This window comes from Sinohyriopsis cumingii, chromosome 14 (genome assembly GCF_028554795.1).
Source record: "Sinohyriopsis cumingii isolate HCF-2022 chromosome 14, ASM2855479v2, whole genome shotgun sequence".
Classification (NCBI taxonomy): domain Eukaryota; kingdom Metazoa; phylum Mollusca; class Bivalvia; order Unionida; family Unionidae; genus Sinohyriopsis; species Sinohyriopsis cumingii.
The window spans coordinates 120265125-120409303 of record NC_142974.1 but is presented as its reverse complement, the minus strand read 5'-3'; the positions used below and the strand labels follow the sequence as shown (position 1 = coordinate 120409303).

The window sequence follows — 144179 nt, the reverse complement described above, 5'->3', positions numbered from 1 at the left end:
ATGGAAAAATTGAAGAATAGACATCTTAGTAGGGTTGGTCACAAAGGTGATCGGAGGCACCAAATTTTAAAATGGTAATGGGTTGAGTTGGGGGTGGGGTGGGAGGTGCAGGCTGCTGGAGGTCATTGAGTCCTTACTATTCATTTAAACAGAAATCTTAATTACCTCCCTTACTATCATAGCCAAATTAAATGTTTGAAACTGAATAATATATACTACTTGTCATGCAGCAAATACAAAATTCGAATTCTGTATGTACAATCTCAAAATACTCAGCAAATATATCTTGTTTACTGATGCTCTGTCATATTGTGGTTATCAAGAAAGCAAATTTCCCTTAAATTTATGTTTAACTTTGTACATCTATGTACAAATAAAATATGGCTTTTATCCAATATCGGGGTTGAAAAATAAACCATGTCAAAGAGGTATAGAAAATTTAATTCCACGAATCTAATGATCCATACTAGCACATCAGCACTCTCCTGGCCATATGATGCTGATTACATTTCTAACATAAGAAAACAAAAGTACATGCGAGTGAGAGTGCCCCTTCTGCCTTGAGGTTGATAGGTGCTGCGGATTTATTTCAACTAATGCTGGTAAGCATGTGCATACTGAAAATTCAATTAATATTTTCTAATTAAAATTATTAAATTAGTCAAATATATCAAAATAATGGTATCCTGTCAAAGTTGCAAATAAAAGTAACAAAATATAACAATTATGTCAATGCCAAACGGCAAGACAAAATGTTGTAAACCAACCTTTTGTTTTTTTTAAACCCATGGGTAAAATTCAGTCAGACATTTGCTTGTCACTGTAAAAATTTCCATCATGATAGACAGATGTAGGGCATCACAATATCCATGTCTGATGAAATTTCCATCATGATAGACAGAAGCAGGGTATCACAATATCCAAGTCTGGTGAAATTTCCATCATGATAGACAGATGTAGGGTATCACAATACCCATGTCTGATGAAATTTCCATCATGATAGATAGATGTAGGGTATCACAATATCCAAGTCTGGTGAAATTTCCATCATGACAGACAGATGTAGGGCATCACAATACCCATGTCTGATGAAATTTCCATCATGACAGACAGATGTAGGGCATCACAATACCCATGTCTGATGAAACTTCCATCATGATAGACAGAAGCAGGGTATCACAATATCCAAGTCTGGTGAAATTTCCATCATGATAGACAGATGTAGGGTATCACAATATCCATGTCTGATGAAATTTCCATCATGACAGACAGATGTAGGGCATCACAATGCCCATGTCTGATGAAATTTCCATCATGACAGACAGATGTAGGGCATCACAATACCCATGTCTGATGAAATTTCCATCATGATAGACAGAAGCAGGGTATCACAATATCCAAGTCTGGTGAAACTTCCATCATGATAGACAGATGTAGGGTATCACAATATCCATGTCTAATGAAATTTCCATCATGACAGACAGATGTAGGGCATCACAATACCCATGTCTGATGAAATTTCCATCATGATAGATAGATGTAGGGCATCACAATACCCATGTCTGATGAAATTTCCATCATGATAGATAGATGTAGGGCATCACAATATCCAAGTCTGGTGAAATTTCCATCATGATAGATAGATGCAGGGCATCACAATATCAAAGTCAGGCGAAATTTCCATCATGATAGATAGATGTAGGGCATCACAATATCCAAGTCTGGTGAAATTTCCACCATGATAGACAGATGTAGGGTATCACAATATCCATGTCTGGTGAAATTTTCATCATGATAGATAGATGTAGGGCATCACAATACTAATGTCTGGTGAAATTTCCATCATGATAGATAGATGTAGGGCATCACAATATCCAAGTCTGGTGAAATTTCCATCATGACAGACAGATGTAGGGCATCACAATATCCATGTCTGGTGAAATTTTCATCATGATAGACAGATGTAGGGCATCACAATACCCATGTCTGAGGAAATTTCCATCATGATAGATAGATGTAGGGTATCACAATATTAAAGATGTACCAATGTCACTTTATGCCAATTATGCAGATACCGCGTATAGCCGATTATTAAAACTGCCGATCCTGATTATGAGACTGATTATTTCAAGAAACCGCCTGTTCTACAGCTAGTGAAAGCACTAGCATTTGATTGACAAGTAAACCATGCCCTATTTTTGTTATAACTAACAATGCCTAAAATGGGTGCGGATTTTCGTTAACAGTTCAAATGTGGTCTCAAGCTACCATACATGTGATAACTATTGCCCACATTTTATATCCCACCTTATTTCTTATTGTTAACTTATATATGCAAAAAAACCTCTTTACTAAATAACATTTGTATTCCGAATTAGTTTTTTGGGAGCACATATGCTTTGTTATATGTTTCTTCAATCCTTTTAATTTAATGATGGTAATAAATGCTTATGTATATGATACAGTAATGACAGGTCACGTTCATGTAAGTTTCATTGGTGGGAATGAAGATTATAATTTGCTTGTCAAGAAAAAATCTACAGCATTTCAGTGATCATTTATGGGATTTAGGAAGCAATTCACTAACAAGCAAAGCAAGTAAAGGGCGGCACAAATAAATTTCTGAACTCCTGGTTGACGATGATGTACTTTGTGAAGCTAGCCATATGGGGGGGGGCATTAAATTCCTGAATGCGTAAAATTGACAGTCGCATTATACGGCACTTATCTTACATTGCAAAGTATGATCATAGGGTTTTAGTGTTAAAATGTTATTTTCTAATAAAGTTTCTTACAAACTATTATTTGGAAAATAATATACATAATATAGATTTGCTTAATACCTGATGTTTCTATTAGAAAAAGAGAGAGACTGTAAGAAAGTATATATTTTACATTTAATAATGCATTTATTTCAGGTGACAACAGTTAGACCTATGCACTAATGGTGATACGCAATGCAAAGACCATTGAAGTAGTGCAAAACAGTCATGAAATGATTTATTTTGTAATATTATGGCTGTATTGCTTGTTGTCAATATAGTAATACATGTAACTATCCCATTTTTTTCAATTTTCATTGCCTATAGTTTTGGAAATATATTCACTACTTATTCTGGCGACATTTTTTGAAAATTGGCAACAAAATATTGAGATCTTTTGGGGGTGACAACTTTTTAAAAGCCAAGACCATTCCTGTAATGTGTATGCTGGAAATTCAACAGCCATATGAGGCCTCATTGGCTGTTTGGCTGCTGTGATTGGGATGAGTGCATGCATGGTATTGATAATTTGTTGTGAGCAGACAATCAGCGATAGTTTACAGCAAGCGTGTTAAAAGTATTTACTTTTAAGAATATACTGTCTTTCAATTAACCCCCAAATCAGATGTTTATTACTTAATTTCCACTATTTAATTCTGATTTAAATTTCAAGCCATGTCAAGATGAATGTTATGATTAAATTTATATTTTTGGAAATCTGTTTACATTGGCACCTATTATTTCTGCTGATACCGATTATTCCAATAATCAGCCCAATTATGAGCGTGGCCCATTAATCGGTACAGCTTTACACAATATCCAAGACATTAAAAGCTGATGAAAACAAGTTTGGTTTCACAGTACAACAATACAATTAAGTTATTTAGCTCCATGACAACTGGAGTAAAGCGACTTGTCCAAAAACATACCAAAGTTGCTGACCCAGGCTAATCCGATTGTAAGATTCAAATCTGCACCCTTTTGATCACGAGTCTGGCATACCTAACTTCTAAGCAACTGTGGCTTTGGTGACAACAAGAGTTCCACACTACATTTGGTGTCTATAGCCAACAATGTTATAATGAATGTTCCATATGCATGTGTGTATGCATGTGTGTTTTTTTTCTTTCTCTGTAGATTATATTTATTATCCCTAGATTATCTGATAATCAGAAATGTTTGCTTGTAAGGTGACCTTGGGATGGTTCCCCCACCCACTGGTCAACCTATTACGGGGTTTTAAAAAAAATGTTGTAATGAATGTTTATTTTCTTTAAAATCTGTAACACCGAATCTCTGCATTACTGTAAGCATACTCATGATAATACGATAACTTACACATGTCCGAAATGTCTGACAACAGCAACAGTGACAAGAAGTTTGATGTAAAGCAGGAATATGAAATCAAGTATCTCGGCCGCTATTCTTTTCCATAACACAGGTATCTTGAACAGCTGTCCTTAAACAAAAAGGGAGATAATTAAATAAAATATACATGTGTATCATATTTGTATTAACCAAAAGGTTTTGGTCCAACTTACAAAATACACATACAAAAAATAATATCTTTGAAGCATACTGTTGGTAAATATTATACAGCATTTACATGTATATAAATTTTTTGTTGATTTTCTTGAAAAGTAAAATAATTCAGAATTTGTGCATTGTACATTACCTCCCTTTCCAGCATGGAATTGTCTCCCTATAAATTGTAGGAAGTATTTTACTAAATGGTAACTAGTTAAAAAAGAACATTTTATTCTAATGTAAATTAACTTCAGAGAAATAGTTATCAATCAGTTGATATAAGGCTGTGTTCTAGTATAAAATACACAAAATTATGTTGTTGTTGTTTGGGATTTAACGCCATTTTTCAGCACATGATAGGCTATACATGTCGGCCAGTGTAAGTGGTGGATGAGGAACCCAGGTAAGAACCACCAACCCATGGTAAGCTAATGGCAAGCCTTCTCACATACCCACACCAGCCAAGCCCAAGACTTGAAGCCATGTGTATATAATGTTTTTTGTTGATTTTCTTCAAAAGTCAAATAATTCACAATTTGTGTATTGTACATTACCTCCCTTTTCAGCATGGAGTTGTCTCCCCATACATTGCAGGTGGTATTTTACTAAATGGTATCTAGTTAAAAAGAACATTTTATTCTAATGTAAATTAACTGGCAAAGGCTTGAAACCATGTGGACAGAGATGAGATGGTAGTGATCAGTAAAGACTAACATTTTGAACCACTCTGTGCCCCTTAAGGGCCCTCAAAACTATGTAATTTATTTAAAAACAGAACCATGACAGTTTAGCTGGTAGAGCATCTGATCCACAATCACAGTTTTGCAGGTTTGAAACCCATCAAAGTCAGCTACCTCCGTTATGTTCTTGTGAACAATTTCCTCTGCATGATGTAGCCAATAATTTCTAAGTACCTTTACTGCTCACCAGCCAACTAACTATCCACTCATTTGTTTTTACTATGTATTGTTAAGCAATATACCTACCATATGGAAGTACTGTAGATTCCGATTATCCGAGCCATCTTTTAATGGGGACAGCTGTTTATTTGGGACAAATCTTAAAGGACAAAATATATGTATACCATTTTAACTCCTCCACATAACTGAGGCAGCCGATTAATTGGGCCAAAGTGTTCAAGTACCGATGTGTCCCAATTAACAGGAATCCAATGTACATATAATTCATTGCAAGGTATGCGATCCATATGATATTGGTCCTGAAATATTTATACTCCAAATATTTATTCAAATGAATCTTTTTGTCTTTGAAATGCACTTCAACACATTTTAAAAATGCATTACTGGACATATTTTCAACGGTTGTTCATTTCAAATTCATTTCAGAATACTGTACCATGGAATTTCATCAATAATTTGAAGAACTGTTAGGATTTTTGGTGCACTTAGCATTCTTTTTTTTTGATGATGCACCTGTGCATATCAAAGCCTTTTAATCAGGACCATCCTTCTGTCTCTCCCTTTCACACACACACACACACACACATGTATACATATACAATGACTACTGAAAAGACATTATAATAACATAATGAGATAATGAAATCTATAAGAGAGAGAAGTTTTATCACCACAGCAGTGATGCCATTTATACTGCCACAGTGGCAGTGTCACTTTAGAATTACCATGCAGGAGATATGTATTTATGTATGTTATTCTAACTTTATTTCCATAGGAATCATCTTCCACATAAACCAAACACACCGTCAGTGACTGAACCTGCATAACCTGTTTTTATTCTGTACTCGGTGATATTGAACCTGTGACAAAGGTACAAGATTTCCTTTAGGAAAAACATATGTGGAAATAAAACTGTTTTAGTAACAATTTCATTTTCAACTCTCATCACAAACATAATGATATCTGAAAATGATGAATTAACGGGAAATACATTTGGTGTCAATTACAACCTGAAATTAAGGGGCAACTGAAATTTGGGCACAGCATCTGTTACCAAAGTAAATTATAGCCTTCCCAAGGTTAGACAATCCATGTTTGAATGCAGGAATAAGCACAGTAGCTAAACTCAAAAACTAAAATATTGCACTGGCAATGATTGGATTAAAAACATCCAAGCAAATTATAGCTTTTACTATTAAAATCATATAATAAAAAGAAATTCTACATTTTTTAATAATTAATAAAGAAACAATTTGAATTGTCACCTAAATTTCTGCCATTCATGATAAAATAATGGTTCCAGTTCACTCATGAAATAATTCCTCATACCTACATGAAATAATTCCTCATACCTACTAATAAAAAATAGATACCCTCTATGTATTTATAATCAATGGTCACTGTCTGTGTTTCATGATAAGTAAACATAGACTTAAGCACAGCCTTGACTTATTTAAAAATCCATATACTGCAATCAGTCTGCTTAAACTCAGATCTCCACTGTCCTAGGTGAAGATCTTACAGTGACCGCTTAGGGGTCATGTTCTGGTGACCTTTGAATTAGCCAATGTAAATGCAGCTTTCAAAAATCTGAAAATGAATACAATTATTTGGAACACAGTGATGTGCTTCAGCCACGCTGCTCATCTGATTGGCTGATAAAATTGCAATTATGATAACCATATAGGTTAGCAGAACATGACCCCTAAGTGGTTGTTGTCAGATCTACACCTAGGACAGTGGAGATCTGATTTTAATCAGACTGAAACTGCAATATAATGAAAAGTCTTTACTCATGTTGTAAAGCTGAAGAAGGTCATAAACAGTATATAATTAAAAGCAAATTGTCTTCACTGTATATCAACCTGACATGTCTCATCACTAAATATCAAACTGACATGTCTCATCACTAAATATCAATCTGACATGTCTCATCACTAAATATCAAACTGACATGTCTCATCACTAAATATCAAACTGACATGTCTAATCATGATATACAATTATTTTAAACAAACATGTCTGGTTTCTCATACACATGTATCACCATAAGTAGAGACCTTGTCATAAATTACATAGCACATGCAGCTAATTAAAGTCAATGTGATCATGCAGGTACATTTACTCATATATTGATTGTTGCTCTAAAACTTACAACATGCATCATTCAACCCAGTTTGTACTGGATCACCCCTTTATGCTGACATCATCCCGAATTCCATGTACTTTACCAGTGATTTTGCTGTATGTATTTCTCAGTGCATTTATACATAATGACAAAGGATTATGCAGGGTCCTCAACAGATTTCAAAACTGAAGTGTCATTTTACCATTGATACCAAAAACTCAGGAGTCAAAATGAAAATCTTGAGAGTCAAAACTGAAATTTCAAGCATCATTTCTCTTGAGTCAGGAGTTCACAGCTGGAACAAAACACATGATAAGATTTTTATTACAAGTTTATGAAATTTATTCTCCTGTTCTTCAGAATTATTACTAACTTTCTCTTTCTTTGGAGTCTGTTGATCAAAATTATCATCACTGGCATGTCATTACAGATACAGAAATGAAAAAAATTACTTCTTTCAGCCATTTGAATTAATTGTTGTTGCTGTTGTTGTTCCAGGGTTTAGTGCCATTTTTAAGCACAAGATAGGCTATACATGGCAGCCAGTATAACTGGTGGAGGAAGAACCTTGTAAAACACAGGGAAGAACCACCAACCCACGGAAGCTACTGGCAGGCTTTCCCACTTACCCATGCTAGCCGAGTCTTGGACTTGAACCCACGCTGACAGAGAGGAGATGGCAATGATCCAAAACGGTGAACACTTTAGACCACTCAGGGCCCCATTTAATTAATTAATGTCAACAGTTATATAACAATTCAAAGAAAAAGGATGAAGTAGTTCACTGCTGCAATGATTTTATTCTTGAAAATCCATAAATATTGTTAGTTTACTCCACAAGGTCATTAACAATGATTGTGGCTATTAAATTTCAAACTTAACAAACTCTCAATAGATTTTTATCCAGATTTCTTGATGATCCAGATTTCTCCGTAAATCACTTTATCATACAACAACAAATGTCTTCTCTGTATTATTAGAATGTGACAAAACAATCAAGATCAGCCATCAAGAAAGTTTAATCTTGAGTTTTTCTGTGTCTGGGTTTATATCGTTGCTGGCTGCTCTGTAATATTCATCCAATCTAAGTTCATCATGAGGAGAAAGTTACCGTATTGGACTTGGATGTAATCTAGAATATCAAATTTATTAACTAGACCTTTTTTTTAAACATTACATGACATTTAAAAAAATCCTTTTTTAGTATTCTGACATGACTTGAACTAAAACAAACATGAACTGCCCTCAAATACTCCTCAAAAAGATCTTGAATAATGCAACAATGAACAATAAAAAAACATTTCAAATACATATTCAAGTGTTCCTGATGAAATCATTTCCTGCTATCTCTGGTATGGCAGATTGCAACTACAAAACACTATGAGCTGTAGGCAGCCTTTAAAATAATTTTTCTCCTACCATGACAGAATTACATGTATGCTGATGGGTAATCAAACAAGTGCCAATATTTTATCAAAAGTTCAAAGCCATAACTGATTCCCTCTTATCTATCTATCATAATCTCTAACCTAAATTCAATTATGAACACCTAAGTATGACATCAGTGACCTGTTCGCTCTGCACTGTTTATACCAGCTTCATGTAGGTGCGAGTTACTGGCTGTTAAGATGTAAACAGTAGTGTTACTGTAGTAAATATTGATCACTGGCGCAAACAGTTAATTTGTTATCAACAGCATGCGCTCAGCATGAAATTAAGCCAGAGGTTAATCAAGGGTATTTAAATTTGATGCTAGAGCCCAAATCAACGTCCATCATAAACATGCACAAGTTGAAATTTCCATTTGTCAGTAATCGCTCAAATTTAGATTCCAAGCATGAAAGACTGAGGGTATGCATCAATTGAGAACCCTATATATGGATGTATGAGCATGGTAATAAAGTGAATAATAACGGTTTAAAAGTATGTATAATCATATTTTAGAAAATGACACCCATTACCTAAATGGTCTGAACGCTACATGACCCGAAAGACTTGTACTTTGACGCATGTTTCGGAAAGTATAGAATTTGTGCTGTTTGCTAAATCAAGGTACCATACAAGGTGAAGGAAGACTGAGTTATAAAATTAAAGAATAAAAGCTGTGTAATTTGTATACACATATAAATTACCTTGCCTTTCAACATTCAGTTGAGCAGCCCCAGCTACCTGATTTGGTGTGCCTTGCCGATTCCCATTAACGGCTGGGGAATCCCTCTGTCTCGAGTTATCCTGTTGGACGGGAGATGGCCACAAATTAGCCCCTTGCATCTGTCCCATTGGGCCGAAAGATGTCATAAGCATTTGCTGTGTCATGAAGGTGCGAAAGGAATTCATTGCAGTCATAGAACGATACTGATATAACCATGTCTGTAGAACCTGGGCATATTCTCTAGCATTTCTGTACTGTGTGTCCGGCATTTCGTTCCTTTCTTCGTCCATATTGTTGGGACTATACTTTGTACTTAAATTATTTAACCAGATCGTTTATATCCAGAACAGTGTTCATCTATATTTACAATTACATTTAACTGTCTCAGATATTGTAAATCAAGTTCTCCATCTTTGTCTAGGCCCAAAATCCTGCTAAGCGCACGGATGAAAACTACGTACGGGTACGTGTCATTAAACGAATTATTTATCCGGTCACATGTTAATTATACGTAAAACTATGACAATATCTATTATAGCACTTAGAGAGTTTAAATTAATAAATGCAATAGTCGTGGATTACTGACAAATTTTAGTCTAAATTACGAACTATACTTTTTTAAAACGAGGAGACAATACATTTTATTTATTTTTAAAATATCATTTTATATTTCATATTTTTCATGGAACTATTAATACGCCCGATATACTGTAATGATCTTATTTAAGATATTTAAGAAACTATAGCCTACCACTTCGTACCTGTGTGTTTTAATAATTTCCCAAAGAGCTTTACCCTTCAACTCAGTTGTTCATTTTCAATCTGAGCACTAAACGGATACAGTCCCTATGCTGCATACATGAATATTCCTTGGCCGATAAATCAGCCCCTCACCCGTGATGATATTGATTTTCGTCCATCCGTATCAACACATATTTGGTGAGTTGATTTATCGGACTAAGGGCGGTAGAGAACGGGAAAAGATGCAGAGAAATGGTTGTAAAGTCATATGTGGTGCAGCAGCAGAGGGGGCGAACAGACCAAAACAGTTTTACAAGTAACCCCTTCCAGGAAACTATTCCTCGATAGAGGGCTTATTTCGACGAAATAAACCCTTCTATTCAGAATACAGGACAAAAAAAAATGTCCCAAAAAATTCGGAGAGTCTCTCCTCGAGAAATTTTTCGAATTTCCAGGGGAAAATGCAATACATTTCCGCTGGCAACTTGGGTTACTTCAATAAATCTGAAACAGTTTCCGTGGCGGGGTCGTTATTGAAAAATCCATGGGGTGGGTCCAGCCCCCCCTGCTGCTCTACGAAATGAGTTTCCAAGAAAACATTTTTATGTCGCAAATAGTGTATCAAGGCCGACGCGGTATCGTGTACGCGGGTCGTGTAAATTTATTGTCACAAATCCGTGCCCGATAATTAAATCGCAGGTTATCAAATAATGGCAAATATCGGAGAAGCACTCACAACTAGATTGGCACGACAACGACTAGCCGCGATTAAAAAATTTATTCCGGTCCATGATTCCGTTAAAGAAAAATTACGAGCAAGACAAGAATCGCGAGTTGAGTTTGCAACATCTGCGGAGGAATTATTTAAGCCTATTACAGCAGCTACTGGTGAAGTTAAAACTGCAATTATGGGAAAAACTGATCCTGCTGACCCTACCAAAACAAAACGAGGGTTACTTCAAGCAATAGAAGAACTTAAACAGCAAGAGGCAGATGCAGGTGTTGTAGTTGATCCAGGTGCCGCCGGAGTAGTGACAGTTGCTAAGAAAACGTTTATTGATAAATTTACCGAAGATGGTATTACTGAAATAAAAAATATTCCGCTTACTAACGTAGATGAGCTTAGGAAATTTTCTACTTGGATTGTCGTAAATTATCCTAACCGGCAGGATTTTCTAAAACCAGGAGCTGACTTGGGTATGACCCAGGGTGAGTGGCGGGATTATGTTTATAAAGTAAACCGAGACATTCCTCGAATATCTAGCACTGATGATACCTATAATTTTATAAAAACTGGCGTAATTGGGGTTAATAAGGAACTAAGAGACAAACGAATGAAGGCAAAGGAAAAGGAAAGGCAGGCAAAAATTCAGGCAAGGGAAATGAAAAAGCAGGCAAAAAAACCGGTGAAGAAAACACAAGCAGAGATCCTGCAAATGACACTACCCGATCCAGTGCCTGAATTTTTATCGCGTGAACAAATGGGCACTAGCGCTCCCGATGACGATGATGATTTTTCCACTCCTGTTTCGTCACCCATTCCCCCCGATATATCAGAAGAGGAAATATTGAAAGAGCAACTAATCGAATTAAATGATGAATTAAAAAATTTAAACGAGGAAATAAAAGATATAAAAAAACTGAAGGGTCCTGGTGCTAAAACTGCTTTATTAGACAAAACCAATAAAAGAAATTTTGTAACTATTGAAATTGCTAAAACAAGAGAAAAACTAAAGAAAATGGGAAAAGGATACACCGGTCACGGTTATAATATCTGCCCTGATAATATCATCAATGATGTATCACGGCTAGAAGTTCTCATCGGAGGAAGACGTGCCGGAAACAACTCTCGGGAAATTATAAATGAAGCCGCAGATATCTGTCAGAGACTATTTCAGCGTGGCATTATGGATATCGGCGTTTACCGGGGACTCATTGATGAACTCGCGGATGGTTACTACAGCGACTAGTAAATTTAGTTAGAGAAACAATAATTAAATAAAATGATCGTGCACAATTCTCAACCTAGACACACTAGCGTGTTACCAGTCCGCGTAGTGAACTCGCGATTACCAGTCTACAGAGCAACCTACGGAGATGGTCTCGGTGATACAGTTACTGGTTTGTTTTCAAGAATAGCCCCTAAGGTGTTACCGATTGCAAAACAATTGTCGATGAAAGCTATTGATGTTGTCAAGGATAAAGCCCTTGGATCTGTTGGTGATCTCGCCGGGAAGGCATTCGCGTCAATCAAGGATAGACTGTTACGGTTAACTCGTAGATCAAAAAAACCGCCACCGGTGAAACTGGCCAGTACTGAACTTATGCCCGCGGACGTCAGTAAAGTAATAAATCAGGCTGCCAATCAAAAACTTGCAGAGCTTGTAACCCAAACACCCGAACAAATAAATACAAGCCTGATATCAGGAAGCGGATTTCGTTTTAGAAGACAATAATTTTATATAATGTTCAAACCTATATCTGATCCAGCGTTCGACATGGATGCACCAACACTAAAAGATGAGTCCGTGCGCGATTATCAGTATTATTCTTATGAGGCAACAGTACCTAATCAACGCGGACGAATTGAATTACGAGTCCAGGATACAAGTAGATATTTCCTGCCCGCTGAAGCATTTCTTGAAGTCACGGGTGAACTTGTAACAGATGTTGTCGCTAATACAGCATACGGAGCTAATGTTCGAGTTGGTTTTGTTAACAACGGTATCATGGCGCTGTTCAAAAGTGCTTCATACAGCATTGACGGAAGAGAAATTGAAATAATTCAGGATAATGTCGACGTTGCTACAACAATCCTGGGATTAGCGAGATACTCAGATGATTACACTAGATCAGCTGGTCCGACTATGATGTTCGCTAAGGATAATTCTGATCATCCTGAACACAGATCTAGCATTATGAGACAAGCAGTAAGTCGTGCTGCTCCTCCTGTTGCTGTTGATACAATAGAGAATTTACCATTTCCCAACCCTAATTACAATTTAGGTTTTGCTACGCGTAAATTAATGTTATCAGGTGATCGTAGGAGATTTTCATGCGCAATTCCACTGTCTCACATCTTTGGATTTTGCAGAAATGTCAGAAAGGTTATTTTTGGAGCCAATCATACAGTTGTACTTAACCGAAAAAGTAATGACAGTGACGCCATCTGGCGAGACGATGATGCTGGTGTTGCTGGCGGTAAAGTAATATTATTCAAGCTTGCTTTGTGGATGCCAGTGATGTCCCCATCGATCACTGAAGAGCAACGATTACTCTCTTTCATGGACACAGGCGGTAAATCACTGATATCGTGGTTAACAACATCAACAGATTCCATTCAAGGTGCCGGTCTCGGGCAGTTTACGTGGCACATAGCATCACAACAGGGAATATCAGCGCCGCGACATATTTTCGTAGCACTCCAGCAAAATGCGAGGTTAAATTCTCAACTACAGAGTCATATGATATTTGACAAACTTAATGTCTCTGAGGTTTCGCTGCGGATAAACGGGCATCAGGAACCGTCCGAGGATATATTAATAAATTATGAGCGAAATGAAGTTGCACGGGCGTATCATCGTTTGATGACATTTATGGGACGTGATCAAAATATTGATACCGGGTTGCAGATATCACAACTGGATTTTACAACGCTGTATCCGATTTATTACTTTTCGCTGGAACATTTGGATCTAACAAAACAATCTGTCGTTGATATACACTTCAAAGCTCGTGTAGGTGAGTTTCCCGCCGGCCCGCCTGCTGGTTTTAGAGCGATCGCTGTCATACTCTCCGATAAAGCAATGCTGCTTGAAGGTGTTGGCGGACGAATGAGGGTCATCGACGCTCCAATCGAGAATATGTAACGCAATTAAAATCAAACTTAGGATATAATGTCATACAGTCATGTTAATGTCACCTTGACTTCCGGTCAAACGAAGAAATTGCAATCAAAGAACGCAAGCACGTGCGGGACATCAATAACACTAAAACGAGATCAACTTGTTGGTGGTCCAAACAAGCTGTCGTTGACTAATACTCAGATTAAACATTTTAATAAGGCACTAACAGCAAAAACCGGTGTCCGACTTAATTTCTCTGCTGCAGCTATCAAGGACATGACTAAAACCGGTGGAATATTTCCTCTTCTCGCAGCAATACCGGCGTTGATTGCCGCGGCAGCACCAGCCGTAGCAAAGGCAGCAGCACTTGGTGCAGTTGGAACCGCAGCTGGAATGGCACTAAAGAAAGCAACCGGACACGGGTATAAGAAAAAAAAGGGGAGATCCGCTCGCGGATCAGGGCTAAGACTACCAGGAACTCCCGCATCATGGTATCCAAAAAAATTCTAACGCCGTTGACGCTTCCAGCTTCTAATTTTGATTTACTCGATGCTGTTAAAAAATTGCGCATAAAACATTTCAGAGGAGTATTTATGCGAGATCAATTACCGCAACAACCGAATAATCCAGAAACTGGCATTATCAATCTCGACAACAAAGATGGTCCGGGAACTCACTGGGTTGCTTACGCGATCGATCCACGTGGAATTATCTATTTCGATTCGTACGGTTTAGCACCGCCAACTGAGTTTCTCAGGTATGTCCGCGGAGTGCCTCGCACTCTCAACAGCAGATTTTTTAATATTCCAGTGTGGCAGTCGATGCTACCAACACAAACATTAGTTGATCCGCCCATTTGTGGAAACGAGGTTTTAAATGTTCTTGATGCAATCTCAAGAAATCCAGCAACGTCTCCTCATAAAGTAGTGTATGAATATACCGCATCGAGAAATGCTTAGCATTTTCATGCTCGCATTTGAAAAACAGCAATAAGAATAATGGTGGATATTTACGGAAGACCTTTCACAAGAAAAGTCAAACCAAGCACAGATGCTGATCTCTCAAAATATGCGACCCGAGATGAAGTCGATAATCTTTTGAATATAGCTGGAGTTGACCCAGATGAAGTTGCTATTTTTCAGGACAAGCAGGGAAAACTAAGAACGAGCAACATTAAGTGGAATGATATAATTCGCAGAGTTCTTGGAGCTACCAAGGATAACTTCGTTGCATTTAGTGATGGCGGCCGGATCAAGGACTCGAACATATCAATCGCAAGCATCAAAGACAGTATTGATAAAGGTGTTGACAAGTGCGTGAAAAAAGCCGGTGACACGATGACAGGCGAACTCAGCATGAATGGAAACAAAATAACCGTACTCAGAGATCCAGCCTCGAACGACGATGCAGCAAACAAACAGTATGTGGACACAGCCGACAGCGTCATAGATACCAAATTATCCACGTTACGAGCTGAGTATGATGTTCATGTGACCCAGTTTGGAAGACTTCGCAGAAACGTTCTTAACACCGTAGATGAGTTCTTCGGGAAACCTAATGCCGTCAGTATGAAACTCACCGAAATTAAGGAAACATTAGATAACGTAGTAAATGGAATTCCGCAGATAATGGAAAAATTTAATTTAATTAAAATTCCTGCCGGAGTAACCCCAAAAAACCTTGTGTGTACGATAAAATCAGGAAGGGAAACATGGTCACAAAAAAACAGGACTATTACACATACTGCAGATGTTACTGGAATATACAGACTGACAGTACTCTCTGCTGTAGAATTTAAGATATCTACCAGACATTATTTAACTAGCGAGGTTTCCCGAGTTGCGTCTGTGGTGATAAACAAAGGAACCGAAGAAACTTTTACGCTGGAAGCCAAAGCCGAAAAACCGGAAGGATTAGCCACAGTCAATTACTGGTATTATTTGGAATTTGTCGCCGAAACACCTTAATTGGTCACCGGGTAAAGTAATAATGGAAGCATCCGCGTATAGATACAATCAAGTCCGTGAGTGGCAATCTGAGTTAAAAACTGTCATCGAAGTAACCAGTCGAAAGGTAAAAAAATACCGCAGACGCATAACAGTGTTAGACATTATGGTTTATTCAGTATCTGCCGTTGTTGCATCCGCGGGAGTAATACTATCAGCGGTCACTCCGGTAATTGCAGTCGCGGCCACAATCTCTGTTTGTACGACCACTACCGCGGCAGGAGTTTTCGGCATCATAGCAAAAAAAATATCCTCGTGTGCTAACACAAAATTACACGATTACACGACAAAATTAAATACAGCCACGACCGCATATCAGAAATTATCATCGCTGATATCATCATCGTTAGACGTGCAAAGTAGCGATGCTGCGTTGATATCAGATTCTGAATTCAAACTAATGTCAGATGCGTACAATGACTATTTGAAAACTAAACAAATAAATAATGTCACTGATGGCAACGCCACAGGAACTGCTTCAGCAAATAGTCACAAACACAACACCGGTAAGGACCACAATGATCTCAGTGTCCTCGACGACACCAGAATTCGGTATTAATTTTCGAACTCCAATTCGGGTGAACGAAATCGCGTTGTCGAAGCTCAGTGCGTATCACAGCTGGCCCAATGTCAGGTCGGCATCATTTGGTGATCTGCAGCCAAATAATTCGTTTGTGTTTTCGTGGAAAACCAAAGCCGACTCTGACGAATTCGACTGGGATACAATTACGCTACCCACTGGGAGTTATCAGATCGAAGAAATCAATAATGAGATACAACACCAAATAAAACGAATCACCGGCAAGGAAGCCAAAATATCTATAACAGCTCATGAACCAACGCTGTCTGCGGTCATTGAAATCTCAACACCGGGATACGCCGTGGATATTTACAACAGCTCAATTCGGACCGTATTAGGATGGCCACAAAAACGACCCGAGGTCGAACCGGGTCCACCAAAACCTAAAAAATCGGATTTTATGACCGATAAACAAGAACTACACGACCTCGTGTACGGCAATTATTTATTATTTTCAGATCAATTACAATCAGGAGAAGCCTGGTTTGCAAAATCAGATCCCCCCTTTGATATAGAGGCAGCTTTCACGGGGGGGGGAATACCGTCAATACCTTATAGAGGATATAGAAGCTCATTTTTTTAATCCGATCAAACAAGCACATAAACAACAGCTAGAACTGTTGCGAGTATATTTTCAGGATTATATTTCTGATTTAACAAGTGGAACTGCAAGCAGTTCGGGAACTGGAAACGCTAGCGTTTCTACAAGCAGTTCTCGCAATAAAATTATCACAGCCATAGAAAAACTAAACAAACTCGCATCCGCGATGGAAATTATAAATCTAAAAATAATTCAGTATCTACTGAATCTCAAGGGCGATTACGGAAACCAAAAAAGATCGGAGTTTGCAGCCCGATTTGGTATTCCCGTGAAGGATATTCCAGATTTTAAACTTCCTGGATATAACGCGCACACGCTGAGAAAATCAGTCCAGGATCTCATCGCGGAATCTTTCGAAGATATTTCTGCCACGTACACGCGAACAAAACCACAACCTGTTATTTTAAGACACGACAACAGTACAGCATCCGATGGCAGACACATCTCACCCGGGATCGTAAATATCACAGATGTTATCGCGGTCAATCTTGTATGTGACGTCATCGACGGTAGGTACAGCGCTAGCGCTGACACAACGACGGCCCAACAGGGGTTTATCCTGTATACGTTCACACCAAAAGACCCCCCCGGTTTTCTGATTGTGCAAGAACCAATCAATGTGGTCTATCTGCGGTGTAATAATCCGTGGTTGTCAACGATAAATTTTAAACTCACCGACCAACGGGGGGATTTGTTGGACCTGCGTGGCGAGACTGTCTCCGTGAACTTACTGGTGAAGTCCTAAAATGCTCTGCATGAGAAACTCTTCGAGGACAAGGACAAGTCAACGGATCCATAATAATAGTTTTTTTTCTGCAGTGGTCCACTTTCGTCATCGCGTGCAAATACCCCATCAAAACCAGCATCGTTGGAAACTCGAAGAGTTTCTCGTGCGAGTGCTTAGCACGCAGGCGCGCATTTAAAAAAAACGGTTGTGTATAATGTATCAATGTGAATACATTCACGCACGAGTTCATATTCATGATAAGCAAATTCTTCACGAGGCAATAAAAACCGCATTTGGAAACTCAAGGAGTTTCTCGGGACAGTATTTCCCCGTTAAAATAGTTATTGACGTGTATGGTGACGAAGACTTCTTGTTAACGTCGTCACAATTAACACAGCTACAGCAAAATCATATGATCACAGCTTGGTGTCAACGAGAACAGATTATGAACTATTCTCATTGTTGTATTGATGTTGAAACGCTCGAGCAAATCCTGGAAGTCTAAGGACTTCTCATGTAAAACATTTTCAAATCTGAAAACGCCCTTGAGAAGTCCTTTGGACTTCCAGAGAAATGCTTTGAGTTTCTGGCGATGCTAGCATCGCTCGGGCAAAAAAAATAATACACTTTTTTTTTACCCGTGGAAATGTGCTTTACACTCCAAGCGGGGGGCTAGCGTTTCTCAGGTTCTACTTTCACTTTGTGCTGTGAGTCACACGCTATGCGGTTTATACTTCCTTGTCGGCCTCGTAGTCACAAATACTAGTATTTTCGTCAGAAATGCAAGGCATTTCCGTGTCTAGATTCTTTATATAACCTTTTAACCGTCTCACCCTGGTGCTAATTAATTTTCGAGTCTCATACTCGCTTGACAATACAAGACGAATCTTCTCAACTGCACGGCACAGTGGAATAAATTCAGATACCTGATTTTCAGTTATCCCGGCAAGTGATCTGTAAATGCGATCTTGCAAACCCTTAATGAACCTATATCTGGCAGGGAGATTGTTCTTCCCCGATTGTGATAGCTCATTCAAGGATTCAAAATCTGACATAATTGTTTCAGTGTCTAGTAAAATATTAAAACCTCGCTGTTGTAATTCTTTAATTTCAACAAGTATGGTATTTATATTTTCGTGATTCATATTATTATATATTTTTATATTTTTAAATGCATGGAAATTCTTTGCATTTCGCGAGAAACGCTAGCGTTTCCAACGATGCTTTGCATTTCCAAACTCGAAGAGTTTCCGACGATGCTTTGTTTTTTTTTTCTTGGTCTAATATTAGACCTTCATGTTACCGTTTATTTTGGGGGGGGGGGGTTACAACATCGGCGGAGTTATAACAGAATGAAATCTTCTGTTTGAGCTTCTTGGAAAATGCTGTTTTGTAGATCCCGGTTGCGACATGCTGTACAGCAGGTGGACAAATACCGAAATACCTACCGGCGGCGTTTATTGACTGGAATACAATTTCTTCACCTGTAATTGTGTTTGTGGATTTGATAGCTCTTCTTGCAACTGTTTTACAACGCCCTGTGTTACCCAGTAGGCAGTTCTTGCTCTGAGTGACCACGCGAAGATTGTTTATAGAGTTATCAAGTATGTTACCGTTAATGTGATCAATGACAAAACCCTTAGGGATCACTCCAAAGAAACATTCATAGACGAAACGATGACATAAATACCTCTTTGAGCACGTGGCAGTAAATCTTGAATAACCACCATTATCAACTCCACCAACTGGTCGTCTTCGCGTGCAGTGTCGTACTATGCCATCTCGGTTTGCCTCATAATTTGGAATAGTTGGATGTGGAACAAATTCTTGTTCGGGGACGAATTCTTGATTCATTATACTATAAGCAAATCATTTGTCTAATTCATAATTTGTCTGAAAACTTATTTATGTAATCACGCTCCGAGAGAGTGTTCGAGGCTGGATTTTTTTTATCATAATACCGTTTTAGTTCTCGATAGCGTTTCCCCCCACACGCTGAACATAATTGCGTTTTTCCTCGTACTCCAATGCCGCATCTGATACACGGTATCGGTCCTAGACTCCCACCGCGGACCTGTTGAGCATGTTGTCCACAGTATTCGCCTCTGCAACGTCTGCTACACGGCGCTGATGAATTTAGTTTAATCCACTTGCATGAGAAACTCTTTGAGTTTCCGTTCATTATATATAATATTTTTGTCTATTTAAATACTTGTCTTAATTATAATATGGAGGAATTTGAAAGACTATCCAGAATAAAACCCGCAGGCGGTCGATTTGATCTTGACCGGTTAACCGCTGATCCACGACGAAGAGAGTTAGCAACGGTAATTGGTGTTATCAAGAACGCCAAAGAAGAGTTTCGTCGTGATGGTGCCGCACACACGTGGTCTTCGTATAAAATTATCCCCGGCGATGCTAGCATCGCTCATCGAGGCATTTCTGGAACCCCAAGGGGTTCTCGTGGCCGTATCATTGATGCTACCATGAACGATACAATCGCGCGTAACATAATTGGGTATCTCGACGATAGAAGATATTTCATACAGATAAAATTTATTGTTGGAGTCGACGACGGAAAGTGGATTATCAGAGACAAACTAGACCCTGTTCTTGATGCCAAGGGGGTTCGTGGAAAAACCGTTCTGTTAAGTAAAGACTCAAAACCGGGAGTACTTGTTGGGATTGATATACCATATTATGCCAGAGCGTATCCTGTGACCGCAGTCATTTATGGAATTTATCCGATGAAGAAACCAAGCGTTGATAAACTCAAACCGATGAAGGTGTCAGATTCAAGGATGAATTGTGTAGCTGAGCGAGTAATAGAACATTTTAAAAATGCAATGCGAGGAAATGGCCTAACACCGCTAAGACAAACTAAAATAACAGCGTGGGCGACACACGTAGCGGATAAAGGAGCGTCAATAAATGATGTTGCTGAGCTAGAGCGATTACTAAAATTTCCTATAACGGTTTCATCGTTAACCGGTGAGGTATTGTATACGTGTAAATACAATTCCCGTGGAGCACCAATAACTATTATCGATCATAACAGTCACGCCTGGACTAACTCGGTTAGGATATTCCCGCGAGACCGTGTTGTGAAGTATTATCCGGAAATGGGAACAGCTAACGGTTCCACAACCGCTAGTTCCATGTTTGATTTTATTTATCAGATAAGTAAAACCGATCCAGTGTCTGTGTGGTTATTCAGAAGTACCGAAGATGGAGAATATGATCAGTTTGTGAGACCCGACGGGGAAATATACAGAACAGCGGCGTTACAGCACGAAATGAAAAAACTCGCAGAAAAATATCATGCGGGCAACGCTGATACGTTACTGACACACTGTTTTACTGTCCCGGGTGTTGCCGCACATGTAGCCCGGGAACGAAATTCATGGAGACCAACTCCGAAAAGTTTTCTTGCGGATATCCAACAGAGCTGTGTTGAATACGGACACGGCGGTTTGTGGAATACTCGATATGATTACCGCGATATGATATCCGTGGACATGACGGCGTGTTATCCAGGAAGTTTCCTTGGGCGTGGAGAATGCAGCGAATATTTTAAACGGTTTGGCCACGTTACAAACTCGATGACAAGAGTTGCTGTAAACGGACCATTGCCTGATTTTGACCTGACCGGATTTGCTTGTGTGTCGTCGTTTAAATTCGCTAAGGATTTACATCCTGTGTGTTATGTTTGGTTTGGCAGACATTTCGTTGAGAAGCGATGGGCACCGATAGTGTTATTGCGATACATGCTTGACAGTCGAATACTGTTGTCGCTGACGGTCAGCGAAGCGATTATATGTTATTGTCGTCAAACCGAAGTTTGGTTGCCAACTCCAACGCGAGAAGAAGTCATCGAAGATTGGTCACGAGAACATCCGGAAACTTCTATCGACGCTATCATCAAGAAAGCTCCTGAAGTACTTAAAAACAAACTCAGAAATGACGAAAGCACAGCAAAAGATCTAGGACGAAGAATAATAGGGAAATTCACTCAAGGTGGAGCGTATGATCATAAACAACATCACAGTCGATTAATCATGGACAAGGCTGAATTGGATCTTGTTGTCGCTGATGCAGCCACAAACAACATGTTCTGTAACCGCGAAGATGTGTTTCTGTCAAACGGAGAAAAACTAGGGACTGTTTTTAGTTATATCGACGGAGAATCATCTCAGTACACACATTTGAGATCTTCGATGCTCGCTTATGTATCCATAAATTTGTTGTCGATGATTAATAGATTCCCTGTTGTCGCAGTGAGAGTTGCAACGGATTCATTTTATATTAGTAAAAAACACTTAGCGGTGTTGAATAATGTTATATCGGATGATACATCGTGGGGCTCGTGGAGAATAAAGGATGAAATGTTACAAGGATATTGTGAATCAGCTGACGTTGTAATCGAGGATGAGTATCGCAGCGCAGAAATGTCTTCGACGGTTTCGTCGGGGGCAACTTCGTTGTTGCCGCCGGTGCACGATCCTGTTACAAGACACAAAACAGTTTATCTAAACGGCCCTGGTGGTTCTGGTAAAACAACTCGGGCGATTGAATTATTTCGCGGTTCTGACTTGGTCGTGCTGACTCCCACACACAGACTTGCCAGGGAGATGAGACAACGGGATGTTAACGCGTGCACGTATCACAGTTTTTTCAAATACAGCGGCGGCACGTGGACACCTGAACGAATGGGAACGAAATATATTCCCGAGAAAATAATCTGGGATGAGATAGACACTGTGCCGTTAGATATATTAAAACAGTTTCTGGATTGGTTGCTAAAGAAAAATACCGCAGTGGTGATGTGCGGCGATCATGGTCAACCACCGCCATTTACAGGTGAATCTCCACACACGTGGCTGAAAACTTTTGTAGATTATTATGAGGAAATAACTAACGATGTTAGAGCACTCGATGAAACGCTGAAAGAGTTTAAGGCGTTGATCAGGCTACAAACCAATAAAGTCCAGTGTGAGATAATGCGTGAAATAATTCCACAGACGGAGCTGAGCGACTTTTGGGAAACGTGGAAACCAAGTGATCTCATAGTGGCAAGTAGAAAGATAGTCAGGGACACACTTCAGCAGCGGTTATTTCAGTTACATCAGAAGAAATTTCCCATGTTGGGCGTGCCGTTGTGTTATAGACCAGCTGATACGCGATTGCAGAATATTGATGTTGATATTCCAACGCGCGTATCTGCGTCGGGTCCGGAGAAACAAAATTTAGTATTAAATGATATTGTTATCGTTGATGTTGATGCTGTCGAACAGGCACTGAAAATGAGCAAATCCCCGTGGACGCTAGGATACGCTATGACCATCCACAGTTCGCAGGGACTAACTATTTCAGATACAACAGTTTGGATTGTTGATGATCGCATCGAGTGGTCAAATTTAGTTTATTTAGCCGTGTCAAGAGTAAGAAGGATAGGTCAGTTACGAAGAATTGTATTAGATGATGTTGTCAACGACAGCATCAACAGATCAATCGCTGATGATACAATAAGAAAGAAATTAGCCGGTTACAAACAGAGCGACAAAAAAAATGGTAACGAGTTTGATCTCGACGAAGCATTTATTATACAATTACAACAACAGCAGAATAATCACTGCGCGAGTTGTAATTGTTTATTGCTGTGGCAGTATTCGAAAAATAATCCAAGGCAATTTACCGTAGATAGAATAGATAGTAATCGCGGTCATACGCGTGAAAATGTAATGCTGACCTGTCTTGAGTGTAATCGACGCAGAGGTGCTGCTGCAGTTATTTAAGTGATCGGGGTGGTAATTGTGTATCCGTGGGAATCACCTGAAGTTGCTCGCGTGTAAATCCACGCTGAGGAGCAGTCGAATCTAATCTGTAGATTGCGTTTCTCCCAGTTGATCTGGTTATGCTAGATATCTTATGTGTTGTAACGCTCCATATAGGATCAGTTGCCCTTTTTTTTCCTCCTTCGAGTTCGCCGGGTTCGTATAAATACCTAACGGTGACATTACCCAGCAGTGGGGACGCTAGCGTACCTAGCTGCGTTGAAACATATCTGCGTGTACTGACGGGGGGTATATATTTTTTTGTGATTGCATTTACAGGTCTCATGTTTGTTGTTCTGGTAATTTCATTATTCAGCGCGGCTATCACGTTTGGCAGTCTTGCAACCCATTCACGAGATCTCGTATCGTAAATGAATTCCCTCGCGTACTGGTATCCGAATAATCTCTCAGCGAGTGTTCTATTAAATCGCTCAACAATTGCCTGATCCCGATGAATTTCAGTATGTCCTCGTCGTATGGTAACGTTATGCTGCTTTGTCAGTGATGACACCGCGCCCTGAAATTCTTTACCAGGATCAACTTGTAATAATCGGGGCCAGCTTAGAGGTCCTCGCTGATAAATTCGTTTAAACGCAGAGGCGACTTCGGACGCTGTTTTAGTCGCTAACAGTTCTGCTTCTTTGTATCTACTAGCAACATCAACTACTGTTAGCGCGTATTTGTATGTTTTTCTACGGACAGTATCATGAGGAAGAAATAGTATGTCAGCCTGATGAACTTCATTGGGCACACTAACATCAAAATGTGCAAAATTGATTTGTCGAGGTGGTGGTAGGTAGATTTGCCATATTGCTTGTTTTGATAGCCATTTTTTGGCAACCTCGCGTGTTACTTTTGCTGCGCTGGCGAGTTTATTAATTGCTGCATTACCTCTCCAGTATCCGGCCGGGGAATAATAAATCGCTTGCATTGAAAATGCTTGCATTGTTATTAATTATCCAGCACCTAATGCTAATTTAGATTTCATCGCTGATCTTACTAACCAATTAGCGAGTGACTCCTTAAATGATTTATTTTTTATGGCGCTTAGTGCATGAATTAATTTCACATCCGCGATATGCCTGTCTTGTAGATCTTTACTTCGATAAGCAACATCATGTATGTGACACGCTGCGTCGATAGCGTTTATCGGATACTCTCCCGGTTTTGGTTTAGACTGTTCATCAAGTCTGATATCTAGTCGGGTCCCTGGACCGCAGTAATTGTATCCTGGGAGATGCTTTTCTCCGGGATACTTTGCCCAGGGAGTTCCGGGGAGCTTTCCAAGTTTGGCTGCAATGTCACCTCCGCTAAATTCTCGCTTTTTTTTTGAAATCTAAATTTTTTTGTGCCACATCGCGCACACTTACCAGAAAGTGCTTGTCTGTTATTTTTTGTTGTAATGGTTGTTAGATCATTCGTAGGGGTTCGTGCCTTACACTTCACACAATATAAATCCATAATTATTATTCCTTATATACAAATGGAAATTACAGATTTTTCTGCGACGCGAAGAAAGGAGCCAGTTAAGCATAATTCAGTGCTACCAAACTCTATCAGAATGATCATCATAGGACCGTCAGGATCGGGTAAAACGCAACTGCTGTTGAACATGATAATGAAGTGGATGAAGTGGGATAAGCTGTATTTGGTAGCACCATCTGTAGATGATCAGCGATGCTATAATGTTATAAAAGATTTTAATGAGAGTGCAAAAGCGCTGAGTGAAGACGGAGAGGAAGTAGTTGAATTTATCACTGATATCGAAGAAGCTCCCAGCGTTGAAGACCTTAACGGGGAAATAAATAACCTAGTAGTGTATGATGATGTGATGCTGGACAAGCAAAAAAATCCTGCAAGAATATTTTCCCGGGGTCGTCATAAAAACACCGATGTCATTTATGTTACTCAACGTTACACACAAATACCAAAAGTAATCAGGGATAACTGTAATCTTCTTGCTGTGTTTAATGGAGTTGATGTTCATACGCTGAGAAATATTCATCAAACCTGGTGTAGCGGCGATATGGATATTAATAAGTTTAAGAATTTCTTTAGTCACGCTCAAAGAAACCAGCACGGATTTGTGACAATAAATTTACACGACCCGCGGACACGATACCGTATCGGACTTGATACATTGTATGGTTAACATAAAAATGTTTTCTCACAGCAGCAGGGGGGGCTGGACCCACCCCATGGATTTTTCAATAACGACCCCGCCACGGAAACTGTTTCAGATTTATTGAAGTAACCCAAGTTGCCAGCGGAAATGTATTGCATTTTCCCCTGGAAATTCGAAAAATTTCTCGAGGAGAGACTCTCCGAATTTTTTGGGACATTTTTTTTTGTCCTGTATTCTGAATAGAAGGGTTTATTTCGTCGAAATAAGCCCTCTATCGAGGAATAGTTTCCTGGAAGGGGTTACTTGTAAAACTGTTTTGGTCTGTTCGCCCCCTCTGCTGCTGGTGCCCCAAACAACCTCTTGGATTAAAGGATTGATGCTGCTGCTGCTGCTGCTGATGATGATGATGATGATTGTCCCTGTACATTCATAATTTATTGGCGAGAATTTCCTCTGCATGTCTGTATTAAATACCAACAATGTCTGCTACCTCTCGGAAAATAACACATCTTGCCTTACTTCACATAGGCTTCCACAGAGTGGACTATTTCTCTTGAAAGAAATGTCCTCGGCCATTATATATATATATATATATATATATATATATATATATATATATATATATATATATATATATATATATAAATCGTGTATGGCCTCCCTCCCTACCATTTATAACATTTATAAACCGTTCCTTCCCTCCGTCTATTTATTCAAGATTAAAACTTTGCTTGACGTCCATTACAGCACACAGGTCAACTTTTATATGTGTAAAGGATTTTCCTAAGTTTCAATAAAGTTTGTTTATCAGTTTCTGCTCGTAATCGGATCCATCTACCATTTTGCCACCGCGTCTAGATATAACGCAGATAAAGATGACATAGCTATGCATGCAATGCCATCACCTACAATTACGTCACGTCAAAAATTGGATGTTTGTAATTATAAACGGGCGACGTTTGTGACGTTGGGTTGCTTTTTGGGGAAGATATTTTTGTTTGTTCAAGAACTTTTCCATAAAACAAATGGTACGGTGCTTACAACAGCATAGTATTCTGTGCTGCACACAGAAAGATATGTTCACACTAAAGCACTAGATTCGGAATAAGAGGACCAAACTTCGACTTCGATAGGATGAACGTTTGCGTAATGATGATAAATGACTTCTTAATTAAAGAAATTAATTGAAATTATATGGGTATATTCTCCTAAATTAATGTCTCCCTCATTTACTTTCTATCTGTATCCAAACAAATTTGATCTGCAGCATGGATTGTCTATCTGATTCCCATTAAAATCCAATTTACTACAGAGAAAAGTCAACAATATCAATAACATGGATTGTCGGACTTAGTTCCGTTAACATCCAATTTCCTACTGTGTGTGTGTGTGCGTGCGTGTGTGTGTGTGTGTGTGTGTGTGTGTGTGTGATTTGGAGTTTTAACGTAGCTTTAACAATTTTTCAGTCATATCGCTATGATGTCTGCAGTGTGGCAGTTTATAGTGATGTCTAGCACTGGGACATCATGATGCAGACATGTAGCATGATGTCCCACCCAGTCACATTATCCTGACACCAGGCCGACCAGTCCTAACACTAACCTCTTAATGCTGAGCGCCAAGCGAGACAGCTGTTAGTACCATTGATGTAAGTCTTTGGTATGACTCGGTCGAGGAATGAACCCACGACCTCCCGCATCCGAGGCGGACGCTCTAACCACTAGGCCACCGAAGCGGTATTTTACTACAGATCAAATATATAAACGTATCTTACAGGAGTGATTATTTCAGATGAAAATAAAACGAGCTGAATCGTGTCTAGTATTCATTTCGGGACGGTCTATTAGTTATATCGTTCCAATATTCTGAAAATGCAAATACACTTACTTTACCAAATGAAAAATCTCAAACCTTGACAACACCAACTCTCGGTTATTTTAAGCAATACAATAAAGTACCATTTTGGTTAATAAATGTTATTTAAAGTAGAAAACAGTACTCGGTAAATGCGGAATTCCTGTTCAAATCGGCGACATTAAGCAATAATATTCGAATCTGATCCAGGAAAGGGAGACAAATATAGCAGTTTTTGTGAATGTGCAAAGTAGGTTCTCTCCTATAACCTGTCCAGAATTTGTACGGTGGAAGTCGTCTAGAAATAAATAAATCAATAAAACAACCGATGTTAATGGGATTCTGAAACTCACCATTAGTCTGTATAATTTATTTAATATATCCGGAAATTATCTTTCTCTCCTTAATTTTCGTTTTGCCACATAACTATAAAGTACTCACTGACTCTTTCAATTATTAGTGTGTTCACCTTGTTACAAATACTTGCGTCGCTCAAGTTTTAACATTATTCAGAGTACACTTTTACTTATGGTAATGCGCTGTTTGCAGAGAATGGCAAAAATTAGTTTGACTCATTGTCAAACGAAGTCCGAATTTGGTATTACTCGACTGTTGTTTTGTATTGCAGGGTCGTGACATTTTCCGTCGAGTTTTAAATGGAATGCAATTACGTTTCTCCTTTTTCAAACTCACGCAGAAATATCCACAACCTTGCAGCACAAGAAAACCTTATATTAAGAATTAATACCATTGGAAGTTACCATAGGAAACGCTGCACTCAGCGTCTTATACAGCACGAGTGATACAAAATTTGGACCAAAGTGAGCAAAACTGACATTGGAAAGTAGGTCATCGATCGTATTTAATGCCGATTTGGTAGAACAAAAATCGTAAATTTTTAATAAAGTGGAGAACCAAACATGAACCTTACAGCACTGATATTAATTACTTTTGCAGCACACTTTCTGCCAGTGTTTATCAGGCGGATGTGCTTAGCCATTTAGTAAGCGAATTAAACCTAGGAGGATAAAAACAAATTCAGTATAACAAATAGTAAACCGTCTTGTGGAATAGACTGTCACTGTAAATTCCTACCCTTTCCTGTACGTAGACTAACACGTATGATAGTCTCTCAGCATGACATTTGTCTTTGTGGGTATAGCGTGTGTATTTCTACTCATTTCCTTCCGTACACCCCACGTATGATGGTCAATCGGTATGAGTGTATGTTTATAGGTATAGTGTGTGTGCGTGTGTGTGTGTGTGTGTGTGTGTGTGTGTGACTAGCTTTTGTCTCTGTACACTCAACTTATAGGTGATAGGGATTAGGGTGATATAGAATATTTTTATGTAAAAAAGGTGGAAGTAAAGTGATATGATAAGATGTGTTGTACGAGAATTTAATTTTGTTGATAACGGGATTGTACGATAATGATATGAGTGTTAGGGGCTTATAGGTTTGCTAATAAGGGGGGTTGTAGGTAAGTGATAGGGTGATATGAATTGTAGGCAAATGTAGTTTTGTTTATAAGTGGATGGCAAGGCAGTGAATGGATGATAGGGGTGGTAGGGAATTTAGTTTGGTTTATAAGGAGGTAGTAAGGGAGTGGTACAATGATAGGATTAGTAGTTGAATTTAGTGTGGTTTAGATGGAGTTTGGTTTCTATTTCATCCCCTATTGATACGTCTCTTGTGGTAAATGAAGGTGCTGATCAGTCAGACGGTGTGTTGTTCGGTACGTTCAGTAATGGATATATGTAACATTACCTTTCCCGGTTATATTTCATTAGTCCGAAGGATCTGTGATACGAAATAGTGTTGTATTAATTCGAAGGTTCCTTAATTGGATGCGTCATCAGTCTGATTAAGGGGATCCATAACCATAATGTTCAGTGCTCTGGAGGTGCGTTAGTTTGAAGTTTCATTGGTCTGAAAGCAAGGCTCAACTCTCTGAAGGTTCAATAATCCGAAAGTGTATTAGTCCGATTCATGCGTTAGCCAGACGATTTAAAAAAAAAAAAAGTAATAAGAAAAGAAATAAAAAATCGTGAAGATACTTTACTCATTTATAGTAGATACTCTAGGTCACAGAGACGGGTGGCATGTTGGGCATTACAATCGCCAGATGTTATATAATATCTGGATATTAGTTTATTTCAGACTGGTTCTGGACAAAATATTTCTCATAGAAATAATAAGGCCAAAAACGAAGCAATAGTTGCTGCTTTCTATTGATGGTTTCCTATTAATTTTATTATAGGTACAATTGTTAAGATATCCGAGCCCCTTTCCTGTTTATTTGTTATACTAGGTAATTGGTTTTCCCCCGAATTATATACCAGTCTAGCATATCATAAATTAAAGACTTAGTGTATGTTTGCTAGATATTACAGATATTGAATGTAAGGTCACTGCAGTCGTGTTATTGTCTAACAATATGCGTGTTTGTTTGTTGGGGTTAACGCCATTTTTCAGCACACTATAGGCTATGTATGGCGGCCAGTATTAATGGTGGAGGAAGAACCCGGGAAAACCGCGGGAAGAACCACCGACCCACGAGAAACTACTGGCAAGCTTTCTCACATACCCACATTGGTCGAATCCTAGACTCTAACCCACGCAGACGGAGGTGAGATGGCAGTGATCCGTAACGGAGAGCGCTTTAGACCACTCGGTCACTCGGGGCCCTTTCTAACAATATAACTATAGATTTATTCTGAATGCGCCAGTTTGCACTCATCTAAACTTTTGTCAGATCTCAATTTTGAGTCACGTTTTGGGAAAATGCATTTGATTTTGAAAAGAAATAAAGATATAATAGTTAATTGATGCCAATATTTAAATTATATACTGCAACAATAATCAAAATATTAAATGAAAGATAAATTTGTTTAATCTGCCATTTTGTTGCTGGCTTTGATTCCAGATTTGCTCTGGCATTTTTGTTCTTAGATTATGTTCGTTTTACCTATGAAATATATAATGCAAGCATTTTACTTTTGCATCGTCTCATCACATACCAGTTGCCCATGCGCTGAAAGATTTCATATCAAGCGGTATGTTTCCTCATTTTTATTTTGTTTAGCCAAAAGTCAGAACTGACTGACAATGACACTAATCTCTAACAATAGTTCAGTGTATTCTGTTAACAGTATGGTGACAGTGATTCCGATTACGGATACGTGTGATAAAACTACAACTACAATGGGTGAAACCCCATAATTGTAATTCGATATCTAATTAGCTCAGTTATTGTACTAGCAAAATAGTATAGGTGTATTGTTAGTGAGTAGAAAATGTAATCGAAAATCGTATTTGAATCAACTAGGACGGGCTACAGTGTTGTGTCCCTGGACAAAGTATACCATTTATTGTGATACAAGTTTTAATGTCATGTAAACAACAAACAATGACTACCTAACTTACTAATGGAAATAAAAAGCAACTAACTCACGGTGTTATTGTAAACTAGTTCCATCCAAATGCCTCATACGAACGATTTGTAAGTCATAAGGAAAACAATCTTACTTTGCTACAAGCAGTATTCACTTGTATTATCAGTAATAATTTCTTTCTTTGCTTTAACTTGCATTACTGGGCATCTCTAAAAATGTATAATATTACTACTTAAAAGACTCTAGCAACCAAGAATAGTCGTGTTTGTTGAACCTGCTGATAAAAGTATTTATATGGTTAGTTAAAAAGGTATCCGAAATAGTGTTTCTAAAAATGTGTCCAGTCGTAAGATTCGAATTATTACGAAAATACGATTCTAATTTTAGATTCAACAAGAATACTATGTAGTATATTGTCCATATTTTTTTTTAAGTTTTATCATTAGCTCTCAAGACATTGACCTTGATCCCAATATCAATTAATATTCTTTCTATCTAAGAGTAATGTTTCTGTCATGTTTCATGACTAAACGACATATAGAACACAACTTAACATTTGAAAACAATACAATATTAATGGATGGACAGACAAAAAATGGCTTTTTGTTAGATGCCATGAGCTTGACCATGACTGAACTAACTCCCAAGTCAAGGGGCCCCGAGTGGCCGAGTGGTCTAAAGCGCTCTCCGTTACGGATCACTCCCATCTCACCTCTGTCTGCGTAGGTTCGAGTCTCGGATTCGGCCAATGTAGGTCTGTGAGAAAGCTTGCCAGTAGCTTCTCGAGGGTCGGTGGTTCTTTCTGGGGATTTCCCGGGTTCTTCCTCTACCATTAATACTGGCCGCCATGTCTAGCCTATGGTGTGCTGAAAAATGGCGTTAAATCCTACAACAATAAAAACAAAAACAACAACAACAACAACAACTCCCAAGTCAAATGTGTTCGTCCTTTCTACAAGAAAAAATTCATAACAAGTTGCACGGCCATCTGACAAAATAAAACGAGTTATCATCAGGGGCAGAAAACAATTTTAGCCTCTAGAGGCTAGCTGCTAGTATGGCATGCGGTCATTTAACAGGTCAATTTCGAGCGGTACAAAGAAGCTGCTTCCAAACGCAACAGCGATAGATGTGTCCGACTGGATGGCGGCAGCGGTATTGCCAGCTCTGACATGTCAGTAATATTCGCTTTTCGAATGTCTTGGTAGACCGTGTTGATCCTCACAAAAGGATCAATATAAATGCCTCAAATGTTGACGTCATCACTTAACCATAGCTCTTTACCCTCGAACTTAACATATATCATCTTGACAATGGCAAGGTCAAGGTTTTTCATGATTGTAAGACTGGCGTCAGTCACCACTCAAAGCAACCGTGAATGCCAAATAAGCGGTGACAGTTATAATGGCATCATTGCTGTCGTAATCTGGAAACCTGACAATAAGCAGCTGCTTCTAAACTATGGTGCATGGATAATTAGGCACGATGACAGTGCTCCAGGCAACCCTTACTCCATACATTGGGAAGGCTTTGACTTTAAAACGACAGGCTGAAAGGAGCGCTGTGACTGTCCTTGATGAAGTGGTAGAAACTTCATTTAAAGACCCTTCCGACTTCCGGATTCGTGAATAGTGTAAACAAAACGACCTAAAACCATGATCCATCCATGCGGACTATACGCTGCAAAACGGCAAATTAATGCTCACAAAGCGAAAACAGGTTCGGCCTGAGTATAATAGTAACAGAAAGCTCTGTCATGCTCAGTTTTCCAATAATCGGGCCAAATATAAATATCTAGCCACAAAAACGCTGAGGCCGGCGATCAGTCACGCGTCTGCACTTAAACTAAACAATATACAAAACATTTGCTGCTGGACACTGTTACGTTTATAGGCTCTTTAAAAAGTAACAAGAAAAGATTGAAAACAACTTTCTTTGGTCAAATTTAAGCAAAATATTATTTTCTATGAAAACAAGGCAATCAAATAGAAAATTGAAAAATCCAAGAATAATCCAAGAATTAAACAATAGAAGTCCTGGTAATGAAAGTCCAAATGAAACTGACTTCGAATCCCGATCAAATCCAATACGATGACGTATGATGTGGTCAGCGTCGTACTGATGTGTCAACAGTTCTTTGTTGAATCACAGAAAATAATATTCCAGTGTTTGCATGCTGAGTAAATTTCGATAAATGTCCTCATCCAAGAATTAATTTAGAGCACACGTATTTCCAGGGGACGATGGCCTAGTGGTTAGAGCGTCCGCCTCGGATGCGGGAGGTCGTGGGTTCGATCCCCGGTCGAGTCATACCAAAGACTTACAAAAATGGTACTAACAGCTGCCTCTCTTGGCGTTCAGCATTAAGAGGTTAGCGTTAGGACTGGTCGGCCTGGTGTCAGGATAATGTGACTGGGTGGGACATCATGCTACATGTCTGCGGCATGATGCCCCAGTGCTAGACATCACTATAAACTGCCACATTGCAGACATCGTAGCGATATGACCGAAAAATTGTTAAAGGTACGTTAAAAATCCAAATCACATCACATCACATCACATTTCCAGGGGAAAATAATCTCTTGGAATCCAAATAATTTGAAGAAAACAAAATAAATTGCCCCCTAAAAATCTTGTCACGACACAAAACACTAGAACTTCTCCAGTGTTACGGCACATAATGACTATTCTTTCTCAAAACATCAATATTGTTACACGGGGGGGGGGGGGAGTGAATGTCCCTCCGTATTTGGTTTTCGTTATTTAGGGGTTGACCGCCTTCGATGTTATTGCCCGGTTCGAGTAAATAGAAATATAAGTGGTGAAACTTATAGGTGGAATAGATAGAGATCTGAGCAGGTATATAGAACAAACCAACACGAGCCCCCGTACATATAAACAAACAATTTAATCAATTACATACAAACACTGTGAAAATTCATTACATCAGGAGTGTACTCTGCTTTTAGAAATTTAACTTTCACCGAAATACAAAGAAAACGCAAATAGATCTAAATAAGATAGCCAATCTGTTACTGATAGATTTAGTTCATCATAAGATCGAGTGAACAATCGAAGTCAACGTCTTGTATGATTTCATAACCTGCTCGTCCTCAGTCTGTTTTTGCTTCCTCTGTCGCTGTTCAGACCCCTTGGATCTCGGGATGATACTTTCTACCACCCGTCTCAGGACACTCTCAAAATACTTCTTCAGAGATTAACACGTCGCAGGGTTGCGTCACAGGATTATATGTCTCACTGCACTCTTCTCTATGCTTCTCCGTATAGGTCTCAGAATAACATCACTCATTCGTTCATACGTCTCTGGAGCTATTTTCTCCCTTTTAAATAAATATAAATAGAGACAACCTAAATTTCCCGTTATTTATGAAACGGTTAATTCTTCATTATTCTCCCTCGTTATCAGATTTCACTATCAGTGCTAAACAGACGCTAAGGCTATCAATCGACTCCACGTGTCCTATAATGACCCTAGTTAGTCAAATGGCTAATTCGTTACGCCTTGACCTTACACATTACCACATACACAGCGAATAAATAGGATACATCACGTCAATCAATTACTAGATCATTTCCGTCAATATACACTTATTCTTAATCATACGTGAAATCTTCTAAATTCGGCGAATTCACACGGATTCTTGTAATCATATTAACTAATGTAATGCATTAAATTCTTAGAACATCATTCTTATGCAAACAAGACGACAAATTCAAACAATTCGTCAAACTTATCTAAAGAAGATTAATGTACAACTTCCTATGCATAAACTCAACACAGTTATACTTCATAAAGCAAATTATTACACGAATGTAGAAAAAGATTCATGCAGATACAAATAAATAACTTCAGCAAAGCATTATATATGGCATCAACAAATTACATGGAATTGTCACACTACCTTTGCCGTCAACGTTTTCTCCCTCTAATCGGTAGATTAGTTCGTCAGTTAGTAGTATATGGGGATGGATTAGCGTCTATGGGACTTACCATTAAAAACACCCCTGGGAACGATTAGCGTCAATGGAAATTTAACATGGAGAAAAATCTTGGGTCAGATTAGCGTCAAGGGAAATTAACATGGAGAAAAAATCGTGGGACGGTTTAGCGTCAAGGGAAATTAAACAGGGTGGGACTTTATAGCGTCAAGGGAAATTGAACATGGGATTTTTTTTTTTTAAAATAACATTTAAATTTAAAAAAAGGGGTAGGCAATTGAAAGGCTATCTCTTTTCGAGAAATATGGCTGGCCCTGAAAAGGGCCTTTGGATTTATGTTAATGTATTCATTAACATAAAGGGCACCGCATTGGTCTTCTTCTTGTCATTAGGCTGCGTCTTACTGTTGGTCCGTAAACCAGCACTCTTTTCAGGCATCCTTGTCTTTCAACGTAGATCCTACGTATCCACAGGCTGGTGTTTGTCCTGTGGACAACGGTCCACTTGGATCGGATATACATGAGCATGTCCGTCCGGAACATCATGGAAGACACAAGGGTGGATGACTCAACTGTAGTCCACATCTTGAAGCGACGAGAACAGGTGAATCAATGCAGTGAACTGCGCTTATTTATAGGTAGAGGAAGGATTGAAACGGATTGAGTTCATTCACCAATCCAAACACGCGTTACAAAATTCAGTCAGCTCGCATCCAATCCGAAGAGAGCAGTCTGTGACGTCACGTGGTCTATATAGATTCGCTAGCGCTTGTGTGCAGTCAATCTATGCGACAGTGATTCAACATGAAGGAAACTCAGAAAACGATCCATTGGGGTGCACCAACAGGGGAGACCGCCCAAGGGAACCCGGACTTACTTTCAGAAGAGGTGAATTGGGATTTTGTGGATTTTCTCTCTTCGCAAGAATTTGTTCCGGAACCTTCGTTACCTTCTTCATTACCGCAAGTGGAGAATTTTAGACAGAGACAGAAAGAAGAATTGGAGAAATTTATACAACGACAAAAGGAAGCGGAACAAGCTTTTCTCCTACAGCAACAGCAGCAAGAAGAAGAAAAGGTAAGAAAAAAACAACAGCAAGAAGAAGTAACAGCAAAGAAACAAGAGGGTGAAAATCAAACGGTCATGGTACTGTTGGACATTTTAGCGGAGTTAAGAAGTCTGAAACAAATGTATCAGACTTCTTTATCACGACCGAAGAGAATACGACCTTCCCGAGGTAAACACGTCAACCCTGTGACTAAGCCTACCGTACCACCCTTAGTGATTTCAACCCAATCATTATCATCATCAGAAGTAGGCCTTGGCCGTGGCAAAGGCTTAAGACAGTTAAAGTTGATTGCTTAAACTCGCCCCTACACCAAAATAAAAAGGCCCTTTTCAGGGCCACCCACATTTCTCGAAAAGAAATACAATTTCAATTTGCCAATCACTCAAAAAAACCCACCCATTTTACCCTTATAGTACGTGTCTGTGTATGAGTGCGTGAGTGTAGCTTCTTATTTTAAAATCAAAACTCAAAGACACTTACCTTTTATCATTAATTTATTCTTTTCTCCATTTTTTTACAATCCAATTCACAATTCACAACACAACACTTTAATTAAAAGTTCATTGACTTCTTCTTTCTCCTTGTTTAGTCTCTCGGTTTTTTGAATTTCTTCACCGTCTTTTCCTCTTCTTTCTCCTCATTTTCTTCTCTTCTTCTTTTCTTCTCCTGTTTCTTTGCCTCTTTTAAATAGAATTGTCTTCTTTCTTCCTCTGAAGAATCCCTCTCTTCTTCCGAAGAATCCCTCTCTTCCTCTGAAGAATCTCTCTCTTCTTCTGAAGAATTCCTCTTTTCTTCTGATTGCTCTTGTTTCTTTTTTGGGCAATCTGGAGACCAATGTCCTTTTTCTTTACAATAATAACAGGTATCTTTACTTTTGTCTTTTTTAGTCCCTGTTTTTGTTCTTTTTTGACGGTCTGGACACTCTGAAGACCAATTCCCTTTCTTCTGACAGATATAGCAAGTATCTTGACTTTTATCTCGAAAGGAAGGAGAGTAGTCCGTGGGTTGGTCTGAAGAGAATTTTCTAATGACCCCTCGCAAAGCTCTGACGAAACGTTCGATTTGGTTAGTCTCTTCCATCGTTATGCTCGGCTTGAGAGTGAAATGAATAGTGAAAGAACAAGACACACACCCTTTTATATACGCTAGTCTGCCATGACTATAAATTAGTCTATGGTGTTTGAACTTGAGTCATTTGACGTTTTTCACTCAAGATCAAACGATCCTATTTATTTGAGAAGAAAGAAGAAGAAAGTAAGAGGCAGAAACGTGATCTATCGCCTCGTACCAGGGCTGAAATCTTGGCACAAATTCATGCCAGTGATTTTGAAGAGGACATGAGTGAACCAGAATTTGAAACCTCTAAACCAAGTTCACCACCCTTAGTCAACCCTGAAAAATACTATTCCATTCGAGAGACGGAAAAGTGCTCCTCTAGAAAATTTAGAACCACGGCTTACAAATGCACGGTGAAGTTTGAAGATTTCAAGGCTGAAGTGCCGTTAGAGAAAGCAGAAGTGTTCATCACTGGGGTGTGGGATTCTTTGCTCACTGCACTCAAGCGACAATGTCAACCCAAAGAAGACGATCGCTTGAGACTTTCCATACAACACGACGGTTTGAAATCCCCTGTTTGGATCGAGTTTAGCACCCCTGCAGAATTGACCGCTTCCAAAGTCATGGACAAGATTCAACACGTACAACAATCTAATGATCAGTTTGACATCACCGATGGTAAAGCCACACTGGACATGACCCACGTCTCTCCTCCTCAAGGGACTGGACGCAAAAAGATGTTATTGGTGAACGACCTTCGCAGCACCAAAAAGAGTCTCGTCCAAATTCACAACCCTCAAGACCAGATGCGCTTAGCCCGAGCCATCGTGGTGGGACGAACCTATGCCAACAAGAACGACACGGCAGAATGGAAAAGAGCCTGGAAAACTATTCAACAATCGGACCGAGCCAAACAACGAAACGAAGCAGAACTCCTGTTGCAACAAGCTGGCCTGTCCAAAGACATACCCTGTGGCATTCCTGAAATGCAAAAATTGCAAGATGTCCTAGCTCCACGCTACACCTTGAAAGTGCACCCTCAAGAAATGCGCGGGTCTTTGTTGTTTTGAGGGCAAGATTTTAAGGACGGAAAATACATTCATGTTTATTATCACGATGACCATTTCGATACCATTACCAGTATCACCGGATTCCTGGGATACGGTTATTACTGTGAGAAATGTGACCATGGTTATAATAATTGAGAGCAACACAAGCATTGTGGATGGAAATGCTCAGGATGTTTGGCCTCTTCACCCTGTCTGAGCGAAGAACCAGTGCCTTGTTCAACTTCTGTGCACGTTTGTCAGCCCTACCTGTTGCCAACAGCACTTGAAGACGCAAGGTTCACAGAAGAAATGCGTTTGTCAACTGCTGAGATTGTGCCCCGCGTGTAGACAAGGCATACGTACCAATAGTACCAAGGCACACGTATGTTCAGGAAAGAAAAAATGTCACATTTGTCACCACATCGTGGACTTGGAACACCAATGTTACGTGCAAAAATACCAACCCCCACCAGAGAAAGAGGACGGTCACAAGAAGAAAGGCAATTTCATCTTTTTCGATTTCGAATGCATGCAAGAGACCGGCATTCACATTCCTAATTTCTGCGTGGCTCATCGAGCGTGCGAGAAGTGCATTCAAGAACCTATCTTCAATCATTGACCTTACTGCAGCAAGATTCCTGGAGGGCGTGAAAAAATCTTTCGAGGACCCAAGACGCTAGCCGATTTTGCCCAATGGGTTTTAGACCCCATCGACAAGACGTGGGGCCAAGAGGACATCGAACGTTACGGAGATTGTCATCGTCATGCCACGGCGATGGCTCACAATTTCTCCGGATACGATGGACAGTTTCTTTTGAGGTACTATACGGAACAAGGCACCGAGCGTCCTAAAGTGACTTTGAACGGAGCCAAAATCATTTTCATGCAAGTGGGACAAGTACAGTTTAAAGATTCGATGAGCTACTTGGCCATGCCTTTGAGTCGAATGCCTAAAACGTTTGGAATGACAGAAATGGCTAAAGGGTACTTTCCACACTTTTTCAATACGGAAGCCAATCAACACGCCGTTCTACCCCATTTACCTGAGGCTCACTATTACGAACCCGACAACATGCGTACCGAACAACGAGAAGCTTTCAACGCTTGGTACCAGGCTCACGCCTCGGACCCTTTCGACTTTCAGGAAGAAATGCTAAAGTATTGTCGTTCCGACGTGGACATTTTACGGCGTTGCTGTGGAAAATTTCGAGAACTGTTCATGGAACACGGAGGGGTCGATCCTTTGAAAGAAGCTTGCACCATTGCCAAAGCGTGTTCCTTAGTGTACCGCCAACGATTCATGCCTCAAAAGGCCGTGGCTGTCATCAGCCCTCAAACGACCCACTTTGTCAAACGTCAATACTCGGTCAAAGCCCTACGTTGGTTACATTACTTGTGCGACAAGGAAGACAAGTGGATTCAGCATGCCCGCAACGAAGGGGGCGAAAAGACCATCGGAACGCATTCGGTCGATGGCTGGGACTTAGAAAACCCCAAGATCGTGTACGAGTTTAACGGTTGCTTATTTCACGGATGTCCCGTCTGCTACCCTGACCGTGACACTAAAAATCAGTTTTTACAACGGACCATGGCAGACCTGTACCAGGACACTTGTCAGCGACGCCTAAAGTTAGAACATCAAGGATACCAAGTGGTGGAAATGTGGGAACACGAGTACGATCACCGTTTGAAAACCGATCCCGAGTTTAAACGCCTCGTGGAAAGTTACCAGTTCATGGACCCGCTGAACCCGAGGGATAGTTTGTACGGAGGAAGGACCAATGCCACCTGTTTGCTGTACCAAGCCGACGAAGAGAAAGGAGAAGAAATCAAATACTTGGACCTGTGTTCGCTGTATCCATACGTGTGCAAATATTGTCGCTTTCCTGTAGGGCACCCGCAATTGCTAACGGAACACATCGACCTGAAAAACATTCGACAATACGAAGGCTTGATCAAGTGTAAAGTTTTGCCTCCCACGAACCTATACCACCCCGTCTTACCTCACCATTGTCAAGGCAAACTGATGTTTCCCTTGTGTCGTACTTGTGCCGAAACGTGCAACCAGGACCAGCCTTGCCATCACACCCAGGAAGAACGTGCCTTGACGGGAACCTGGGTCAGCGTAGAATTGTTCAAAGCTCTGGACATGGGATACCAACTGTTAGAAGTGTACGAAATTTGCCACTTTCCTAAGACACAACAGTACCACAAGGGTGATCCCAGTCAGAAAGGCATTTTCGCTGACTACGTGGATGCCTTTTTGAAACTGAAACAAGAAGCCAGCGGCTATCCTTCCTGGTGTCACACTCCCGAAGACCAAATACAATTCAAAGAAAAATACTACGAACAATAAGGCATCTCTTTAGACCACATCGAGAAAAACGAAGGCAGGCGATCGTTTGCCAAAGTGATGTTAAATTGCTTGTGGGGCAAAATGGCACAACGACCGTGTTTACCCAAGACGGAATATTTGACAGAACCTTCCCGCTACTTCCAGATGATTCACGACAAAACCAAATACATGAAACACGTGAACGTCGTTCGAGAGGATTTGATCTTGGTCAATTACGAAGAAGATCTGGACTTTGTACAAGATGACCCTTTTGGAAACGTCATCATTGCGGCTTACGTGACAGCTCATGCTCGCTTAAAATTGTACGAAGCTTTAGAACTGTTAGAAGAACGCGTCCTGTACTTTGACACGGACAGTTGCATTTACATCCATCATCCGATTCAACATCACCCTGACATCGAAGGAGACCGTTTAGGAGCCTGGACAGACGAGCATCCCGACGACAAGATTCTAAGTTTCGTCAGTGGCGGTCCCAAAAATTACGGCTACGAATACCGGGACCCACAAGGAGAAGTGCACACGACGTGCAAAGTGAAAGGACTGACTCTGAATTATCGTACCAGTCGAGTGGTCAACTTTGGGGTATTGAAAGAAGCCTTCAATCGGGAGAGGATGGAAACTTTAAAGTGACCACCTATCAACCGAACAAGATTGTACGTTTACCCACTCACCACATCGTCAGTCGACCCTTGGAAAAGTCTATCAAATCGTGTACCAGAAGCGAGTGAGACTTCCCAATCACTTTACGTTGCCGTACGGTCACGTCGGTATTGGTCTGTATATAAAAAGGAACCCTAGGCAAGATCGATAGTTCATTGGGACTACCAAGACCGAGCGAACAAGATGAATACTTTGAAAGAGACATCGTTCCAGTTTGGGGATTGTAAAAAAGTTGTATCTTCCTCTAGTGTGAAGAATACTGGATGGATAAGACCCAGGCATTGCGACGGAAAATGTCCGGAAGGAAACTGCGATTGTCCATGTGGTTACCATTGTAATTGCGTAACGGAGTTTGCAGACGAGTGCGATTGTGAGCCTTGCGATGGGTACGATGCTGTACCTTGTGACCTGAGCGATGCCGTAAAGCATCATGGGAACTTTAGTGTCACTACCCCTATCATGGAAAGTGATGCTGTGCGTGTCAAACCTGTGGGATGCGAAAGTGATGCCGCTCGTCCTCTTGGACATTTGACTTGGTTTCGTTTTAAAGGGGAATGTTCACCTTCACGTCTACCCCCCTACGGATGTCATCCAGCCCTGAGCAAACTCCTGCCCATGTCACTCAACCCTCATCGAAACGAACCTGTGAAAAACGAATATTCGTTCCCTGTGCGTTTGTCGGAATACTGCGACTTTGAAAATCGTCTTCAATCGTTCAAAGGAAAATGGCCTAAGTATCTGGGAGGACCGACCCCCGAAGAATTAGCCACAGCCGGATTTTTCTACTTGGGCGAAGGAGATAAAGTCAAGTGCTTCAGTTGCGGTGTGTCACTTCACCACTGGGAACCGCAAGATTCGGCCTACGTAGAACATGCTCGATGGTCACCGAATTGTCATTACTTACCCTTAGTAGGACCGAGACATTGAAGTAACTTACCATGTCGTTGACGAAGAAGAAACCAGACTGGCTAGGAGTCAAATGTTGGACATCACCGAGACCAGTATTTAAACTTCATTTCAAAAACGATATTGAATCATTACCTAAAGAACTGCAAGAGAAGATTTACAAGGAAGTTTGGCAGGGGTTTGCCAGAGTGAAATCTCAATGGGTCACTGTAGAACTTTTGTGTCGAGAAATTCATAAGAGGAAAGTGAAAAAAGTCAACCAGTGTGTTAGATTTCTTTGGGTCAAGGGTGCATTCGTCCTATTATATCGCTTTAGACCGTTTGCATCAAAAGAGTTCAGTGACATTCTTGGACGTTACCCTGAATGGCAGTGGTCAGAAATTACTCACTATGTGGATTACTTTTGTGAATTGTACGGACTGACTTATTCATGAATACTTTACAAGAGAACATTGGTTCTTTGCCAGTGGAATTGAGAGAAAGGATTTATCGAGAGCTGGTGAAAATACAAGTGGAACGCAAACTCGAAGTGATTGAACCGTTTCTAAATTATGTTCTGTTCCAAAGTACACGAAGACTGATTATGAGTGGATATTACATCAGGCACAAAGTTAAACGAGGCTATTGGCCACCACCCAACGATTCCAAAAACAGTGTATATACTTATGGATACTTTACAAGAGAACATTTTGGGCTTGCCTGAGGAGTTGAGAGAAAGGATCTACCGAGAGCTGGTGAAAATACAAGTCAAACGTAAAGAACAATTGCATCCGTTACGTCACCAGATCTTTAATCACTGGTACCTGAATGGTATAAGAGAACTGATTCGTCAGAAATTGTTTCAGTGGTCAATTTGGGACGACAAGTGGTGTGTGTCTTAGTGACTTGTTTTCTGGGATTTCGTTTACCAGCCGATTCTTTGTGGACTCTTTACGATCAGTACTTACCACCTCAATGGCCTTAAATGGTCACGAAAAACTCCTTTTGCTCAAAGCCTTGCGTTTTCATCTGGATGCTTCTCGACCTCAACAGGAAAAAAAGATTCGTCAACTTTTAGCTACCCAAGACGTGTACGACGATGTGTGTGTAGCTTGTGACTTACATCCCCATTGGACAGATGTCCGTGCCTGGAAAGAATGGGATTTTGAGGCTTGGACCCAAGAAGTGGCCCAGTATGCACGAGAGTTGTTCAAGGAAAAAAGTTACTTTTCAACCCGTGTTAGTGACGGTGCCAGAAGAAGAACCCGTCACCCAGGACAGGACTGTCGTGGACAGGTCTGAAAGACCCTTTCGGGAGGACACTTGTGTGACCTTACCCCCTACTATAGAACTGGTTAGAACATTACCCAAAACATGTGTTTATTCCACGTTCATGGTTATCATGTGCCTTTTATCCTTGTACTTAAGCCTTTGGCTTTTATGTATTTTTGTCTTTCGTATTCATGTTTCAAAAAAAACATTCAATAAACGTGTTCTGAAAAAGTCTATAAACTCTTGTCTTGTTTGTTTTCGTGTCACAAGTGACATTTCTCACACAATGGCTACCTCTGCTGTCTCTGCTCCCTCTTCCTCTACTGTCAAAGTCATCGACGAACACTTATATCGTGCCAGTTGGGAGGCTTTGTATCTTCGCCATCCCTTTAACATGCTCATTGCTGGACCTAGCGGTTCAGGCAAAACCGAATTCGTCAAACGTTTGATCGAACATAAACATCATTTGATCGATCGGCCACCTCAACGGATCGTGTGGTGTTACAAAGAGTGGCAATCGGCGTACAACCTCTTGCGATAAAGTCAAGGCGATTCCATCGTGTTTGTGGAAGGCATTCCTAAAGAAGACGACAGCATCGTCTCTGACTCCCGTCAAACCCATTTGGTCATTTTCGACGACATGTTAGGAGAAGACGAAGAAGAAATTAAATTGTGGTTCACGCGCAAAGGGCATCACTGTAATGCCAGTGTCGTTTACATCACCCAAAATTTGTTTCAACAAAGTAAAGCCCATCGCACCATCAGTCTCAATGCGCATTACGTGGTCTTGTTTAAAAGCCCTCGAGATAAATCGCAAGTGCAAGTCTTAGCCAAACAGTTAGGAACGCCTTGGCTGACTCAGGCGTACGACGATGCCACTCAAACGCCACACGCCTATTTACTCGTCGATTTGAAACCTACGACCCCTGAGGATTTGCGATTTCGTACCCACTTGTTTCACCACTGGTGCCAAGACGGAGGGCCTGTCCTGTACACGTCTCCGTCCTCGACTTCATTTCACTCCCCATAAAAAATCTATAAAAACCTCAGACCCTTTTTCGTCTGTCTCACACAGTGTGAACATGACGTCCCTTCAGTCGCATCTTCCCGTCAAATTGATTCGTGCCTTGTATGGCATCAGTCGAGAAAAAAATCCACAAACACGAGCTCGTGTCTTAGAAGCTAGTCCCAAAGAAGTCTTACGATGGTTCACGGTGACGGCACGTCAATTACTCCAAGGAATCATTCAGATTCCTCATCAAACCCAACGCTTTTTCGATCGAAACAAAGTAGCTTTGGTCCAACTGGCCGATCCCCGTATCGACACTCAAACCAAAAAACAAATCATTTTGAAACCTGGAGGGAGCGGTACTCTAGGAAGGGTCATCATTCGCTCACTCTTAAGATGGGATCATAATGCCCCCAAAGTTATACCCAAGAAAAAAGTCCAACGAAGTCCCAAGAAGAAGAAAAAGACCAGGTCCCCAAGGAGAACTTCTCCAGTGGCAGGACCCTCCTCTTACCAGACACCACCCCGGAAAAAAGAAAAGAAGCCCCCAGAAAAAGAAACAGAGAAAAAGTCCCCAGAAAAAGAAAAGCCCACAGAAGAAAACTAGTCGCAAGAGAGGCACTTCGGCCAGGACGCAACCTTACACTCGCAAACCACGACCTGCCACGGCAGTGACTGCGTCTCCGGCATCCTCACGTTCATCCACTTCTCCGTTGATGACACACAGAACTGAAGAGTACTTGGAGACGTTGATCACACCAAGAACATCTTCGTTGATGACCCCCAAAAGAACTTCCCCAGTGGCAGGACCCTCCAATTTAGTGGCAGTGGCTGCTGCTCACAAAGTACCTTCTCCCAAAATCAAAGTCCAAGAAAGATCGGGCATGTTACAAAGTTTACTGGATTTGTCCAAGCAAGAACTGGCTCGATTTAGTCCGTTACGTACCCCTGCACGACGTGTCATGCCTGTCCTCAAACTGATACGACGTAAAGACAATCAGTGGCGACGCGTTCCAGTATAAAAAATGCCTGTGACCAAGTAGGGTATCAGTGTTTTGGTGCTCCTGAAGATGTCACCCTCCAGAAAACCCCAAGGAAAGAAAAGGAAAGGATTGCCACCACGTTTAGCTAAACATGGGGACATGTTATCTGTCCTGTCCAAAGCTTCTCCACCCCTACGAAAAAAACTTATTCAAACGGCCTCCAAAGAGGTCATCGATACCGTGTGCGAATGTTGCTTGAACGTCTTGAAAGGCACGATCCCTTTATCCAAACACCAGAAACAATGCTTAGGCAAACATCGTCACGTTCTTCACCAAATGGTTCAAAAGAAAATTCCCCTTCGTCAAAAGAAGAAGATGTTGGTCCAACGTGGAGGCATTTTACCTCTCTTGTTAGGCCCCATACTGAAAGGAGTCTTGGGAACCATGTTGGGAGGACTGGTGGGAGCAAGATAAAAAGACCCTCGGAAGTCCCAAGATCTCAGAATCGACCCCTGACAACCCATGGAAGGACGAAAACTAGCTTTAGTGCCTTACAAACGATGGATGGAATACCATCGGTGGCAAGAACAACGCACCCCGCATTTACCTCCCAATCCCAATTTGAGCGAGATGTCCCAGTTACAACACGAATTGCAATCCTTGATGGATCGCCAAGATTTGTCCGAAACAGAAAAATCGCAAAAGTACGGTCAACTCTTGCAACGACTGCAACTCTTTCACCAGAAAGCTTTAGACGAAACAGCTCTACCCACTCTGAAAGATTTTAAGACCTTGATGAAAAGTCCAGCACCATCATCAGTACCAGTACCAGTACCATCACTACCAGTGACCAAGACAGAAAAAGGAGAAGAAGAAGAAGAAGGCTTTCAAACTCCACCAGAAAAAGTACGCAAGTTAACAACACCACCTACCTCCAGAATTGGATGGATTAAAAAGATGATGGCCACCCCTTCTTCATCACAAGAGAAAAAGAAAGTGAAGACAGAAGTGAAACAAGAACCGATATCCCCCGCTCAGACATCCTCCTCTTCAACACCTATTGCCGGTCGCACACGCAAAGCATTGCAATCCAAAAAAATACCCCAAGAGAAAAAGAGTAGCATCTTCCAAGAGTGGGTGCCTTATTAACACACCAACCAACACAAAAAAATGGAAAAAGTCTTAGCCAGCATTTACTACGATCCCTCCCATCCTGCAGGTTACGTAGGAGTTCAAAAATTATATCGTGCTGCCAAAACTCGACTGAAACCTCAAGTGCAACGATGGTTACAAGAACAAGCTACCTACACTTTACACAAACCCATTCGACGCAAGTTCGCCATAAGTAGCACCCGAGTGGGAGGCATCGATCATCAATGGCAAGCCGATTTAGCCGATGTCTCTCATTTGGCCAGCTACAATCGTGGCTACAAATATTTGTTTTGTGTCATCGACGTCTTTTCCAAATTTGCCTGGGTCGTGCCCTTGACTTCCAAATCCAGCAGCGAGTTAGTGCGAGCCCTGCAACGGGTGTTGAAACAAAGCGGTCGTCACCCTCTTCGATGGCAAACGGACAAAGGCACCGAATTTCTGAACCAAGCTTTCCAAAAAGAATTAAAGAAACGTGACATTCATTTTTTTTACCACCGAGAATCCCGAAACCAAAGCCAGCATCGTGGAACGTTTTCAACGCACTTTGAAAGAACGCATGTGGAAATATTTTACGCATCACCACACTCTGAAGTACATCGACATCTTACCGCACTTGGTGCAAGCGTACAACCAATCTTACCATCGAAGCATCGGACGTGCCCCGCAAGACGTGACTCCCGACAACGAAGTGCTGGTGTTCGAGCGTTTGTTCGGTACGTCCCCGACGAGGGCTGTCCCCAAGAAAAGTGGAATGTTGACCGTAGGAGATTGGGTGCGCATTGGCAAAACCAAACGCACTTTCGACAAAGGTTACTTACCTAACTGGACGACCGAATTGTTTCGCGTCTCTGGACGAGTGCATGGCCGTCATCCTGCCGTCTATAAATTGGAAGACATGAACGGAGAAGTGCTCAAAGGAACGTTTTATTTGCCCGAGTTACAACGTGTCACCAAAAAAGAAGACGACGTGTACGACATCGAAAGCATTCTCGAACGCAGAACCCGTAAAGTGGGCAAACGACGTGTCAAAGAAGTCAAAGTACGTTGGAAAGGATATCCACCCAGTATTGATTCTTGGATCGACGCTTCGCAAGTCATCGACTATAAAAAGAAGTGACCATCATGCCCTTTCACACAGCAGACGCAGCTACGTCGACCACTCCTCCTTCACCTAGTTCTTCTGTGCAAGATTTACAAAAACAACCCTTGTGGGTGTGGTGTGGAGAACGTGTACCTAAAACGCAAATCGTCTTTTTCTGCTAAATCTTCGTGGTGTATTGTGTCATCGGGGCAGCCATTGCCAATTTGAGTCTGCAACAAGGAGACAAACAATTGTGGACCATTTTATTGAGCAGTTGCATCGGTTACCTGCTTCCCAATCCCTCCCTGAAATTCTCCTCGAACGGGAACCACGGGAACCTTGTGTCCAGTGTCAGTGCCAGTCACCACTCCAACCACAACCAGAACCCCATTTTGGGCGGAGACACGCCTCTGACGTCCAGTAACCCCTCGGACAGCCACAGAACTCTGGAATCATGAGTCACCAAAACCAATTTTACTTAACTTTACCCAGTGACAGTTCCATGGAGGTGTTTCCCCACAACACGTTGTGCTGTTACACGGCCAAATTACCTCAGGCCATCCCTTTAGATCACGAAGCCCATTGGGAAGTGGCTTTAGTAGAAATCATTCACCCGACCCAAGTCCTCAATGTCCTTCCCAATCAAAATTCTTTTGATGTGGAAGTTCATGACGAGCAAATGCAACAGTACTTGGATACCCATGGCAAATATAACATAAAACCCCTGGCACACAAAATCAAAAGTACACCACCTATCACTTGTTCGTTCATCCAGGCTATTATTTTAGTGGTCAACATTTGGTGAGCACCATAGCCTCCAGGTTTAATGTCGTGTTTCTGAAAGCTTTGGAGAGTGTCAGAAAAAGTGTCACCATAGAATACCACAAAGCAGCTCGTCGCTTCTCGATGAGATTTGACGGGAGTAAAATCCTGTCCATTTTATTTTGTCCTGAATTGTATGACATGTTGGGCGGAGACACGGACATGAGAAAGGCCATGCTCAAGAAAAACGAATTACCCATCGTTTACGACAACGAGTCTTTTACCAAGTTATTTCGTACCCCAGTAGAACTGAACCAAGGACTGAATTTGATGTTCGTGTATTCCGATGCGGTGGAGTATAACGTGGTGGGACACACCTCCGTGCCGTTACTGCGTGTCATTCCTTTCAAAGTGGATTCTAGCACGGTCACTGACGAGGAAGGTGGAAACACTTACCACGTCCACCGCGAATTTGTACATCCTCACTATTTGCCTGTCAGCAAGTCGTATTTGGACACGGTCAACATTACTATAAAAGGAGATTTGGGACAAAATATTCCATTCACCAAAGGAAAAGTCACGGTGAAACTCCATTTTAGAAAACGGTTCTCTCACGACTCGTAAGTCATGTATCCAGTGTATCAAGGGGTTGCTCGACAGCGAGGACACGGTTTAGGAGATATGTTAAAATCGGCCGTTCGTTCGGTGGCCCCGGTGTTGAAACCGATGGTGACACGCGGATTGCACGCCTTGAAAGATGCGGCACTGACGCAAGGCAAAGAATTTCTCCAAAATGTCATCATCGACAAACAAAACCCTAAAGAAGCCTTCATGAGGGCTGGCAAAAATGTCTTGCTGCAAACGGGCAAAGACATTTTAGGCCGACGAGACACACCTATAAATGCCCTGCACGCTACCGAGTCAGGCATTCAGCAAGGACAAGGCAGAAAGAGACGACGAAGAAAACACCCTTTCACCAGACTTCAAGCGAGAAAGGCCAAGAAAAGAAGAACCGTTCGAGACTTAGACGTTTTCGATTATTGAGATACAAAGAAAAAATCATGCACCGAGAGTCTTGCGCTTGTTCCAAGACGGAACTGGATCTGTTTGCCATGCCCCCCCCCCCACGATAATGACGATGCAAGAATCCCAATGGGTGGAATTTCACCCCGTCTCCTCACTGACAGATTCCGCTCCCATCGAGTTTGAAATCAAGGGACAGCCCGAAGATTACATCGATCTGAATAGGAGTTACTTGTACTTGAAAGTCAAAGTTCTAGATAAGGATGATGTGGAGTAGAAGACACTGAGAATATAGCTCCCGTCAACAATTTCATGCATTTCTTGTTCAGATCAGTGGACTTGTACTTAAATAACAAACTGGTCAGCAGCAGCATGGATACTTACCCTTACCGTGCCTACCTGGAAAATCTCTTGACGTACGGAATAGATACCAAGAACACTCATCTCAATGCTTGTGTGCTATGGGAACCTGACGACGAGACCAAGTTTGACCTACTAGATAAAGACAATGACGGCTTTGAGGAAAGACGAAAGAAAATCTTAAATAAGAACAGTTTAGAACTGATGGATCGTTTGCATTTGGACATGTGGTTGCAAGAAAAGTATTTGCTGAACGGGGTAACTATCCGCTTGAGACTGAATCGCAGCAGTACCGCTTTCCATTTGTTGGCTGATGCTGATGCTACTAAGACTGGTACTCCTAAAAGCAAAATCGAGGAGGCCAAACTCTACGTACGACGCGTGGAAGTGTTACCCAAAGTGGGAAACGAAATCAGTCAGACGTTGAGCAGAACGACCGCCAAGTATCCGATACGTCGCGTGGAAGTGAAAACCTTCACCATTCCCAAGGGACAACGATCCATGATCGAAGATCATCTGTTTCAAGGACAGTTACCCAAACGTTTAATCCTTGGTATGGTCTTGAATACAGCCTTCAACGGAGCCTTCGCTGAAAATCCTTTCCACTTTCAACACTTTGACGTGTCCAAGATCGAAGTCAGTCACGATGGCAAGACCTTGTGTACCCGACCTTTCGAACCTGACTTTGACAAGAAGAATTACTTGAGATCGTACTTGTCCCTGTACGAACCCACGGGACAGTTAGGAACCAATACCAGTCACGGCATTACGTACGAGGATTATGCAGGAGGTTATGCTTTGTGGGCTTTCGATTTCACTCCAGACCAAGGCAGCGACGAGGGACATTTCCACCCTATAAAATCAGGCCAGATTCGTGTGGAACTTCAGTTCAAAAAGCCACTGGACGATACAGTGAACGTCCTCCTGTATGCAGAATTTGATAATACGATAGAAATCAACAGTTTGAGAGAAGTCATTCTAGATTACCAGAAACCATGGAAGACTGTGAGATGAAATGTGAGGAGACTGTGGAAGAAGAAGAAGTAATCATGATGAAGTCGAGATGGCCAGAACAAGAAGCCCATTTAGTCTCCTGTTTTGCCAAACACTTGGTGGAAAAAATGACGGAATTGATCAAGAAAAATTGTGATGGATGTCAAAACGATCATCCCAGTCAAATTCAACACGATAAATGTCTGATGCTGAGTCAAGAAGAAAAATTGGACGAGTATCTGAACGAAGCTTGGAGTCTCATCTCGAACAAAGACGTGTTGCATCAGTGGTATAAAGACTTGCGTGAACATTCTTGTCCACCATTAACCACTCAAGAGATCCATCGTATCGAAGCTCTCCTGAATCAGAGTGAGGAAACAGAACGAATAACCGTTTATTCGTCAGACATTTTCAAGCAAAAATTCAGGATCGAATTGACGACTTATTATTACCTGTGAAGAAGAAAAATACACACACGAATCAATGGATACCTGGGAACTTTATTACCTTTTGAACCACAGTTCGTATACAGCTTCTTGGAATCCTGTCGTCTGTGCTAAAGATGAACTCCCTCATCGCAAACCTAAAGACCATCAAGCTTACGTGATCAACACGGACGACAGTCATCTCCCAGGAACCCACTGGGTAGCCGTCTACTTTCCTCAAGAAGGATGTGTGGAATATTTCGATTCGTACGGATTGTCCCCTTTGGAAGACGATATCATCGACTTTATGAGAAGAAATGCTCAAACCACCCGATTCAATAAAGTGAAATTACAAGGCACAGATTCCTTGGTGTGTGGACAGTACTGTGTGTATTTTCTGCATCATCGTAGCCTGGGCTATTCCTTAGAACATTTAGTGACTCATTTTGATCCTCGTTCTTCTACTAGAAACGATGTGAAAGTAGATCGATGGTTTTGTGACCATTATGCTTATCTTTTGTCTCAAGCTAGGAAACGTAGTGTCCATCAATGGTTTAATGATTTCCAACAGTGGAAATCACAATTTCATTCACAACGTTGTCAGCCCTGTTTAAAGTAGACTGTCAATTGAGAAAAAATGTTTGTGATTTGAAAAAATTTGTTTGATGTTATAGTGTTGGATTATTGTTAAAAATGTTAGAGTTGTTGTTGTTGGTTAGTGTTAAGTGATTTTTAAATAAAAAATGTTGTGTTTTGAAAAAAATGCCTTTGTCTTTTGTTTAGCTATAAGAATGTTGGATTGATGCTCTTTGATTTCTTACTATCCCTCTCATGACACTCATTGAACGTTGCGACTCGAAAACCGTGTGGGGGATGTTTTCCTTCACGTCCGCGCTTTGACTTTAAGAACCTGGGTTGTTCCCAGTCTAACCATCCATTGTCGACTCATCCTCCTACGAAGATGTGCTCCAAACTAGCTAAGCTCAACGATGCCTACGTGAATTTGCATAGGGTCAGACACAGTCTGATACCGAAGCCAGAAGAAATAGTAAATGTGAGAATGTTAAAAATCACTGAAGACCTGATAGAAGAGCTCTTCAGAGAAGAAGTGAACAGGGAAAAAGAAGAATGGACAGAGAAGTACAGACTTCAGAGACAGCAGCAACAGCAGCAACAGCAGCAGCAGCAGCAGCAGGAACCTGAAGCTGACAGAGGCTTTGTCGATTGTGGTATCGACACCAAAGAGTTCTTCTTCTCTTTCCGAAGAAGCAGACCTATCGTCAGAAAGTCTATCCTCAGAGGACGACGCATTCTTAGAAACTAAAAAAGAATGCCATAGCAAACAAAAAAACAGCCCTTTTCAGGGCTACCCAATACTCTAGAAAAGAAATAACGATAGATTTGCCAATGTGTGTAGGTAGAGTAGTGTGAAAATAAACACTAACTCTGTTTTTAAAAAATGTGAGGGTATGTGTTTGTGAATAAGATTGTGTGTTTGTTAGTGCTCACGTACGTTGGTGTGGATAGTAGATTAATATTATGTTTGTTTTTTTGGCTGTTAGAGGTGTAGATTTGGGGTTAGATTGGATTGCTTTGCGTATGTGGATAGTCTATTGAAGTGATTTATAAAAAATTTTAAAATAGTGATGGGTAGCATAAAAAAGTGAGTTAGTGTTTCTTTTAGGTCCGCGCGTTGTTGTTTTTTGGTCATGATCTAGGTAAGATTAATTTTATGTTTTAGGGGGGATGTTTTCCTTCACGTCCGCGCTTTCACTATAAATTGAAACTCGTTCGGCAGTCTAGCTACCTTTGTTGATTGATCAACACCAAAATTGAACACGAGACTGTCTAAACTGTTGGAACTTCATGTGCATCTGGAATATGCCAGGCGCCTGTTGAACGAACTGGCCGCGGAGGCCATTGTGGAAGAGGGAAGGATAAGAGAGGAGGAGGAAAGAAGAAACAAAGAAGAGGAGGAGAGAAAATACAAAGAAGAGGAGGACGAGAGAAGAAACAAAGAAGAGGAGGAGGAAAAGGAAAGAAGAAGAAATTTTAGAATCCCAGAAACCGAAAATTGGGATTCTGAAGCCACATATCCTGCCTCTGCTCTCTCCCCCAAAAAGGTAAAAAGTAACTGGGGGACAAGATGTGTATGTGGCGCCAGGCCTGGAAGGTGTCACCATTAACCAGGTGTCCATGAAGTTCCAAAGAAAAACAGTCCTTTTCAGGGCTACCCAATACTCTAGAAAAGAAATAACAATCCATCTGCCAATGTGTGTAGGTAGAGTAGTGTGAATATAAACACTAACTCTTTTTAAAAAATGTGAGTGAATGTGTGTTTGTGTGTTAGTGTTTGTAAGAGCTGAGGTATGTTTGTGTGAATAGTAGATTATAGGTTTCTTAGCGTATGTGAAGAGTATAGTTCGGGTTTTATTATATGAAATGAGAAAGTAGGGGGATGTTTTCCTTCACGTCCGCGCGTTGTTCGGTCATGATCTAGGTAAGATCAATTTTATGTTTTTTAGGGGATGTTTTCCATCACGTCCGCGCTTTTCGTATAAGAACCCACAGTATTCGTCGTTCAAACCATTCTGCAAAGAATAAAAAAGAAGATGGCTTCGAACCACCTTAACAAAATGGAAAAATTGCAAAACGTCCTGGACAATTTAGGAATGTTTGAGCAAATGTTGGTTAACCTAAACGAGGATCACTACTCTTATAGTTCCCATCGAGTGAAGATGGAGATAAACAATTTACGAAAAATGAAGGTAATCATCAGTGATCTGTTGAAAGAAATAAAGGAGGAGAAGGAGGATGAAGAGGAAAGGATAAGGATGAGAGCATGGAATGAAAAAATTGAAAAAGAAGAAGAAAATGAGAAGAGGAAGAAAGAAGAGGAGGAGGAGGAAGAGAAGAAAGAAGAGGAGGAGAAAAAAAAGAAGAAAAAGAGTGTAGGTGAGAAAATAAGAAGTTGGTGGAGGAAAAGAAGAAATTAGAAGCAGAAGAAGAAGAAGAAGAAGAAGAAAACCCAAAGGCCCTTTTCAGGGCCAGCCATATTTCTCGAAAAGAGATAGCTTTTCAATTGCCTACCCCTTTTTTAAATTTAAATTTTATTTTATTTTTTTTAAAAAAATCCCATGTTCAATTTCCCTTGACGCTATAAAGTCCCACCCTGTTTAATTTCCCTTGACGCTAAACCGTCCCACGATTTTTTCTCCATGTTAATTTCCCTTGACGCTAATCTGACCCACGATTTTTCTCCATGTTAAATTTCCATTGACGCTAATCGTTCCCAGGGGTGTTTTTAATGGTAAGTCCCATTGACGCTAATCCATCCCCATATACTACTTCGGTTCCTTTCGACAATCGTCCCCTTTTTGGACAACAGTTTTACGGAAATTTCTTGCAAATTTCCGGAGTCATAACCTTTGGGTCTCCTCTTGTAGGAAAAGCTTAGACTGATTAAAATTCGATGCGGGCGATATTAAAACCTATGAAATTTTGTGTTGGAACACGCCCTCTCATTTAACGTACCAATCAGAATCAAATATCTCTGCCGCCTTTTTTTTTTCCGAGGCGCCAAAGTCAGGGTCAACTTGACCCTGGTAGTTTGAGTAACAGAGTTTCTGCATTCTCTCAATTGTGACAACTTGACCATGAAAATGAAGTTTTCCTCGTCCTAAATTGTCCGCCTGGCTGCTGTATAAACAAATGTTTAATTAGGAACAGAATTCTCCCTCTAAAGGACATTACCGTACACGGTAGTATGGCGATATGATACGCGCTTGTCTCCATAAATCTAATTAATGGTTGTCTGGTCTCAACTAATGTATTCTTGTTAGATCGACATAAAATTTGCCACTTCACAAATATTAAGTCTAAACTTAAGCTAAAACCCAACAAATCAAAGATGACATAGACGCATTAAAAAGTAATGATCGATCCCGATATGAAACATAGCGTGAGCAACTACAAGCCCAATTTCCAGCTCAGGAGGGGGAACTCGATGGACTGTCACAGTAGGACAAGCCGATACTAGGAAGTTTCTGTAACCAAATTACCGCTAACATGTAAGTTTTCAGTCAAGCGTTAAAAAAGTAATGATCGATCCCAATATGAAGCAATATTACTTGAGGATACAACCCTCGGCAACAAACTTCAAACCATCTTTCGCGAGTAGCGCATCACAATGGCCTCAATTCTCACCGCAGTTGGTTTTATCATAGTGCTCGCATTGATGGGAGCATGTAAAGGAGGTATAAATCCATCTCCAGTCACGTTTTCCAACCCATAAGCTCTCCTTCTACGCTTTGATATATCTCACATATCGTATAAACCTGCTGTTACCGTTGAGATTCCCCGTGCTTTTAACACTAAAACTGTTATACATTGGTAATAACAATAACGACATAACTAGTCCAAAAACAGTATAATGTTCCCCAAAATGAAGACTCGAGAATATTTATATTCTTTGTGAACACGCGAAACTATCTATTGTATCGCAAAAAGTACGTCAGTTTTATAAACCTTATCAATGACTGAATCTTGAGATTAAATCTCTAACCACTTTCTTGGCATGCTAATAATGGATTCAAGGCACCATGTATGAAATCAAAGGCTGTGGTCTAATCATTCCTTTTATGTAGACTACCAACTACATTACATTTCCTCCTTGTATCATGGTTTCTAAAGAACCCATGTTTTCGCAAACGACCACACCGTACAATGAATGATACAACTAATTTATCCAGGCCAGTGTTCAAATGACATACAACAAGCGACATAAATAATTAGTTATCACAAATACATACAAATGGCACAAAATCACCTCTGTGTACATAAATGATTGTATAAATAGTATTCAGCTATTTCCCTATATGTGGCCTATTCGACACACCGTACAATCAAATGAAGAAAGGCGCATGGAAATACACAATTAATACATGTCATATCCACCCTTTTGACAATCATCAGGTTGTAATATGACTAAGAATTAAAGGGTCCTAGTTAACTGGAAGAAGACCAATGTGGCAGTCTCCATTAGTTGTCATGTTGTTGTTTTCCATCTGCATTGTACGCAAGGCCCAGTGTATATGAAAAAAAAACGCTAATTGCATCTTAATTAGTCTTCATTAAACAAGATCATTACAATGCAGCTCAATACTATCTCAATTGACGTGATCTATTGCGCGTAAAATACAATGTTAAATTGTTTTAGTTCATATAAATACATTTTCTTAAAACAAATTATCTCATAACATTTAAATTAGAATATTTTTTATGTTATTGATATATAAATTTTAAATTCATTACGTACGATGCGTGATAATTTACCATACCACACCCACCCATCCGTTAAGTCAATACAAATAGCCCTTAATCTGATATTGCCGTTAATACTCTGTGTGTGTGTGTGTGTGTGTGTGTGTGTGTGTGACCAGTCCTAACACTAACTTCTTAATGTTGAGTGCCAAGTGAGACAGATGTTACTACCATTTTTATAAGTCTGTGGTATGACTCAGCCAGCGTTCTAACCCGCAAACCCCAGCATATGAGGCGAACGCTCTAACCACTAGGCCACCGGAGCTGTCAGAAATACAGTGTGATATCAATTTAAACATCAATATCAATGTAAACATCATCATCAACAACAACAACAAAATATTTTGAAGCAACACATCTAATAAACACAATTTAAAGAATAATTCCACAAGTTGAATTACAAACTTCATGTCTAATGTGTAGTCAATCAATCAAGCAATTATAATATAATATTGCTAATTTTATATTACCATGCATATAAGCCCTGGCGCCTCAGTATTAGCGAGCCCGACTCACGACCGAAAGGATTAAGTTCGAATCCTACCGATTTTTAATTTTTTAAAATATATTTGATACTTTTCATTTTTAAAACCTGTAGGGTTACAAACATATGGGAGGGTGTGCGAATACTTTACTACAGATCGTTCAACCCACACTGAAGCAAAACTCGAGTGTGACAGTACACGCTTCACCTCCATTCCATAAGTTGGATAACACTTTAATCGAAGAGCGTTGATCATGACCAGTTCTACATGTTGTGAAGCAGACGACTTCTATGCATTGCGATCTGCACGACTTTGATTGACAAAATATAAAAATGTGATTGAAACTGGTATGGTATGAACGGGATTTGGTCACTTACATGCAAAGAATATCTACGAGTTTGTTCATGCTGAATGGAGCTATTTTTCAAAGTGTTTGTATTCACCGCAGTTTGAATGTCGTTGTATTGGGACTGCATAAAGGCTATTCAGATCTTTCGCGTGCTGAAATCACTGAATAGAAACGTTCAAACACCACGACAATAGGCATACCGTGGTAATGGGCCGTTGTACTATACATTAATGGTTAGCGAATTTTAAAAGTGTCCATTGAAAATGAAACATACCGTAAAGTAAGTCTTTTCTAGACAAAGATATATTTAAACATATTTCAAATGTTGACTGCAAAAGAATAACATGTAAACAGTTATATATTACCGGTGCAATTTACTTCGCTAATTAACCCCAAAACTACAAGCAAGCGAGATGGTATATCACTAGTCTTTACTAACATTCCGTTAAATATCGGGGTAGAACAAATTACTCTATATATAGCATGTCAGGAAGTACCAATATTCTGAGAGACAATAAAAAAATAAAAGTAACAATAGACATTAAGATGGGGCCCTGGGCAAACGAATGGTCTCAAACGATAGCTTTTATCCATCAATGACATCTCACCCCTATCCATGTGAGTTCGAGTCTCGGGCCTGACCAATGTGGATATGTGAGAAAGCTGCCAGTAGTTTCCCGTGGGTAGGGTCTGTATACAGGAGGTAAAATTTCACCATAGGGTGCAAAGTATATGATACCAAAACACAGCTGAAATAATCAAAGCCGATCATTAAAATTATAGTGTCCAAATTTCACGCAGACACCTGTTCATTTGAGCACATACTTATGGAATTACTAATATAAGTATAACGATTAACTTAATCCTAAGGTTAAGAGAATTTATGCAGTGTGTGTGTGTGTGTGTGTGAGAGAGAGAGAGAGAGAGAGAGAGAGAGATCATTGTGGGACTATCCACGATCAAATATAAATCGATCTGCATCACGTCTCACTGTTTAGAACATACTTGTATTCCAAGGTTTAACGAGCCTATTGACAGGTAGTGGGAGTTATCGCATGAATGAATACTGCAATATTTCTTCAGATTTTGGTGTTACAATGCAAACAGCTGAAGCAAAGATGACATTTAAACCCAACAGAATTTGTATTGGAGGTATTGCAATTAATATGAAAAGCTTGTGGATGACCCGAAAGATTGTATCAACGTCATAATTACCTTCCGATTTATAACAGTGGACTCTTCTGGTTTGTTGATGGCAACGACATGCTGGGGACATCCAGTGAGTTCATGCGTTCGAAGGAAATCGAAGTCAGTACAAATAATGAATTGATTAGATATCCATTTTGATAAAGATACACCAAGAAGTATTCCTTAAACAAGTAAGTTGGACTCTGTATATTCATAGGCATATACCTTGGTAATTTCTCTCTCTCTCTCTCTCTCTCCCACACACACACACACACACACACACACACACACACACACACCGTTGTATTGGATGCATATTGTATAACAGAATGTCTTATTATAGCACTGTCATAAGAGCAGTATGTAGTTTCACTTGGTCAACTACCTTTGTTTAAAATGTGGGCGTGTCGGGTCAATTTCATAATAGTGACGTTTCGTTTTAAAATGTGGGTGTGTCGGATCGATTTCATAATAGTGACGTTTCTGTTTGAGATTTAACTGAAAAGAAGGTAAAACCAACTTTGCATACTGAACGAATCTGGGCGAGAAAAACAAATGTGTTTTCTAACTATAGCTTTCTGCTTTCTGATATAAACTTGAAATCAGTTAATGTGTTAACCAAGTTAGAGTTATTTAATTTTCCGGAATACCTTCTATAGAACCTGCAAGTTTAGAAACAGGCCTAGTAGAAACCTTTGAAGATAATCGGAAAAAGAAAAAAACTATGTTTGGTATGTAATTTTTTTTGTATGTCCTTCCGTCTTAACATTCCTTATAAACCCTAAAATACTTTATACCATTCAGGCACTGATTCTTGTACTATTAAAACACTTCGTACAAAGATACACATAAATTACGGTTTATAAATAAAATAGCAGAGAATAGAAAATACGCCTATATACGAGTCTTGACAGGTAGAACAACTACCACCGGTGGTAGGATAAAATTGTGCGGACGTAAAGGTACAAACTGCTACAAAGCTTCAGAGAAAATCGGATCTCTCGAGTTATTTTGTCTGGTTTATATATTGTGTGACGCGTAATTAGTTGCTTGACCCGACATGTTTTGTTCCATCTAGGTAACGCCTCGCTCCTCTGATAATTTTCTATAAAAGCAGTTGGCGGGTTGCAAGGGTCCATTGAAATCATCGATACGGTATGAGGGAAAAGGCGAACTGTTTTTTATGTTCATATCAATAGATTAGTACGCACTGTACCAAAACGTCATGTTAAGAGAATAACACACACAATCTCTCTCTCTCTCTCTCTCTCTCAGTATTTTTACATGTCGAACAGTATATCAGTATATCTAATGGAAGAACCCGGAAATATACCGGGGAGAACCATCGACCAATGGGAAGCTACTGGCAAGTATGATATATTTATTTCTCATTAAAGTTCTGCAGTCCGTTCAATTTAGCAATGCAACTTCTTATATTCCTTTGACAGGGCCGCAGAGAGCGATCACGGGTTCTGGGCTAAAAGAACACCAGGGCCTCTCCTAGTTCTTGTTCAAACAAAAAAATCTTTCATAAATTAAAACATATTGTTCGGCCATTGCCTCGGGGATATACCCCCCTTTTCACCCGTCTCTTGTCGGCCTTGTCCCTTGAAAGTATGTGTTGAAAATAATTATGTGCTTTTTTTAAAGGATATTTTTATGGTTATAAATGATCTGCTTTGAGGGCTCTTGCGTAAATTTAAATTAATTTGTGGCAAACTTATTTCTGAATTGTACTAATATTAGTACCTATACATCGTGGACGGTGTACTAACACTCTGTACGTTTCAGCCCACTATTGAAGAATTTTGAAGAAAATGTCCCTTACAGATACTGAAATCAATTCTATAGTCCGCTTGTTTAGTGCCAGAAATGATGCATATCATTGTAGAAATATGTGTAAAATATCGTTTACCTTCTTTTATTCTATATTTTTGTTTCCATCGTCTGCCATGTTCGTTCAACTGATAACTACGTCCGTTTTAGCCTCGTTTTTCCTGTACCATATAAGGACATTGCTGCCTTATTTGGAAACGTACACAGATCGTAATAAATATGGTATTCATTGAATAAAGTATCGTAGAATATCTATATATGGCATAAAATTTTTGTTTTAAAAGAAAACTCATTACCGCGAGAATCTCGTTTTATCTTTCATGGTCGACAAAGTACGGTTAGCGTAAATAGACCAATATAATTTACCTGATATAGCCTTAATATCATTATCATTAGCAAAACTCCCTGAAAAAATCATAGCTCTACTTAGGTTGTAGATTTTAACTACTGTCATCTTTTTGTCATTGACAATAGTTTAATTGCTCCATTGCAAAGTATAGGATTATATCGTAGCTATAAATAAATAAAAAACGACCTTGTAAGTGAAATGGTCCAAATCATGTCATCGAAAAGATTGATTATATATATATATATATATATATATATATATATATATATATATATATATATATATATATATATATATATATATATATATACAGTAATCACCGCCGTTTGTTAAGCTATGTCGAAAGTATTGATCGATTCAGCAGCAGGAAAGTTGTACAGACCTTTGCGTTTCGCCAAAATAAAGCTTCCTACGAGAACCTTCTCCGTAGAAGCCTCAGAAAGCAGAAATAACGCCTTCTACGGAAGCTAATTTTCGTGCATTTCAGACTAGGTGCATCGGTTGGTCGCGCCGGTGTGTTAGTAAATATAGCATCCGAGACAGGAAAAATAAAATTTAGCGAGATTTTTTTGTGTTATGTTTTTTGTTGTCTTTGGGGGCTGCTTTTCCCAATTTTATGTCGCATTAAAATAATATACTTGAAAATAATATGAGTCAGAAAACTAGCACAGTTGGAGAGCCTCATTCTGCCAGATTAGCGCGAGAACAATTAGCGGCACTAAAGAAACTTATCCCGGCAAAACAATTATTTAAGAAAAATGTCCGAACACACGAAGATACAGAATTCGGTATTGCCGAGGTATCGTCAAAATGGTTAAAGCCAGTTACTGAAACAACCGAGCGAGTCGTATATGGTGAGAAAAGAGATAAGGATATCATGAAAAGTGGAATTGTTCCCATGTTGAAAGGTACCGAGGAACAATCACGAGTATTACCGGAACGATTAGCAATACTAGCACAACAACGCAGGCAACAACCTGCAATTGGTTTTAAAATAAGTAAAGGAAAACCTGGAGTAGGAAAACCTAGAGTAGGAAAAGGGAAGTTTAATATTGAGAATTTAAGAGAAAATTTCAACGAGGCGGGATGGAAAATAATATCACAACCGCTCTCTACGCTGTATAGTAATATAGATCAATTTGGTCAATTTGCGGAAAATTATTTTGATGGTCGAGGAGAATATCTGACTGATAAAGGAAAAGGAAGATACACAAACCGTAAAAATTGGTATAGTATGTTATATAAAGTTTACACGGGAAACCCACAGTCAAGAGAAACGGATCCATCTTACAGAAGATTTTTAACAGCCGCAAAGGATACACATAACTATAATGTGCAACAAGCGAAAGAAGAAAAGCAACGAGCGAAGGAAGAAAAGCAACAAGCGAAAGAAAGAAGACGACAGGAGAAAGAAGAAAAGGCTAAAACTTCACGGAAGAGAGAAACAAAATTAAAAGAAGATATTCAACCACAGGAAGAAGATATTCAACCACAGGAATTAGGGGCCAGACCAAAGGAAGGGATTCAACCTCAGAAAAAGGAGAGAAAATCAAAAAAGAAAAAAGATAAAAGCGACCAGGAACCAATAGTTCAACCACAAGAAGAAGATATTCTAACATCTGAGCCGAGGGGGCTTCGAATGTTAACTGCTGAAGAAATGGACCCTTTTTCAAGAAAGAAGATTGATTATAGAAAACCCGCCGATTTTTATTTGAGAGAAGACAATATCGATGAACTCAAAGATGACGGCGAAAGATTATTTGTCGCTGCGAATTATATTCCAGAGAATTTAAATATGTATGTAAACGAAGATCACATTAAATCAGTCACACCAGGAGATTGGCCGGCGTTAATTTATTTTGGTAATTTAAGGAAGCCAATAAATATATACGATCACGAATATTTAAAATTTTTAGGGGAGGTTAGTGACTACAAAAAATTAGCAGGGATAAGAAGCCCATCACCTCCTGGATGCATAGAGGAATCAGATGTTTTTGTCCCCCGCTCATCATATACTCCATCAAAATATGGTATCATGAAACATGAGGCTTTTCCCCTCATGCCCTTCTCAAGTCCTTCACCACCGCCACAAGATCCCAAAATAGGAAGCGGATATACCATTTGCCCTGACAGCGTTGTCAACGATGTATCTCGCCTCGAAGTATTAATCGGAGGAAAACGAGCCGGAAATAACTCTCGTGAAATAATCAACGAGGCCTCCGATATTTGTCAGCGATTATTCCGCGGCGGTGTCATCAACTCCTACATTTACAAGGAGTTCATTGACGAACTCATCGATTAAAACAACACAATTGAAATAACATGATTGTTCACAAACATCAGCGCAGACCTAGACAGGTCCGCATAGTTAACTCTCGATTGCCTGTATATAAATGTATTCACGGCAATGGATTCGGCGACATCGTTAAAAGTTTCGTCACGCGGGTAGTCCCTAAAATAGGACCCGCAGCTAAGCAAATCGCGTCAAAGGCAATAGGAAAAATCGGCGAGACTGTCATCTCTGGTATCGGCAATTTGGCAACTAAAGGCTTCGATGCTGTCAAAAGTAAAATATCAAATTTAATGCGTAAAAAACAACCCGTCAAATTACCTAGCACCAGCGAAATGCCCCCCGAAGTCAGTAAAGCTATAAACGACGCAGCAAATAAAAAAATAAATGATCTGGCGCAGGAAGTTGCTAACGCAAATCTAGCAAGGGAAGTCGCAAATACAAGTTTTATTTCAGGTAGCGGTCTTCGTTTTAGATGAAAATCTTATTAATAAATGTTCGCACAAGTGTCAAATGAAGTGTTCGACATGGACGAGCCTGTAGGTAGAGACACATCCGTGCGAGATTTCCAGTATTTCTCGTATGACGCAGTGACGCCAAATACTGAAAATCGCCTGGAAATTCAAGTCCACGACACAACAAGATATTTTCTTCCATCTGAGGCATATATCGAAGTTACCGGGGAAATTCTTAAAACAGATAATACCATCTATGGAGCAGATTTTAAGGTCGGATTTGTTAACAACGGCATCATGGCATTATTCAAGAGCGCCACTTATATGATCGACGGAAGAGAGATTGAGTCAATTACCAATGATGTTGACTTAGCAACAACGATAATAGGCCTAGCTAGATACTCGGATGATTTTACCAGATCAGCTGGTCCCGGTATGATGTTTGCCAAAGATAATTCCGATCATCCCGAAAGTGATCCGTTTATCATCAAGAGACCGAGAAATCACGCTAATAATAATGACGCTGATGTCGAAGCAATTGTTACTAAACCCAATGAAAATTACAACATTGGATTTACCACGCGAAAATCTATGCTAATAACAGATCGCAGAAGATTCTCTTGTGCTATTCCGCTATCCCACATATTTGGATTTTGCAGACATTTCAGGAAAATTATATACGGAGCAAAGCATACCGTAACATTTGTTAGAAAAGGAAATAGCGACGATGCTATCTGGCGAGGATTTACTATCGATGCCGCTACTGGTTTGCGACATGCCAATGATGCCGCTAATAATACCGGTCGGGTAAATTTACTCAAATTTACCTTGTGGATGCCAACGATAACTCCATCAATAATCGAGGAAGAAAAATTATTATCATTCATGAACCAAGGCGGTAAATCTGTCATGTCATGGCTGACAACAACAACAGATTCCATAAATACCAATATTGATGGTGATTTTACCTGGCGTATTGCATCGCAGCAGGGTACCTCCGCACCTAGGCATATCTTTATCGCTTTTTTGAACATGCGAAGATATGATCAAATACGCAGCCACATGATATTTGATAATATCAACGCAACAAATGTGTCTCTGAGAGTAAATGGACAACAAGAACCATCCGAGGAAATATCGATTGATTTTCCCAACTATTCTACGTCCCGCGCATATCATCGCTTGTTAAGTTTCATGGGTCGCGATCAAAATATCGATACCGGATTGCAAATATCACAGCTGGATTTTAATAAACTTTATCCTATCTATTACTTTTCCCTGGAATATCTCGATTTGGTAAAGCAATCTGTTGTTGATATCCATTTCAAAGCCAGAATTCTCACGGGAAATAATTTATATAAAGCAGTTGCGGTGATTCTCAGCGATAGAACAATGATCTTGGAAGGCATCAGCGGTAGAATGAGAATTATCGACGCTCCTGTTGAGAAAATGTAACAAAAACCTAGATTTTCTAAATTTAGATTAAACGATTATTAATATGCCATACGAACACGTCAGCGTAACTCTGACCCCGGGTCAGATGAAAAAACTCCAAACAGCAACAGCAAAGCGATGCGGTACGAAATTAACCCTGAAAAATGATCAAATTCAGGGCGGACCTAACAAACTGTCGCTAACTAAAAATCAACGTGAACGATTCACCAAAGCAAAATCAGCGAATTCCGGCGTTCATGTGAATCTTAGTATAGGTGCCATCAGAGACATGGTCAAAACGGGCGGAATTTTCCCTCTGCTAGCCGCTATTCCCGCGTTAATAGCAGGTGCAAAAGCGTTAGGGTTAGGTGCGGTTGGAGCCGCAGGTGCTAAATTAGCGCATAAAGTAATGGGAGGGCGATACGGTAAAAAAAAGGGAAGCGGCCTCTATCTAAGACGACCTCCCATGTACGGATCCGGCCTTTATCTAAGACGACCCCCGTACGGATCCGGTCTGAAATTAGCCTACCAGCCTCAAATTTAGATTTATTCAACGAAGCAAAGAATAAAAAAATAAAATTTTTCAGAGGCGTATTTATGCGGGATCAACTACCAGAAAAACCAAACCCCACCGAGACAGGAATAATAAATCTCGATTCAAATACCGGCCCTGGCACACACTGGGTCGCATACGCGATTAATCCTCGCGAAGTTGTTTACTTTGACTCGTACGGACTAGCGCCACCAAACGAATTTATCAATTACGTGTCAAAGTTAAATATTCCAATTGGTATTCGACACTTCCGACGCAGACGTTAATGGATCCACCGATATGCGGTCCTGAATCAATTAATGTCCTTGATGCAATTTCAAAATCATCCGACCCGTATCATAGGATCGTATTTAAATACGCCGTAGATAAATATCATGGTTGATATTTACGGTAGATTTATCTACAGGAAGAAGGAAGCAGAAGTGACTGACGTCGATCTATCAAAGTTCGCCACAAGGGATGATATTAACAATCTTCTATCGCTGTCAGAAGTGGATCCTGGCGAAGTTGCTGTTTTTCAGAGCCGCGAAGGAAGATTACAAACAAGCAACGTGAAAATAACTGATATAATCAAGCGAGACGAATATAACGATCGCATTAATCAATTTACTAGCCTGTCAGATTCGGTATCAAAATCCATCGCTGATATTATAGCGAAGTTACCCCTGAAGGCTAATATCGCGGATGTGGAAAAAAAGGACAACGAGCTATCAGCAACGTTGCTTCTAAAGGCCGATAAAACATTACACGACGATCTTCAGGACAGAATGACAAAAAGACTTAACAGGCTAAATAACGACCTTAAAAAACTCGACGATGCCTTAGCTAAATTTAGCAAAAAATTTGAGGATGATATAAAAACATCCAGCGATACTTCCTCCGCCGCAAACGAACTAGCAAAGAAAAAAGCTGATCAAGCATCGCATGACGATCTTAGCGATAAAGTAAGAAAAATCAACGAGGATATTACTAATATTCTCGCCGATATTACCGAAATAAATATCGTAATGAGTCAGAAAAGCGATAAAACATCGCACGACGATCTCAGCGAGAAAACAAAAAAAAATCAACGAGGATATTGCTAAAATCAACGATGAAATTTCCAAGACGCGTGATTTGGCGCCTCAAAAGGTTGATGTATCGTCGTATGACGGAGAAATTCGAGATTTAAGTGCGAAACTTCTTGACGCAACTACAAAAATTAGCGATATTAACACAAAAATATCGTCAATGAATCTTCCAAAATTGGCGCGTTTTCACGTGCCAGATCAGGTGGTAACAAAAAATCTTCCTTGCCATGTACCATTTGTGTTTAGGACACGGAATTTTATTTGGACACCCGTGTTTGATAGTTTTATTTTTGAAGTGCCAATTACTGGTATATATCGAATATATGTAATCTCCGAGATAAAATTCAATATAATAATAGAACGTGGCGGTAAAATCCATGAATTTTACCCTGGATTTTTTATTATTTCGCTAAGTGAAGATAGCGACCAAATATTTATTCTGGAACCACCAGATAGATCCGTCACAGAACCAGTGAATTATTTTGTAATTTTCGAATTTTTATCGACATTGCATAATATTGGTCAATTCGAATCAACTACAATTGTTGAGATAGGTAATGTCCAACCGGTTGGATAATTGTTGAGATAATTAACTAATAAATGACCGCATCGGATTACGTTACAATCAGGCGCGTTCATGGCAGGATTCGCTAAAAAAACTCCTCAACGAGTATCAGGTAAAAATAAAGAAATATCAGCGTAGATTAGTTACCATCGATGTTGCCGTGTACGCGGTAAGTGCAATAGTCGCCGGTGCAGGAATAATCTTATCCGCGGTAACAACAATCGCGCCGATCGTTGCAACGATAATAATCTCATCGACAACAACAATCGCTGGTGTTCTCAATATCATCGCGAAAAAAATATCCTCGTGCACGAATGAGAAATTGTCTCTATACACGAGTAAATTATCCCAGGTCAACGAGGCGTATTCGAAATTATCGTCGCTGCTTTCTGAGAGTCTCAACGACGGCGTTATATCCGATCTAGAATTTTCTGTGATGGTAAATATCTACTCCGAGATTGAACAAATGAATATCAATAACGTCGGAACTAACTCAAATCGTGACAAACACGACACCGCCGATAACGACACTGATATCGGCAAGCTCAACCAGGCCAGAATTTAGTATCGATTTTCCAACACCAATTAGCGTTAAAGAAATTGCGCTGTCACAGTTACGCGTCTATAATAGTTGGCCCAATGTTAGGTCGAAATCATTTGGTAGATTATCATCGAATAATTCGTTTGTTTTTGCCAATAAAAACCGTCCCGATGGAACTCCCGATTGGATCGTCGTTGGCATACCAACAGGCAGTTACGAAATTGAGCAACTAGATAAGGAACTTACCAGCAGAATATCAAATATAACCGGCGATGCTACTCCAGGAATAAAAATATCCTCGCACGATCCAACGTTGTGGTCGATAATCGAAGTAAAATCGCCATATATCGTTGATATTTACCAGTCATCGATTAGGACCATATTAGGTTGGCCCGAAATCGCACCTCTGGAAAAACCAGAAAAATCTGATTTTATTATTCCAGGTTGCAACGAAGAAGCTCCTCCAGAACTACCGGAGCCAAAAAAATCAGATTTTACCACCGACGAAGGATGGTACGGAGATATCAAACACAAGCCTTTGATCCACAGCGCCATCAACCTCATGAATAACCACAAATTTAACCTGGTAATGTTCGCTTTTACTTTTAGGGACGAAAGAATTCTCTCGTGGTTGCCTCTTCCTAAAATTCCCCCCGGTGTGAAAATCTTCGACGCTACCAATATTAACAGGACAATATTCCCCATAGACGGTATCTTGGTAAGAAGAACCCTCGACGAATTTATTCAAGAACATAAATTACAATTAAATTTACTACGAGAATCCTTTCATGAATGCATCTTAAATAAATCAGGTTCATGTAGCGAAATTATCGGACGCGTGAAGATTTTAAATCAACTCACGAATGATGTTGAATATTATCATGGTATGTTCATTCGGGCGATAATCGACGATATATCAATTGCCGATTATGTTCTTCCTATTAGCAAATTCGAGTTGATCAAAAATTCAGGAGAAAAACAAAAATTCATGAGAGTATTTGGATTAACCGAGGAAACGCTACCAAATTTCAAATTTCCCGATTATGATGTTGATGAAATGAGAAAATCCGTCACTGATACCATCGATGATTTATTTCCGAAATTACATGCCGCGTGGACTAAAAAAATACAATCGGAATCCATTCTCAAACATAATAATGATCCTGCCGGGCAAGGGCGGCATATCTCGCCAGGTATCGTTAACATAACGGAAGTTATCGCGATTTATCTTCACGCGGATGTCGTCGAAGGTAGCTACAACGTAGATTCGTCTGTGTCAGAGCAGGCACAGCAGGGATTTATCTTATATTCGTTTTCACCTAGCGCCTCTCCGGGTTTTTTGATAATAAAAGAGCCAGTAAATCCGTTTTATCTGCGATGTCACAATCGATTATTATCGAAGATAAATTTCAAACTGACGGATCAAAACGGAAATTTGCTTGATATACGCGGGGAAACGTTAAGTATCAATTTGCTGGTAAGATCATAGAATCAAAGATTCTTAAATCTCTCCACGGGAAGAAAACAGGCCAAAAAAATAAATAAAAACCAGCAGATTTTTCAAAATTAATAAAAAAATTTAATTTTGATGGGGTAAATACCCCTCAAATTGTGCAATTTATATATTTTTATGTTTTTGATGGGGTAAATACCCGTCAAATTGAGCAATTTATATATTTTTATGTTTTTGATGGGGTAAATACCCGTCAGAAATAAGAAAATTGCACAATTTCAGTAAAATAATTATTTTGGTAAATAATAAAAAAAATATAATAAAAATCAGAAAAATTAAGAAAATTGTGTAATTTTATGTTTTTGATGGGGTAAATACCCGTCAAATTAAGAAAATTGTGTAATTTTATGTTTTTGATGGGGTAAATACCCGTCAAATTAAGAAAATTGTGTAATTTTATGTTTTTGATGGGGTAAATACCCGTCAAAATTAAGAAAATTACACAATTTCAGTAAAATATTAAAAAAAAAAAAAATTTTGTTTTTTTTTGTGATAAAATCTTCAGAATCTTTCAAGAATCGGAAGATTCCTTGACTCAAGAGTCTTTGACTCTGCTTTCATCGACCAGCTTTTTTAGCTGCCTGACACGCGAGCTGGTAATTTTTCTTGACTCGTATTCGTCTGATAAACTCGACCTAACTTTTTCTACCAGCGTCGATAATTTAACAAAATTCGCGATTTGATTATCGCTGACGGTCGCAAGTGATTGATACATCGCAATCTGGATTTTCTTTATAAACTTATATTCTGACGGTAGCGTGTATCTGTATTCGAGCTTCCCTTGAACAATCGTCTCAAATTCGGACCGGATTTTACCCGCGTCCAAATCCGAGGATAAATTTACGTTTTTTTTCAGATCCTCGATGGCTTCGATGATGTTATTTACGTTTTCTTCGTCCATTATATAAATTTTTGTAATATTTAATTAATTTTCAAAAATCTTCGATTTCACTTTCTGAATCTGAAATTATCGGAATATAGTAAAACTCGATCCACTCGCCAAATAGATATGAGAATGTTGCATTTTGAATTTTTTCTGCCACTCGCCGCACCGAGACTATATTAATACCGAAGTATCTTGCAGCGGCCCTCATCGATGTAAATGCAAGTTCCTCGCTTGTTTCTTTATTTATTGATTTAACCGCCTTAGCTATTTGCGGTCCGCCGGTATTGCCGGATCTGCAATTTTCACTCTGAGTTACCGCTCGAAGATTAAATAATTTATTATTAGCTTTATTTCCATCGATATGATCGATAACGAGACCGATTTCTATTGGTCCGTTGAAAACCTCGAATACAAATCTGTGATTACAATAGCTTGTACATCTTCGTTCTTTGTTTTTGTTGATGGTAAATCTGAGATATCCAAATCTATCAACTTTACCAACACGATTCTTTGTTTTAATATGCCTAACGATACCATCCGATGATGCCTCGTATCCCATGATCGTAGGATGAGATTTAAACTCGCATGTCATTGTTGTTTCTGGAGTTGTTGATTTTGGATTCATATATAATAATTATATGTCTAAATCGTTATTTGCCTTGAATCGATTAATATAATCTTCTTCACATGTTATAACCGACGAGGATCTTTTTTCATAATACCGACGCAATTCTCGATAATTTTTTCCTCCGCAGGCTAAACACAATCGAGTTTTTCCTCGCGTGCCAACTTGACAAACTAAGCAACGTTGTGGTCCTTTACTACCACGCCGAATCGCGTGTATATGAGCGCCGCAATAATCGCCTCTACAAGATTTATCACAGAATTTTGTTGAACCGATTAGTATCCATTTGCAATGCATTATTATAATTTAAACATTTGTCTAAAATATAATCATGGATGCATTTGATCTTGATGAGGCAGAATATATTATACCTGAAGTTGATCGGGCCAAGAGAGAATTTTTCGACGATGGAGCGATTCACACTTGGTCGACTTGGAAAACGAATTCCATCGATGCTACGATGAATCTGGAACGAGCCAAGAAAATAATCGAGCACATAAAAACCGAGCATAAGGAAGAGCGATTTATCTTTGGAATAAAATTTATCGCACAAATGCCCGACGATACTTGGATTATTCGTGATAAACGAGATCCAGTGCGTGGCGGTAAGAAAAATGTTGTTCTTGATAAAAACTCTAAGCATGGATTGTTACTGGGGATCGACGGTCCCTATTACGCTAGGGCATATCCATCTAGTGCAGTTGTTTATGGTATTTACCGGCTAAATAACAACCCGGACGTGAAAAATCTACCTGCGATGAAAGAATCATCGATGATAAATTGCGTGGCTGAGCGTGTCATCGAACATATGAAAAACGCTCGACGTGGATCTGGTTTGACCCAGTTGAGGCTGAATAAAATTAACGCATGGGCAAAGACTGTCGCTGATGGTGCATCTGTGGACGATGTAGCTGCGTTGAGCAAGAAACTTAAGTTTCCAATTACCGTGAAAACGTTATCGGGAGAAATATTATATTCATCGTCGTATAGATCTCGAGGAGCGCCAATCGAGATTGTCGATCACAACTCCCACGCGTGGTCGCAGTCGGTAATGATATTTCCACGAGATCGTGTGGTTAAATTTTATCCTGTAGATGCCGCAAAGGACAATTCCGATGCCATGTTCAGATTTATCAAAAAATTAAGCGCATCTGATCCAATATCGATATGGTTATTCTCGAGCGAGGAAAGATACGATCAATTTATTTTGCCATGCGGAGATATTTACCGGGATGAGATATTACATGAGTCGATGAAAAATCTCGCGGTGAAATATTCGTCGAATCCCGATCAGCTACTAACGAATTGCTTTACGATTCCGTCTGTGGCCGCTCATGCCGCTAGAGAGAAAAACTCGTGGAAACCTACAAGGAACGAATTCCTCGCTGATATTCAACTTAGCTGTATCGAATACGGCCATGGCGGATTGTGGAATACCAAATACAATTTCGAAGATATGATCTCCGTTGACATAAGCGCGTGTTATCCTGGAAGTTTCCTCGGATATGGCGATTGTGCAGATTATTTTGCTAAATTCGGCCATCCTACCAGCGAGATGACAAGAGTAGCGATTAACGGACCGTTGCCTGATTTTGCCATAACCGGATTCGCTTGTGTTACGTCATTCGAGTTTGCTGAAAATTTGCATAAAATTTGCTATATTTGGTTTGGTAGGCATTTCTCTCAGCGCCGTTGGGTTCCTACGGTGTTGTTGAGATATATGCTAGATTCGTCGATGTTAGTATCGTTGACAGTGAGCGAGGCGATTATATTGTATAGAAAGCAGACCGATGTGTGGTTGCCGACGGACTGTGACAACGCGAAAGATATCGGAAGAAAGATAATTGGTAAATTTACTCAAGGTGGATCTGTTGATCATAAACACCGACACGCTAGATTATTTATCAACGACGCCGAGATGGATTTTATTATCGCCGATACGGTATCACGAGGAATATTCTGCAACAGAGAGAATATTATCATTGACGGAGCGAAGTTAGGTACCGTGATTAGCTACCTTGACGGAGAATCGGCGCAATATACACATTTGCGGTCGTCGATGCTCGCTTATGTAAGTATAAATTTACTCTCGATGATAAATACATTTTCTGATATCGCGGTAAGAGTCGCGACGGATTCATTTTATATCGATAAAAAATACCAATACAGGCTGGAAAATTTAATCACCGATGGTAGCTCATGGGGAACTTGGAGGATAAAAAACGAAGATATTCTAGATTATTGCGAAGACGCCGATGTTGAAGATTGTGATAAATTTCATCGAGATAAATTTGAAGATTTTTCCAAAGCCGCATCTGCATTTGACCCAATTTCACGCAGTAAATTCGTTTACCTAAATGGACCTGGCGGTAGCGGTAAAACAACGCGAGCAATAAATTTATTTGCAAATTCTGACATGATCGTGTTGACTCCGACTCACAGATTAGCACGAGAAATAAAGCAACGCGGAGTTGGTTCTTGCACATATCACAGTTATTTCAAGTACAGCGGTGGATCATGGGATTCGGCTCGCATGGGAAATAAATATATCAATAAGATTATAATATTTGATGAGATTTGCACAGTGAATTTGGATATATTAAAATCGATCTTGGCTTGGCTGGAAGGGAAAAATACCGCCGTGATAATGTGCGGAGATCACGGCCAACCTGATCCTATCGATGGTGAATCGCCTCACGAATGGCTCAGAAACTTCGTTGATTATTATGAAGAAATCGACGCCGATTATAGATCGACTTATATTTTACTGACCGAATTTAAAAAATTGATTCGACTACAACCGAATAAGATTCAGTGTGACGTAATGAGAAGAATAATCGACGAGACTCCGATGAACGATTTTCTAAATTTGTGGCGTCCCGATCATCTAATCGTTGCTAGTAGAAAAATTATTCGTGATATTATTCAGGAAATGTTATTCAAGCTGCATTGTGAGAAATTTCCAACACTGCAGGTACCGTTATGCTATAGGCCAGCTAATACTAGGCGACAAAATATTAATATTATTTTGCCATGCGGAGAGGAAAAGATTTTGGTCCTAAATGATATTATCTTTGTTGATATTAGTCTCGTTAATGACGCGATAAATGCAGAAAAATCGCCATGGAAACTAGGATACGCAACAACGATACACTCGTCGCAGGGATTGACCGTAGATGGTCAAGTTTGGATCGTCGATGACAGAATATCTTGGTCAAATTTGGTATATTTAGCCGTGTCGAGAGTAAGAAAATTATCCCAACTAGGACGAATTCGAGTAAATTACATCAGTGATGCTGGCGGTAGTTGAGTATCTTCTGATACTATTTGTAATTCTTCTTTGGTAAATCCGCGTTGAGGCGCTAACGAATCTAGAATATAAATAGCTGGTCTTCCTGACGTTCTTGTAACGGCAGATATTTTGTGCGTTGTAACGCTCCAGGTTGGGTCGGTTGCTCTTTTTCTGCCTCCTTCAGCCTCGCCTTCTTTATACAAATATCTGACCGTGACACTACCTAGTACAGGTTGAATTGTGGAATCTCGCTTCAAAGGTATATTCGATTTTGTAATTGCAATTGCAGGTTTCATTGCTATTGTTCGAGTTACTTCGTTATTTAACGCGTTAATCACATGAGGCAATCTTGATACCCAATCGTGAGATCGATTATTCTGAATAAATTCACGCGCGTACTGGTATCCGAATAATCGTTCTGCAAGCGTTTTATTGAATCTTTCGACGATAGCTTGATTGTGATGAACACCTACAATACCGCGACGGATTTTAACATTATTTTTATTCATTAATGAAGTAACCGCGCCAAGAAATTCTCGACCTGGATCAACCTGGAGAAGATTCGGCCATGTTAACGGGGATCGTGAATAAATTTCGTTAAATGCCTTGGCAATTTCTGTTGCTGTTTTATTCGATAATGGCTCGGCTTCTTTATACCTGCTGGCGATATCAACGACTGTCAAAACGTATTTGTATGTGACGCCGTCAACGGTATCGTGAGGAAGAAACATAAGATCCGCCTGATGAACTTCATTAGGGACACTGACAGTGAAACTTGCATATGGTATTTTCTTAGGCGGAGGAAGATATATTTGCCAAATTGCCTGTTTCGATAACCACGATTCAGCGACGGATTGTTTTACCTTAGCGGCTTTAGCGAGTTTGGCAATTGCTGATTTTCCTCGCCAGAATCCTCGCGGAGAATAATATATCTGCTCCATTATTATTTACCAGCGCCGAGTACTAATTTACCTTTCATTGCGCCTTTTATCAACCAAGTTGCCAATTTTTCTTTGAAACTTTTGTCAGGAATCGCGTTTAGTGCGTGAATTAGCCTGATATCAGCGAGATGTCTCTGTTGCAAATCCCCGCTGCGATATGCGAGATCGTGGTAGTAACAAGCGCTATCGATGGCGTTTACTGGATCTTCATTTTGTTTTGGTTGGTTATTATCGTCGAGTCTTATATCGAGTCTTGTTCCGGGTCCACGGTAATTGTACCCTGGCAGATGCTTTTCTCCGGGATATTTCGCCCAGGGCAACCCAGGTAGATTTTTCATGGAGGCGGCAATGTCTCCTCCGGTTCTAGTTTTTTTTTTAACGAATCTGAACTTGCGTGTCTTGCAAACTTTGCATTCTCCTGCAATTGCGTTTCTGTTATTGCGTGTAACGATTTCGGTTGGATTTAACGTAGCTGTGTGCGTGCGGCACTTAACACAATATAAATCCATGTATTCTAGTAACATGAATGTAATTGATTTTTCAGCCACGAAGCGACGCGAGCAGGTGAAACATCACGCGGTATTACCGAATTCGATTAGAATGATAATAATTGGCCCATCAGGATCAGGTAAGACGCAATTGTTGCTAAATTTATCATGCGATGGCTAAAATGGGATAAATTGTATTTGGTTGCACCATCCGTTGATGATCAACGCTGTTATCAAGTGTTAAAGGAATTTAGTGACAATACCGACGAAGGCACAATCGAATTCATCACAGACATAAATGAGGCTCCATCCGTGGAGAATTTGGACGGCGATGTTAATAATCTTGTTGTTTTCGACGATGTTATGCTGGACAAGCAGACCAACCCGGCTAGGATATTCTCGCCTGGCAGACACAAGAACACCGATGTTATTTTCGTGACACAGAGATATACGCAGATTCCAAAGGTGATTAGGGACAATTGCAATATTTTATCGGTGTTCAATGGCGTAGACACGCTGAGAAATATCCATCAGACCTGGTGTAACGGCGACATGGACATAAATAAGTTTAAAAATTTGTTCAGCCGCGCTCAGGCAACGCCGCACGGGTTTATTACGATCAATCTTCATGATCCACGCAGTCGGTATCGAATTGGTCTTGATCAAATTTATTCATGAAAGAGCAGCCCCCCCATGCAACAAAAAAATTAACACAAAATATTATTCCCGGTAATTTATTTTTCCTGTCCTGGACGCTATATTTACTAACACACCGGCGCGACCAACCGATGCATCCGGTCTGAAATGCACGAAAATTAGCTTCCGTAGAAGGCGTTATTTCTGCTTTCTGAGGCTTCTACGGAGAAGGTTCTCGTAGGAAGCTTTATTTTGGCGAAACGCAAAGGTCTGTACAACTTCCCTGCTGCTTCGATTCATATACAAAGCAGATACATTTCTGAATAAAACACGGTCTTCTCGGAGAAGTTAACAAAAGTGCTCATTTCATGCTTATTATACATTTTGTAATTGAAATAACGTAAACCATGGTCTCATCTGACGCAAACTTACACTACGTATCGACTGTTTCCAGGGCGACAAACACTATATTAATTATCAATCCTCGAGGCTTATGCATTTGGTTTCTTGGTATAACATCGTTGACGTTTATGTCACACGAATGTCTCTACGATTTTAAGCACAGTTAATTTGTTCTAGTTCATTCACTTTCAGTTAAATGATAGGGTTAATTGTGAACATGGAAAATGTTGTTGTTGTTGTGGGGTTTAACGCCATTTTTCAGCACAAGACAGGCTATACATGGCGGCCAGTATTAATGGTGGAGGAAGAACCCGGGAAAACCCCGGAAAGAACCACCGACCCTCGAGAAGCTACTGGCAAGCTTTCTCACATACCCACATTGGCTGAATCTTAGACTCGAACCGCCGCAGACAGAGGTGAGATGGCAGTGATCCGTAACGAAGAGCGCTTTAGACCACTCGGCCACTCGGGGCCCCAACATGGAAAATGAATAGACACTTAATTTTCTAATGTGTACAGATCAGTGGATGATTTTCATACCGGGAAGAACATAACTGAATAGAACAAAACTCTAAACTGTTATTAATAATAAAAGTAAATCTCAGGCCACAAAAAACCTTATCATTTTTCGTGATCCAATAATTAAAACAATAGGTTTCCTCTTTATAGTTCTGAGTAAAGCACGTGAGTAGAATACTTTTCTTAAGTTCTAGGGTGCTTCTTAAAAATTTAATATGCAAATTTTCAATACTTGTGTTACTTTGAAATCCTCAGACGTCACACCCGTATAAATGGGGAGTATAGCGTGATCGAAAAGATTCAATTGCAGGTCTTATGCGAAAACTGGAGTATCAGAGATTTTGGTAAGGAAAATTCAGGGCGTTTCTAGCTCGATCAATGTTGCATTTAATTGACTTAACAAACCTTCGGATTTTAGAAGATAAAATGTTAGATCTAAGTATTCTAATTCGGCACATAATGTTTATTTGATTATCGCCAATCGTAAGGAACATACTGTTTATTTGATTATCGCCAATCGTACGGCACATAATGTTTATTTGATTATCGCCAATCGTACGGCACATAATGTTTATTTGATTATCGCCGATCGTAAGGCACATAATGTTTATTTGATTATGCCAATCGTAAGGCACATAATGTTTATTTGATTATCGCCAATCGTACGGCACATACTGTTTATTTGATTATCGCTGATCGTAAGGCACATAATGTTTTATTTGATTATCGCCAATCGTAAGGCACATAATGTTTATTTGATTATCGCCAATCGTACGGCACATACTGTTTATTTGATTATCGCCAATCGTACGGCCCATAATGTTTATTTGATTATCACCAATCGTAAGGCACATACTGTTTATTTGATTATCGCCAATCGTACGGCACATAATGTTTATTTGATTATCGCCAATCGCACGTCTATATTTGTCACCGTTTCGTGTGCCAAAAATCAAAATCTTTGTGTGTTTTTAAAAAATTTGATACTCAACTTTCATAGCTTCTAGTATTGTTAAAACAAATTTGAATTATGTTGGAAATACGTTTCCTCATTATAAAAATTAACAGTGTCATTGGCATAAAGAAGTATAAAGATTTGACGGAAAAAAGCGTATAGTGATCAGATAAAACAGATAAATGTAACTGCACACTAGTGCACCCATTTTCCAACAGATATCTTTCTAAGTCGTTTAGATAAATGATAAATAAGATTGTCTAACAGGTTAATCTACAGCTCTATACTGCAAAAATTGTCGACAATGCTACACAAATTTGTAAAAGCCCAGAAAAATTTCATCTTGCAAGTTTTTAAAATTTCAGAAAGAGCGTGAAGGCAAAATATATGATTTATAGTTGAATACCCTAATCTGAATCCGACTTTGTTTTCTTTAATAACATCGTGAAAATCGAAAACCTTCTGAAGTCTTTTTTGAAGAACGGATGTTAAAGGTTTACTAAAGTAGCTCAAAATCTTGATAGGTCTATAATTTTCATGTTAGCACGGGTCCCCTTTCCCATTATTAATTAACCTGCTTATTATTTCAAGCCAAGCGACTGGAATCAGACCCATGTCCGATATTATATTAGAGACAAAAAGGATTAGCATGCCACAGGTGCATTTAATATGTTCGCTTAATACATTATTATTCATTATTATTCTCAAGACATTTGATACAATTGATAATTCCTGACTCAGCAATTGCTTAATTAAGAATCTCATCGTTGTCATCTATTGTAATATTTATATCGTCTTCCGAATATTTTTTCAATTCCATTTTCAATATTTTTTGTTCTTTAAAATTCATTGAATTCTTCAAGGTTAACATTTTCCACAGCTTCCTTTCCTAGATTATTTAGTATTTCCCAATAAACCTTTGCTGTTTTACCTTTCATTTTCAGCAATTTACTTTCGCGTAAAACTAGTTTCATTGTTTATATAAACGTCTTAGGTTTTTTGTAGATTTTATTTGCGTCGACATGGTTTATTCTATTTGTATGCGTTTGTTATTTGCAATGCATTTTGCTTGATAGGTTATTTTTTCGGCGGGCCCTGTTGGCATTTAGTTTCAAACCATCAGTTTTTGAATCGTTAAATAATGAACCGATCGATGAATACAGCCTGTTAATATAATATGTATCGATCTGATAAAACTTGCATGGTTTTGGTATATAATGAGATTATTATTTCTAGATATATCTACCATAATTTTCCCAGTATTATTAATTTACTGGTCCAGTGTTATTTCTTTCTTATGCAGTTTATATTTCTCGATACTTTATGGGGTATCATTGAAAACTGTACATAATCTTCACCAATAATTCAAGTGTTCGAGAAGGAACTCTTATATTTTCAGACATTCATTTATGTTATGAGTCCTGACATTAAAATTCCCCATTAAAAACATATATTTGTTCGAGTGTGTGTGTGTGTGTGTGTGTGTGTGTGTGTGATTTGGATTTTTGACGTAGCTTTAAAACAATTTCAGTCATATCGCTACGATGTCTGCAGTGTGACAGTTTATAGTGATGTCTAGCACTGGGGCATCATGCCGCAGACATGTAGCATGATGTCCCACCCAGTCACATTATCCTGACACCGGGCCAACCAATCCTTACACTAACCTCTTAATGCTGAGCGCCAAGCGAGTTAGCTGTTAGTACCATTTTTGTAATTCCTTGGTATGACTCGGCCGGGGATCGAACCCACGACCTCCCACATCCGAGGCGGACGCTCTAACCACCAGGCCACCGGAGCGGTCTATATTTGTTCGAAGTACACCTCTTAGCAATTTCCTATGAGAACATGTCGATTTCGTCCTTATTATAAAACTTTGAATTGATGGAGAAACAGACCACCCACCCCCAACAAGTGTCGTCACAAGTTTGAAAAACAGTTTTCTCAACTTTAACCAATGTGTGTAATCTGTATCAGACTGATCGATACTTGTAAAGAATTGATTTTATGAAATCTGTATCAGACTGATCGATACTTGTAAAGAATTGATTTTATGAAATCTGTACCAGGCTGGTCGATAGTTTTAAAGAATTGATTTTATGAAATCTGTATCAGACTGATCCATACTTGTAAAGAATTGATTTTATGAAATCTGTATCAGACTGATCCATACTTGTAAAGAATTGATTTTATGAAATCTGTACCAGACTGATCGATACTTGTAAAGAACTGATTTTATGAAATCTGTATCAGACTGATCGATACTTGTAAAGAACTGATTTTATGAAATCTGTATCAGACTGATCGATACTTGTAAAGAATTGATTTTATGAAATCTGTATCAGACTGATCGATACTTGTAAAGATTTGATACATTTCTTTCTAAAAACGCCAAACTCACAGCTGTTACTTAGATATCTTTGCTTTCGATTTTTAGACCACTGAGTGTATCCACGCAATTCAGTTGTATAAAAACTGTCTAGAAACCTAACATACGGACCGAGAAATGTTGGGTTTTGAGTCGGTTCGATTAAACAGTTCTGTTTGGGCTTTTTATATAGTAAAAACAGTTGGAAACTTGCTTATACACGTTTCAGATTTAGTATTGTCAATATAACTAAAATTTTCTGTGAAAAAACACAATCGTCCATCTAAGTTTTATATCCCATCGAACTTAATACTTCGTATTTATGAATTATCTCCATACATCGATGAGCTCGAATTAATTAATAATGGCTGCAAGCCTTTCATTGGACCATTTTTTCGGCATTTTGTTAATTTTAATATGATTGCTTGATGGGGGTATGGTGTTTGTTTTTAAACGGTAAGGTGATTTATAACTTATCATGAAATCAACCAATTTTATCAGTCAAACGTGAAAACTGAAAAACAAAATGATTATTGCGAGGACGCAGCACCAGCCACAGAACCGAACCAAACTAGGACGGAATTTAATTCAGAATGATAGAACATCTTGTATTTTAGGAAATATGCCAGCTATACAGTACGCTGACAATGTCAGTGTGCCGGAAATTAAACAAAGAAACCGCTTGTCAATTCTTGAAGTTAGGAGTGGCACAACAATGCATGTTCCGATTATTCTCGGTGTCTGTGGTTTACACAGCTGGTCGATTTGTACGAAGGCCAGAAATGCGCTGTATCTATTGCGGTGTACCTGACAAGATTTGGTTTTAGAAGGGCTACATAAAGTCATATTTCATACATTTAAATTTATTTACTAATATCGTATTTTTATTGCTATAATATTTTGTTGACTTTATTCTGGACAATCGAACATCTTTTACATTTATCTGACTGGGTGAGTGGATTATTAACACATGGAAAGGGATATAAATAATATTAATGGGTTAATAATTCCTAATCCGTATTATTTAAATCCACAGATATGTTGTTTTCAGGTAAACATCACTTATAAGCGAGTATTACTGTACATGTATCTATAAAAAATCGTTAATTTTTGTAGGGACAAAATTTGGTCATAAGAATGAAATCTTTCACTTTAATGTATTCATAATTCCAGTGTCTTTATTTACAGATGAAATGTTTGCTCTAAGTACATCGAGTAGTTTTAATCATTGCCATGGGATGTTCAGCATCGGTGGAATACAGTGAGGCGCGCCCTAGAGCAACAACCTCAACTTTCACCCCACAGAAAACAGAGGTACAACATTTCACACCGCAAAAAATAGTGGTACAACAGAGTTTGGAAAGTGAGAAAATGTCACAGATTAATGGGAAGGAAACGAATAAGAAGGACTTAATAGAAGGAGAAATTAAGACCAAGAAGGAGAACGTATTTAAAGCTCTAAATGTAGCAATCGATAAAATCAAGCTTATACAACAGGCTTCAGACTTTCGGACAGAGAATGGAAATTGGAAGGGCGATTTGCTGACGAGCCTTGAGGTTTTCTCTGCAACATACTTTAATATTAGAAGAATAGGAACCTTGCCCTATGATGTTATTCAGCAATATCAGACTGAAGCAGGGCTACGGCTCTCCGAGTCAAAATCTACCAGTGTTATGTGTAAAGTGATAATGGACAGTTGGCAGAGGGGCTATAAAAATGAAACTGGACACGTTGTTGGTCACCAATACACAGGAATGTCAAAAGCTTTGCTTGTTTTACTAAACTTTTCAGACTGTACTCGCGAAGTCACATATGATATTGCAAATGAACCAAATTTTCTCGAAACCGTAAACAGAATTTTGATAACAATTCTTGCTGCACATATGCAAAAGGAGGCTAAGGTAAGATGTCATCTTTTTAATTAGTGACATAATGGTAATATTTTACTTGTTAAATACAAATTTAACTGGTTTCGGAAGCTACACGGATGTAATATTTTTAAAACCTTTTGCTTTTAGATAACGTAAAATTGTAGTCATCTGTTTTTGCAGCATTGTGATATTTTTGTTACTAGATTGTAGTAATCAGCCTTGTACTTGTTAGTTAGAAATGGATTAGAATGAATTCCATCTTATGCGTCTTAATTTCTTAATCATATGGTCACCAATATTTTGTCACAATGGACCCCATGCGAATCCTGGGTCTAATTGACTTAATTCATAATTGTTACAAAATCAGATATAAAGTGTGCATTATGTCAATTTGTGACCAATTTTATTTTGGCAGCCTTTATGCAGAAAGTGTCTCTCTTTCTTTGTTGACCCAGGTTTATTCTACAGCTATACCACTGTGTTACAAATGATGGAGTAGCACAATTAGAATTAACTATATATCGCTTTTGATCTGTTCGATTTATTGATCAACCACTTTCTGACCAGTTAAATATACATATGCTCTCTCTCTCTCTCTCTCTCGATCGATCGATCGACCGCTCCGGTGGCCTAGTGGTTAGAGCGTCCGCCTCGGATGCGGGAGGTCGTGGGTTCGACCCCCGGCCGAGTCATACCAGAGACTTAAAAAATGGTACTAACAGCTGCCTCGCTTGGAGTTCAGCATTGAGGGTTAGTGTTAGGACTGGTCGGCCTGGTGTCAGGATAATGTGACTGGGTGGGACATCATGCTACATGTCTGCGGCATGATGCCCCAGTGCTAGACATCACTATAAACTGCCACATTGCAGACATCGTAGCAATATGACTGAAAAATTGTTAAAGCTACGTTAAAAATCAAAATCACAACGTATCACAACTCTCTCTCTCTCTCTCTCTCTCTCTCTCTCTCCCTTTTGGATAATCTTGATCTTCATGTCGAAATATTTAAATAGTTAAGATTTAATACAGTTTATTAATTACTTGCCTTCGATATTTTATATGGGAGATGGGTTCTTCTTTTGGATAGATTTATAGATTTAAAAATCAGTTCAAAAGCAGGAAATTATATATATATATATATATATATATATATATATATATATATATATATATATATATATATATCTTCTTTATTCATTTTGGCCTATGTCATTTATTCCTCTATGCTTATTTACAAGACGAATAGCTTGTTGTAACGTACATGGGAAATACATTTTATAATGTTATGAATTCATTCATTTTCATTTAAAGGAACTTCCTAGAACGAGCCATATTCGTCATTACTACCTTTGGACAAGTTCATTTACGGTCTTAAAATGTCATGAAGGTTATGAAGAAAATAAAGCAAGCACCGCAGTTAAAATCTTTAATAGATATATTTAGACAGCGCTTTCACTGATTATTTTCTTTAAACACAAATTGACATTTATATGTAAATTTATTTAGTCCAAACACAAGTTGTTATGTTGTCATCGTGAAATGATATCTTGTGGAAATCGGGCATCGATATGTGGGTGGTGTGTGCGACGGCGGTTAATGTCCAATCAGCGGTTAAAGCTCATGTCTATAAAAATGTAAGAGTTTGTTTTATCGTTGCAGATGATCCCTTGTCAATACCACATGCAATACATTTCGAATAGAGCTAAAATTCTAACTACTTGGGTGGGTCGAGAGAGGTCAGAGGTCATAAACTACAGTTACTCTGTGTAACGTCTAAAACAATCCAAGAGTAAAGTCGCTTCCGCTACCGTTATAGAAAGCAAAGTTTACATTGTTTTGGACAGCTTAGTCTCCCGCTTAAGGTGAGGTAAATTGGCTTTCACAATATCATTAGTGTCGTTAGTTATCTTTTTGTGTGCTGTTTTAACTGAACAATTTTCTTTTGAAACAAAAATAAATGATGTTGTACTTTAGAGGAATTGAAAACCACGTGGAAATTTAAATCATATCACACTTTCAAAAACAAACACCATGAAATTAAAAAACCATTAAAAAATAAAAAAAAACATGCTGAGAAAATCAGTCTTTTGCATATCTACAAATTCTTTATTGAAAATCTAATCTTAAAGTATTGATCTGTGCATTTTTATTTCATTATTATCATTTGTTTTAAATTTTGTAAATGTGGCGTGTAAGGCATTAGTGGGCTTAAAATGAAAACTTTAATCTTTCCAGGATGAAGATGTATCAGTTATGTCACGCTGTTTAAGCATTTATGGCAATCTATCCCAGGTGGACCAGAATATTTCCCGGCTACGCAGTCTTGAAATTGTGCCCATTCTTAGCTTCTTTCTTCATGTTAAGGAGGACATCTTCCGTGTGTTTGCATTGTCATGTCTAGCAAACATCATCGATGAGAAAGAGAGTGCGATTCTGCAGGACAAGCGTGATGTTGTAGCATTTTTGTTGACGACACTGAGTTTGGCAGTTAATGACCCTCATCATAGGTGTACGTACGGAAGCGTATTCTTCTCAGCACAAGAATGTGCATTGAGTAAGTTCTATTGTATTAATTGATGATGCTAAGAACTAAATCTATGATAGGAACATGTGGCCACCCAGACGAATTTTGAGAAATTTATAAGTGACCTGATGATGGAAATTTAATTTATCCATGCTGTGTTGCACAGTGTCCTTCATAGCTTCCTACATCGTTGGTGATAGTGTTAGCATTAAATTTCATTTCCCTCCACAAGAAAGGTGTAGCAGCAAAATTAGGTTATAGCTGTTGTCAGACATTATGTGAAGTTAATGTTGGCCGAGTTTCAGAAGACAGTGTGAATAATCGTTTTAAGCTGTATGCTATGCATTTTAATACAGGTGCTAGGTATAGCTGTATATCGATTTACTGCGAAGTTTTTCCGGTGGTACGTATCACGATGCTTTTCCACCGTACCTGTATTTCAGTAGTGTCTGTCAGAATGAATGTACGGATATTCTGGCGAAATGTAACTTTTGAAAAAAATCGGGATTTAAAAAATTAAAAATGTTTTTAATTATTTGCAAGAGTTTCTTACTGTGTTAAGATCAAGTGTTCCTTAGTATGATTGAGAATCATCTTTGGATTTTGCTTTAAAGAGATCAGTTTGTTTTCTGTGTCAATTGCCAATACTTATAAACTATTGACCAGGGCTAGCATGAGAATATATCAGTTTCGGCTTAGAAAAGAATTGCTTGTATTAAAATAAGCCATCTAACTTGTCCCACGTATTTAGTAGAAATTGTTAAGATATTTGCATATGTACTGATGAGCAAAATGCATATCTATTTCACGGTCTCGCTGTAGTTTCTTTTATCAACGATACCAACATGATGAACGTTGGGCAGCCTGGTGGTGTTACCATTTGCGCGCACGTTGAACAGGATTGCTTTTGCTACAGCTCTGATGGCAGACATGATAGCTGATGCGGTCTTTGCTTGGGCCACCTGTCTTTCGGAGAGGAGGCTCTACAGGTTACAGTTCGTCGACAACTGTCGGATAAGAGTTCCAGTTCGGTTCGAAGCCCACTGGATATGCCTTTTGGCATATAGTCAATTCTGCGATATATAACACTAGGTTTATATGGTAAACGTTTGACAGCAGCATATGCATTAGGGTACGCTTATGCTTAGACATGTCCATTTTATCGAGACCGTGTCTACATTCCAATGGTTGTTGGATGCGACTTCGCGAGAAAGCGTGGTATGCAGAGCTATTTTTCGTGAGATGCCATGGCAAGCTCGTCAGGATGCAAGGTTATACTTAATTAGATTCAGTGTCTTGCTTGGATTATTTGTTGACCGTTCTAAAGGAAGTAAAGTGTGATTCTAATGTGAGAGATTTTGTAGGAACACATGAAAGATGGGGAATAATATGTGTAATACTGGATACACGTTAACAGAACTAGAGAATTAATGAATTTTATAAATACTATTTTCTTTCATTTGATAACAGTTTGTGTGACGGTGTCAGATCCTGCCCTGTTAAATTTATAAGCGCGACACTCATTTTAGGCTGACATGATCATGTTCTGGCAGTTTAGTTTATCCATAATCGTGATTTGTGCTGAAACAGTTGGAGTAAAGTGTCTTGTCCATAGTCACTCTGGCAGAAGTCTGGCATGGGTAGGGTCAACCACAATATTGTATTCCAGGGCTAAATGCCTACTATTCCATTTGAATATATCACAATCCTGTATTCCAGGGCTAAATGCCTACTATTCCATTTGAATATATCACAAGATACATCAAAAATGCAATTAATGCAGACAAAGGTTTGGAAAAATATAAGTGCACTTCTTTTTCCCTCTGACTTAACAGTGTTTTAAATTAGTATTCCCGGTTCATGGCAGATGTAAGACAGAAAGAAGCAAACATTTATTCATCCGTTATTTTCCAGCTGTGCGCCGCTTGGGTAGAAATGATGCAAACAAGATCCTTCTTGTTGAACTGGGTTGTCTGCCCCACTTAGTTGAACTGGCCAGAAGTGGAAACGTTGCAGAGCAAAGAGGTATATAATACATTACTCTGTAACGATTGCATCATATCCTGTACTGTAGCATCAAACATAGTATATTGTAACACTATTCATCCGTCTATTGCGACATCTCCCAAACAGTTTTGATGGAAATGCATATATTTTGGTCGTTGTTTTGTTTGTTATATAACCATATGCTAAAGGTTATATTTTTGTGCCTCCCACTTTTGGGGGCCTTTGATCAGGATCGAAGGTCAGATGTATCAAATACAGTGACATTTACAAATATATTTTTTTACCAAGCTTCATACACACTTAATATATTCACCTAAAATACTAATTATACCATAATGACCCAGATTTGCAGTTGAAAAAAGGCTGGGGTCTATGAAGTTTGTTAGGAGTAATCAGTAGAACAGGCAAAATATGTTCTGATATATTCTAGACCGCTTAGGTGGCGTAATGGTAAGAGTGTCCGTCTCGGATGCGGGAGGTCGCAGGTTCGAACCCTGGTCGAGACATACCAAAGACTTATAAAAATGGTACGAGCAGCTGCCTCTCAAGGCGCACAGCATTAATAGGTTAGTGTTAGGACTGGTTGATCTGGTGTCAGGATAACGTGACTGGGTGGGACATCATGCTACATGTCTGCGGCATGATGCCTCAGTGCTAGACATCATTATAAACTGTCACACTGCAGACATCGTAGCAATATGACTGGAACATTGTTGAAGCTACGTTAAAAATCCAAATCACAAGCACACCCAAACACACACTGATCTCCTGACACTCTAGGTAATAACCGATTAGGGTCTACGTTTTTTGCCTATAGACCTGAGTAGTAAATGGGGCCACCCTAGGGACAATGGGACTTAGCATTAAAAACACCCCTGGGCCACTCTAGGGACAATGGAAATTTAACATGGAGAAAAATCGTGGGTCACTCTAGGGACAATGGGAATTTAACATAGAGTTTGGGCTTGTCTAGGGACAAGGGGAATTGAACATGGGAATAGAGTTTGGGTTTGTCTAGGGACAAGGGGAATTGAATATGGGATTTTTTTTTTTTTAAAAAAGTTTTTTTTAAATTTAAATTTAAATTTAAATTTAAAAAAGGGTAGGCAATGGAAAGGCTATCTCTTTTCGAGAAATATGGCTGACCCTGAAAAGGGCCTTTGGGTTTTCTTCTTCTTCTGCTTCTAATTTCTTCTTTTTCTCCACCAACTTCTTATTTTATCTCCAACACTCTTTCTCTTCTTTTCTTTCTTTTTTTTCTCCTCCTCTTCTTTCTTCATCTCTTCCTCCTCTTCTTTCTTCCTCTTTTCATTTTCTTCTTCTTTTTCAATTTTTTCATTCCATGCTCTCATCCTTATCCTTTCCTCTTCATCCTCCTTCTCCTCCTTTATCTCTTTCATGGCACCACTTATCTTGTCCTTTACCTTTCTCAAGTTATTAATTTCCATCTTTACACGATGGGGACTATAGGTATAGTGGTCTTCAACGAGTCTTATTAACATCTGCTCCATCATTCCTAAATTGTCTAAAACGTCTTGCAATGTTTGCATCTTGTCAATTTGGTTCGAAGCCATCTTCTTTGTAGAATGGTTTGAACGACGAATACTGTGGGTTCTTATAGTGAAAGCGCGGACGTGATGGAAAACATCCCCCCTTAAAACATAAAATTGATATTACTTAGATCATGACCTAACATCGTGCAGACGTGAAAGAAAACATCCCTACTTTTCTCATTTCATATAATATACTATCCACATAAGTGAAGCAACAATAAACAAACCCCAAATCTACTATTTACACACGCAATTCATTAAAACAAAATCCATAATCTACTATCCACACAATCGTACGTGAGCGCTTACAAAACCCAAACTATACTCTCCACATACACTAAGAAACAATAAACAAAATCCATAATCTACTATCCACACAATCGTACGTGAGCGCTTACAAAACCCAAACTATACTCTCCACATACGCTAAGAAACAACAAACAAAATCCATAATCTACTATCCACACAATCGTACGTGAGCGCTTACAAAACCCAAACTATACTCTCCACATACGCTAAGAAACAATAAACAAAATCCATAATCTACTATCCACACAATCGTACGTGAGCGCTTACAAAACCCAAACTATACTCTCCACATACGCTAAGAAGCAATAAACAAAATCCATAATCTACTATCCACACAATCGTACGTGAGCGCTTACAAAACCCAAACTATACTCTCCACATACGCTAAGAAACAATAAACAAAATCCATAATCTACTATCCACACAATCGTACGTGAGCGCTTACAAAACCCAAACTATACTCTTCACATACGCTAAGAAACAATAAACAAAATCCATAATCTACTATCCACACAATCGTACGTGAGCGCTTACAAAACCCAAACTATACTCTCCACATAAGCTAAGAAACAATAAACAAAATCCATAATCTACTATCCACACAATCGTACGTGAGCGCTTACAAAACCCAAACTATGCTCTCCACATACGCTAAGAAACAATAAACAAAATCCATAATCTACTATCCACACAATCGTACGTGAGCGCTTACAAAACCCTAACTATACTCTTCACCTACGCTAAGAAACAATAAAGAAACCCATAATCTACTATTCACACAAACATACCTTAGCTCTTACAAGCACCAACACACAAACACATACCCTCACACTATCTTAAAAAAGAGTTAGTGTTTATATTCACACTACTCTACCTACACATTGGCAAATTGATGGTTATTTCTTTTCTAGAGTATTGGGTAGCCCTGAAAAAGGGCTGTTTTTTGTTTGGAACTTCATGGACACCTGGTTAATGGTGGCACCTTCCAGGCCTGGCGCCGCATACACATCTTATCCCCCAGTTACTTTTTACCTTTTGGGGGGAGAGAGCAGAGGCAGGATATGTCGCTTCAGAATCCCAATTTTCGCTCTCTCGGATTCTGAAATTTCTTCTTCTTCTCTCCTTCTCCTCCTCCTCTTCTTTGTATCTTCTCTCCTCTTTGTATCTTCTTTCCTCTTCTTCTTTATATCTTCTCTCCTCCTCTTCTTTGTTTCTTCTTTCCTCCTCCTCTCTTATCCTTCCCTCCTCCACAATGGCTTCCGCGCCAGTTCATTTAATATGCGCCTGGCATATTCCAGATGCACATGAAGTTCCAACAGTTTCTCCAGTCTCGTGTTCATTTTTGGTGTTGATCAATCAACAAGGGTAGTTGGACTGCCGAACGAGTTTCAATTTATAGTGAAAGCGCGTACGTGAAGGAAAACATCCCCCTAAAAACATAAAATTGATCTTACCTACATCATGACCAAAAAAGAAATAACAACAACGCGCGGACCTAAAAGAAACACTCACTCACTTTTTTATTCTACCCATCACTATTTTAAAATTTTTTATAAATCACTTCAATTGACTATCCACATACTCAAAGCAATCCAATCTAACCCCGAAATCTACACCTCAAACACCAAATAAAGACATCATTTTAATCTACTATCCACACCAACGTACTTGATCACTTACAAACACACAAACTCACAAACACATACCCTCACATTTTTTAAAAAGAGTTAGTGTTTATTTTCACACTACTCTACCTACACACATTGGCAAATGGATAGTTATTTCTTTTCTAGAGTGTTGGCTAGCCCTGAAAAGGGCCGTTTTTTTTGTTTGCTATGGCAATCTTTTTTAGTTTCTAAGAATGCGATGTCCTCTGAGGATAGACTTTCTGGCGATAGGTCTGCTTCTTCGGAAAGAGAAGAAGAACTCTTTGGTGTCGATACGACAATCGACAAAGCCTCTGTCAGCTTCAGGTTCTTGTTGCTGCTGTTGTTGTTGTTGCTGCTGTTGCTGCTGTCTCTGAAGTCTGTACTTCTCTGTCCATTCTTCTTTTTCCCTGTTCATTTCTTCTCTGAAAAGCTCTTCTATCAGGTCTTCAGTGATTTTTAACATTCTCACATTCTCTATTTCTTCTGGCTTCGGTATCAGACTGTGTCTGACCCTATGCAAATTCACGTAGGCTTCGTTGAGCTTAGCTAGTTTGGAACCCATCTTCTTAGGAGGATGAGTCGACAATGGATGGTTAGACTGGAAACAACCTGGTTCCTAAAGTCAAAGCGCGGACGTGAAGGAAAACATCCCCCACACGGTTTTTGAGTCGCAACGTTTAGTGAGTGTCATGAGAGGGATAGTAAGAAATGAAAGAGCATCAATCCAACATTCTTATACCTAAACAAAAGACAAAGGCATTTGTTTCAAAACACAACATTTTTTATTCAAAAATCACTTAACACTAAACAACAACTCTAACATTTTTAACAATAATCCAACAATATAACATCAAACAATTTTTTCAAAACACAACATTTTTTATTCAAAAATCACTTAACACTAAACAACAACAACTCTAACATTTTTTAACAATAATCCAACACTAAAAGTTTCTCCACTAGGTAAAGAGGGATAACAGTCTTCCATGGTTTCTAGTAATCTAGGATGACTTCTCTCAAACTGTTGATTTCTATGGTATTATCGAATTCTGCATACAGGATGACGTTCACCGTTTCATCAGGGTCTCGGTCTTTAAACTGAATTTCAACACGAATCTGGCCAGATTTTATAGGGTGGAAATGTCCCTCGTCGCTGCCTTGGTCTGGAGTGAAATCGAAAGCCCACAAAGCGTAGCCTCCTGCATAATCCTCGTACGTAATACCGTGACTGGTATTGGTTCCTAACTGTCCGGTGGCTTCGTACAGGGACAAGTACGATCTCAAGTAATTCTTCTTGGTAAAGTCAGGTTCGAAAGGTCGGGTACACAAGGTCTTGCCATCGCGACTGACTTCGATTTTGGACACGCCAAGGTGTTGAAAGTAGAAAGGATTTTTTTCGGCAGCTCCGTCGAAGGCTGTATTCTCGACGATACCAACGATCAAACGTTTGGGTAACTGTCCTTGGAACAGATGATCTTCGATCATGGATCGCTGTCCCTTGGGAATGGTGAAGGTTTTCACTTCCACGCGTCGTATGGGATACTTGGCAGTCGTTCTGTTCAACGTCTGACTGATGTCGTTTCCCACTTTAGGTAACACTTCCACACGGCGTACGTAGAGTCTGGCTTCTAGGATTTTGGTTTTGTAACCGTCACTATCAGCCATCAAATGGAAAGCGGCACTGCTACGATTCAGTCTCAGGCGGACATCCACCCCGTTCAGCAAATACTTTTCTTGCAACCACATGTCCAAATGCAAACGATCCATCAGTTCTAAACTTGTGTCGGCTCCCGTGATTCTCTTTCTTCGTTCTACAAATCCATCATTGTTGTCTTTCTTTTCATCAGTTTCCAATATTTCAAACTTGGTAGGTTCGTCAGCTTCCCATACCACACAGACATTGAGATGAGTGTTCTTGGCATCTATTCCGTACGTCAAGAGATTTTCCAGGTAGGCACGATAAGGGTAAGTATCCATGCTGCTACTGACCAGTTTGTTATTCAAGTACAAGTCCACTCCACTGAACAAGGAATGCATGAAATTGTTGACGGGAGCTACTGCTTCATCGTCTATAGCACCTCCAGTCTTATCTAGAATTTTGACTTTCAGGTACAAGTAACTGCTATTCAGATCGATGTAATCTTCGGGCTGTCCTTTGATTTCAAACTCGATGGGAGCGGAATCAGTCAGTGAGGAGACGGGGTGAAATTCCACCCACTGGGATTCTTGCATCGTCATCATCGGGGGGGGGGGGGCATGGCAAACAGATCCAGTTCCGTCTTGGAACAAGCGCTAGATTCTCGGTGCATCATTTTTTTGGTCTCTTTTCTCAATAATCGAAAACGTCTAAGTCTCGAACGGTTCTTCTTTTCTTGGCCTTTCTAGCTTGAAGTCTGGTGAAAGGGTGTTTTCTTCGTCGTCTCTTTCTGCCTTGTCCTTGCTGAATGCCTGACTCGGTAGCGTGCAGGGCATTTATAGGTGTTTCTCGGTGACCCAAAATGTCTTTGCCCGTTTGCAGCAAGACATTTTTGCCTGCCCTCATGCAGGCTTCTTTAGGGTTTTGTTTGTCGATGATGACATTTTGGAGAAATTCTTTGCCTTGCGTCAGTGCCGCATCTTTCAAGGCGTGCAATCCGCGTGTCACCATCGGTTTCAACACCGGGGCCACCGAACGAAAGGCCGATTTTAACATATCTCCTAAACCGTGTCCTCGCTGTCGAGCAACCCCTCGGTACACTGGATACATGACTTACGAATCGTGAGAAAACCGTTTTCGAAAATGGAGTTTCACAGTGACTTTTCCTTTGGTGAATGGAATATTTTGTCCCAAATCTCCTTTTATAGTAATGTTGACCGTGTCCAAATACGACTTACTGACAGGCAAATAGTGAGGATGTACAAATTCGCGGTGGACGTGGTAAGTGTTTCCACCTTCCTCGTCAGTGTTCGTGGCAGAATCCACTTTGAAAGGAATGACACGCAGTAACGGTACGGAGGTGTGTCCCACCACGTTATACTCCACCACATCGGAGTACACAAACATCAAATTCAGTCCTTGGTTCAGTTCTACCGGGGCACGAAATAACTTGCTAAAAGATTCGTTGTCGTAAACGATGGGTGATTCGCTTTTCTTCATCATGCTCATTCTCAGGTTCATGTCTCCGCCCAACATGTCATACAATTCAGGACAAAATAAAATGGACAGGAGTTTACTCCGTTCAAATTTCATCAAGAAGCGACGAGCTGTTTTGTGGTACTCCATGGTGACACTTTTGTTAACATGCTCCAAAGCTTTCAGAAACACGGCATTAAACCTGGAGGCTATGGTGCTGACCAAATGTTGACCACTAAAATAATAGCCTGGGGAAATGAACAAGTGATAGGTGGTGTACTTTTGTGTACGGGTTTTCTTGTCATATTTGACATTGCTATCCATCCACTTTTGCAATTGTTCGTCATGAACTTCCACATCAAAAAAATTTTGATTGGGAAGGACATTGAGGACTTGGGTCGGGTGAATCATTTCTACTAAAGCCACTTCCCAATGGGCTTCGTGATCTAAGGGGATGGCTTGAGGTAATTTGGCCGTGTAACAGCACAACGTGTTCTTGGGAAACACCTCCATGGAACTGTCACTGGGTAAGGTTAAGTAAAATTGGTTTTGGTGACTCATAATTCCAGATTTCTGTGGCTGTCCGAGGGGTTAGTGGACGTCAGAGGCGTGTCTCCGCCCAAAATGGGGTTCTGGTTGTGGTTGGAGTGGTGACTGGCACTGGCACTGGACACAAGGTTCCCGTGGTTCCCGTTCGAGGTGAATTTCAGGGAGGGATTAGGAAGCAGGTAACCGATGCAACTGCTCAATAAAATGGTCCACAATTGTTTGTCTCCTTGTTGCAAACTCAAATTGGCGATGGCTGCCCCGATGACACAATACACCACGAAGATTTGACAGAAAAAGACGATTTGCGTTTTAGGCACACGTTCTCCACACCACACCCACAAGGGTTGTTTTTGTAAATCTTGCACAGAAGAACTGGGTGAAGGAGGAGTGGTCGACGTAGCTGCGTCTGTGTGAAAAGGCATGATGGTCACTTCTTTTTATAGTCGATGACTTGCGAAGCGTCGATCCAAGAATCAAAACTGGGTGGATATCCTTTCCAACGTACTTTGACTTCTTTGACACGTCGTTTGCCCACTTTACGGGTTCTGCGTTCGAGAATGCTTTCGATGTCGTACACGTCGTCTTCTTTTTTGGTGACACGTTGTAACTCGGGCAAATAAAACGTTCCTTTGAGCACTTCTCCGTTCATGTCTTCCAATTTATAGACGGCAGGATGACGGCCATGCACTCGTCCAGTGACGCGAAACAATTCGGTCGTCCAGTTAGGTAAGTAACCTTTGTCGAAAGTGCGTTTGGTTTTGCCGATGCGCACCCAATCTCCTACGGCCAACATTCCACTTTTCTCGGGGACAGCCCTCGTCGGGGACGTACCGAACAGGCGCTCAAACACCAACACTTCGTTGTCGGGAGTCACGTCTTGCGGAGCACGTCCGATGCTTCGATGGTAAGATTGGTTGTACGCTTGCACCAGGTGTGGTAAGATGTCGATGTACTTCAGAGTGTGGTAATGCGTAAAATATTTCCACATGCGTTCTTTCAAAGTGCGTTGAAAACGTTCCACGATGCTGGCTGTGGTTTCGGGATTCTCGGTGGGAAAAAAATGAATGTCACGTTTCTTTAATTCTTTTTGGAAAACTTGGTTCAGAAATTCGGTGCCTTTGTCCGTTTGCCATCGAAGAGGGTGACGAGCGCTTTGTTTCAACACCCGTTGCAGGGCTCGCACTAACTCGCTGCTCGATTTGGAAGTCAAGGGCACGACCCAGGCAAATTTGGAAAAGACGTCGATGACACAGAACAAATATTTGTAGCCACGATTGTAGCTGGCCAAATGAGAGACATCGGCTAAATCGGCTTGCCATTGATGATCGATGCCTTCCACTCGGGTGCGACTTCTGGCAAACTTGCGTCGAATGGGTTTGTGTAAAGTGTAGGTAGCTTGTTCTTGTAATCATCGTTGCACTTGAGGTAAACGGAGACTTTTCAGTCGAGTTTTGGCAGCACGATACAATTTTTGAACTCCTGCGTAACCTGCAGGATGAGAGGGATCGTAGTAAATGCTGGCTAAGACTTTTTCCATTTTTATTTTTTGTGTTAATAAGACACCCACTCTTGGAGGATGCTACTCTTTTTCTCTTGGGGTACTTTCTTGGATTGCAATGCTTTGCGTGTGCGGCCGGCAATAGGTGTCGAAGAGAAGGATGTCTGAGCGGGGGATATCGGTTCTTGTTTCACTTCTGTCTTCACTTCTGTCTTCACTTTCTTTTTCTCTTGTGATGAAGAAGGGGTGGCCATCATCTTTTTAATCCATCCAATTCTGGAGGTAGGTGGTGTTGTTAACTTGCGTACTTTTTCTGGTGGAGTTTGAAACCCTTCTTCTTCTTCTTCTTTTCCTTTTTCTGTCTTGGTCACTGGTACTGGTGGTACTGGTACTGGTACTGGTACTGGTGATGGTGCTGGACTTTTCATCAAGGTCTTAAAATTTTTCAGAGTGGGTAGAGCTGTTTCGTCTAAAGCTTTCTGGTGAAAGAGTTGCAGTCGTTGCAAGAGTTGACCGTACTTTTGCGATTTTTCTGTTTCGGACAAATCTTGGCGATCCATCAAGGACTGCAATTCGTGTTGTAACTGGGACATCTCGCTCAAATTGGGATTGGGAGGTAAATGCGGGGTGCGTTGTTCTTGCCAACGATGGTATTCCATCCATCGTTTGTAAGGCACTAAAGCTAGTTTTCGTCCTTCCATGGGGTTGTCAGGGGTCGATTCTGAGATCTTGGGACTTCCGAGACCTTTTTATCTTGCTCCCACCAGTCCTCCCAACATGGTTCCCAAGACTCCTTTCAGTATGGGACCTAACAAGAGAGGCAAAATGCCTCCACGTTGGACCAACATCTTCTTTTTTTGACGAATGGGAATTTTCTTTCGAACCATTTGGCGAAGAACGTGACGATGCTTGCTTAAGCATTGTTTCTGGTGTTTGGACAAAGGGATCGTGCCTTTCAAAACGTTCAAACAACATTCGCACACGGTATCGATGACCTCTTTGGAGGCTGTTTGAATGAGTTTTTTTCGTAGGGGTGGAGAAGCTTTGGACAGGACAGATAACATGTCCCCATGTTTGGCTAAACGTGGTGGCAGTCCTTTCCTTTTCTTTCCTTGGGGTTTTCTGGAGGGTGACATCTTTGAGTCTTCAGGAGCACCAAAAAAACACTGATACCCTACTTGGTCACAGGTCTTTTTTATACTGGAACGCGTCGCCACTGATTGTCTTTACGTCGTATCAGTTTGAGGACAGGCATGACACGTCGTGCAGGGGTACGCAACGGACTAAATCGAGCCAGTTCTTGCTTGGACAAATCCAGTAAACTTTGTAACATGCCCGATCTTTCATGGACTTTGATTTTGGGAGAAGGTACTTTGTGAGCAGCAGCCACTGCCACTAAATTGGAGGGTCCTGCCACTGGGGAAGTTCTTTTGGGGGTCATTAACGGAGAAGTTCTTGGTGTGATCAACGTCTCCAAGTACTCTTCAGTTCCTGGTGTCATCAACGGAGAAGTGGATAAACGTGAGGATGCCGGAGACGCAGTCACTGCCGTGGCAGATCGTGGTTTGCGAGTGTAAGGTTGCGTCCTGGCCGAAGTGCCGCTCTTGCGACTAGTTATCTTCTGTGGACTTTTCTTTTTCTGGGGACTTTTTCTCTGTTTCTTTTTCTGGGGGCTTCTTTTCTTTTTCCGGGGTGGTGGTGTCTGGTCAGAGGAGGGTCCTGCCACTGGAGAAGTTCTCCTTGGGGACCTGGTCTTTTTCTTCTTGGGGCTTCGTTGGACTTTTGTCTTGGGTATAACTTTGGGGGCATTAGGATCCCATCTTAAGAGTGAGCGAATGATGACCCCTCCTAGAGTACCGCTCCCTCCAGGTTTCAAAATGATCTGTTTTTTGGTTTGAGTGTCGATGCGGGGATCGGCCAGTTGGACCAAAGCGACTTTGTTTCGATCAAAAAAGCGTTTGATTTGATGAGGAATCTGAATGATTCCTTGGAGTAATTGACGTGCCGTCACCGTGAACCATCGTAAGACTTCTTTGAGACTAGCTTCTAAGACACGAGCTCGTGTTTGTGGATCTTTTTCTCCACTGATGCCATACAAGGCACGAATCAATTTGACGGGAAGATGCGACTGAAGGGACGTCATGTTCACACTGTGTGAGACAGACGAAAAGAATCTGAGGTTTTTTATAGATTTTTTTATGGGGAGTGAAATGAAGTCGAGGACGGAGACGTGTACAGGACAGGCCCTCCGTCTTGGCACCAGTGGTGAAACAAGTGGGTACGAAATCGCAAATCCTCGGGAGTCGTAGGTTTCAAATCGACGAGTAAATAGGCGTGTGGCGTTTGAGTGGCATCGTCGTACGCCTGAGTCAGCCAAGGCGTTCCTAACTGTTTGGCTAAGACTTGCACTTGCGATTTATCTCGAGGGCTTTTAAACAAGACCACGTAATGCGCATTGAGACTGATGGTGCGATGGGCTTTACTTTGTTGAAACAAATTTTGGGTGATGTAAACGACACTGGCATTACGGTGATGCCCTTTGCGCGTAAACCACAGTTTAATTTCTTCTTCGTCTTCTCCTAACATGTCGTCGAAAATGACCAAATGGGTTTGACGGGAGTCAGAGACGATACCGTCGTCTTCTTTAGGAATGCCTTCCACAAACACGATGGAATCGCCTTGACTTTCTCGCAAGAGGCTGTACGCCGATTGCCACTCTTTGTAAAACCACACGATCCGTTGAGGTGGCCGATCGATCAAATGATGTTTATGTTCGATCAAACGTTTGACGAATTCGGTTTTGCCTGAACCGCTAGGTCCAGCAATGAGCATGTTAAAGGGATGGCGAAGATACAAAGCCTCCCAACTGGCACGATCTAAGTGTTCGTCGATGACTTTGACAGTAGAGGAAGAGGGAGCAGAGACAGCAGAGGTAGCCATGGTGTGAGAAATGTCACTTGTGACACGAAAACAAACAAGACAAGAGTTTATATACTTTTTCAGAACACGTTTATTGACTGTTTCAAACATGAATACGAAAGACAAAAATACATAAAAGCCAAAGGCTTAAGTACAAGAATAAAAGGCACATGATAACCATGAACGTGGAATAAAAACAAGTGTCTGTACAACATGTTTTGGGTAAAGTTCTAACCAGTTCTATAGTAGGGGGTAAGGTCACACAAGTGTCCTCCCGAAAGGGTCTTTCAGGCCTGTCCACGACAGTCCTGTCCTGGGTGACGGGTTCTTCTGGCACCGTCACTAACACAGGTTGAAAAGTAACTTTTTTCCTTGAATAACTCTCGTGCATACTGGGCCACCTCTTGTGCCCAAGCCTCAAAACCCTGGTCTCGGTGATGTCCAACATTTGACTCCTAACCAATCTGGTTTCTTCTTCGTCAACGACATGGTAAGTTACTTCAATGAACAATGAACTATCGATCTTGCCTAGGGTTCCTTTTTATATACAGACCAATACCGACGTGACCGTACGGCAACGTAAAGTGATTGGGAAGTCGCACTCGCTTCTGGTATACAATTTGATTGACTTTTTCCAAGGGTCGACTGACGATGTGGTGAGTGGGTAAACGTACAATCTTGTTCGGTTGATAGGTGGTCACTTTAAAGTTTCCATCCTCTCCCGATTGCAAGGCTTCTTTCAATACCCCAAAGTTGACCACTCGACTGGTACGATGATTCAGAGTCAGTCCTTTCACTATGCACGTCGTGTGCACGTCTCCTTGTTTGTCCCGGTATTCGTAGCCGTAATTTTGGGGGCCGCCACTGACGAAACTTAGAATCTTGTCGTCGGGATGCTCGTCTGTCCAGGCTCCTAAACGGTCTCCTTCGATGTCAGGGTGATGTTGAATCGGGTGATGGATGTAAATGCAACTGTCCGTGTCAAAGTACAGGACGCGTTCTTCTAACAGTTCTAAAGCTTCGTACAATTTTAAGCGATCATGAGCTGTCACGTAAGCCGCAATGATGACATTTCCAAAAGGGTCGTCTTGTACAAAGTCCAGATCTTCTTCGTAATTGACCAAGATCAAATCCTCTCGAACGACGTCCACGTGTTTCATGTATTTGGTTTTGTCGTGAATCATCTGGAAGTAGCGGGAAGGTTCTGTTAAATATTCCGTCTTGGGTAAACACGGTCGTTGTGCCATTTTACCCCACAAGCAATTTAACATCACTTTGGCAAACGATCGCCTGCCTTCGTTTTTTTCGATGTGGTCTAAAGAGATGCCTTCTTGTTTCTCTTTGAATTGTATTTGGTCTTCGGGAGTGTGACACCAGGAAGGATAGCCGCTGGCTTCTTGTTTCAGTTTCAAAAAGGCATCCACGTAGTCGGCGAAAATGCCTTTCTGAGTAGGGTCACCCTTGTGGTACTGTTGTGTCTTGGGAAAGTGGCAAATTTCGTACACTTCTAACAGTTGGTATCCCATGTCCAGAGCTTTGAAGAATTCCACGCTGACCCAGGTTCCCGTCAAGGCACGTTCTTCCTGGCTGTGATGGCAAGGTTGGTCCTGATTGCACGTTTCGGCACAAGTACGGCACAAGGGAAACATCAGTTTGCCTTGACAATGGTGAGGTAAGACGGGATGGTATAGGTTCGTGGGAGGCAAAACTTTACACTTGATCAAGCCTTCGTATTGTCGAATGTTTTTCAGGTCGATGTGTTCCGTCAGCAATCGCGGGTGCCCTACAGGAAAGCGACAATATTTGCACACGTAGGGATACAGCGAACACACATCCAAGTATTTGATTTCTTCTCCTTTCTCTTCGTCGGCTTGGTACAGCAAACAGGTGGCATTGGTCCTTCCTCCGTACAAACTATCCCTCGGGTTCAACGGGTCCATGAACTGGTAACTTTCCACGAGGCGTTTAAACTCGGGATCGGTTTTCATACGGTGATCGTACTCGTGTTCCCACATTTCCACCACTTGGTATCCTTCCTGTTCCAACTTTAGGCGTCGCTGACAAGTGTCCTGGTACAAGTCTTCCATGGTCCGTTGTAAAAACTGATTTTAGGTGTCACGGTCAGGGTAACAGACGGGACATCCGTGAAATAAGCAACCGTTAAACTCGTACACGATCTTGGGGTTTTCTAAGTCCCAGCCATCGACCGAATACGTTCCGGTGGTCTTTTCACCCCCTCCGTTGCGGGCATGCTGAATCTATTTGTCTTCCTTGTCGCACAAGTAATGTAACCAGCGTAGGGCTTTGACCGAGTATTGACGCTTGACATAGTGGGTCGTTTGAGGGCTGATGACAGCTACGGTGTTTTCAGGCATGAATCGTTGTCGATACACTAAGGAACACGCTTTGGCAATGGTGCAAGCTTCTTTCAAAGGATCGACCCCTCCGTGTTCCATGAACAGTTCTCGAAATTTTCCACAGCAACGTCGTAAAATGTCCACGTCGGAACGACAATACTTTAGCATTTCTTCCTGAAAGTCGAAAGGGTCCGAGGCGTGAGCCTGGTACCGAGCGTAGAAAGCTTCTCGTTGTTCGGTACGCATGTTGTCGGGGTCGTAATAGTGAGCCTCAGGCAAATGGGGTAGAACGGCGTGTTGATTGGCTTCCGTATTGAAAAAGTGTGGAAAGTACCCTTTAGCCATTTCTGTCATTCCAAACGTTTTAGGCATTCGGCTCAAAGGCATGGCCAAGTAGCTCATCGAATCTTTAAACTGTACTTGTCCCACTTGCATGAAAATGATTTTGGCTCCGTTCAAAGTCACTTTAGGACGCTCGGTGCCTTGTTCCGTATAGTATCTGAGAAGAAACTGTCCATCGTATCCGGAGAAATTGTGAGCCATCACTGTGGCATGACGATGACAATCTCCGTAACGTTCGATGTCCTCTTGGCTCCACGTCTTGTCGATGGGGTCTAAGACCCATTGGGCAAAATCGGCTAACGTGTTCGGTCCCCGAAAGATTTTTTCACGTCCTCCAGGAATCTTGCTGCAGTGAGGGCAATGACTGAAGATAGGTTCTTGAATGCGCTTCTCGCACGCTCGATGAGCCACGCAGAAATTAGGAATGTGAATGCCGGTCTCTTGCATGCATTCGAAATAGAAAAAGATGAAATTGCCTTTCTTCTTGTGACCGTCCTCTTTCTCTGGTGGGGGTTGGTATTTTTGCACGTAGCATTCGTGTTCCAAGTCCACGATGTGGTGACAAATGTGACATTTTTTCTTTCCTCGACATACGTGTGCCTTGGTACTGTTGGTACGTATGCCTTGTCTACACGTAGGGCACAATCTCAGGAGTTGACAAGCACATTTCTTCTGTGAACCTTGTGTTTTCAAATGTTGTTGGTAACAGGTAGGGCTGACAAACGTGCGCAGACAAGTCGAACAAGGCACTGGTTCTTCGCTCAGACAGGGTGGAGAGGCCAAACATCCTGGGCATTTCCATCCACAATGCTTGTGTTGCTCTCGATTATTATAACCATAGTCACATTTCTCACAGTAATATCTGTATCCCAGGAATCCGGTGATACTGGTAATGGTATCGAAATGGTCATCGTGATGATAAACATGAATGTATTTTCCATCCTTAAAATCTTGGCCTCGAAACAACAGAGGTCCGCGCATTTCTTGAGGGTGCACTTTCAAGGTGTAGCGTGGAGCTAGGGCATCTTGCAATTTTTGCATCTCAGGAATGCCACAGGGTGTGTCTTTGGACAGGCCAGCTTGTTGCAACAGGAGTTCTGCTTCGTTTCGTTGTTTGGTTCGGTTCGATTTTCGAATGTTCTCCCAGGTTCTTTTCCATTCTACCGTGTCGTTCTTGTTGGCATAGGTTCGTCCCACCACGATGGCACGGGCTAAGCACATCTGGTCTTGAGGGTTGTTAATTCGGACGAGACTTGTTTTGGTGTTGCGAAGGTCGTCCACCAATAACATCTTTTTGCGTCCTGTCCCTTGAGGAAGAGAGACGTGAGCCATTTTCAGTGTGGCTTTACCATCGGTGATGTCAAACTGGTCATTAGATTGTTGTACGTGTTGAATCTTGTCCATGACTTTGGAAGGGGTTAGTTCTGCGGGTCTGCTAAACTCGATCCAAACAGGGGATTTCAAACCGTCGTGATCTATGGATAGTGTCAAGCGATCGTCTTCTTTGGGTTGACATTGTCGCTTGAGTGAGGTGAGCAAAGAATCCCACATCTCGGTGATAAACCCTTCTGCTTTCTCCAAGGGTACGTCGGCCTTGAAATCTTTAAACTTCACCGTGTAGGTGTAAGCCGTGGTTCTAAATTTTCTAGAGGAGCGCTTTTCCGTCTCTCGAATGGAATAGTACTTTTCAGGGTTGACTAAGGGTGGTGAACTTGGTTTAGAGGGTTCGGATTCTGGTTCACTCATGTCCTCTTCAAAATCACTGGCATGAATTTGTGCCAAGATTTCAGCTCTGGTACGAGGCGATAGATCACGTTTCTGCCTCTTACTTTCTTCTTCTTCTTCTTTCTTCTCGAATGAATAGGATCGTTTCATCTTGAGTGCAAAACGTCAAATGACTCAAGTTTAAACACCATAGACTAATTTATAGTCATGACAAACCAGCGTATATAAAAGGGTGTGTGTCTTGTCCTTTCACTATTCATTTCACTCTCAAACCGAGCACAACGATGGAAGAGACTAACCAGATGGAACGTTTCGTCAGAGCTTTGCGAGGGGTCATTAGAAAATTCTCTTCAGACCAGCTCACGGACTACTCTCCTTCCTTTCGAGATAAAAGTCAGGATACTTGCTATATCTGTCAGAAGAAAGGGCATTGGTCTTCAGAGTGTCCAGACCGTCAAAAAAGAAAAAAAACAGGGGCTAAAAAGACAAAAGTCAAGATACCTGTTATTATTGTAAAGAAAAAGGACACTGGTCTCCAGATTGCCCAAAAAAGAAACAAGAGGAGTCAGAAGAAAAGAAGGATTCTTCAGAAGAAGAGAGGGATTCTTCGGAAGAAGAGAGGGATTCTTCGAAAGAAGAGAGGGATTCTTCAGAGGAAGAAAGAAGACAATTCTATTTAAAAGAGGCAAAGAAACAGGAGAAGAAAAGAAGAAGGGAAGAAAATGAGGAAAAAACGGTGAAGATTTTCAAAAAACAGAGAGACTAAATAATGAGAAAGAAGAAGTGTACGAACTTTTTAAAGTGTTCTGTGGTGAATTGTGAATTGGATTGTAAAAAATGGATAAAAGAATACATGAATGATATAAGGTAAGTGTCTTTGAGTTTTGATTTTAAAATAAGAAGCTACACTCACGCACTCATACACAGACACGTACTATAAGGGTAAAATGGGTGGGTGTTTTTTTTTTGGTTTTTTTTTGAGTTATTGGCAAATTGAAATTGTATTTCTTTTCGAGAAATGTGGGTGGCCCTGAAAAGGGCCTTTTTTCTTTATGGTGTAGGAGTGAGTTTAACCAATCAACTTTAACTGCCTTAAGCCTTTGCCACGGCCAAGGCCTACTTCTGATGATTGGGTTGAAATCACTAAGGGTGGTACGACAGGCTTAGTCACAGGGTTGGCGTGTTTAGCTCGGGAAGGTCGTATTGTCTTCGGTCGTGATAAAGAAGTCTGATACATTTGTTTCAGACTCCTTAACTCCGCTAAAATGTCCAACAGTACCGTAGCCGTTTGATTTTCACCCTCTTGTTTCTTTGCTGCTACTTCTTCTTGCTGTTGTTGCTGTTGTTTTTTCTTACCTCTTCTTGTTGCTGTTGCTGTTGCTGTAGGAGAAAAGTTTGTTCCGCTTCCTTTTGTCGTTGCATAAATTTCTCCAATTCTTCTTTCTGTCTCTGTCTAAAATTCTCCACTTGCGGTAATGACGAAGGTTCCGGAACAAATTCTTGCGAGGTAAGAAAATCCACAAAATCCCAATGTACCTCTTCTGAAAGTAAGTCCGGGTTCCCTTGGGCGGTCTCCCCTGCTGGTGCACCCCAATGGATCGTTTTCTGAATTTCCGTCATGTTGAATCACTGTCGCATAGATTGACTGCACACAAGCGCTAGCGAATCTATATAGACCAACTGACGTCACAGACTAATCTCTTCGGATTGGATGCGGGCTGACTGAATTTTGTAACGTGTGTTTGGATTGGAGAATGAACTCAATCCGTTTCAATCCTACCTCTACCTATAAATAAGCGCAGTTCAGTGCATTGATTTACCTGTTCTCGTCGCTTCAAGATGTGGACCGATGTGCAATCTTCTACGCTTGTGTCTTCCATGATGTTCCGGACGGACATACCCATGTATGTCCGATCCAAGTGGACCATTGTCCACAGGACAAACACCAGTCTGTGGATACGTAGGATCTACGTAGAAAGACAAGGATGCCTGAAAAGAGTCCTGATTTACGGTCCTACAGTGAAACGTAGCCTAAGGACAAGAAGAAGACCAATGCGGTACCCTTTATGTTAATGGATACATTAACATAAACCCAAAGGCCCTTTTCAGGGCCAGCCATATTTCTCGAAAAGAGATAGCCTTTCCATTGCCTACCCTTTTTTAAATTTAAATTTAAATTTAAATTTAAAAAAACTTTTAAAAAAAAAAAAATCCCATATTCAATTCCCCTTGTCCCTAGACAAACCCAAACTCTATTCCCATGTTCAATTCCCCTTGTCCCTAGACAAGCCCAAACTCTATGTTAAATTCCCATTGTCCCTAGAGTGACCCACGATTTTTCTCCATGTTAAATTTCCATTGTCCCTAGAGTGGCCCAGGGGTGTTTTTAATGCTAAGTCCCATTGTCCCTAGGGTGGCCCCATTTACTACTGACCTGATCTATAGGCAATTATACATGGTACCGTCATCGCAGGAAGATAGCTAATATGTCATTGAAGAGATCGATGCAGTTTTACATAAAGGATATATTTTTCCTCTCTATTTTTACAGTAATACACAGTGTATGTGCAAGTTTAGACAACGGACGAAATCATTCTTTTGTAGCCTCCATATTTTCTCAGCATAATCGTACCATTAAAACGGAGAGTATGTAATCTGTGTATTTGATAACATTTCTTATTTGATTTTTATTTTACATAAAAGTAAATATTGCAGATACTAGTGCATCTCTTAGGGATTATGCCTTAATATGCCCTGACAGGTGTATTCAAGAACACATGGTGGCAAGACTTGCACTAATATGTGACAAAATTATTTTAAAAAGAAATAACTGCATACACAAAAATCACATATCATATCTGATAACCTTACCACTGTTTCGGGGTGGGCTGGGTTAAAAAGTAATCTGGCATTGACTCTTTTTTGTGAGGAACTGCCTTACTCGTGTACCATTTATATGCAAAAGACAACTCTCTCTGATAGATATTACATCTTGGAATTCCCATTGCTTTTCTTTCTGATAGATATCACCTTTGAAATTCCCATTGCTTGTTCCCCGGGGTAAGTGAGATGTCACTTGCTGAAGCAAATATCCAGATGCAGCGCTTCAGGTTGTATCTAAAATGGTCAAATGTGCAACTGAAAATTCAGGATTGGCATTGAATATGGTCATCTGGTCACCCATTGGCAGCCAGAAATCATTGTGGTATCAGTAAATAACTTCGAATTTCATGTGTATCTAATGTTTTATGCTGAAATATTTGGCAAATGCAGTTTAATTCACGGCATACTTTTTTCGATTGTGATATTGCTAGCTCATTTATTAAGTTGCCATCTGTAGATATGACTAGTCTGGTTTACAGTCTTTATAAAGTGACCAGTCTAATTCATGACTTGTTCTATTAAACTTGGTTAATGTACAATATATTCACGACTCCGTGGTCTTAAACTAAGTAACAGAAAAAGCAAAACGAACATGTTTTGTAAAATTCAACAAATAATTTATTTCTCAAAGTAAATTGTTTAGAGAGACAGTAATTATTGATTAAATCCAAAATACTCATAAAATCTCATTCACAAATCCAAAATGATAGTGTTCCTAATTAATCTCAGTATTGAATGTGCAGTTGTTCCAATAGTAACAGTTGAGCTGGCGTGCAAACAGTCTTGGTGTATAACAATGATATAACTGAGAAAGTCCTTAAATGATTTCACAATAATCCCAACATGTTAATGATAACTTTGTAATTCCAATGAATAGTTTTAGAAATGCCTTCTCTCCAATTATATGTTAACACAGTAGTAAATATACTCAGTGACTGAAATTAAAAGAGGTATGAATTAATTATTCTTATCTGAAATTTATATACAAATTTAAGACACAATAATGTAGGACAATGTGTTGATAGTTGAGAAGACTTGAATAGTGAATTTAATGGCTGGCATGAGGTTGATAGAGATGACTATACTTGACAGTTCTGTTAGACAGATTTAGATATCCTATTTAAAATAGCCTAATGCTTTTTCAAACATTACTATCTTATTTGTCTTCATTAAAATTATTAGGGTTGGTGGGTTAGCGTTTGAATTAGCCACAGCAATTTTCAAGTCAGTTCTCAAATGGCTACCAAAGGTTTGATTGGTCCATGTAGTATTGACACAGATTTTCTATCAGGAAATGTAAAACAATAGGTGTAACAAACATCAGTACCAAATAAATTGTGATCTTTTTGCAAAATCTCAAAAAGTATTATGCATAAAGATAAAATAATTGACAGCAGTGCATTTTGTTTATAACACAGTCCAAGAGAGCCTTTTGGTGGAACCACCTCAGAATGAAGTACATTATATATATATATATATATATATATATATATATATATATATATATATATATATATATATATATATATACAGTAGCCACTCTTTAAAACACTAACCAATGCATACACAGTAGCGACTCATTAAAACACTAACCAATGCGGGGCCCTGAGTGGCCGAGTGGTCTAAAGCGTTCTCCGATATGGATCACTGCCATCTCACCTGTCTGCATAGGTTTGAGTCTCGGATTTGGCCAATGATGGTATGTAAGAAAGCTTGCCAGTAGCTTTTCGAGGGTCTATGGTTCTTTCCGGGGTTTTCCAGGGTTCTTCCTCCACCATTAATACTGGCCACCATGTATAGCCTACCGTGTGCTGAAAAATGGCATTAAACCCTACAACAACAACAACTAACCAATGTACATACGGAAGCCACACATTAAAACGCTAACTAATGCATACACGATAGCCACTCATTAAAACACTAACCAATGCATACATACTCATTAAAACACTAACCACTCAATAAAACACTAACCACTCATTAAAACACTAACCAATGGATACACAGAAGTCACTCATTAAAACACTAACCAATGCATACATACTCATTAAAACACTAACCACTCAATAAAACACTAACCACTCATTAAAACACTAACCACTCAATAAAACACTAACCAATGGATACACAGTAGCCACTCATTAAAACACTAACCAATGCATATGCAGTAGCCACTCATTAAAATTCTAATCAATGCATACATACTCAATAAAACACTAACCACTCAATAAAACACTAACCAATGCATACACAGTAGCCACTCACACTAACCAATGCCACTCATTAAAACATTAACAAATGCATATACAGTAGCCACTCATGGAAACACTAACTAATTCATATAAAGTAGCCACTCATTAAAATACTAACAAATGCATATACAGTAGCCACTCATGGAAACACTAACTAATTCATATAAAGTAGCCACTCATTAAAATACTAACAAATGCATATACAGTAGCCACTCACTGAAACACTAACTGAAACACTAATTAATTCATATAAAGTAACCACTCATTAAAACACTAACGAATGCATATACAGTGGTCACTCATTGAAACACTGACTGATATATAGTAGCCCTTCACTGAAACACTAACGAATGCATACACAGTAGCCACACATTGAAATACTAAGCAATGTATATACAGTAGCCACTCATTAAAACACTGACTGATGTATATACAGTAGCCCCTCACTGAAACACTAACTAATGCATACACAGTAGCCACTCATTAAAACACTAACTAATGCATACACAGTAGCCACTCATTAAAACACTAACATACACAGCAGTCACTCATTAAAACACTAACTAATGCATACACAGTAGCCACTCATTAAAATACTAACCAATGCATACACAGTAGCCACTCATTGAACCACTAACTAATGCATACACAGTAGCCACTCATTAAAATACTAACAATGCATACACAGTAGCCACTCATTGAAACACTAACTAATGCATACACAGTAGTCACTCATTGAAATACTAACTAATGCATACACAGTAGCCACTCATTGAAACACTAACTAATGCATACACAGTAGCCACTCATTAAAATACTAACAATGCATACACAGTAGCCACTCATTGAAACACTAACTAATGCATCCACAGTAGCCACTCATTGAAATGCTAACTAATGCATACACAGTAGCCACTCATTGAAATACTAACTAATGCATACACAGTAGCCACTCATTGAAATACTAACTAATGCATACACAGTAGCCACTCATTGAAATGCTAACTAATGCATACACAGTAGCCACTCATTGAAATACTAACTAATGCATACACAGTAGCCACTCATTGAAATGCTAACTAATGCATACACAGTAGCCACTCATTGAAATACTAACTAATGCATACACAGTAGCCACTCATTGAAATACTAAGCAATGTATATACAGTAGTCACTCATTGACCAGTAGGCCATATAGTATGATGCATTATGTTAAGACCACCTTATAGTAAATATACATACTCCATCATTTTAATGTGTTGCAAGGAATAGGTGTAATAATGAAGGTCCTTATGGTGAGGAAGTTTTGTATGTTAATTTTTGCAACTTGTATGTGTAGAAAAATTGCATATAGAATAGGCAGTTAGGTAGTAAACATCTTTTCTTCTGTAACACAGAGGCAGTTGGAGCTATCTGGATTCTGGCTTTTGAAAAAGAGAACCACAGCAAGATTGTGGATGACAAAGAGCTCATGATTATTGACTTGCTGATAAAATTGAAAGAAAATTCCTCAGATAAGGAGGTCAAAAAGGCTGCTGATGGAACATTGTGGGTTCTTCGAGAGACACTTCAAAATAATGAGAAGTATAAACATATAGGTATTGCTATGTTTCATATTTTCAAGATTACCATTGACTATCATTACATATATTTATTTGCTGTCAAGTGTTGATTTTTGTAATCATCCCAGGCATAAAAATCTTATTATATTTTGTGACAAATAGAAAAACATCATGACGTAAAGCATGAGGTCATTTAATTCAAATTAAATGCTATGGAAATGTATGAATGATTTTAATTTAAATTAAGTATTTTGTAAATGGATGAATGATTTTAATTTAAATTAAGTACTTTGTAAATGAATGAATGATTTTAATTTAAATTGAGTACTTTGTAAATGAAGGAATGAATGATTTTAATTTAAATTAAGTACTTTGCAAATGAATGAATGAATGATCTTAATTTAAATTAAGTACTTTGTTAATGAATGAATGATTTTAATTTAAATTAATTACTTTGTAAATGGATGAATGATTTTAATTTAAATTGAGTACTTTGTAAATGGATGAATGATTTTAATTTAAATTAAGTACTTTATAAATAAATGAATGATTTTAATTTAAATTGAGTACTTTGTAAATGAATGAATGATTGATCTTAATTTAAATTAAGTACTTTGTAAATGGATGACAGATTTTAATTTAAATTGAGTACTTTGTAAATGAATGAATGATTTTAATTTAAATTAAGTACTTTGTAAATGGATGAATGATTTTAATTTAAATTAAGTACTTTGTAAATGAATGAATGATTTTAATTTAAATTGAGTACTTTGTAAATGAATGAATGATTTTAATTTAAATTGAGTGCTTTGTAAATGGATGACAGATTTTAATTTAAATTGAGTACTTTGTAAATGGATGAATGATTTTAATTTAAATTAAGTACTTTGTAAATGAATGAATGAATGATCTTAATTTAAATTAAGTACTTTGTAAATGAATAAATGAATGATTTTAATTTAAATTAAGTACTTTGTAAATGAATGAATGAATGAATGATCTTAATTTAAATTAAGTACTTTGTAAATGAATTAATGATTTTAATTTAAATTAAGTGCCTTGTAAATGGATGAATGCTTTTAATTTCAATTGAGTACTTTGTAAATGAATAAATGATTTTAATTTAAATTAAGTACTTTGTAAATGAATGAATGAATAATCTTAATTTAAATTAAGTACTTTGTAAATGAATGAATGAATGATCTTAATTTAAATTAAGTACTTTGTAAATGGATATATGATTTTAATTCAAAAAAGTTCTATACAAATGGATGAACAGAGACAGCAGAAAATGGAACAGAAGATACTGACATTAAACATAGTAAAGTATGATTGTAGAATATATTATAATAATGATTGACATTAAACAATCATTGCAAAGTATAGTACAATAATAAAAATTGACATTAAATATTGGAAAGTATATTATGATAATACAAATTGACATTAAATATTGTAAAATATAGTATAATAACAAAGAAAAGTGGCCCTGAGTGGCAAAGTTTTCTAAAGTGCTCAGTGTTAAGGATCACTGCCATCTCACCTCTGTGTGTGTGATTTTTAGTCCTGGGCTCAGCCTATGTGAGTATTTGAGAAAGCTTGCTGGTAGCTTCTCATGGGTCGGTGGTTCTTTCTGGAGTTTTCCCGGGTTCTTCCTCCACCATTTATAATGGCCACCATGTATAGCCTATCTTGTGCTGAAAATGGCGTTAGACCCTATAACAACAACAGCAAAGAAAGAGTTTGCCCTTTCATCATTTAGGACCTTTATGCTGGGCATGGATTATTTTAGATATATTCACCTATAATTTGGAGCTGACTTGCATGTAAGTATATGTATATATATATATATATATATATATATATATATATATATATATATATTTGTGTGTGTGTGTTGTGTTCACTGGCACCTCACTCTACTGTCAATAGCTAAAATGGTAGTATTGTACATTTACACAATCTGCTGCTTTCAGATTCTTTGCAAATTACACAATGGCAGATCAGGGTCAATGTTTCTTGCAGTGGGAGCTGACACACACACACACACACACACACACACACACACACACACACATATATATATATATATATATATATATATATATATATATGACTAGGCTTATAATCAGATAAAACTATCTGTAGAAAATATGTCAATATTTTCTAAAAATAGGATGTGTATGGCAGGTGCGTATCATGTAATAAATATGAAGGACTTTGGATAAGACCAAATTGTAGAATTGAATTTAATTTGATGATAATTGACTTCTGACTGGTGCACTCTAGGGAGTTAAAAATTACAACAATCTGCAGTATCCCACATGCTCAGATTCAACCTAAGTATTAGAGTTTACTAAATTCACTCCATGTATCTTTGTACATGACTGCCATAAGGCAATACGTTTTACATGATGATGTAGTCTGCCTGTCAGCTGCCAAATATGTATATAAGCATATTTAGTCAAATTCTCCACCATCTACAGTAAGTACTTCAAGGATGGCTTGCACAAGGTGTAAGGAAAAAAGCTTATAGAGTTCAGGGTTAAAATGATCAAAGTCACTGAAAGAAAAATAATGGCTTCCACACAATACCTCAAGTTCTCCATCATCTACAGTTACCAAACTACATGAATGTGGATAGCTTGCACATAAAAGAGGAAGAACTTTAGAAAATTTTGGTTCAAAACCTCAAAGATCAAAATCACTAACTGAAAGAAAGAAAATAGTTTCTGAACAACATATTTTGAGTTTTGAAGGATCATTAGTTACCAGCTTGTGTGGATAGCTTGCACATGGGACAAGGAACAATTTAATTAATTTAAAAGGTCAAAGGTCAATATGATTGGCTGAAAGAAGTGTCTGGTTTTAGCACAAAATGTATTCTTCATCATCTATGGTTACCAAATATTGTGGATGGCTCACACTTATTGTATGAAAGAACCATTTTTATTTCAAGGTCAAAATGTCTGAAGTCAAGGTCAATATGGCTGAATGAATAGAAATATCCATACAATAATGTTTTTGACCTACATGATATACCTCAGCTAAACTTTGTGGATGGCTTGCACTTGTCAATTTCAATGATCATTTTCCCATGTAGATAAAACTAACACCAGTTTGCTAGGGGCTCACCTCCAAGCTGACATTTAGTACAACTGGACTGACTAGGACAGTCCCCATTAAATACCTTGCTTATGAACACAACACTATTGTCCTCAGTGACCCTTTACACTTGTAGACAGCAAAATTGTTGCATTATTGTCTGGTTGCTAAATCTTGCAAAATATGTGTGTCAGGTATTCTACTGTGTGTCAGGTATTCTACTGTGTGTCAGGTATTCTACTCCCTCCATCTGTCCATCCATGCAGTCAGGGTTTGCCTTTAGGTCAGTTTCCATGAAATATGATAAAGCATTTATGTTCCATGAACACATCTCTTGCTAAAAGGGGTCTCACTCTCATTCTCAAAATTTTATCTATTTAGGTGATTCATTTGAACAGAAGAACAGGCCTGCAAGTGCAGCCAGTCAATTAAGTATGCTCCCTGGAGCACCTGTTGCAGACCAAAAAGGCCACATCATGATCAGCTACAACTGGAGCCATCAGAAGGAGTTGGTAGCAATAAGAGACTTTCTGAAAAAACAAGGTTATACTGTGTGGATGGATATTGACAACATGGGTGGCTCAACACTTCAAGCCATGGCAGAGGCTGTAGAACTTGCACACGTTGTTCTTATATGCATGTCACAGAAATACAAGGACAGTCCAAACTGTAGAGCAGGTAAACATTTAAAAACAGTGAAGCTGTTTTTTCTTGAGTATATATGATAGCTATGAGGACTCTGAAAGTACATGTACTTCAAGTGTTTTTGAGATATGAATGATATTTGAGTATTAGTAATTTCATTGTACCTGACAGCATTGAATTGTTATTAATGTAAGTCAAACCTTGCCCATTATGATCTCTGTGTGTCTGATTTGTATTTTTAACATAGCTTTAACAATTTTTCTGTCATACTGTTACAATGTCCACAGTGTCTCACTTTATAGTGATGTCTAAAACTGGGGAATCTTGCCGCAGACATATAGAATGAGGTCCAACCCAGTCAAGTTATCCTGACACCAGGCTGACCAGTTTTAACACTAACCTCCTAATGCTGAGTGCCTAGTGAGGCAGCTGTTAAACACCATCTTTGGTATGTCTTGGCCAAGATTCGAACCCTTGATCTCCCACAACTGAGGCAGATAATCAAGCCAATAGGCTACCAGAGCAGTCCCCATTACAATCAAGCCATTATATACCATATTTACTCTAGTATAAATTGAATCCAACTGCACAATGCAAGAAACCAGATCTGCTTCACATTTTTCACATTTATGCTTCACATTTTTTTACCATCAGATCTAGCTCTATGTTAGGACTAATCAGTAAAACAAACAAGATGGACCCTTATCAGCTGGCACATATTGTGATGGAAGATCAGGGTCATTGTTGTTTACAGTTGGATTCAACCCATACTTAAGTACATATGGTCAGAGATCTAAGATAAAATTTATTTATAGTTTCCATTATCTAAATGACAATTCAGCATAATTGGAATGAATAAAACAAACGTTCAGCATAATTGGCAAGATTAAAATGACAATTCAGCATAAATGTCATTATCAAAACAGCAACATCAGCATAATTTCTAATGAGCTTCTTACAGACATGACAAAAACAATGAAGACATAATGACACATAATGTAATGGAAGATCAATGTCATTGTTGTTTGCAGTTGGATCCAACTTATACCTGAGAGAGCTAAGATAAGATTTATTTATATTTGGCATGATTGAAACAATTATGCATAATTTGCAAGATTTAAACAAGAATTCAGCATAATTGTCATTATTAAAGTGATAATTCAGCATAAGTTCTAATGAGATTCTTATGAAAATGACAAAAACAATAAAGAAATAATTCCACATGAAGATGTTGGAAGATCATATTACACAATTAGAGTGGGACAAATCAATTAGCACACAACTTAAAATATATGCAAGCAAGGCATATTAAAAGGTCAGTAATTTAATGTGAATTTAGTGTCTAGGTAAATAAAACAAATGTCAGTTATGAACAGGAACTGAAGGATCACAATAAATAAAACAATAAAAGACCACTTAAATTCTAAGTTACATTTGAAATTAAATAAAAGAAATTAAGCACCATATTCAATGTGCAGCATGCAAAAATATAGTTTACCTTTACCTACTGACCATAATTAATTAAAGTGGAGTGATTACTCATTAAAAAGCTTCCATTTTAATGTGGTCACTTGGGATGATCAAATTTTATTTTGTGAAATTTTGTTTTGAATTTGCAGTTACATAATTTACTCCAGGTCATATTAATTGTTATTGCATTGTTTATGTAAATGCGATTTCATGCTAAATATATCTAATAATTTGATATGCCTTCCATGAGATGGTTTTAATTGGTTTAGTGTTTTGTGACATTGCAACACAGGAAGGCCATTTTGTGCTCCATAAGTATGTTCTTTAGTGCCAAGGCAATCAGAGTAAAATGCATTGCTCACAATGACACACCATGGTAGATGAACCAGGCTGGTCCAGTGGTAGGATTCAACCCTGCATCATTCTGGTTGTGAATCCAGCATGCTAACCACTGTGGTTCCATCACCATATGGTGGAGCATATTGTGTTGTCATGTCCATCTATCTCCATGTTAAAAGTTTAGTTTACACAATAGCTAGAGTTGTCTACCATCACCCCATCAGCCCCCACTTACCAATAGCTAGAGTTGTCTACCATCACCCCACCAGCCCCCACTTACCAATAGCTAGAGCTGTCTACCGTCACCCCACCAGCCCCCACTTACCAATAGCTAGAGTTGTCTACCATCACCCCACCAGCCCCCACTTACCAATAGCTAGAGTTGTCTACCATCACCCCATCAGCCCCCACTTACCGATAGCTAGAGTTGTCTACCATCACCCGACCAACCCCCACTTACCAAACTTGGAATCAAAGGTCAATGTGACTTAAAGTAGAAACGTAGTTTCTTCACAATGATTTCAGGTCTTTCACATCAACAGTTACAGACTTTGTGAATGATATGCACTCAGAGTAAGGAAGAACTCTAGTTTGAAGATTAGGTATTTGTGACTACAGGGGAAATGGTTTTTGCACCATGAAATGAGTTCTCCATCGTGTATAGTTGTCAAATTTTATGGTTGGTTTACAGCTGGGTGAAGAAAAAGCTTAATTATTTTGGACTCAAGAGGTCAAAAATGAAGATCACTGTGATTGGTATAATACAATATCTGTTATTATTTAGTTGTGTACTTTTCTTAAATTACTCATGTCTAGTTTGGAAAATTATATCTTTCCATTAGATGGAAAGAGATAGAAAGTCTAGAGCTAAAAAGAACATAGACTGAATCAGTTCTCTATGTCATAGACTAATTCATAGGACCTAAAAGAACACAAATTCAGTCTGTCCCCAATGTCATTGGCCAATTCATAGTACCAGAAAGAACACAGACCCAGTCTGTCCCCAGTGCTATTGGCAAATCCATAGCACCTAAAGATACACAAACTGAGTCTGTCCTCAGTGTCATTGGCTAATTCATGATACTGGAAAGAACATAGACCCAGTCTGTCCCCAGTGTCGTTGGCAAATTCATAGTACCAGAAAGAACTCAAACTCAGTCTGTCCCCAGTGTCATTGGCAAATTCATAATACCGGAAAGAAAATACAGACCCAGTCTGTCCCCAGTGCTATTGGCAAATCCATAGCACCTAAAGATACACAAACTGAGTCTGTCCTCAGTGTCATTGGCTAATTCATGATACTGGAAAGAACATAGACCCAGTCTGTCCCCAGTGTCATTGGCAAATTCATAATACCGGAAAGAAAATACAGACCCAGTCTGTCCCAGTGTCATAGACATTCTTAATGGACATCTTTTAGTGGCTGCCATTTTATTCAGTAAAGTTCAATTACTCTTTGGGAAAATTTGCCTTTTCTTATCACTGAGACACGTTGTATTCAGGTCTGTCTTTCGGTGTTTAGAGTGTTTACTCCATCAGTTCAATGTAATTGTTGGATAAGCTGTCATGCATTTGAAGCATTGTGTATCCTGTTTTAGCAGTGTCAGGCCTAGGGTAGGTCATAGCTGTTCCTTAATGGTATCCAATTTTAATACTGATTCAAATATTTTTGGATGCATCTGGACTTCTGGGGCAGATATCATTTTATCATTTTTATCCAGATTTGTGTTACCTATATGTTTCTTTTATAGTTCATTTTTGATTAAATAGTTTTATAGTACATTCATATTATATAGTTTTATGGAACGTTAACATTACATAGTTTTATGGTACATTAACATTACATAGTTTTATGATACAGTAATATTACATAGTTTTATGATACAGTAATATTATATAGTTTTATGGTTCATTCATATTATATAGTTTTACGATACAATAATATTACATAGTTTTATGGTACATTAACATTACATAGTTTTATGATACAGTAATATTACATAGTTTTATGATACAGTAATAATATATAGTTTTATGGTTCATTCATATTATATAGTTTTATGATACAGTAATGTTACATAGTTTTATGGTACATTAATATTATATAGTTTTATGGTACAGTAATATTATATAGTTTTATGGTACATTAATATTACAGTTTTATGATACAGTAATATTATATAGTTTTATGGTACATTAATATTATATAGTTTTATGGTACATTAATATTATATAGTTTTATGGTACATTAATATTATATAGTTTTATGGTACATAAATATTACGTAGTTTTATGGTACATTAATATTATATAGTTTTATGGTACATTAATATTACATAGTTTTATGGTACATTAATATTATATAGTTTTATGGTACATTAATATTATATAGCTTTATGGTACATTAATATTACATAGTTTTATGGTACATTAATATTACATAGTTTTATGGCACATTCATAATATATAGTTTTATGGTACATTAATATTACAGACTTTTATGATACATTAATATTACATACTTTTATGGTACATTATTATTACATAATGTATCTTAGATGCACATAAGAGGGTCAGAGTATCATTGAGTTGCACCTCCGTCTTATGAGAGAAGAACATCACCCTCTCAAAGCTCTTAGACCACTTACAGCAACAAGCATTTTGAGCTGCACTGGAAGTAAATAGCAGCAATCGCCTTGTGTAAGCTCTGAGGACTTTTGTTCTATACGATAGATTCGAGTCACCCAATGGGACATTGACTGCTTACTGGGCACCTGTTTTTGAGTACCAGTCTCTGGTCATTAGAGCCCATTGGCACAAGGACAGGGATTGGGTTGAGGTACCCCCATCGCTATATTACCTGCAAATACTGTTTGGTACAGGGAGTCAGTATACACATGCCAGAGTAGGGAAGGGGATCAAATTGGTGTACCCCATCTCCACTTCCTTATGATTTATCTTAATCCTTCAAGACTATCGGAGGGATTAATTTCTCATTTATGCCACCATAGATGCATAGGCTTTAGCCTATTTGCAGTGCTCATATTGTGAGTTGTGGACCCAAATCACTGCTTATGTTAAGTCACTGAGTAAGAAGTGGACTAGTCTGGTCTTCTTCTGACATATGGTCAAGGAAGGGCTCAAAGGACATCAAACTTCTCTTCAGTTTAGAAAGGTTCAACGTATCTTACATTCTGAACTCATTTTACTCCTCATTTGACTACGATTAAGGAGATCTCTCAAAGACGTAGTAAGTGCAAGAAGATTTCTAGGCAGTTTAAGTGGTGGACCTTCCCCCCTCTACCTTTGGCCATGGATCTATCTCATCTTCTAGTTAAGCCACAGGAAGTACTCTATCTAAAACAAGATTGCTTAGTACCATAGCCTCGCATCCCAATTCTTTTCCTTGGCCTCGTTCAGTCTTTTGAAAGAGGAATCTCTGCCTCCAGTTGCGTGCTGGCAGCCATTGCTAAAATCTCATTGCATGTGTTGCATGGCACTCTGTGGAGCTGCTCCACGTCCACATGGATCTTTATGGATCGTGGTAACACCAGTCTTAAGGCTGTTCCCATAGATTCAGAGACCCTCAAAGAAGATCTAAAAAAGCAGGTAGAACTTTTTGACCAGGATGTAGAAAGAGTCCATGAGCACTACCAGTACAGTAAACGGGTAAAATGATCCCTCTCTGAAGATGAATTTGTTGTACAGATAGACATTTCAGAGAATTGTTCATGTTGGCGATTGGATGAGATACAGACGGACTACTGAAATCAGTTTATGGTTATGCTCCATCCAGTCACTGCATATTACAAAGAGAACGATGAACTAAACCACACAAACAATTTTTTCTGTCAGTGATAAAATGACACATTCTTCTTGGACAGTTGCTGCATTTCTGGACAGGCTCATTCTGGAGCTGAAGGAGATGAAACATAGTCTTAAGTTTATCCATTATTGGACAGATTCACCGTCTGGCCAGTACATAAACTGATTTATATTCAACTTGATTGCTCATGACATAAGCCTGTACTCCATTGGTACTATATGGAATTACTTAAAAGCCATGAGAAAGGGCCGTATAATGAATTGGATGGAACAGGAAAAATAATGGCAGATGAAGCTATTACAGGAAAATGCTGTAATCCAGGATACTTCAGATTTTCATGCATGGGGAACACAATCAAATATGACTGGGTTACGCTTTATCCGGGTCTCCAGTGAAGGAACCAAACTGGAAGAATATGAGCTAAATTCGATTAAGACAAAACCATTGGAAAACACAATGAAACTTGTATGTAGTCAGTATTACTGATGACCCTTAAAAGCTTGACGACCCGTGAAACTTCCTGTTACTGTTCAGTGTATATTACGGGTTCTTACTGCGACAACTGGACCATTCTGAACTTCTCTTGAGTCAGCTTGCCACTTCACCAGACAAGAGCACTTTGTCAATCACTGCTGTTGACCTACCAGGTAGCACCCATCCATCTGTAGTCAGACTTAGCCATGGACCCTATGCTTCAAGCCATGGCCGAGGCTGTAGAACTTGCACATATGGAGGGAGTAGAATGCCTGTCAATCACTGCTGGTGACCCACCAAGTAGCACCCATCCATCTGTAGTCAGACTTAGCCATGTACCCTAAAATCTCTGAAAAAGACACCTCAGCGCTTGCATCTGTAATATGTAAAGAAGCTGTCGTTTACAGTGGAAAATGATACCTTGGAAGGATTGAACACATTGATAGTGACAACAAAGACTCTGAGATTGACTTTATCAAACAAGCAGAAAGACACTTCAAATGGTCGGAACAACCTGTAGTGATCTTGTATGGAGTGACGAACAAAATATCCTTTGTAAAGTGAAATATCCTATCCCAGCTGGAAAATCGGAACGACTATTTAAAATATATGATGCCGAAATGAAATTAATTAACAATACGTTTGCTTCGCGTTAGTTAAATGCACACGTTATCTAAACAGTACATGTGAACTGTCCCCTCTGTTTAATCGGCTAAAATTGTGTTTTCTAAACGTGAGACTGTAAAACCATTCAAGTCTTTTTAATTGTACACAAAAGTGTATATTGCAATTGTTTGAACTTTAAAAACATTTACTCTACCACATGTACGTTACCATTCTAAACTTTGATAAAGTTATTTAAAAATTTGGTGAATTCACTTGATTAAGCATAAAAATGTAATTATTTTATCTTCGTATAGAATATAAATAAGTCATAATGATTGTCGGATCAACGATCATGTCAATAATGACGATGTTCAACTGTCACATACAAGAAAAATACAAATATCATGAATGCACGTTAAAATAGGGTTAACTAAACATATCTGTAATATTGTCATGCCATTATCAGTTTCTTTGTTGTGTGTATATTTGGAGTGTCTCAAAGGACATACACATTTTAAACTTTCATGCTGATATTTTGAATCTGAAACTATTGTTTAAAATGGTATTAATTTGACATCTTAGATATTTTAATGTTCGAATATTCATTATTATCCATTTATATGAAATTTAAAATAGGAGTATATTTTTGTAAACATGCATTTTAATTTACCTACGTTTATCTATTTTTCTGTTCAAAAGTCATAATAGCAAAATTTTATAATGTTTTCAATTAAATCTTTGTAAAATTATCGCAAAATACCGAACTATACAATTATCAACCAATTGTCCAGTATAATAATGTTTAAAAATCATAAAAATACTTTCAAATATGAAACAATCTCTTGTAGCACATGCATTTTGCTATAAAATTAAGGTTTTGAGACTACATTTTGAAAAAACATAACATATGGTTCACAGTATATATTTCAGATATTTCTCTGCAAGACAGGCAAATAAAGTTGTTGCTTCACGATCATTTTCTTTTGTCCATTTTGATAGGTCTGACTCATTAGTGGATTTCGCTTAAAAGTTAAAGCAAACAAATGTCCCGACTCAGCACCAAAAAAACCCACCAAAAAATAAAAAATAAAAAAATGCGCCATCTCTCACCTCACCCCATTTAAATAGTGTATCCGTAAACGACTTAACTGTAGTTAGTATGGTCATGGATAGTAAATCAGTGGAGTTTATTACTGAGCAGCACAGTTTAGTTTTGGCATGACTTCACTTGTAAGTCTTCCAGTTTTCACCGTGTAGTGGAGTGTACTTACGTGTTGGATACAAAGATATAAATGGAAAATAGTGAATACACTTTGCATGTAAAACAAAAGCTTTTATCATTGTAAAATCTTCCCTTAAAAGTTAAATTAATTGGCAATACACATTAAAACATTTGACGGTTGGATGGAGTTGGCTATCCATCAACTGGGAATTGAGGAGTTTTAGAGCAAATACACTAACGTCTAAACTGAAGTATATGCTTTTTTGCAGAGGCAGAATATGCATTTCAGCTGAGAAAGAAAATTATTCCCCTGAAGATGGAAAGAGGGTACCAACCAGATGGATGGCTAGGATTTCTTATTGGAGCAAAACTATTTTACGAGTTTAGTGGAAAGTATCCATTTGAAGCAAAGGTTAAGGAGCTCATTCGTGAGATTACTATCAGCTATGGCAATGAAGATGCAGAGCCTAAAATAACACCCATTAAAATCCAGCATGTAAGTAAAACTAGGAAACTAAAACTTTTCTTTTTTCCTTTTCTACTATTTGATACTAGATTCAGAGAAGTAAATAATACAGTACACCAGTCACTCACCACATATTGGGATCCAGTAACTAACAAAGTATTCCAGTCACAAACTGTATATTGGAATCCAGTAAATAATAAGGTTTGCCAGTCACTCACTGTATACTGGGATCTAGTAAATAAGCAAGCACACAAATCACTCAGTGCATATTGGGATCAAATAAATAATAAAGTACACCAGTCACTCACTGCATATAGGTTTCCAGTAAATAATAAAGTACACCAGTTACATACTGCTTATTGAGATCCAGGAAAGAATGAGGTACTCTAATCACTCATTGCAGATTGGGATCCAGTAACTAAGAAACTATAACAATCACGCACCACATATTGGGATCCAGTAAAGAATAAAGTACACCTGTACTCAATGCATATTGGGATCCTATAAATAAGTTCACCAGTCCCTAACTGCATGCATATATTGGGATACAGGAAAGGCGAGAACACCAATCACTCATTTCATATTGGGATACAGTAAATAATAAAGTACATCAGTCACAGCATATCATGATTCAACAAGAGTTCTGCCATCAATGTTATGTCTGCATTTTTATAAATATACTGTGATAGGTAATATGTCCATCTTTGTGTCCATCTTTTGTCCATACATCCATCTATTACTGTTATCCTTGTAACCACCCACCTAATCAGACTGAGGGAGGATGCTAATATTTGGCATGATGTTTCTTTGAAGAATGAGCAGAAATGTAATGACTTAAATAATTTTTACTTATGAGATAAATGGTTCCAGTGGTTGCATATATTTAAGTACAAATAATATAATATTGCTTTCATCAAATGAGATGGTTTTATTCCTTGAGACTGCAATACAGTACAGTGAAGTACCTGAGTTAGATTTAGATGCCTTGTATGACATCGTGATCTTATGAGTTTTTATATCATGATTTAATATTTCAATTAATGTGCTTTATAATACAGTATTCATGAAATGTAAATATAATGTCCTTACACAGGAAGATACCATGGAAATGGTGGATGGTATGCTGGAAGCAGTAACTCCAAGGAAAGCAGGACATGCGGTACATTCACCACTTGTGGATGCTGCTTGGAACTGGACACCTGATCATGTCAACAAATGGATTGAAAAACACAATCTCCCAAAGTAAGACTATTGCACATGCATGTACAGTCCTCACTCATTATAAAGTCCCCTGGTATACTGCTGATTTCTTTAATGTAAAGTCAGCAGGTACAGTCTACACCCCTTGAAAAAACGTTTGGTACAGTCTTCACTTCTTGTAAAGCCCCTAGGTACACTCTTCACTCATTATTAAGCCCCTGTGTATAAGGCTGCCTTTTGTAAATTAATTTGTACAATCTTCATTCATTATAAAGCCCATTTGGTATATTGCTGCCTTATAAAAGCTAATCTGTACAGTCTTCATTCATTATAAAGCCCTTGGGTATACTGCTGCCTTTTGTAAACTAATTTGTTCAATCTTCACTCATTATAAAGCCCCTTGGGATATTGCTGCCTTATATAAGCTAATTTGTAGTCTTCACTCATTACTGACCCTCTTTAAAGCTGTATCATGAAAATTCTATTAAAGTCAAAAGAACCAAAGGATAACATCAATGCAAAAAGGACAGGAGCACAGAAAGGATAATAGAAATGTAAAAGGGACAGATCACAGAAGTGATAATATAAATGTAAAAGGAACAGGATCACATAAAGAAATATATAAAAATAAAATTATAAACAAAACCAACAAATTATCCATATATATCACTTAGATAATCTCACACATCTGATTTATAAAATGTGCTGCTAATCTGTCACAAAACAAATTATGTTTGAATACATGTACATGTATGGAGATTACTTGTGCACTGTATTGCATTTGGATAATGTATAAATACATGTATGGACATTACTTGTGCACTGTATTGCATTTGGATAATGTGTAAATACATGCATGCAGATTACTTGTGCACTGTATTGCATATGGATAATGTATAAATACATGTATGGACATTACTTGTGCACTGTATTGCATTTGGATAATGTGTAAATACATGTATGGAGATTGCTTGTGCACTGTATTGCATTTGGATAATGTGTAAATACATGTATGGAGATTGCTTGTGCACTGTATTGCATTTGGATGATGTGCAAATACATGTATGGAGATTACTTGTGCACTGTATTGCATTTGGATAATGTGCAAGTACATGTATGGAGATTAATTGTGCACTGTATTGCATTTGGATAATGTGTAAATACATGCATGCAGATTACTTGAGCACTGTATTGCATTTGGATAATGTGTAAGTACATGCATGGAGATTACTTGTGCACTGTATTGCATTTGGATAATGTGTAAGTACATGTATGGAGAATACTTGAGCACTGTATTGCATTTGGATAATGTGTAAATACATGCATGCAGATTACTTGAGCACTGTATTGCATTTGGATAATGTGTAAGTACATGTATGGAGAATACTTGAGCACTGTATTGCATTTGAATAATGTGTAAGTACATGCATGCAGATTACTTGTGCACTCTATTGCATTTGGATAATGTGTAAGTACATGCATGCAGATTATTTGTGCACTCTATTGCATTTGGATAATGTGTAAGTACATGCATGCAGATTACTTGTGCACTCTATTGCATTTGCATAATGTGTAAATACATGCATGCAGATTACTTGTGCACTCTATTGCATTTGGATAATGTATAAATACATGCATGCAGATTACTTGTGCACTGTATTGCATTTCGATAATGTTTAAATACATGCATGCAGATTACTTGTGCACTGTATTGCATTTGGATAATGTGTAAGTACACGTATGCAGAATACTTGTGCACTTTTTTGCATCTGGATAATGTGTAAGTACATGTATGCAAATTACTTGTGCACTCTACTGCATTTGGATAATGTGTAAGTACATGTATGCAGAATACTTGTGCAGTCTATTGCATTTGGATAATGTGTAAGTACATGTATGCAGAATACTTGTGCACTTTTTTGCATCTGGATAATGTGTAAGTACATGTATGCAAATTACTTGTGCACTCTACTGCATTTGGATAATGTGTAAGTTCATGTATGCAGAATACTTGTGCAGTCTATTGCATTTGGATAATGTGTAAGTACATGTATGCAGAATACTTGTGCAGTCTATTGCATTTGGATAATGTGTAAGTACATGTATGCAGAATACTTGTGCACTTTTTTGCATTTGGATAATGTGTAAGTACATGTATGCAGATTACTTGTGCACTCTACTGCATTTGGATAATGTGTAAGTACATGTATGCAGAATACTTGTGCAGTCTATTGCATTTGGATAATGTGTAAGTACATGTATACAGAATACTTGTGCACTGTATTGCATTTGGATAATGTGTAAGTACATTCATACAGATTACTTGTGCACTGTATTGCATTTAGATAATATAGACCAGTGGGCAGGCTTAAGCGTTTTTGGGCAGATGGTTTTAAATGAATAAGCATAGTAACTGAGACATACAGTACATTAACATCGTGTTGCCTTATCCCTGAATAAGCACTGTAAATGAGACATACTGTCTTTACTGTGTTCCCTTTATTCTTGAATAAACATGGTAACTGAGATATACAGTGCATTAACATCATGTTGCCTTATCCCTGAATAAGCACTGTAAATGAGACATACTGTCTTTACTGTGTTCCCTTTATTCTTGAATAAACATGGTAACTGAGACATACAGTGCATTAACATCATGTTGCCTTGTCCCTGAATAAGCACTGTAAATGAGACATACTGTCTTTACTGTGTTCCCTTTATTCTTGAATAAACATGGTAACTGAGACATACAGTGCATTAACATCATGTTGCCTTGTCCCTGAATAAGCACTGTAAATGAGACATACTGTCTTTACTGTGTTCCCTTTATTCTTGAATAAACATGGTAAATGAGACATATAGTGCATTAACCTCATGTTGCCTTTTTAGCTGAAAATTGATCAAGTTCTTCACTTTTATTCCAGGAAAAACTTTGAAAAATTGACGGGTAAAGAGCTTGCACTTTTGGTGATGATGAGATCAGAGGTATGAAGGCCAAGTAGTCCTAAAAGTGCTTACTCTCGTTTATGTATTAGAGACCCTGCTCCCCCATAATTATTTTGCTCCCCTCCCCCGTCTGATACCAAGGTTTGGTTTTTCACTCAATCTCACCTCCAGTTCTGACAATGTAGTAATTTCTGTCTTGCACCCTGAAGCAAAACACCAAATTCATGAATTTACAATAACTAGTTTTCAAATTTACTTATAACTATGAAGTTCTATTTCTCTGAAGCTATTAATAATTCTTGTATAACATGTTTAGCAGTGTATAATTTATTTGTATAAAATATTCAGCATTATTTAAAATTTGTTGCATCACAGTTCATATTCTTGTGTACTATCACTCTATAGCTGCATTAGAGTAATCTGGGTTATGATCTGTTTCATAATGGCATAAAAGTATTGAGCATAGCTGGTTTAAAGGCATACAAGTATTGACTATGCTTGACTTAATGGCATACAAGTATTGACTATGCTTGGCTTAATGGTATACAAGTATTGACTATGCTTGGCTTAATGGCATTGCTGTGACTGGCTCAATGGCAAAATGATTTGACTAAGTCTTTCTTAATGGCATAAAATTATTGACTATGCCTGGCTTAATGGCATACAAGTATTGACTATACTTGGCTTAATGGCATTGCTGTGACTGGCTCAATGGCAAAATGCTTTGAATATGTCTTTCTTAATGGCATATAAGTATTGGCTATGCTTGGCTTAATGGCATTGCTTTGGATGGCTCAATGGCAAAATGATTTGACTATGTCTTTCTTAATGGCATAACAGTATTGACTATGCCTGGCTTAAAAGCATTGCTGTAACTGGCTCAATGGCTTAATGATTTGACTATGGCTGTCTTAATGGCATACAAGTATTGACTATGCCTGGTTTAATGGCATAAAAGTATTGACTATGCCTGGCTTAATGGCATTTCTATGGCTGGCTTAATGGCATGAAAGTATTGACTATGGCTAGCTTGATGGCACAAAAGTATTGGCTATGGCTGGCTTAATGGCATAGCTGCGACTGGCTCAATGACGTAATGATTTGACTATGACTGTCTTAATGGCATAAACATATTGACTATGGCTGGCTTAATGGCATTGCTGTGACTGGCTCAATGACATAATGATTTGACTATGGCTGGCTTAAGGCATAAATGTATTGACTACAGCAGGACAGAGTATTGGTAGCAGCATGGTTATTATGGCATTATGGTGTGGATTCAGTTCCCAACATTGGATCTGCCTGGTTTGACTTGTAGTATACACACTTTAATGATATATAGTTGAGAATACAGCATGAATTATTTACACATAAAGTATTTGTAAACAGAAATATTATATTACAATCAATTGTTTCAAATAATGAATCTTTCATTTCAGGCCCCAGAATTTTTCTACAATTGTTTACAGAAGAATTTGGGCATCACTAGTTTGCTGACCATGGCGATGTTTCTTAGAGGATTAAAAGATTTGTCCATATAATACCAAAAAATAAACATTCCAGTGTTGTCTCACACTTTTATTAATTAACTGCATTGACTGTAAAGTAATTATTAGATATAATAGTTTTATCACATTGTAAAAGTTATAATCAAATGGCACATTAATCTTTCCACCATCACAGCACTTGCTATATTTTCCTTAATTTTTGCTCAGATTGTTTAAGAGACTAATTTTTGTCAAGTCACATGACTTGCTATGAAAATGTTTCAAGTGTACCATTGCATTGCAAATTAGGTCACTTATTTACATTCACGGTTCATAGATTTGTGCATTACCTATTTTGTAACGTGGTTGTTCTAGGCCTATGTTTGCATATATGCTCAGTTTCGAAGATATTCAGAGTCAGGTAAGTAGGGATAAAGATGCATCATGACAGTCATTCAGTCAAAATTAGGTCACTGCAACTTATGTTTCCCATCATTGTTACCCATATTTGTCTTTATGTTCAGCTCAGATTTGTAGACTCAACTGCTTGCAAATGCTTCAAGAGAAGTATAGTACTCTTCAGTCAAAACAAGTCACAGCGGCCTGATTCAGTGACCTGGTTTACCTTTTGAGTAGCTCAGTTTCCTAAATGCTGTTACTACAGTGATATAACTTGATAATACACAGAATACATTGTAAGAAGTACAATACCATTTTAAATAAAGCAAGGAAGACCCCAGCTCTTTATGTGGACTGAAGCACTTGATATTACTTATCACTGATGTCTGACATCTACCTGTATGGGTTCAAATCTCAGACTCGGCCAGTGTGGGTATGTGAGAAAGTCTGCCAGTAGCTTCCCATTGGTCAGTGATTCTTCCCAAGATTTTTCCTGATTCTTCTCCACCAGATATACTGGCTGCCATGATTAGAACATCCTGTGATAAAAATGATATTAAACTAAAAACAAAAACAATGCTTTGAAATCAGTCCATATCACCATTTTATTGTTGTAATTGTGTGTTATTGCATAACTTATGAGTCTTTGTGACAGCTTAATGCATGATAGATTAGCTCCACAGTTCATAAGGGGTTTTGACAGCCTGGTGCAAAATCATTATTGCTATGATCCACATTTGTTGCAAAAGCTCATTCTTAATGTGTCCTCCATTTTTTTCATAACTAATCAACAATGTCTGTGAGAAAGGCAAGACTTTGGGGAAAATTTCCAAACTAAAATCTGTTTCCTTGCACCCTGTATGTGGATAACATTTTTTTATTATTTGCTATGATATGCACATGATTGAATTGCCAGCATTGCCTTGTAGAGCCCATTTATATTCCATATTTTATAGAAACCTGATTTTTTCATAGTTTGTAAAAATTATTCTGCAATACTGACTACCTAGACACATTGTCAACAAAGGTAACAATAAAAGGTAGACAAAGCAGCCAAAGCTACCCTACTCACTTGTTTTCTTAATTTTCAAGTTCACTATACTTGTCGGTATGTGTGGAATGAAAATGGAAACTCAACACAAAACTCCATAGCATGAAATCCATGATTAGAGAGTTGTATCATTCAAAAGCTTTTCAATGTGAACTCAGTCAAGGAACAAGGAACTTTATTATAATATACTATTAATAATGTACAATTTGCAGAATTTTAACTTGTTTATCATATATTTTATGGTACAGATGGCTATTTTTTGTATACGTCTTTAACTTGGTGACTTACTGTCTAAGCCATTTTTCAACATCTTTTTATTGAAATTTGCTTATAATCAGCACTATAAATAGTGTAGCTAGTATTGTGGTCACGTGGCAATAAAATCTCAAAGTTACGCCTGTTATCCAACCATCGATATGCTACCATTCAATTTTCTGCACCATAACTCAAATTATCCACCATCAATAATTACCAAACTTTGTAGATGGCTTGTACTTTGGGAAATCCTCTTTAATCCTATATTGTTCTTTACTTTGTTTTCTCCACTGATTTAATGAGGAAACATAATTTGCATATGAAACATTAGTACTATATCACAGATCTAGAAAAAAAACCAATAATACTACATCACAGATGTAGAACAATAACATTGGTATTACATCACAGATGTAGAACAATAACATTGGTACTACATCACAGATGTAGAACAATAACATTGGTACTACATCACAGATGTATAACAATAACATTGGTACTACATCACAGATGTATAAAAATAACATTGGTACTATATAACAGATGTATAAAAATAACATTGGTACTACATCACAGATGTATAAAAATAACATTGGTACTATATAACAGATGTAGAAGAAAACTTTGTGGATAGGCTGCACTTGTGGTAAGGAAGATTATGGAGGTCAAAATGTCAATATCACTGTTACCAAATAAAAATGATTTTTGTATAATAATGCTAATTTTAAATTTGAAAACAATTAGATCAAATTCTGCAGGAAGCTTGCTGTTATAATGTGGAAGAGATCTATTGATTTTGATGGTCAAAGATTAAGAGCACGGTGAAACACACTTTTTGCACAATAACATCTCTGACCTGGACCAAGCTTTGTTGATGAATTGTACTTGGAATAGGAGTCAGAGATTATGATCTTCTGAGAAAGTGACATATGTAAGATGAAGCTGTTTCTCTTTGCAACATACACAGTGTAGAGAATTATGGCACACCAATATATTATTTTCATGTACTATGGCTGACATTTCTTTGGAGGGGCCTCGAGTGGCCGAGTGGTCTAACGCGCTTTCCGTTACGGATCACTGCCATCTCACCTCTGTCTGCGTGGGTTCGAGTCTTGGATTCAGCCAATGTGGGTATGTGAGAAAGCTTGTCAGTAGCTTCTCGTGGGTTGGTGTTTCTTTCTGGGGTTTTCCCGGGTTCTTCCTCCACCATTAATATTGGCCGCCATGTACAGCCTATCGTGTGTTGAAAAATGGCGTAAAAACCCACAACAACAACAACATTTCTTTGGATTTTGTCCTTGTGAAAAATGTACATGATTTAAGCAGACATTTAATGAAAATGATTTCCCACATCTGCTCAGAAATCAATCTGAATTATTCTACAGTACACGATCTTTAGCAGTTATTAAAACAGGGACAACAAATCTTTGCTGGACTAGACAATACCAGTTTCTAAAAGTGAAATGAATGAATTGCATATTGCTGGCCAAATGAGTGATGTCTTTTGGGAGATTATAAATAATTGAGGTTTAAAAGGTAGTCGTAATGTGTTCGAGCCTTTGATGAAACTCAGCTGCCCATTGACTGAAGGGAGATAACTAACTATAGTAAATTATTTCGGAAGATATACTAGAGGAAGTATATTTTTTGTCGTGTATTTTTTTAAATTGTATTGTGCAATATGTTTAAATGAAATATTTAATTGGAGATCCTGCATTTTATTTTCAAAATGATGAAATGTGTGGTTTCTCCCAATGCTATGAAATATTCAAAACTCAACGTTGCATTTTTTGTAATTCGTGCACATAAATTTGATTGCACCCCTAGATAACTATAACTTTTAATAGTATATTACAAGAAAATATTATTCCTAAAGTTGGGATAAATTATTATTACAAATACATCAAGTAATTTTCACTGCATACCTGCCATATTTTGATAGTGTTTGGGAGCAGGATAGACTGAAAAAGTTTGTTTTGAAGTCCCTAGGTGGGATAAATGTATGTGATCCAAATAAGCAATGAAAAAAGCTATCGATGCATATATGTCTAGAGAAACAGATTGGAAATTCAAACCAGAAAAAGACAAAATAACTTGCCCTTTTTCTTTAAAGGATTTCATACACTTTCAAAGAAAGAAATTATTGGTAATCTTTGCATTGTCAAATATTATCACCACACATACACATGCACGCACATACACATACATGCAAACAATCACATAATCACAACAACACTGACATGGAATTAAAACACAGACCAAGTTTATCTTTTTAAGAAGTCTTCCTTTGTGGACACTTCCGTGCTCCTATGATAATAAGAATAACCTTTTGAGCCAATCATATTTCGACGTTGACGTTAGTGCCGCCTATTTTGAAAATAGAGATGCATGTATACGATGTTTTGTGCAGTGAAGAAGACAATGTATAATACTTGCATGGAACAGGATTCCTAAAGTTGAATCGAGTTAATGGTAAGTAAAAAAACTTACTTTTGCATCCACCGCTGTTCTGTAATTCAACAAGGGATGCACCATAGAGTTAAAAACATTGTCAATATCGCTCTTGTCACCGGTTTTCGGATGAGTACGGAAGTGTCCATAAAGGAAAACTTCGCGAAAATCGCACGTTTCGGAGCCCGTAACTTCAGTTTGGTACAACGCAGAAAAGTCAATGATGGCTTGATGGATAGAATAATATCTCAGAAGTAAAACAAGCCATATAGCATGGTCGCGTGCCTTTAAAGACGGAAATAGCAGAAGGAAATCGAGGGTCATGGGTGGAGCGAAGTATTTGGAAGTTCCGTACCTTCTCTCTTATATATTATGATAGAGAAGGTCCTATGTCAGAACGGGTCCTGGGGGTAATCTAGGGTATTTTTGTCACTCTGTATGATTTTTTTCCTTTAGATTATTATTTTTTTCTTAACATCAAGCTCGCGTCGAGCACCTGTGACGGCCACGTGCCAACGTCGTTTGAAATTAGAACGGCAAGGATACCAAGTCGTGGAAATGTTGGAACACAAGTACGATCACCGTTTGAAAACCGATTCCGAGTTTAGGCGCATCGTGGAAAGTTACAAGTTGGTGGACCCTCTCAATCTACGGGAAAGTTTGTCTGCAGGACAGACGAATGAAAATTGTTTGCTGTAACACGCCGACGAGGAGAAAGGAGAAGAAATTAAATACCTGGACTTGTGTTCGCTGTATCCTTACGTTTGTTATTTTCAGCAGGTCACCCACAATGGCTGATGGAACACATCGACGTGGACAACAATCGACAATACGAAGGATTGATTAAATGTCATGTCTTGTCTCCCACTGACTTGTACCATTCCTTTTTGCCTCACCATTGCCAAGGAAATCTGATGTTTCCCTTGTGCCGTACTTGTTCCGAAACGTGGATCCAAGACCAACCGTATCATCACACTCAGGAAAAGCATGCATTGAATGTAACGTGGGTCAGCGTAGAATTGATTAAAGCTCTCTGGACCTGGAATACCAATTGTTAGATGTGTACACAAGTTACCACTTTCCCAAGAGAGAACGGTACTATAAGGGTGACGAGAATCAAAACGGCATTTTTGAAGACTACGTGGATGCCTTTTTGAAACTGAAACAAGAAGCCAACGGCTATCCTTGTGCTGACACAATTACGAAGACTCAGAGATAAACGAAGGAAAGCGATCGTTTGCTAAAGTGATGTTGAATTGTTTGTGAAGAAAATGGTACAATGACCGTGTTTATCCAAGACGGAGTATTTGACAGACGCTTCCCATTACTTTCAGATGATTCACGACAAAACCAAATACATGAAACACGTGGACGTTGTTCGTGAAGACTTGATCTTACTCAATTACGAAGAACTGAAATGTCTCAGTATGCCAAAGATTTATGTTAATGACTTCAATCAAACGTTTAGTGAAAATAGTAACTGTTAAATATGTGTTAACCGCAGTGCAGGAAGAACCCAACACTGAGGAAAACCACGCCAATCGGGGCACGACTATCATTAACGTAGACAACCCCAAAAATTCATTCCAGGAGGACACCTGTGTGAATGTACCAAGTGTAGTATAGACGGTAAGAACATTACCTAGTGTACAGTGACTTGTTTATATTCCACTTTGATCGTTTTTAGGTATATTCTATCGATGTACTTAACCATTTGGGTTGTATGTATTTTTGGCTTTCGTGTTCATTTTTAAAATATTGGAATAAACTTGCCCTTTTCTGTGGCTGCTTTTGCTGTCTCTGCTACCTCTTGCTGATTTAATAGTGTGTGTGTGTGAGTGTCTATTTTCCCATAAGAAAGAAAAAAAAACATTGCCCCAGTTCTCATGAGTTTTTGTTGTATGTAAATACTAAGCCACATGACTGGTTTGATTGTAGATGATGGTGTGGCTTTTTTAATAAAAAAAAAATTCCTTTTCCACTATCTGTTAATATGAAATATTGTTGAGTTTGTTGATATTAGTGTGTTGATTAGTATAACAATTTATTTTAGTTTAGCAATCTAATCTCGGTGGATTGTTGGTGTATGATATGTGTAGTTAGTGAGAGTGGATGTTTTCTTTCACGTCTGTGCTTGATGTATATAAAGAGTACCGTTCGTCATTGGTGTCATTCAAATTTGAATAACAAAGATGACGAGCAACAATTTAGAGAAAATGCAGAAATTGAAAAAAGTAGTGGGTGATCTGGGTATGGGGAAAGAAATACTTGTCAGGATGGAGCATGGTTGTTATAGCCTCCACCGATTGAAGATGGAGATTAATAATTTAAGGAGAGGGAAGGACATATTACTGGACCTTATTTAAAAGGAAAATGAGGAGAAGGATGACTAGGCAAAAAGGAACAAATCAAAGCCTACACTGATAAGGTGCTTAAAGAAGAAGCCAATTAGAAAAAGAAAAAAGAGGAGGAGGATGAGAAAAAGAAAAGAAGGAGAATGGAAGAAAGATGAGGAAACATTTGTTGGAGCAAATGAGAAACTGGTGAAGTAGAAGACTAATGACAACCAGTGAACCAAAACTAAATTACCTTTTCAGGGACACTCATATGTCTCGAAAAGATATCTATTGCCAATAAAAATTTGTCTGCTCTATGTGTGTGTGTGTGTGTGCAATTATGCCCCATTCCCTTGTCGCAAGACAAACCCTAAGTTCAATTTACCTTCTCGCTATACAGCCCCAGACCCTTGTCACTATGTTCAATTTCTCTTGTCGCTATACAGTCCAAAGCCCATGTTGCTATATTTCATTTTCCCCTTGTCGCTATACAGTCCCACTTGTGTTAAATTCCCCTTGTCGCTATACAGTCCCACTTGTGTTAAATTCCCCTTGTCGCCATAAGGCAAACACCCATTTTAACACTAAAATCCCATTGTCGCTACAGTATATCGTCCCCCTTCACTACTGAGGTCACGTGAAAACAACTGGTTGAGAGAGGGAATATGACAGGGCAAAGGCGGGCAACGGTAAAGAAACTATTTTAGACTAGAAGAATAAATATACAATAATGTGGCATGTTTTCTTACTCTGTTTGCATATTTTCTTATGCAAATATAATATCTAATAATTAAGTCAATTAACATCACGGCTTTACAATGACAAAGACGTTTCAGACTTAGAATAATGGAAAATATTTACTATTGATACAAAATGTATGGTGTTTGATTGGGAAGTGCAACTGTAATCAGATTCAAATGTTTCAACATTTTTACAATTACAAATAGTAGAGCATACATGTGCTCCAAAACCAGTAGAGCGAAACAAGAAAGCCACACTGCAGACATTGTAGCAATATGATTGAAACATTTGTAATGCGTCGTGAAAATATTCTGGTTGGATTTGTTTAGTTGTTCCAGATAGCATAATTGTATATCACTAGATTGCTAATTCTACTGTCACGATCATCGACTGATGGTGCATCATGGATATCAGCGATAAATTCAATGACATTACGCCACCGTAGTCGTTGTTTTTCAAATCCTTTGCATTTTCATTAAATTCCTTAAGAACATTGTAGTATCGTTGGCCATCTACGGATTTTGCAGCCATCTCATTATCAGGTTGAGTAGCGACTGAGTTTTACCAGACCCAGATGGACCAATGATAATGACACGAATAGAGTTTGGCAATGCCGGATGATGCTTAAATGGTTTCTGCTCTCGCGTTACTGAGAAATCAATTACATTCATATGATATAAATATGAATTTATAGTGTGTTCGATGCAAAGCAGTCGCTGATAATAATGGAATAAAACAACAACCAATGTCTTCAAAATGGCGAAGAATCGTTGACCTGGCGCTAGTCGCCAGGCACTTACAGATACTTACGTGAAATGTGGTTCAAACAAACACAAATATGTGTCGTCCGACCTTAAAGCCAGCGAGACATCAAAGGGTGGTGATATCGCTAAGGCAATTATAAAATTACCAGGAACTCCATGGGCTAAGTATCTTGGTGAGAAACATCTTCTGGGGATATAATTACTGCGGTCCTGGAACTCGACTTGACATTAGAGTGAGCTAGCCATGGCAAGGTTAGCGACGGCAACGAAAAATTGTATCCTATAGAAGTCTCTTTGAATCGCTAGCGATCCATCGTCAAGATAATTGATAATCGTCCGTGCTCGTTGGTCGTTAATTGTAGCATCAATCTGGTGACTAGCACCAGAAATATCGTTTCGTCTAATTCTGAATGTTGACCAAACATGCGCTGCTTTATCGTTGCTAAACTCTTTCTTGGCTTCACGGATACGATTACTTAACTGCAGATTTGGTATTGTAGAACGCTTTCTCCTATTAGTTTATCTATCAAAATCGTATCTAGACTTAGAAGACTTGATCGTAGTTGACCTTTCAAACTCCTTCATTATATAATTAAGGCAAAAATATATTTTAATTAAACGTCTACTTAGATTAATATATAACGACTTCACAAGCAAAAATTAGTTGTCAATGGCTGATGATTGGATCAACAACTCCACGTTCAAAAACATGTTACTATCTTCATCAAAGTGTTAAATATGGTCTTTTATGGCCTAAACCATGCGTTAAATGGAGAATCGGTGCCCGGAGCAAACCACAACTTTGAATAAATTGTGGTGGCAGAAAATACAGAGCTTTGAAGCAGTATTATGATTTTAAAAAAACGAACGTGGTCCAATAAAGATTGCTAAGTATTATCTCATCAGATTTTCTACCACTATCGCCCCCAGAGCTAGCTCCGGGAATGCTAGCACTGGAGATGGGAAACTTTTATTAGACCACTAGCGGTCCGACCATTTGTTAATATTTTTTTTCGTAATACGAGATTATTAATTTAGACGAAAGATATATACTAACAAAATGGAGCAGGGAAACACCCTCGAGTAATTCAGAAGTCATCCCATCTTTGCTAATAATGCTGGTAATTTTATGGTCACAGCTACAACGCAAAGCGGTCCAAATATAAAGTATCTCTCACATCGATTTGCTTGTGAGTACTTTAATGGCCTGATCAAAGACAGTTTTGTTGTTTTATCACATTAACGGCTAAGGATTATCTAACTAGATTGTATACCACTATCGACCACGGAGCTAGCTCCTGAGTGCTAGCAATAGAGGTGGGAAAATATATGAGTAGGTCGCCAGCTATTCCACCAATCGTTAATATTTTTTAGTAATATGAGATTATTAATTTAGACAAAAGATATATACTAATAAAATGGAGCAAGTAAACACCGTCGAAGAATTTGATAATTATGAAGCAAAGTGCACTTTTGTAAACAGAAACCGTTGACTAAAAAGACTGGTCGGTTCTGTTATTAATGCCGGTTATCACACGATCACCACTAGAACGCAGAGCGTTCCGAATAGAAATGATCTCTTCTATAGATTTTTGACATCGTAAATAAACATCATGAACAGGTACTGATACAATCAAATGACCAGGGGGGACATCAGGGGTAAACCGATATAGAATATATCCCTGCTGCGCCTGTTTGGATTTTTCAAGATCTACTTGATAACTGCCATCTACAGCAGCACATTAGAGGTGATGTGATGTTGACAACGCCCGATGATATATGACGCCCAGTATCACTGACGTTGACGTCGGCATTGTTGTGTGGGAGAATACCTGAAGGAGGTGATACTTTTTCCCATGCTGCGACGATCTTCGAGAAATATTTGTTGATTATATCATTGAGACCCGACTGCATTCCATCGATATCAAACCTTGGTAATTTGAAAGTGGGCAGCTTCTTTTATCTTAAAATAATCAAGAAATAACTGCTTCTATTTTACACCACTTACCGTCTCAGCATCGCCGCCGTGAATTATTCCTTCTATCACGTATTTTGGAAATAGATTTAATACTACGCTGAAATTCGTCGCTGATTTGCTCGATAAGATAACTCTCTGTTGGAATACTAACGACATTCCAGTCTGAAGATCCGCTAGCGAATCCACCATCAGATTTATTTTTATACGCAAATACGAGTGAAATATTTGTTGATAACCCACCATACGACTTTGCTCTTATATTTGGACAGCTGTAATATACTCACAATTACGCTAGCGTTATTTCTTTGTCTGGAATGGAAATGGGGAAGCTAACATCAAATTCAGGCTCGTTTGACTTCGTTGATATCATCGTGGTTGTCGTTGGTGTTGTGTTAGCGACAATGTTTTCTAATAATGCTTTTGATGCATGTCTGTCATTGTTATTTTCTACAGATTCAAAAGGAACGCTAGCACTCCCGGACTTAAGTCCGGAGTTAACGCTGGAACGTTTTACGTATCTTGACCGTAATCGGTCTGCGGTCCGCCCAAAGCCATAATTAGTAGTAATCATTTCCATAAATTCTTGATATATTGACGTTTTAGTGTTGATAGCATCGTTAACGATGTGGGTGATCTGATTATCAATTTCAGTTTTCGATCATTGATTCTACGGAAATCTTTAAACGCTACGAAGTGGTTATCATATTGAGATCGTAAAGGGGTTAATTTATCACCAATTGCCGTGTCTCTGTCATCCACGTATTTATTTGTGGTAGCGTCACCTTCCTATGTTAGGACTAGGAGAGATACGATTTTATTTCTGTTCATATTGAGTTCACCTGACATTGTATCGCCGGTTTTAGCAAGATCTCTTTTAATCTCGTTTCTGATAGTCGCGATTGATACGTTTGAGTCTCTGATTTTCCCGGGTTCAGTAAATACTGGGACATTATCGACGATAGAACCTAACACTCTTCAGACAATATCAATGCACCTAATACTGCTTGTCTTTAGCAGTCCATTCTGATCCTGACAAAACTCCAACTTCATCCTTGTCAACCACAGCGAGGTTCATACATTCAGAAAGCTCATCTTTAGTCGCATATTGTGACAAATCAACGTCGCCAGGACCAGGTTTTCTAACACCACTAGAATGCAGAGGGTTCCGAATAGAAATTATCTCTTCTATAGATTAATTTATGAATACTTTAGCGCTGGTAGAAGAACTTCCATAAATATCTAATATTATAAACTTGAGTTGTTTAAAACGTCTAGTGGTATATTTGTGCACGACTTTATTCCGTGGTTCTGTCGACGTTGATATAGTATCTAGAATCGCTAACGATTCACGACCACATCTAGGTGGATACGTTATTGTCTGCGTTGCTGATGTTGAATACCAGACTGATTGAGTGCGTGGCACTCTACTAGAAGATCCGCTGATATATTTGAAAACATCCTTTGGTGGTGCCAATCCATATGAAACAAAATAAAAAATAGCAATATCATATGGAACACTGTGAGTACCAGGTCCATAACGATGATCAAGATTTATGATACTCGTTTCAACATAATTTGTTTTGTCTGGTAACTGATCACGAATGAAAACTATTCTAAGTTTTTATTTAATCGACGAGCAGCATCAAGCAAATCAAAATTAGACTTAGGTAGCATGCTAGCATGCCGTTTCAGCGCTATCGTTGACGTTAACGTCGGTGGATTCCTGGTAGTCTCAGACTTTGACCATACCGTGTTCCTGTCAGTCTTAGACCTCGTCCCCTTTTTAAGTCTTTCCCAGGTTGACCCGGTGACCGTGTCCTGTTGATTTCTTCAATGCCATCCCAGCAGCAGTCCGAACGGCACTAAGCGCAGATGATTTTGCAACAGCTTGAGCTCCAGTGACAATGAATGATGCTATAGCTGTAAGAAGTGGAAATGTACCACTTGTTTTTTTTAAAAAATTTTAATGGCACCCGCAGAAAGAACTGGTCGCACGCCGTTCTTTGATTTTTTGGCGTCGTTGAAGTGCCTAAGCTGACGTTATGGCAGTCATAATTTATTGGTGCCTTGCAACGCTGTTGATTTCCGTACTAGTTTCATTCCTGAATTCTTTTTCAATGCCAATTGTAACTTTTTAATCTGACCAGGTGTCAGAGTAACATTCACGTGACGATATGACATTATTATATCATGGATAATTTAATTACTAATCGGATTGCTTTGTTGGATTAGTGTGTAATGGTTTCGCTAGCGAATCTAGTTATATATATTCCACTGGCGCATTAAGGTTTCTCATTCGTCCACCTTTAAGCTGCACTGTTTTATATGACAGTATACAGCTCCGGTTGTCTAGTGGGTAGAGCGTCGACCTCGGATGCAATAGGTCGTGGGTTCGATCCCGGCCGAGTCATATCAAAGACATACAAAAATGGTACTAACAGCTGCTTCGCTAGGCGCTCAGCATTAAGAGGTTAGTGTTAGGACTGTCATACTGGTCTCAGGACACTGTGACTGGGTGGGACATCAAGCTACATGTCTGCGGCATGATGCCTTAGTGCTAGACATCACTATAAATTGCCACACTGCAGACATCGTAACGATATGACTGAACAATTGTTAAAGCTACGTTAAAAATCTAAACCACACACACACACACACACACACACACACATGCACACACACACACATTTATCTGACAGTATAACAACAATTGTCCTGTGAACACCAGCCGGTGCAGGACCAATAGTAGCTCTCGTTTATATATCAACAACTGGCTGTCTAAACAAATCCAGATGTTCCAACGACAAATAATAGATTGGATACAATGTTGAGAAATCGACATCACTGTAAACTGCCACACTGGAGACGTCGTAACGATATGACTGAACAATTGTTAAAGCTACTTTAAAAATCTAAACCACACACACACACACACACACACATACATGCACACACACATACATGCACACACACACACACTTATCTGACAGTATAACACCAATTGTCCTGTGAACACCAGCCGATGCAGGACCAATAGTTGCTCTCATATATATATATATATATATATATATATATATATATATATATATATATATATATATATATATATATATATATATCAACAACTGGTGTCTAAACAATTCCAGATGTTCCAACGACAAATAATAGATTGGATACAATGTTGAGAAATCACGCTGAGATACCTGCAAACCAGAATCAAGATTCTGATCACGTTCCATGAATCTCATCAAACTGCGATATGCCTGTGCAACGTTATTTTGATCAAAATGCAACATTATGTCTTCGGATGGTTCTTGATGGCCATTATCCTCAACGAGATCGTAGACACTGCCAATCTATCAAACACCATTGGGTTTACTGTTTGATCGTTATACCTGGTAACACGCTCAAATGCTATGAATATAAGATATGGTGCTGAAATTTCCTGCTGTGATGCAATCTGCCAAGAAAGTGTTCCATTCTGTGTCTTGAGCTGTGTCTCTGGTCATCGACAACTGCGACAATGTCGTTCTACTGCCTGAGTCCATAAACGATCACAACCTCGGGTCCTCAGTCAGCGACGGAGTTATCGTTGGCATCCATAATGCCCGTTTTCTTCATGTAACTTTGTCAGCACCAACCCCATCAGCCCCAGTAGCGCGCCAAATTGCATCGATCGTGTCGGTGGCCTTTCGAACGATGGCTATTGTATATTTGACTTCAGCGATAACTTTTCTAACATGTCTGAAAAACCCAAAGATGTGTGAAATCGGTATCACACTTGAAAATCCACCATCTGCATTAACCTGAGGTCGTCGTACTGCAAATCCGAAGTTAAATTCTGATTGGCGCTATGCAGTATCGCAAAATCAGCGGCGGGTTGTGGTATATTTTCAGCTACTGCAACACCGGAGCTAGCCTGTGCTAATTGTACTATGAGGTGCTGCCTATCATCGGGGTTGTCAGTAATGTTCTTTCGCAAATATCATGGATGGGCAGGCGATCCTGAATAGTCATCGATGCGTCGATCCAGTCCAATAATTGTCGTAGCAACATCTGTATTATCGAGACATGCTTCAACCTATCTACCATTAATCATATATCTAGCACTGTTAAATAACGCCATAATATCATTATTAACAAATCCACACCATTCATTTTCTGTATGTGCGGTAACATCGTCCTTTGAAGTGTACCATGAACTTCAATAAATACATCGGAGGGCAAGAAATACTTTGACGTATCTTGTACTTGTAATTCGATTCATCCACGATAGTTTGGTTCTTGTGCTTCATAAGAATAATATTGATAATCACGCACAGGCTCATCCTTCAGTACTGGTGCATCCATGTCAACTGCGGAATCAGATAAACGCTTGAACATTTTATTTATATTTGATGTCTAAAATGATGTACCACTGACGTTAACGTCGGCAACGACGAAATAAACAACTACCTGCTACCAGATTTGCAGTTATATTCTGAGCTTCTTCACCGGCTAATTCCTTCAACCTTTCAATTGCAGTTTGATTTATTATTTTAGTAACATTTGCTGGCATGGCTTCGGTGCTGGAAAAATTTAATCGCTGCTGTCGGACCGCTGAAGGTCTGCGTATTAAGCTCGATAGACGCTGTTTGATTGCTGAGACCGCTTTACCAGCAACGTCACCAACCGTTCCAATAGCCTTGTCACGAATCACATCGATGGATTTCATTCTTATTTGCTTTGCAATCGGGATCGACTTTGGGACTACCATTCTAAAAAAAAATAAATAAAAAAATTGAACATCACCGAGTCCAACTTTATATGTTGGTAATCGCGAGTTTATCACCCTGACCATCCCATGTCCCCTGCCTCTAGTGGCAGGCCTTGAGGTGGGTTGGGTACTGTGTATGATCATGTTATTTTCTTGTCACAGATCTAATTGCATAATTGACCGTTGTGTCGATTAATCGATGTAGTAATCATCAGTAATTTCAACGACAAGTGCCCAATAAACGCTGATATCCATGATACCACCTGTGAATAATGGCTGACAAATATCAGCTGCATTATTGATGATTTCTGGGGAATTGTTGCCGGCTCGTCGTCCACCAATTAAAATTTCCCATCAGCAAGGACGCTGCTTGGATATGGAGCGCTAGGGCCACTACCTCGAGTGACCTAAATGCCTGGCGCTAATGTCAGTAGACCACTTCAAGTTCTGCGGATTTTTTCCGCTCCTGAGGTTGATAACTATTGTACTTTTGCTTTTTCAAGTTGCTGCTTCATGCTTCTTGTCTTTGTTCATTTTTCTCTCTTTCTTGCACAAGAATCTCATCTACTGCCCCGTTAAAAATGACAAAATTGTCATCCTTTTTTATTTGGCCAACAAGGGAAACAATGCGAGAAATATATTTACGCCACTCATTAGGGCATCTTATACGGTCAACATGCTCAGGTTTTACATATTTTTCTTTTTGATAAAACCCAGACACAGCAATCTTAAGCAATTGTGTTTCATCCTTGATAGCTGAAAAACCTTTTGGAGTAAATTGATCTATCCTATCAACTCTTGATTTTGATGTAACAAAATCATTCACATCACCAACATCAATCTCAAGATTGCTAAGACTTTCCAACACCACCCACCACGTGCTACATCTGTCGGGGGTTAAGCCCGGGTTTAGCAGCTATCACCCGTAAAATCTTTTTTGTCTTTTTCTTTCTGCAATTTTCCCAGTTGAATCAGCGCTTTCTCCCAGCGATGGAAGAAGACGGCAAGTATTCTCTATGACTGGCTTAAATAATTCTGCCATATCTTTTGCAAATTCCTCTCGAGCTTCCTGATGCTATTGTGGTTGCTGTTTAACAGAATCACGACAACGAGATATTTCTTAATTGCCTCTAGTCGTTGTCGAGCTCGTTTAACTGTACGAGATTCCCTAGTTAGCAGAGAATCACTCTATATTATTGATGTATTACCAAGGTAATTACGTAACCTGACGGCTGCTACATTTTTAAACCAACCACACACCACCACCCCGACCTTAAGATCAGGACAGCAGACCGGGGGGTGGGGTCGAGGACCAACCGATGGGTCGGGTCATGAAAGATGACCTTAATGAAGATTTGACACAAGATCAATGGAGGAGGAATAAAGTCGTGGCTAACTGACACGTTCGAGGCCTCGGTTTTTCTTTCTGGACCTTATGAGACATTTCCGTAGACGCGTCGATTTCACAAATATGAACATCCTAGTATGGTCACCCTCCCTACTGCTACATTACTGTTGTACTACATTTCAACGTTTTGATCAGATTATCAATATTAAACATGTTACAACTATATTTTAAGTTCTGCAAATCTTCGGCACACCTTCATTCATTTATATTTTTAATTTCTCCCACACCCAGTGTGGGTTAAATAGAATAATGTCTGTTGTCACATCGGCGCTCGTAACTAAGCACTATAAAAAAATAAGCCCGGACATGGACAAGTTCCCGGATTTCCGACCCAACGTATCGGTCACTTCATTGGAAGAGGAAGATGAATACATTCTGGAGATAGAGCATTCAAACATTTAAACGTCAAGATTGCGATAAAATGGTTACGTCTAATAGCGATTTCAGGAAGCATACGAAGATAAACACTGATGATAAACCAATCAAATGTGAAGTCTGTGATAAAATATTTAAGCAGAAAGGCAGTTTGAAAGGTCACATGAGAATACATACAGGAAATAAGCCATACAAATGTGAACTTTAAGATAAAATGTTTACGCAGTAAGGCGGTTTGAAAAATCACGCGAGAATACACACTGGAGATAGACCATTCAAATGTCCATATTGTGATAAAACGTTTAGGGAGAGACGTACTTTGGAAGATCACATGAGTATACATACGGGATATAAACCATACAAATGTGAAGTTTGTCATAAACTGTTTGTTCGACTGAGTAGGCTGAAAAAA

At 39.0% G+C, this 144179-nt stretch overlaps 2 protein-coding genes across 2 annotated transcripts in view; one reads left to right on the top strand and one right to left on the bottom strand.

Moving 5' to 3' along the window:
* Window positions 1-9919, bottom strand: part of LOC149784714 (protein FAM8A1-like) — a 23741-nt gene extending 13822 nt beyond the window's left edge. Inside the window, exons 1-2 of the mRNA XM_089932743.1 lie at window positions 9470-9919; window positions 4101-4221 (exon numbers count right to left, since the gene is read on the bottom strand). Coding sequence (XP_089788869.1) covers window positions 4101-4221; window positions 9470-9779 — 431 coding nt within the window. The 5' untranslated portion in view covers window positions 9780-9919. The remainder of the gene's footprint in view (window positions 1-4100; window positions 4222-9469) is intronic.
* Window positions 9920-58628: 48709 nt separating this feature from the next.
* Window positions 58629-129217, top strand: LOC149784713 (uncharacterized). Its single transcript, XM_089932741.1, has 10 exons — window positions 58629-58827; window positions 81543-82256; window positions 84462-84780; window positions 86665-86775; window positions 109303-109503; window positions 112954-113250; window positions 121424-121650; window positions 122714-122862; window positions 125745-125805; window positions 127206-129217. The coding sequence occupies exons 2-10, from the start codon at window positions 81588-81590 to the stop codon at window positions 127305-127307; spliced, it is 2136 nt and encodes a 711-aa protein (XP_089788867.1). The 5' UTR covers window positions 58629-58827; window positions 81543-81587; the 3' UTR covers window positions 127308-129217.
* The last annotated feature ends 14962 nt before the right edge of the window (window positions 129218-144179 follow it).

Excerpts from the sequence above, each read along its gene's own strand:
- LOC149784713 (XM_089932741.1), top strand. The coding sequence starts at position 81,588 with ATGGGATGTTCAGCATCGGTGGAATACAGTGAGGCGCGCCCTAGAGCA. Across the intron at positions 82,257-84,461 it reads ATATGCAAAAGGAGGCTAAG|GATGAAGATGTATCAGTTAT; the intron begins GTAAGATGTCAT and ends TAATCTTTCCAG. Across the intron at positions 121,651-122,713 it reads CACCCATTAAAATCCAGCAT|GAAGATACCATGGAAATGGT; the intron begins GTAAGTAAAACT and ends GTCCTTACACAG.